Below are 137,623 nucleotides of genomic sequence, written 5' to 3'. Positions count from 1 at the left end.
GCCTGTAGTCCCAGCTACTTGGGAGGCTGAGGCAAGAGGATCCCTTGAGCCCGAGAGTTTGAGGTTGCTGTGAGCTGTGACGCCATGGCACTCTACTGAGGGCGATATAGTGAGACTCTGTCTCAAAATAAATAAACTTACATGTAGGTAAAAAATTAAATTGATTTGTACCACAAGCAGTAAGTAGATAGAGCAAAAATGTTAAAGTGGCTCCTGAATGACAAAAGTTTGATAAGCCTGTTTTAAGGCGCAGGAAACCTGCTTATGCAGAGTGCCAGCAGCTAGCTCTTAACCTTGCTCAGCCTCAGTTTCTTTTCCTAAAAGATGTGTGTGTGTGTGGGGGCGGGGGTATAATAAATACAGAAGGTGCCCTACACATTTTAAGAACGGAGAAGACTATTAAATTTGTCATATTCGAGGTATACTGATAATAAAAGGCGAATACAAGTCAAGGTGAGCACCTCTTGTAATTGCAGAAGTCAGATGTGACCTGAGTAATTACAAATTTAATATAATATTTTCCTTAAAATGTGTATACATTTTCTGGTACCCTCTCTATATTAAAGTGTACAACGTGCTGTTTTGAGGTTTGATGTACGCTGTGCGATAATTCTTACCTCCACGCTAATTAACATACTCCCTCCCGTACTTCTTCACGTAGACCTTTACAGCTATAAATTTCCCTCTGCACCCTGGTTTTGCCACACACCGTAAGTTCCCGTGTTTTGTGTTTTTGTTTTCCTTCATCTCAAAGTATTTTCTAATTTCCCTTGTAATTTCTTCTTTGACCCCTTGATTGTTTAAGAATCTTTTAATGTTTAAGAATCTGTTTACTTTCCACATACTTGGGAGTTTTCCATTCATTACCAGTTTCTAGCTTCCTTCCATTGTGATCAGAGATGATACTTGCAGTGCCTGTTCTTACGGAGTGAACATCCTAATGGGACCAGGACCATGTTTTTTGTTCCAGCTCCCACCTGAGTGCCATGCCGATGACAGGGACCAAGAATAAGTGAAAACTTCCCTTCCTGGGGAGCCGTGACTAGTGGAGAGAATAAATATTGCCTGCATAATTGCCAGTTGGGCAGTGTGCCAGGAGTTTTCTTACTGGATTGAAAACAACTCCAAGTTAGGTCTTGTCCCATTTTATAGATAAGAAACTGGCCTCCCAAAGGAGGGAACTTGACCAGAATATCACAGGTAGCAAGAGGTACTTTTACCTGACTCCAAAGCTTATGTTCTTTCCACTGCTAAGAAATGAGATATTGGATCTTTGGCACATCTTTATATTATAATACGTCTTGGTATAATACAACCTTATTTTCTAGGGACTCGAAGGGCCACAGAAGCTGGCAATAATTCGATCAATATTTTCAACGTGACTGAGATTTCTCCTTCCTCAGTTTCCTTATATGCATTGTAAAGCTAATACCTATATTGTGGGGCAAATGACTTACATGTGCAGGCATTAAAGCAGCAAAATCCCTAGGGCTCACTGGGTGCCGAGCTCAGGAGAGAATTACTCACCTGGGGAATATAAAATAAGCACGTAAGACAATTTCAGACAGTGATGCCTGAAGATGTGGAGGAAAACCAGAAATGAAGGGGCGAGGAGAGCATATCCCAGGCAGAAGGACCATGGGGTCTGAAGTTGGTGAATGAGCAACACCCTTGAGGTACGTGAAGGCCGGTGGGGCTGGCATGCAGGACTTGAGACTTTTTAACAGGATGTTATCTGATGACTGTTTTGAAAGGATTGCAGAAAAAAAAGTGTGAGGGGCAAAAGTAGAAGCAAGAAGACTATTGCAACTGGCCAGGTCGGTAGCCAAGGCTGGAAGTAGGGGTGAGTGTGCTCCCACCACGTGGCACAGGATCTGCTATCCAGCAGGGCAGGGAACAAGGCCAGTGGCTGTAGAAGTGGCAGCAGCATTGGGGAAGCAATAATGAGAGGGAGAGAGGTGCATGGGGTGGATATTGGGGACTGGAGAGGCTTCATAAATGTCCCCAGAATGAGTGCTGTCCAGCGGTAGGCTCAGTCCTTGGCCCATGATGGGAAATGAGAGGTTAACAAATGTTCCTAGGGGATCAGTGGATTCTCCTTTTGTTCATTGTCACTAAGGGCTAAGGATCCCCTGCAGTGGCAGGGCCCTCAGTCCACGTGGGGAACAGTGCTGCTTTGCAGAGCTGAGCCAACAGCACTGGCGGCTCTGTGCAGCTCCCCGCCCCGAACCCAACCAGACAAGGATTATAATCTCCATTTACACCCAAGGAAATGCTCTCAGAAACATGAAGTATGTCCTACATCACAGTAAGTGACAGAGCTGGGATTCAAACTCCAATTTTTTACAATTGCAACTGACTTTCTTAAGTGGTTACTTAAGGAAGTTCTTTGTTGCAGTAACCCATTTGACAGAGGAGGCCAGTGGGCACAGATAAATTGTCTCCTCATGTTCCCTCATTGAGTGACAGCCAGAGAAATGTGGAGCGACACTGAGGTGTGTCCAACACTAAAAAGGACAGGCCCACATTTCCTGGAACATTTAAAGGTGCTCTTGTGGCTAGTCCATGGGTCAAGAGACGTAGATCCAGAATAGACTTACCTTTATGTTATTTATTTTTTGAGACAGAGTCTTAACTCTGTTGCCCAGGGTAGAGTACAAGGGCATTGTCATAGCTCTCAGCAACCTCAAACTCCTGGGTTCAAACGATTCTTCTGCACCAGCCTGCTCAGTAGCTGGGACTACAGGCACCTGCCGTCCCTGGCTGATTTTTTCTATTTTTGGTAAAGATGGGGTCTCACTGTTGGTCAGGTTGGTCTCAGACTCCTGTGCTCAAGCGAGCCTCCTACCTTAGCCTCCAAGAGGATTATAGGCGTGAGAGTCTGCACCTAGACTTACCTTTAAAGCCTGGTGTAGCGAGTTCTCCAAACAAGGCCTGTATGTCTTGTGAGATGAGCTGACCATGCTCACACCATGTGCTAGGTGAGGGGATTTGGGAACATCTGTCTTGGTGAAGGTGTGCTCGTGAGAGTATAATCTCTGATGTAACTAAGAAAGTAAACCCTAATCCTGATCCTGGTTCCAACAGAACTTCATTTACAAAAACAGGCAGCCAGCCTGTGAGCCGTAGTTTGCCAGTCTGATCTTCGAAACTATTACACTAAAATATTTGTTTTGATAATCGACTTTTTGGGCACTCTCTTAATTGGTGCCCAAGGCAAGTGCCTCGCTTCATGTCCCAGGTCCTGGCCCAGGCTGACAGCCAGGCCCTGATGGAGGGTTGGCCCCTGCTACGGTTTGAAGGTTTGTGTTGGAAACTTAATCCCCAGTGTGACAGGCAGTGTTGACAAGTGGGGCCTGAGGGCTCTGCCCTCATGAAAAAATTAATCCATTCATGGAGTAATGGATTAATTAGTCATTACAAGAATGGGACTGGTGGCTTTACTAGAAGAGAAAGAGACCTGAGGTAGCACACTTAGTCCCCTCACCATGTGATTCCCTGCTTTGCTTAAGGACTCTCTGGGATGGTAGGGTTCCCACTAGCAAAAAGTCTCTGTCCAGACAAAGCCCCTTGATCTTGGACTTCTCAGCCTCCATACCTGTAAGAAATAAATTCCTTTTCTTTATAAACTAACCAGTTTCTATTATTCTGTTATAAGCAATAGAAAACTAATACAGCCCCTACCTTACCTTCTCTTTGGGAACTAGGCTTCTCTTAAGTCTTTAATTTCCAGTAGAATAATTCCAAAGGACTGCGCTCTCTTTTGCCACCAGAGGTCGCAAGTTACTGTCATTCACTGTGCTAACAGGTTAAAAAATCAAATCAAAACAAAACAAAACAACAGAAACCCTCTTTCCTTCACTTCCGACCCTTCCGCTTCCCTCTCCCTTCCTTCCTCTCTGTTTTCTCTCCTTCCTTTACTACCCTCTTTTCTTCCCAACTCCCTGCCTCCTTTTGTTCTCTCCCTCCCTCCCTCCCTCCCTCCCTCCCTCCCTCCCTTCCTTCCTTAAATGTGTTCATTTATTCCCTCAACACCTTAGTTGCCACTGACATGCCAGGCACTGTGCTAGTCACTAGTTACAATGTAATAGGCAAGGCAAGCATGAGGATGTCTGGTTCCTTCCTGTTGTCACTCACCTCTTCCCTGGGTGTTTAGTGAGCACTGTGGCTGTGTCTGGCTCTTGAAGAAGCTGCAGGGATAAGAAAGCCCAGCCACTGCCGGGTCCCCTGATCCCTACTGGTTCTGCTGGAGCAGTGACTTCCTCACTACTCTCCCTGCTTCTGCTCTGGCCCCTCTGTCCTTCCTCACCTGGCAGCAAGGGGACCCTTTTGAAGCCACATTATATTAAGTCTCTATTCAAAAGTTTGGTGGCTTCTCATCCCATGTCTCCTTGCTTACCAGCTGCATGGCCTGAGCCTCGCTCAGCCTCAGTGTGCTCATCCGTAAAACGGACTAATAATGGTGGCACCTTGCAGAGTTGCTGTGAGCATGGGCACTGGTCAGGATCCCCAGGGAGCAGAGTCCGCGATGGGTGACCCTTGGAATCAACATCCACAGCAGGGAGGGAAGCAGGAGAGGACAGAGGGAGAAGTGGGGCTGGAGCTCTGCAGCCAGAATGGCCTTTCAGAGATATCCCCAGGATGGGCTGAGACAGGCAGGCCCTGACAACCCCACATGGCACAGTCATTGGTGGGCCACCCCTGGGAGGGGCATGAGCTCAGGTGAAGCCATTCTGCCCACCGTGAGGCAGTCCCTGAAGGGGCTGAGTGCTCTCCCTGCCTCTCAGGCCATCAGTCCTTCCTAGAAGGGATCTGGGTCGCACATCAATGTCCAGCACAAGCCTCAATGCACATGGAGCCTTAGCACAGTGCCTGGCACGTTGTAACAATAAGCGATTATTGCTATTAATGTGATCATGCTGTCACTTGCATTGCTATTATTTTCAGAGAACATCAGATGATTATAATACAGCACTGTTTACTCCCCATACAAGCTGAGGGGAGACAAGGTCCACTTCCTCTTCTTGCCAGGCCCCAACTCCAGGGTTTCTGAATCAGAAGTTCTGAGACTAGACTGAGGATTTGCATTTTTAACAAGCTCCCAGGTGATACCAAGGCTATACTGAGAACACCTGCTCAAACGGGAAATGGATGCTGGGAGAGCCAGAAACGACAGTTATCTACCATACCCATTTTATAGGTGAGGGAGCTGAGGCTCAGAGATGCTGAGCACCTTCCCAGAGTCATCACCCCGTAAATGGTAGAGATCGTGCCAATCACCAGTGCCTTCCAAAAGTTCTGTCCCTTATTCCCTTGGACAGAACCCAGAGCTTCATCTCAGAGGTCAAGCTGGTTCCTGATACAAGGGCAAGCACATGACCCTTTTCTGACCAATAAGTCACAAAAGCAAATCTGCAAAATTTGCTTTTGTGGAAGATTTGATTTTGCTTCTTGTACGAGGTGAGAGGAGTATTAAAATTCTCTCCCTGCCCTGACCCCAACACATCCCAACAACCCTTCTACTTTTGAATGCAGTGATGGTAACTGCAGCAGCCATCTGGTCACCCTGAGGCCAGCCCTGAAGGGGAAGACTCAGTGAGAGGAAGGTCAAGGGGAGAGAGATGGCAGAGTGCATGCCTTTCCTCTTACTACATGTGTAAGAAAGCATCTCTAAAGCTGAAGCCAGTGTTAATTAGGTATTCTATCACTTAAGGTAGAAGCACTTCTACCCCAACTGGGTACAGATCCCCATTCCCCAGGGTGATGCTTGTCTCAGCATCTTGTTGGGTTTGGCCATATTGGGAAAAATAGTCCTGTCTATTCAGAGCCAAGTCAAAGAGTGATGACAGATGGACTCCAGGACCTTCCCACCAAGGGCTGGGAGGCCAGACCTCTGTACTGAGACCCAGCCTACTCAAGGCCTGGCCAATCTGTATGAGTGTGGGGAAAATTCTAGACTTCCTTGGGCCTCAGTTTCCCCACCTTTAAAGTGAAGATTTGATCTGAACCAGACTGGTGCTGTTCCTGTAGACGTTTCTGTTGGGTCCACATAATGTTTGTGTTTTGGTTGCCAATGTTAAACAATTGAGATGGTTTAATATACAAATCCAGATATCTGATTTCTCTGGAAACATCATCAGGAGATCTGGCCATAGGGCCCCAGTTCTAAGACCTCTGCATCAGAACCAGATACCTCAGTCCACACCCCTCCCTATTGCTTCTCACTCTGAGCCTGGTTACCAGTCACCATGCATCATCATGCTGGTCTTGTTCTTCTCGTTATAGAGTTAAGGAGATATTTCTTTTCTTTCAAAAGAAATATCTTACTCTGTGGCCTCAGACTACCTCACTGCAACCTCAAAAACCTGGGCTCAAACAATCCTGCCTCAGCCTCCCAAGTAGCTAAGACTACAGGCATGTGCTCCAACACTAGGCTAATTTTTTCTATTTTTAGTAGAGATGAGGTCTCCCTCTTGCTCAGGCTGGTCTCACATTCCTGAGTTCAAGAGATCCTCCTGCCGCAGCCTCCCAGAATGCTAGGGTTACAGGTGTGAGACACCATCTCCGGCCCAGAGGGAGGTATTTATTACTCAGGTGTTATTATCCTGTAAGCATTTGCATTTGCAAACCACAGATAAGATGGGCAGTATCTCCCTCAGGGGTGTCACAAGTATCTCAAAGTCTGCAATGTCTAAGGCACACCCCTGGTCTTGTCCCAGGTCTGTGCCCCACCAGGACCCTCCCATGGTAGTAAAGGCAGCTCTGAGTTCAGAGCTTCAGCCCCACTCTGGGAACTCTCTGCTTTCTCCAGCTCTCCGCTCCTCCAGTCCAGTAGCAAATCCTACCACCTTTACTTTCAAAATATAATCAGGAAGTTAAGACAGCGGCTGCCCTTGTGGGAGAGGCAGTGATTGGAGTATGTGTGGGGGATTCTGGGGGTGGGTGGGTGGGCAAGTTCTATTCTTGAGCTTGGTGCTGGTTGCTCAGGCGGATTGAGTTTGTGTACTTTTCTGTATTTATGTTGCAGTGCAATAAAGAGATTTTGAGCACATGATTAGAACCCACCTCCTCTGTTCCCCTTCCTGGCCACCCTAGCTGAGGCCATGTGACCTTTTGTTTGATGCCCTCCAGCTGCCCCTCACTGGTCTTCCATGGCCACCCTCACCCCACAGTCTGTTTCCACAGCAGCCTGGAGAATGCGATGACATCTCCAGGCGCATCTGCCAGCGTGGTGGCGCACACCTGTTTTGGGTTGAGTTGAATTCTCTTTTACAAACGCAGCCTGCCTGTAGGAAAGGCAATTGAGGATCCCTGTGAACATCCTTCCCCTTCCACACATACACATGCTCAGGAGGCTGAGGCAGGAGGATCCCAGGAGCCCAGGAGTTGGAGGCTGCAGTGAGCCATGAATAGCCACTGCACTCCCACCTGGGGGACAGAGCCAGACCTCATCTCTCAGAAGGATAGAAAGGAGGGACAACTGCCTCCACACCAACACTTACCTTTCTGACCCCTCTGTGGTCTTCTGCCCTGCTGCTCCCCCTGAGTCAGCCGCACCAGGCTCCTTGCAACTCCCAGCCCAGGTGAGATGGTATGTGCTCTTCCCTTTGCCTGGAACACTGTTCCCACAAATCATTGCATGGCTACTTCCCTCGTTGCCTTCAGGTCTCTGCCAGATGCCACCTTGTCTGAGAAGCTACCCACGACACCTCCATCCCCAGCCCCCATTTGCCTCCCCAGCTTTATTCCCCCATGTTGCATGTGGGATCATCTGGCAGCCTCCACATCTACCTGCTCCTTTGCTGTGTCCCCCACCCCCAGAACATGGGATCTAGGGCAGGGAGCTGTGTTTGGCCTACTGCTCTAACCCTAGTATCTGTAATGGTGCTTGGAATGTAGAAGGTGCTCCATAAACATTTTGGGGTTGAATTGAATTCTCTTTTGCAAACAACAGCCTGCCTGTAGGAAAGACAACTGAGGGTCCCCCGTGAATCTCCTTCCCCTCCCCCAAACACACACACACACTCTCTCCACCTCCCTGTAGTCTTCCCTGTTGGAGGCAAAGCAGAGTATGATCCTGGCCTGCAGTTTGGAACAAAAAACAGTCAGAACGCTGGGGGTGTGATGCCGATCAAAGGCCTCTCCGTGTTTGTAAACCTTCACCCTCTGCCTGGGATAGAGGAGGTTAGGGGATGGCCCCAAACCCAGAGTTAGTCAAAGCTTCAGGCCAGGAGGGGCCATAGTGAGGAGAGGCCCGGCCAGACCAAGCTGCTGGACTTCCCACTCCAGGGGACATAAAGGAGATGACCAATCCCAACTCTGGTCTGAGGGCTCTCTGCTGGGACCTGCTTCAAAGCCAATATTGGTCTTGGAGCTGCAGAGACCTTGAACAAAATGTCACACTGAGAGATGCTAACTGTGGTATGGGGCTCAGAGGTGGGGCTGGGGGAGGGCATGAGAGGCTCTTGTGCAGAGGGAAGGCTGAGATTTGCTGATAATACTCCCTCTTGATCTGTCCCATTCCTTCCTTTATTTTTTCTTCATAGCACTGTGCACATGTGACCTGCTGCATATTTTACTCATTTATCTTACCACAGGGCTACCAAAATAAGAGCTCTGTTATCTGATTTGATCACTGCTGTATCCTAGCACCCAGAATGATGCCCAGTACGCAGTAGGCGCTTGGTGGTCTTGCTGGATGTTTGGAACCATAGACTACAATGCTCTTGTATTTAATTTTGACCAAGGTACATTACTTAAACATTAATTTTTAATTCAACATGTTAATATGCTGTCTATCATTTTGCATCCTCCTTTATAAGTGAAATATGTTTGTAATTTCCCCTTTATAATAATATATTTTCTCTAAGTTTAATATCAGGTGTAGCCAGATGAAGTAGAATGATTTTGAAATGTTTCTTATTTCTATTGTCTATAAGCTTTGGCACGATCTGTTGTTTTGAGATTATCTTTTACTTTTATTTATAAATATTAGCTGTCTATTTTTGTGAGACTTTGGAAAAAGCAAAAGAAGAAGAAGTTAACTGATCAAAGTATTCTATGATAGGCATACTTCTAGCTAACAATGTGAATGTTACTTTCTTTGCACTATTACTATTATCATTGCTTAATATTTCATTGCAGCAATCGTCTGATTTCTTTTCTGAATGTATTTACCTTCATTCGTTCTTTATGAGGTTTTTGTTCTCAGTCCTTATGTTAAATATTTTTATTGTCATTAAATTTAGCCTTTTTTAATTCTGTGAAGGCAAAAGTGGAAACCTAATATACACATGTATAAGTAAGAAAAATAAATTAAAAAAAAGACCACAGTGCTGAAAAGCATGTTCTATCCTTCGATGTTTATTGCTATTTTATCATGTTCTAGGTACTGGGACTATGGCAGGGGATGATTGAGACTTCTTTGTTCTCCTGGATAACGGCTCAGAGAGGTGATCCAACCCCAGAAGGTACACTGCTTCAGTGTCAAGCATCTGTTGCTGCTGAAGGAAAGAGGAGAATGTTCTTAAAGACTTTAAACAACAACTCTACGGTAATATGTCATTACTTTATGGGCAGAAATAGGAGTGGGGCTGGGCTCAGCTGGATGATTCTTCTCTTCTCTGTATCAGGAAAGGCAGCAGATGAGCTCATCCAGAGAGCCTGAGATGGCCTCACTCACCTGTCCTGTGCCTGGGTGGTGGTGGTGGTGGTGGCTAGAAGTCTAGGCTCATCTATCAACCATAGAAGCTACGTGTGGCCTTCTCCAGCATGGCAGCCTCAGGGACAGGGCCCCCGGTTACAAGGAAGAGTATTCTAGAAACAAGGCAGAAGCTGCACAGCCTTTTTATTTCCATGCCTTGGAAGCCACACAGTCATGTCACTTGCAGGAATGCAAGCTGTTAGTCACAGACCCCACCTCTCAATGGAAAAAGTGGCATAAGTTTTGTGCCTATGTTTTATAACTACCACAGACACTTAAATGAACTGATAGTTGAACTTCCTTCCCCACTAGACATGGAGCCCGATGGGGAAAGAATGAAGCTGCCTGCTTCATCTCATGTTGGATCCCTAGGGCCTGGTATAGACTACTTGAACTCAATAAATGTTTTCTGAATGAATGAAAGGTAATTACAAAATCCACTTCTGTGGCTATGGGTTCCATAGCTTGTGTATTAATGGTGCCACTTGGGGCTGTGAGCACCAGGAATCCTAGCAGCCTGCCCTTCCCGTGGGAGGTTGCTAAATGTTGGGATTTGTACATTAATTCAATTCAGCCTAATATTTATTTTCCACCCATTCTGTGCCAGGCAGTGGAGAAAACAGCCACGTATGAGGAGACATGGCCCATGCCTGCAGGGAGCTCCAAGCCATGCTTTTCTTCTCTTCACTGGAGTTGGCTTGAAATCTGATGGAAGGACCTCCAAGCGGGAACTGGCAATAATTCAACCCTGACTCTCCGGCTGGTATTGGACCAGACACTATGACTCTCAGTTTGTTGATCTGTTAAGTGGGACTCTGATAAAATACTGGCACTCATGGAAATCTGCTACTCTGATCACCCTTCAAACTGAATCATGCCCAGCCATTAGCTCCTTGAGGGACTGCCTCAGATTTCAAGTCAAGGTTGTGCTCTTCTCAGGAGCCCTCCACCCATGGGCTGGTTGAGCAAGATGGTGGTGTGAGTTCCCACCACCCAGTGCTCCAACACGTGTGCTTTGCTTGGTGCTCTCTACCATGATGGCAGAAATTCTGTTGGGTCTGCATGCTGCCTGGTGGCTCCCTCTACCCAACCCTGCTTCTCCCCACTCCTTTTCCTTTCCACAGGCGTTATTCCCAATAAGTCTTTGCACTCCTAACTCCCTCTGTTTCCTAGAGAACCCACACTGTGATATGGTTCTGCATACGAACTCTTATTTAATTGTTTTTACAGATAGTACAGACACATAAAACTCAAAAGGCCATGTTGCAGGTTGAGTTCCCCAGGATTGGGAGATTAGTGTGCAGGACAATTGTTAGAGCTTACCCTTGGGATCCATACGCATGAAAGGGAAGAGACGAGAACAGGATTGGACAGAGGGAGAAGCTGAGCTGTGATGCAGCCTCAGCAAAGGCCTCAGCCAGTTTTATGGATGCTCTTAAGGGGGGTGGCCCCTCAAAGTTATTCCATGTTCAGGTGAGCAGGCTGAGCACTCGAATCCCTGTTTCAATCAGTTACTGGATGCAGGCCACCCGGGAAGCAAACATGACCTTGGCTGAGTTGGCACTTTTCATTAAGGCAATCCCCAAGTGGGCTGATAGCCAAGGATTGGCTGCTGGGAGCATTCCCAGCAGTCGGAGCCTTTCATTCTAAGGTCACTGGCCAGAACATGGCAGCATCCATAACAGTGAGTGACGTAGAAATAAGTCTCCCACTTGCTCATGCTCACCCCACCATGGCTACTTCAGCTGCAGATAATTGAACATGTAAACAAGAAGTCTCCACAATCAGGTTTTGTACCGTCTCATCAACAAAGTTCAAAAGTACTTCCATAGATTCATTAAGGATCCTAACTCCTATCTTTCTGCTTTGCCATCCTTAGTATGCCCCTTCCATTTTCAAGGTCTCCTTGTGTTCCACTCATCTATGGCTGTGTTACAAATCACCACAGCTGAAACAAAATCAATTTTGTTATTTCTCATAATTCTGTGGTTGGCTGGGCTCAGTTGGGTGGTTCTTTTGCCCCATGTGATATAGTTGAGGTCACTTAGGTGTCTACATTTAACTGGGAGCATGGCTGGAGCTAGGACATCCAAAATGGCTTTTCGTCTTCCAGAGTCCCTCTCTATGGCGTCTTTCATCGTTCAGTAGTCTAGCCCAAACTTCTTTATGGTACGACACTGGCTGCCAAGGCAGAGCATCTAAAAAAGACAAGCCCTAATATGCAAGCAGTTCTTAAGCCTTTGTTTGTGTCAAATTTGCTAATGTTCCTTTGGCTAAAGCAAGTCATGACCTAGCCTAGAGTCACTATTGGAGGAACTATACAAAGCTGTGAGTCCCAGGAGGCGTGGGTCACTGGGGACATCCAATATAACAATTCTCTCATATATCATGATCCAAGAAGGCTGCTGTTGTGCAAGCCATTATGTCCACATTCCAGGAATAGGAAAGAGGACAGGAGAGGAAGAACAAAAAGACTATGCCCCTTAAAAGACACAGTCATAAATGTCTGACATAACAACTTTATGCAATTCACTGTTACTGTTTCAATGCCATGTAGTTCAACATCAAATTACCTGTGTTTCCTCACTGCTATGCCTCTCACACTTTGGGAACAATTCCACTATCTCATTTGATTCCTCTCTTTCATAAACTCATCATACTTTCACAAGACCTGTTAGCTTTATTGACAAAATAGATCCAGAATTGCATCATTTCTTACCATTTTCACCATTACTACTCTGATCCAAGCCGCCATCATCTCAGCCAGAGGTATCTTTTGAAACAAAAAACACCCCCACTGGGATGGCCATAATGAAAAAGATAGATAATAACACAGGTTGGCAAGGATGGAGAGAAAATAGAACCCTCATTCACTGCTGGTGGGATTATAAAATAGTGCAGACACCTTGGAAAACAATCTGAAAGTTCCTCAAAAGATTCAACATAGACTTACTACATGACCTGGAAAGTCTACTCTTAGGTACATACCTAAGAAAAACAAAAACATACATCCATTGAAAAATTTGCATGACCTATACCCAGGTTTGAGGCAGCATTATTCAGAATAGCTCAAACGTGCAAATAATACTGTGCTTGCTTTGGCAGCACGTGTACTAAAATTGGAAGGATACAGAGAAGATTAGCATGGCCCCTGCACAGGGATGCCACACAAATTCGTGAAACGTTCCATCAAAAAGAAAAAGTGCAAATAATTCAAACTGTATAAACTGATGAATGAACGATACAGATGTGGTATATCCACGCAATGAATGATTCAGCTGTAAAAGGAAATGGAGTACTGATGGGAGCTGCGACTTGAAGGAACCTTGAAAACACTCCTTTAAGTGACAGGAGCCAGACTCAGACCAAGACACATCACAGTCAAATTCCTGAAAACTAAAGACAAAGAAAAATAAACTCTTGAGAGAAATGAATCTTACCCGCACTGGAAAAACAATTTGAGGGATAGCAGAGATTTCACTAGAGACCATGGAGACCAGAAAGAAGATGCAGGGTGGTGCCTGTGGCTCAAGGAGTAGGGTGCCGGCCCCATATACTGGGGGTGGCGAGTTCAAACCCAACCTGGCCAAAAAAAAAAAAAAAAGAAAAAAAAGAAAGAAGATGCAAAACATTTTTCAAGCCCTGAAAGAAAAGATCAGAATTCTATAGTCAGTGAAAATATCCTCGAGAATGAAAGGTAAATCAAGATACTCTCCACTGAAGGCAAACCAAAAGAATCTGTTGCCAGTAGCTCTACTCTAAAAGAATGACCAAAGAAAGTTCCTCAACAGAAAGGATGTGATGGACAAGGGAATACTGGAGCATCAGGAAGGAGGAAAGAAGACAGGGAACAAAAATACAAGTAAACGCAGTAACCTCTCGCTCCTGTTGAGTTTTCTAAATTATGCTTGACGCTTGGAGCAAAAAATTACAACATTGTCTAAAGTGGTTCTAGAGATATGTAGAGGAAATACTGAAAACAATAATTTCTTTTGTTTTTAGAGTTGAGTGAAAGGTTTATTATTAGAACAGTCAACACCGTGGAACAGCACTTACAACCCAATCGGCACCTGCAGAGTCAGTAGTGCGAAGGTGAGGAAGCCTTACCTGAGCTTCCTGGCTCCATCTGAGGGTAAGGACAGGAGAGTAGGGGCCTTGGTGAGGCAGGCGGGAGCAGGGGAGTGGAGGAAATGTAGTGACCGGACTAAGTAGAGCAGCATGTTCAAATTCCTGAGCACAGTGTCCTGGAGCTGGGACCTATGCCTGTTCCCTACTCCCCTCAAACTGTATCCCTTTACCCCAATCTCAATGGAGCCACGACCCAACTGCCCAGGCCTATAGCAAGCTGGCTTGGAAAAAACTCCAAAAAGAAGAGAAGCTATTATATGGTAGGGAGGAGACTTTCTTTCTCCAACCCTAATCCCACCTACATATTAAAATAATCACATCTACTATCCCTCCCCCTCTTTTCACCTTGCCAATCACCCTAGGAATCAAGGGATGCCCCAGGTAGCCTGGAATGAAGTTGAAGTCCTTGGGGGTGTGTATGTGAACGAGGCCCAGCACAGCCTGTACTTAAGGATACAGAAGTATAATTTCTATCTCATTGGCCTGGTGAACCCAGCTATATAGCTCCAAGAAAAACTTATATGTGTGTGTGGGGTGGGGGGAGTGCCTTCAAAATTAATAGTCTAACTCCAGAGTTTTCTGATGAGACCCTGGAAAGGCTCGGCACAAACTTTCCAGAGGGCACAAGCATTGATACAACTGTCACATCCATCAAGGGAGTAGAGGAAGCTCCTCATTTCAGATGGGGTTTTGGAGGGTTGGGACAGACATCATGTTAAGCTCAGCCAAGGATTCTTCCTATATTAAAGCCAAAGGTTGTGCCAAAAAGGAAAAATATTAAAACAGACCCCAGCTCTGTCCCACGCTATCCAGAACCCCCACGATAGGATCAGCAAAAGAAGTTTTCAGTTTTCTTGACTTTTTCTTTTTTCCTTTCTTAAAAAAAAAAAATTAAATTGCCAACAATACGGCTGAGCTAGAAAATGGGGTAGCCATAACCAGGCCATTCTAAAAAAAAAAAAAAAAAAAAAGTGAAGAAAGGGCGGGGCTTGTGAAATATAAACAAATAATGGCCAAGGGAAATTATCAAAATAACCAACTACACTCACAGGGCTGGAGAGGGGTCTGTGGAACTATGACGGCCTGTGCTACAAGAGGCAGGTCCTATGCCATTTCAGCAACAGCCAGACAGCGGCTTCTTGCTGAATACAGAAACCCAGAGAGACTGACCCTGAAACCCAACCCTGCCATTCCCTAATTACGAGAAGTGAAGGAAAGAAGTCTGGAAATTTTCGGCATCCCAACCTGTAGACCTGCAGGCCTGGCAGGATACTGCACCTTTATTTATTTCTATTTCTATTTTTATTTATTTTTTTGAGACAGAGTCTCACTTTGTCACCCTTAGTAGAGTGCCATGGTATCATAGCTCATAGCAACCTCAAACTTTTGGGCTCAAGTGATCCTCTTGCCTCAGCCTCCCAAGTAACTGGGACTAAAGGTGCCTGCCACATTATTTTTTAGAGATGGGGTCTTGCTCCTGCTCAGGCTGGTCTCCAACTCCTGAACTCAAGCAGTCCACCTGCCTCAGCCTCCTAGAGTGCTGGGATTACAGGTGTGAACTACCACACCTGGTGTAAGCTTGCACCTTTAAGGTGCGCTGAACGGGGATATTGCTTAGCAAATAGGTCTGGTCTCTTCCTAAAGGCTGTGATGCAGTCACAGGCCTCACTATTTCTAGGGTGTTGGCTCTACCCTTACCTTGATTCAGGATGTCTGCTGCCCAGGGCTGAGCTGCCCTCTAAATGTTGCTTGGAGTCCACAGGCCTGCCTGCTTCCATCCCTGGTTTTGGAGAAGAGGGACTGATTAGATTCTTCACTTCACCCTGATCATCTAAGAAAACCCAATCTCCTTGCACTTTCTGGAAATATCTAGAACTGGGGGCCCTAGGCAGGGCAATGGATACAGATTTCCCCACCCAGACTGAGCATTTACAGACATTTTAGGGGAAGAAATATAGCAAAAGGAGGAAATTTAAGTTTCCCACCTGAAAAGCTGAGCAAAGTACCCCAGGGTCCTTCGGTGCCAGAAGAGTGGGAGATGTATGGCTCAAATATAAGCCAAGTATTAAGGACAGTGGAGAGCTCTCAGGATCCAGTTGCTGGAGCAATGGGAATTTGCTTGTTTCCATGGCTTCCTGATAGCCCCTCGAGTTCTCCTATGTCTCCTCCACACCATGTGCAAATATCATGACGAGCACCCCCCCCCCCCCGTTCTTGAACCATGTGATCGCTCATGTGCTGGTTTTCACAGGCCATTATGACAACATCCTGCTTGCCGGGGATGCACTTGGCGGAGTAGTTCTCAGAGGAGCTCCAATTCATCTGTCCTGTCTATTGTGTCCGGACCCTGGGGCCAGCGGCGCCCGTGGGTATATTCAATCAGCTCGTTGACAATAGAGGCAGAGCAGCCGCTCTCCACCAGGGGGCGCTTGGTTACAGCCTGGAGCACAGTATCTGGGGTCGAAATCATCCCTCCCCAGCGGGTCAATCTAGCTGAAGGGAGTTCATCTGTTCTAGGATCTAGTTGTATCCGTCCCCAGGGTCTGAAGGTCGGGGTTGACACTGCAGATTGCACGCAGGTATGCCTTTAGCCGCTGGATGTCTCGCTTCTGCTCCGCCAGCTGGTGTTTGTGTTCCGCGGATGTGTTCTCCAGCTCTGCGATGCGTATCTGCTGCTGCTGTACCACTGAGCGCAGGTACTTAATGCAATTGTGGTTTGGCAGCTCATCTTTGGGTATCTCCAGGCCTCCGTCCTGTTCACAGGTCACAGGCTGCTTCGGGTGGGGCTCATAGTCGGGAGGCGGCGAAAGGTTATCAAACTGAACAAGGGGACTGAAGCCAAACTCAGCGTTGTCGCAGGCGATCGGCAGCTCGACAGCATGTTCCGCATGATCCGAGGTACAGGGCGCAGGGGGCGACATCACAACACTACGGTCCACCGGACCCTTCTGGTGTTGAGAGAACCGCTGGGTGACGCCGGCCTGGCAGAAAGCATGCTCGCAGTGGGGTGCCGGCACTGGCTCCTGCAGGGCTCCACCGCAAATCGGGCAGGTAAGGTCTTCATCAGTATCCCCCTGGAAATGGGTTACGTCGTACCCCATGTCTCTTCACTGAAACCCAGGTCCTTCCGAGTGGCAGAGAGACGTCCCTGTTCACAGAGCTCCTACCCCCTGAGACCTCCACTCGGTGCCACTCAGGAGATGTTCCCAGTAGCCCATCTTGTTGGCTACTGTCCCACTGAGTCTTCCTTCCTAGTGATAAGCTCCGTTGCCAAGGGGATGGATGTGATGTCACAATCAGGAGCACTCCTTTATTACGTAGAAGCCCACACAGGCTTAGTACTCTCCGCACCCTGGCCTGGTGGAGCTGAAACAGCAGTGGCCACAGGAAAGCCCAGTGCTGGGTCTCAGCCTTTCCTGGGAAGCAGAGAAGGGGAAGGAGACAGAAGAAGGTTCCAAACACTTGTCCTGGTCTCAGACAGCAAAAACAATAATATATTTTAAAATTAAATCATAGCTGTGTACATTAATGCAATCACAGGATACAGTGTAGTGTTTTCATGTACCATTTGAAATACTCTCATCAAACTGGTTAACATAGCCTTCATGTCATTTTCTTAGTTATTAAGACATTCATACTCTGCAGAAAGATTCACTTGTACCCTTCAAAAACAATAATATTTTAAACAGTAAAGTAAAGGGACACAAAGATAAGATACCTACTAGGAGGACTGAAATGGCAGTACCAGTAGACTGGGATAAGTTATGTATGTCCAAGGAAGGGTAAGCTGGTACAAAAAGGCTTACAAACAACAAAGACCAAACCACTCAAATGAAAAACGGGCAAAGGATTTGGACAGACGGTTCTCCAAAGATGTGCAAGTGTCCACTAAACACATAAAAATAGGTTCAACATTGGGTAGTGCCTGTGGCTGAAGGACTAGGGCGCCGGCCCCATATACCGGAGGTGGCAAGTTCAAACCCAGCCCCGGCCAAAAAAACTTCAAAAAATAAAAAAAAAAGTAGATTAAACATTATTAATTATTAGGGGAGTGTACATCAAAATCACAATGAGGTACCCCTTCTAACCCATTAGAGTGACTATTAATTAAAAAAAGGGTTGGTGGTGAAGGATGTGGTGAAATCGGAATCCTTGTGCACTTTTGATGGCAATGTAAAATGGTACAGTGTTTGCAGAAAATGGTCTGGCCATTTCTCCAACAAATAAGCAAACCCAAACAACCCTGCAGAATTACCACATTATCCAGCAATTCCACTTCTGGGTATATGCCCCAAAGAACTGAAAGCGGGGACTCATATTTGTGCACCCAGGTTGTAGCAGCATTATTCACAAATGCTAAAAGGTGGAAACAGCCCACTGTCTCTCGACAAATGAATGGACAGTAAAGATAGATACACAATGGAATATTGCCATCTTAAAAGGGAAAGAAATCCTGACATATGCTACCACATGGATAAATGCCCCCCCCCACTTTTTTTTTTTTTTTTTGCAGTTTGTGGCTAGGGCTGTGTTTGAACTTGCTGCCTCCAGGCATATGGGGGGTACCCTACTCCTTTGAGCCGCAGGTGCCACCCTCCCCCCAACTTTTTTTGTGACAGAGTCTCTCTGTCACCCTGGGTAAAGTGCCATGGCATCACAACTCACCAGCAACCGCAGACTCTTGGGCTCAATCAATCCTCTTGCTTTAGCCTCCCAAGCAGCTGGGATTACAGGTACCTGCCACAATGCCTGTCTAGTTTTTCTATTTTTAGTAGAGACAGAATCTCACTCTTGCTCAGGCCGGGGGCTTTTTATTTTATTTTATTTTATTTTTTTGAGACAGAGCCTCAAGCCGTCACCCTGGATACAATGCCGTGGCCTCACAGCTCACAGCAACCTCCAACTCCTAGGTTTAAGCGATTCTCTTGCCTGAGCTTCCCAAGTAGCTGGGACTATAGGCACCTGCTACAATGCCTGGCTATTTTTTGGTTGTAGTTGTCATTGTTGTTTGGCAGGCCTAGGCTGGATTCGAACCTGCCAGCTCTGGTGTATGTGGCTGGTGCCTTAGCTGCTTGAGCTACAGGCGCCAAGCCTTCAGGCTGGTCTTAAACTTCTGAGCTCAAGCAATCCAGCCTCCTTGGCCTCCCAGAGTGCTGGAATTACAGGCGTGAGCCACCGTACCCAACTACACATGGATGAACCTTGAAGACATTCTGTTAAATGAATAAAGCTCATCACAAAAAGACAAGATACTCTATAATATCACTTATCTGAGATACCTGGAGCAATCGAATTTATAAAGATAGAAAGTAGAATGAAGGCTTCCAGAGAGAATGGGGAGTAATTTTGGAATGAATTCAGAGTTTCAAAACTATGACACTTTTAGAAAAATAAAACAAAACGTAAGAGACTCTTTGGGATCTAGGGCTATGCAAAGAGGTTAACCCCAAAAGCATGAGCCACAGTAAAATTTGATAAATTTGACTACATCAAAATTTAAAATGTTTGCTCAGCGAAAGACTGTTAAAAGCATGAACAGCTACAGGCTGGCAGAAATATTTGCAAGCAACATCTCTGATAAAGGACTAATAAAAAACTTTCATACGCAACAGTAAAAAAGCCAAATAATCCAATTAGAAAATGGTCAACAACAACAGGATGAGCTAGTTCCTCAAAGAGGATATACAGATGGCAGATTAGCACATGACAAGATATTAAACATCACTAGGAAATGCAAATTTAAACCACAGTGAGGCTGGGCGTGGCTCCTCATGCCTGTAATCCTAGCACTCTGGGAGGCTGAGGCAGGTGGATTGCTTGAGTTTAGGAGTTCCAGACCACCCTGAGCAAGGGCGAGACCCTTTCTCAACTAAAAATAGAAAAACTCCCCGAGCATTGTGGTGGGCACCTCTAGTCCCAGCTACTTGGGAGCCTCCACTCTGGGAGGCTGAGGCAGGAGGATCACTAGAACCCAGGAGTTTGAGATCGCTGAGAGCTAGGCTGTGGCCACCACAGCACTCTAGCCTGGGGCAACAGAGTCAGACACCATCTCAAAACAAAACCAAAAACACAAAAAGCCACAGCGAGATCATCACTACACCTCTATCACAATGGTTAAAATATAATACAAAATAGTGTCAAAGCCAAATGCTGGCAAGGATGTGGAGAAACTGGATTATTTATACATTGCTGATGGAAGTGTAACATAGTAGGACCACTTAGGAAAGCAGTTTGACAGTTTCTTTAAAAACTTCTACCACTCAACCCAACACCTGCACTCCTGCGTGTTTATCCAAAAGGAGCGATAAGACTCCTCTGTCCTCCAGCCTACAGGTGACTCACCCACCCTGGGAGAAATAAGAACAACCGTATACAATAGCAATCTAGCGACTCCGACTGAGCGCTTGGTCTGGGAGGTACCTGCCTTGTTAAACAAGGCTCCTGTCCAGTAAAGACTGTCGTCATCACTCCACTTTCAGGCTCAAAGGCTGTCGCCCAAGGCCACGCAGATACCGCTGCGGCAGAGCCAGATTTTGAACCCAGGTAATACCAGCAAGTGCATTAGTATTCACATTGTCATTCATTACCAGCCTTTCCGCAGGCGAGTAAACAGTGGCGGGGAGAGGTTAAGCCAGATGCCACGGTCCACGTATCCGGGAAGCAGCTAGGCTTAAACCCAAGGCCACGCTGCCTCAATGGGTTGGGGTCCTGGTCCCCGAGTTCTTGCGCCTAACTTTGCCCAACTTCTCCCGGCCTCTCTCACTCTGTCCCGGGGGCGCAGGCACCACCCTTCTGCTCCGGGAGGAGCAGGGAGAGGGCGGGTTCTTGAGCGCAGTCCCCTCCCCGGACCCTCCCCCAGGCTTTAAACGCGCGCAGGGGGCAGGCGGGGCAGTCCCTGGCTGGCCGGTTCGGCCTGGCGATCGCGCTGATGGCGGCGCTGGCGGCAGCGGCCAAGAAGGTGTGGGGCGTGCGGCGGCGGCTGGTGCTGCTGTTCACGCCGCTCGCGCTGCTGCCGGTGGTCTTCTTCCTCCCAATTAAGGTAACACCTCCTCTGCCCCAAGCCGCTGAGGTGCCAGCCTAGATAGGCTTCACCAGACCCCCGCTCCCCGGCTCCCCTGGAACCTGCTGCCCCGACTCCTCGTCCCCCTTCCCGCTTCCCACTGCTCCCGGGGAGGGCCGAGTCTTCAGGACCTTCTCGATGAAGTGGGAATGATGGCTTTTCCGAGCTCCACGTGCCTGGCGCTGGATTGCACATTTTGCTTGACAGTCACAAGGAACACGTAACAAGTGCGTCTGTGGGGAGCAAGTCCCCTCACCTCTCTCAACTTTAGTTTACTCAGACGCAGAAATAGAGGAAATGGTAGTGCCAACCCATTGGGTAGTGGTGAATACAAGTTTCAGTGAGGAATTCTACGTAAATTTTCCAGAACTAAGCCTGGTACTTGGGAAGTGCCAGATAAGCATTGGCTAGTCTTTCTCTGCACCAGGCCCTAGGGTGATAGGGGCAGCCAAGATATGATGGGACAGGGCTTCTTGTCCTTTGCACTTCACCCACCCTGTCTAATCCTTTCAGTGCCCCTCAGAGGGGGAGGATTCTTTAGGCCATTTCCATAGGAGAAAACCGATGCTCAGAGAGAGGAGGTGACTTACTCAGAGTCGAGCAGCAAGTGACTGAAGGAATCCAATCTCTGGATTTTCAGAATCCAGAACTCCTGCTGTGTCCAGGCTCCCAAAGAAAGTGATTACTGTAAGATCAAAGGCTGCGTACTGAGTTCAGATCGTGATGACAGTCAACACCAGTGGGGACTGGAAGGAGATGGTACCACAGGTCCCCATTGGGTCCCTCACCTGTGGCCCATTCAGGCATCATCAGAAAGCACTAGGCTTGTAAGACAAGGCTGCCTCCAGGACGTTGCTTCTCTCGCAGAGATGTTCAATGTTCTCCCAAGTAAAAGTTCACAGAAGGTGTAGTTTAGTGGTATATCACCCAGCACCCATCATCAGAGACCAGGGGGAGCTGCCAGGAAGGAAGAGCCCTCTTTGGGCACAGGGAGTCGGAAAGTGGTATCAGATGGTTCCAAGGAGACGCAGGGCTCATACACAAGCAAGTTCTTTAGTGTGGAATTACCCAGAGTGATTAGACTTTCTTGACATGGAAGGAAAAAAACAATCAATGGTAGAAAAAGAATTAGATCACCTTTTCACAAGCCATCCCATCCTGGGCCACTTGCTGACCTGCAGACCTTGGACCAAACTCCTTTCTTCTTTGGGTCTCAATTTTCTTCTCTGTGAAATGGCGTGATCACCATGCTAGGTTCTGGGATTGACGTGAGGGGTTGAACAAGGCTTTGGGCAACATAGTTGGTAAAAGGATGGGTGGATAAGCCTGGACTGATTGGTCCCTAAGGCCCTGGGCAGAGTTCTAAGGGAAAAGAGATGAAAGACACAGGCTGCCTATCACCAGCAGGGGTTCTGATAGATTCTTAGTGCTCTGCTGTCTACCAAGGACTTGAACCCAAGAGCAGATCCAAGTGCCATACTAGTTGATGGGGGAGTCCTCTATAAGACAAAGGTACAGATTTACAAATACAAAATTCAGTGCATGGTTTGGGAGAGGCTCTGAGGTTTAAGCTTCATTAGCTTCACGGGGAGTTCCCTTCCATCTGTACCCCAGTGTGCAGGACTGAATGGCAGAGGAAGAGTTCACAGTGAGTGTCCCTGTGATATGACCCTCTGTGATGTGCTAAGCCTAATGAGAAAGGTGTTTTTCTCAGTGCTAAGCTCCTTCTCTGTGCCAGTTACCACGCTCAGAGCTTGTCAGGAGATGCCCATATAATGTCCATAACAACCAGGGAGGCAGCTACTATTTGCATTCCTATTTGACAGATGAAGAAATAGAAACCCAGCAAGGTTAAGTGACTTGCCCAAGGTCACACAGCAGGTACAAAGCCAGAATACAGAGTCTGTACTTTTAACTGCTGGGCCTTGCAAGCTCTCTTCAGTTGGAATTCAATAAAAACTAGTCCTTGTTCCCTACAGTTCCCTTGTGGGATCCTTTGTGTGGCTGTAGATCCTCTTTAAGTGACTGATAAACCAGGGCCTCCTCCCAGGAGGCAGGTCTGGCTGCTTGGGGGACCTTAGCCGAAGCCCTTTCCCCATACAGCAAAATATATACAATCATCATTATTCTATTCTCTGATATTAAGAACTGTGGTGCTCAATCTAATGTACAATGTGAATAAAAATGTATCCTTAGAAAACATTGTGAGTTTTATTGATCTGTGACATACATTTGAAGCAAACAGAGTGGGTTTGCTATGCACACGGAGCTTCATGACAATTCTTGTAATCTTAACCAGTCACTTCCTGTGATAGCCTTCCCACACAAAGGCTGGGGGTCTAACCCCGTGATTTTTCAACTGATGTGCTGGTAAGAGAGGATCTTAGGTGTGCTGTGAAAAATTTTAAAGATTATTAATTAAATTATTTTTGAAAGAAGTGCAAAGCATAACAAGTATATTCTTTTTTTTCCTCTTTTTTTTTTCCTGATCAACATAATTTAAGTGTGTCATGGAAGTTTAACCATAGGTTCAAGTGTGCTGTGAGATAAAAAGGTTGAAAAACACTGGTCTAACCTGAAAACAGGCTTTACTATGGCTTTAAGATAAGTGTCCTCGGCATCCACCCCATCCATCAGATTGCTACTTCTAAGGTTTTTCCAAAATTCTGGAGCCACCAATGCAGGTTACATTGTGTGTAGGGATCCTAAAACTTTTTGTGAAGTTGGCAGATGTCAGACTGGGAAAGAAGCTGGAGATGCTTGGTCATTTGCCACTTGCTGGGTGGTTGAGTGAGGGACAGCCCCTTGTTTGGACCTGGTTCCCAGCCTGATGAAGTCCCCAGGCCGCTGCTGCTCTGACACTCTGGGAATCTGTATGTAGAGACGGTTGGTCCTCGTGCATCTGGTGACTGGTGAGCTGGTCTGCTGGGAGGCTGCAGCCAATCCACAGAGCAGATCGGGAGGAACAATTCTTACATTATGTCCTCCTGCTCAGGAACGCGGTCAGCAGGGGTGAAGAGTGGGATACAGCTCTGGAATGCAGTGGCTGCAATTTCCCATGCCACTGAGGATCCTGGCTCTCGCTGTGAAGAGTACCAGAGCCTCAGGAAGCCCAGATATTTTCCAATGGACCACCCCAAAGTTTTCCAACAGTGGCTGTCTTGGGAGTTGGAGGTTTGAGGAGTGGGCTTAGACATCTAGTGGGTATGGATGGGACTGTTAAAATAGGTTTTTTGAAAGAAACATGATCCCCATATGTTTGCAGAGAAGTCTTATCCCCTTTCCTGCCTTGGATCCACCAGATCAAAGTTAGATGTACAGACAATCTGTCCAAGATGAGTTCTAAACAGTAGGTGCTCACAGGTGACTCTAAATACGATCTAAGGAGGAAGAATTTGGGGATATTCAAGGCAGGGCTGCTACAGAGTGTTGTGCAGGCTGTGCACTGCACAAGGGGCCTTGGGGAGGCAAGTGTAGCTGAACCAGACTCGATTTCATATGCCAAGATGTGCACCCTGGTGTACCGCTGGGTCTACTTTCTAAGTTGTGCAGATTTGTCACATGAGCTAGCAGCAGACTTGTTCTGAGGTGGTAATCATTGTAGGGAATGTTAGTATACCTATAAGGTTCAGGGGCTCGCATTCTGGCCTTTGCCCAAACATGGGCAGTGAGGTGATCAGGACAATAGTTCTTTCATTCCCACTTTTGAGGATATGGAATCAAAACTGGATTCTCATTCCACATGCTTGGTCTGTGACTCTGGGCAAGTCATTTTATTTCTCTGGGTCTCAGTTTCTTTACCTGTAACATGGCAATAATATCATATTCCTTTCTGGTTATTATTTGGGCTCAGTGAAGTAATATCTTGTGCCTGCACTATAAATTCATACTTTTCTATTCAATGGTCTAGGTATTTTTTAGCTCTCCCATTTTGCTAAAACTGAGGCTCAGAGAAACTAAGTGATGGAGAATATGGGCCTTAGAACGGAGCCTACCTGGGTTTGGTTCTTGGCTGTGAAACCATGAGAGAAGGGGGCGTGGGTTGGAGACTTTGAATTTCTGAGCCCCAGTTTCCTCATTTGTGAAGTGGGGGAGGACTCGTGCCCTTCCAAAGGGTTGTTATGCAAATTAATAGGAGATATAAAAACTGTATTATACAATATATGGGGGGAATTTATAATAAGAGCAATAGCCACACGTTTCCCCCCACGTTACCCAAATGTTCTTTTATATGCTATTTACATTTTAGCTCGTTTATTCTTCTCATGGGCCTTAATAAGAATGAATGAACAATGATTATCCCCATTTTTTACAGATGAGGCAAGTGAGGCACAGAGAAGTTAAGAAATGTTCCCAAGGTTACACAGTTACTAAAATTACTTTAGTCACTTCTCCCCCTCTCTTGGTCCTCAATTTGGGAAGATAGGTGGTCAGAGTTCTGAGAGTCTTCCCCAAACCAAAGTTTTTCAAAACACAACTTCGAGTCTAGCACCACAGATGGAGCACGTTCTCTGTCTAGATGCTTCCTAGTGCTTTAAACTTGTGTCATCTCATTGAACCTCCGAAGGCTCAGGCAGGGAATTTGTCTACATGCATCCCAAATGGAGTGGCATCTGATTTAATTTCCAGCATCCAGATACCACCCAGTAATTTTTGCCACATCCCCTCCCCACTCAATATTATTTACTTAATTACATTCCTGTTATTTACCTAATTTTTTTACATTAATGCCTTTCTGCCCTTCTTTTAAAAAAACTTAAATTCAGTGACTTAAAAAGGAGATTTTATGTTGGTACCATGTATGGAAAATCAGGATCATGAATGATGAATCGAAGAAAACTAGCAATAAGTAGATAAATATTTAATGGTTAATTCTGATCACATAGTGCTACATACTTGAAGCCCAGAGCTCGAGATCTGCCCTCTCTTTTTCACAAAGGGAAGGAAATCATTAAGTGAGGCATTAAAGACATCTCATACCAAACTAAGACTTTGTTTTGGAAATAATGAGAAGGCAAAAAGAATTAAAAAGTCAGTAACCTCAGTGTTCATTCCAAAGTCTTCTGGAATTGACCTTTTACGCCTCAAGAAATATTGGACTTGTTGCCTAGGTATGTGTCTTGTCTGGAGACCCATGAGGTTGGCTGCCAGGCCCAGGTCCTAAGTTTCCTCCTCTGTATTCAGATGGCCTTCTTTCCACCATGATGCTCAGAGAGCTGCTAAGTAGAAGTCTCTAGCATGTGGTCAGCTGAAGAGTGATCCACCAGAGATGTCCAGTGTCCTAATCCCCTCCATCCGTGCATGTTACCTTATATGGAAAAAGAAGCTTTGCAGATGTGATCAAGTAAAGGGTCTTGAAATCGAAAGAGGAATGTGCATTATCCAGGTGGACCCAGTGTAATTGCAAAAGTCCTGTAATCGGGAAGCAGGAGGAGTCTGAGTAGTAGGGAGGTGATATGAGGATGGAAGTAGAAGCAAAAAGTGGTGTGATATGGGGCCATGAGCTAAGGAATGCAGGAGGCCAAAAGCAAAAAGTGGTGTGATAAGGAAAGCAGGCACAGGCAAGGAATGGATTCTCTTCTGGAGCTTCCAGGAAGAACCAGCCCAGCCGTTTTGGCTTTAGCCCAGCAAAAGTGATTTCAGACATCTGACCTCTAAAACTGTACAAGAGTATATTTGTGTTGTCAAAAGCACATACATTTGGGGTAAATTGTTACAGCAATAATAGGAAATGAATACCTGGCAGAACTGCCCCACCAGGTTCTCCCAGGAGGGCTCTGGGAAGTTTAGCCTGATGTCTATCTCTGAATATACTAATTGCCCATCATTCACAGTACATCCCATCACGTGGGCCTCTTGCTCCCTGGATACAAACCCCGGTGTTCAGGTGAGAGCCTGGTTTGTTGAAAAAGATCCTAGCTTTGGACTAATTTGGATATGACCTCATCTCTGGCCTGTGCCCCGATGAGCTGTGTGGTCTTTACCTCTCTGAACCTGTCTCCCCATGTGCAGAAATGGAGATACCTGTGGTTCTTTCTTATCTCTCATACTTTCCTCTTTTCTCACTATGCCGCAGCCTCACAGGCCTTATTCACACCTGCCAAGCTTGCTCCCATCTCAGGGCCTTTGCACTTGCTATTCCTTGGAACACTCTTGCCCCTGATCTTCCACAGCTGAATCCTTCTGATAGTTTAGGTCTTAGCTCCAGTGGCACCTCCTCCTAGGAGCCCTCCTTGATTACCTCTTCCTAAGCACACTTGCCCTCCTCACCCCACAGATCACTCTGTAAAACAGCTTCCTGTTTTATTTCCTTCGTGGCATTCTTCCTGATCTGAAATGATCATTTCTTTGTTCAGTGTCTGTCATCCTAGGTAGGCCCCATGTCTGTCCCGTTTCTGCGGCAGCCCCTGAACTCAGATCAGTGTCTGGCGCATAGTGGGTGCTCAATAAACAAGTGTTGAACAAATGGATTTAGATTTGAACCCAGATTCTGATTAAAGAACATACACACTTTTTGAAGCCCTAGCTGCTTACCAATTTGTGGAACATTTGATCTGGAATCAGTATTTCCAGCTGTTTCTTTTTTGATCTGGGAAGACTGAGGCCCAGAGGGGACATGGATGGTCTTTGCCAGCTTCTCCCAGCCAGGTGGTCTTAGATCCCTCACCTGTGCCCCTACATGCTGTCCCCACCAGGTTTGACCTGTCGCCCCTTCCCCTGAGTGGGCATGCAGACCCGCGGGCCTCAGAATACTTCCTCTGAGGCCCAGCCAACTTTCCACTTTCCCGGAGCTCCTGCCAGGTGTGTAAACAGGCCGCCATGATTCCAGTGGTACGGTGGGGAGCAAGATCGTGTTTCCTGACCCAACTCAACAGGACAGTGCCCTCTGGACTGATGAGCAGGATTTTTCTGACACCCTCAGTCTGTGAAGACACAAAGTCAGCATGCTAGCTAGAACCAGACCTGGCCAGGGCCTGGAACAAGTCACACATGTGTGCTCAAAATGCATCAGGGCCTTGGGAAGAGCCACACAAGGCCACACTGCCTCCTGGCATATTGTTTCCCTCTCTGAGCCTTAATTTCCTCATCTGCATAATGGGCATAATGAAACTCACCTACTGGGAAGACTCAAAAGTGCCTGCCACATAGTAAGTACTCAATAAAGCATTGCTGCTGTGGCTATTATTTGCAAAATAGGGATACCAGGCTCTCTGCTCTGTGTACTTGTCCCTGAAATACACTTGAGGAGAGGTGATCAGTGGAAATGTGCCCATGGTGGTGGTGGTGGTAGGAGTGCCCATCCACAGAGCACAGTAGTGAACTCCAGCCAGAGAAAGACATCAGAGAAGGGCCAGAGAGCTAGCACTCTGCACTCCACCCACCCACCCTGCCCTGCTAGCCAGCTTGGAGCCCCTCTACACATACACACTTCTGCTCTCCTTTAGGGGACCTCGTCAGCAGTCTGGGCTGAGAGAAGGATTTGATTTCAACTATATTAAGCATTCCCACAGGGAGGTGCTAGTTCCAGGAGGCCGCAGGAAGTGAACTCAGTTTGTTGATATGCTGGCCACATGCCCTCTTCTCTGTCCCCCACGAGGCCTCACAAGCCCTAGCAAATGCCTTTCTAGCACCTACTAGGTGCAGCCTTCTGATGTCAAGATTGTTCTTTTCTAAGCACCAAAGGAGGCAAGAAAAGCTTCCTCTTTCTCTTTTTCACCCCTTTTAATAAAAGGATTTGTTTCGTAAAATTTGGGTTCAGTCAAAAGGCCATACTCAAGGATTCAGAAGGCCACGTATGGCCCCAGGGCCGCAGGTTCCCCACCTCTCTGGCAGGTCTGCTGTTCTCCACGTTTGCAGATGAAGAAATTGAGGCACAGAGTGGTTCAGTCACCTGCCCACGCTCCCATAGCTGAGAAGTGGCAGAGGTGAGATTCAAACCTCAGCAATCTGGCTCCAGAGTCTGTGTTCTCAGCCATGCCGTGTGACTTAGAGGTGAGGACTCTTTTTTCAGACAAGGAGGTTGAGAGTCTGAGAGGTGAAGCCACTTGCCCAGCATCTGAGAGTCAGCCAATGAGCAGGGGGGCTGGCAGTGGAGCCCAGGTATGCCTTGCTGATGGCCCACACTCCATCATGGTGCACTGGGAGCCAGGGCGAAGGGAGCCATTTTGATGGATGGAGCAGAGGCCATCTTCCTCAGGGAGAGACACGTCATTCAGACACTGCAGCAGGAGTTGGGAAGTCTCAGAGAGCTCTCTGATGACTAGATTTTATGAAGAGAAGAACTAACATAGTAGTCAGTTAGGTCAAGTAGGGTGAGTAAGAGCTTGGGCTCAGCTACTTGAGTTTCAAATCTTGGTTTTTAACCAACTGTGTGATTTGGGGCCAGTACCTTAACCTCTGTGTGCCTCAGTTTATTTATCCATAAAATGGGTATGATCATAATAGCTGATGCTTGATAAGAGCTCAGGAAAATGTTGACTATCTTCATGGATAAAAAAGTTACTTCATTTCAGGCTTTAGAGGATATGTCTTAAATTGGTAGTTTTCAAGCATATTTGCTCCCAGGTGGCATCTGGCATTATTTGGAGGCAATTTGATTGTCACGAATGGGATAGGGTGCTGCTGCAGGTAGAGGCCAGGGATACTGCTGAAAGCCCTTCAATGCACAGGGGTAGAGGGAGGCCAACAAGGGAGAATTCTCAGGCTTCAAATGTCAGTAGTGCCAAGGCTGAGACTCCCTACCCTAAATGCATTCATTCCTTTGATCTCCCTGACAATTCTTATCAGCAAAAGGGTCCCATCTTGCTAATAGGGAAACTGAGGCTCCAAGAGAGGAGTGCTTTCCTATGGGCATGCAGCCTGACAGCAGAGGGCCTGGCAGGAAAGAAAGGATTTGGAAATGAAGGCAGCCCAGGTGCAACCAAAGCTCTCCTGGCCCCCAGGTCTCTCAAAGCTGGGTGGGCTGCAGGTGCCCCCGGAGAAATGATAGTAGAAGCCCTGTCACCACCACCCACAGCCCTGATCATCTCTCAGCCCCTTACTTTACCATGCCTCCTGCACCTTTCTCCTTGGATAAGCTGGAAGTTGGCCCACACTTCCAGGGTGGAAGAGTGAAGGAAAATTCTTGCTGCTTCTAACCATTTCCTGCCCGTCTGTGCAGCTCCCTCAGCCTTCTCTGGGAAGGGCAGGAACCGGTCAGAAATACTCACAGTGCCTGAGTCCAAAACCAGAAGTGTAGGTGGCTTACGGAGAAGTGAGTCCAGCTCTGCCAGTGTCTGGGACCATGGGGGGTTTCTGGGGGAGCCTGGCCAGAGGCCCAGCTCACCTCCTGTTCTGAAAGGACCTTCTCACCCCACTAAACTGGATGTCCACCTAGGACACCTGGCTGTTTCCTGCTCCCATCATTATTCTTGCTGTGGAAACTGGAGCTCCAGGCCTCGACTTGCCCACTCTCCAAAAGGGGCCTGCCTCACCTGGGCTGGTGTAATCCCAGAACCACTTTCTGGGCGGGGGTGTGGGTGGGAAGGGACAGCACCAGGAGGATGTGAACTCTAAGTAAGGGGGGGCTTACTCTCTCACTCCCTGGCTGTGTGACGTTGGGCAAGTTGCTTAGCCTTTCTGTGCCTCAGTTTCTTCCTCTGTAAAATGAGAATACTGCTGGGACCTACCTCATAAGAATGTTGTGAGGGTTGGCTCACATACCCAAAGTACTTAGGGGTACACCCGGCACATGGAAGGTGCTAGGCAGATGTTTGCTACTACTGATAGCAGTATTGTTGTCTGCCCTACTAGTGAGCCCATGAGTCTGGGGGCTGCAAGTGCTTTACAGCAGGCATCCTCAAACTACAGCCCACGGGCCACATGCAGCCCACCTGGGACATTTATCCGGCCTGCCGGATGTTTTTGCTGCCGCTGCCTGTCCTGCTTAGCAGCCGACTCGTCCTGGGGCCTGCAGTCCGGCCCTCCAACAGTCTGAGGGACAGTGAACTGGCCCCTTGTTAAAAAGTCTGAGGACCCCTTTACAGGGATGAGGCTTGTTCCTGAATCCTCTTGGTCCCTGTGTTTACTCACTGTGTGGATTCCTCGGTTCTCTAAGCCTCCATTTCCTCCTCTATGAAGTGGAATAAAGCTCATTTCCTGGGGCTGCTGGGAAGATTAAATGAGATAAGCTTCATCAGAGAAAGACCCCAATGAAGGTTTCCTTGTGCTTCCCTTGGCCAGAATCTTGCAGCCCCATGGGCTATAGAAGTGAGGGGATACAGAGGTGGAAGCTCCTTGTCAGAAGGGGCTGGCAACAGCCACAGTCCAGGCTGCCAGAGCAGGGGCCAGCCTCCCAGCACTGGCTCGTTCCCCATCTGTGTGACCTCAGGATGCCTGGGGCAGGGCCCGCTGGACCAGGGTGTGGGCGGGATGACAGTAAACAGCAGAGCATTAGAAATGCCAAGGAAATTGACAAAGTACTGACCTAGTATTATTTGGGCACCCAGCACCCCAAAAGCAGTGGGGTGTAGGATGAGGGCTTGGATGACTTGGGATGGATGCATGCTGGGTCAAGAACTTTCTCTATGAGTGGAAGCAAGGCCCTTCCCCTGCCAGCCCTGGTTTCCTTGTTTGTCCCATGGGTCCACTTCTCTCCTGGAGCTGTGACAAAGAGCCAGGGAAACCAAGGGCTTTGCAAACAGTCATGTGCCCTGTGAATAGTTAAGTGCAAATGGAGACCTGGCCCATCTTGTTCACCAGTGTACCCCAATACCTGGCACACAGCGGGTGCTTAATAAACATGTCCTGAATGAATGCGGAATCAAACAGATATTTCCTCAGGGTTTCACGTGTGCTGGACATTGTCCACAAGTGACTAATATGGTCAATATAAGAGTATTAACTGCGCACTTGTTAGGCACCAACTTAGAATCCTAGGGGGATGTGGCAATGAACCCAACAGTCACAAGTCCTTACACTTGTGGAGCTGACGTTCTAGAAGCGGAGACATAAAACAGAAAAACAAAAAACCCCAAACCACTGGCTAAATCAGTAAGATCTATAGTCTGTCACACAAGGATAAGTGCCATGCAGAACAAAACCAGAGCAGAGGGGCAGGGTGGAGGAGCTGGTGGGGTACCCTTTCAGAGTCAGGAAGGTTTTATCAGAAAGAGAGCACATGGATGTGTACCCAGAGGATGCTTGAGGAAAGACTTGAAGGAGGTGAAAGAGCAAGCCCCAAGCATCTCGAAAGACAACATTCCAAGCCGAGAAAACAGCAAGTGCAAAGGTCCCGAGGTAGGAACATGGCAGGTATGCCAGAAATGCAGTGATCTTGCTTGGACTTCACAGCAACCCTTCCTGGGACACTGGCTCCTGGTCTCCTGGTCCCCTGCCTCCAAACTAAAGAGCCTAGGAGGGATTTAAAGGCACATCTCACCCCCCTGCTCTCAGGGTTTCAGTTCCAGCAGAGAAAGGTCTCCTCTTGGTACCAGCCTTCAAAGGTGAAGGACAGGCTGTTGGGAGAAGCAGGGGATGCAGGAGGCCTGAGGGGGACTTCACAGGCACCCCTGTCCCCATCCATGCTGGGAGCTGAAGGAACCCCCTAGACAGATGGAGAGACCGAGGCCCAGAGAGAGAGAAAGGGAGGAAAGAGCTGCCCAAGGTCACACAGTGAGTCAGCTTCTTTTCCCAGAACCATGTGTTCTGTCCTCCTCAGGTTGAGGCAGGCCACCAGGGCTCCTGTGCCTGGTGCAGCTTCCCATACCCCAACCACTTGCCTGGCTTGTAAATGTTTAGTGAGGCCTGGGCAGCCACAGGGTGTGAGTGGCCCCAGAACACTTTTAATGAATGGCTCCAAGAACTTGAACTTGTCACAACATCTACTAATGAGTCCAGGAGTCTAATACTCTCTACTCTAGGGGAGGGGTGGCTGGGGGCAGCTCTCCTCTCACCCTGCTCTGACCCCTGTTGAGTCTTGGGCCCTTAACTGCCACCGCAGAGCATTTCTGGAGCACGGGAGAAGGTGGGGGGAGCCCTGGTTGGAAATCAGAGACAAGTCCTCTGGGTGCCTCAACTACTTCCCTCTGCACCACCCTGGGCTAATGTCTGGCTTAAGCCTCCCTGCCTCAGTCTGTCCCTCCAGAGAGTGGGCACACTAAGAACAGCTCAGAGCCAGAAGGCATGTGAAGTCCTGTAGAGGCTTTGCTGTTGAGTGTCTGTCCTTTCATTTCCTTTGGTACAATGTGGGTGAGGAGCGGAAGGACTTACACTGGCACCTGCACGTAGTAAGTGCTCGGTAAATCCTGGCTGTGGCTATCACCTTCACCCTCAGGTCCAGGGCCCATACAGTCAGCATGAGGGTCCTGGGGTCAGACCCCCACGGTGGCATCACAGCTTCATCCCTTGCTAGGTGTGCACACACAGATGAAGACGTTGCCAAACTTCTCTGTGCCTCAGTTCATTTCCAAACAGGGTCACTGTGATGTGTGGGTAAGCCAATGTGTGCCATAACCCAGGGGATGGTCCCTGGCACACCCTGCAGACATGGAAGCTTTGTTCTTCTGGTCTACTTCATGGAGGCAAAGTGACCTGAGCCCCCATAAACAGCAGTTGTCACTGCCTCCTGGGGCAGTGGGGGGGAGTTTAGCCAGGGAATCTGCAGAATGGGGCCTGGTGTGTAGCATGTGTAGTTATCCTGAGTGGTGGTGGAATGACACCAAGGCCACAATGGAAGGCTGCCTCCAAGGCTGGGGGAGAAACGCCCAGCATGGCAAGGCTGTCAAAGCAGAGCCACGTCCATGTGCCCTCTGATCTCCCTCCTGGTACGCTCTGAGGATGTCCTAAGTAGCATACATCCTCACTTACGGATGCACCCAGGACCATGTGGCTCCTAGAAGACTTGTCTCCCTGAGCCTCAGTTGGCCTTACTAGTCCCCGCTTTCTAAGTGGAGGCCTCCTGCCAGGTGACGCTTGGCTGTGGCAGAGCATCTCTTGGGTTTTCTCTTGTCCTGCCAGGCAGGGTCCTTCCCCGGGCCTGCCATGTGTGTACTCCAAACTCCTTTCCTTTTGGGGTCAATATCTATGTGGTATCACAGTCATTACCTTCATCCCCCAAATGCAGATCTAAGTGGCTTACGGATCATTGAGATGAAATGTCTCATGTGACAGGGCAAGAAATGGGCTCAGAGCAACACAGCCCATCAGCAGCAGCTAACAAAATATACAGAAGTGTGTGTGTTATGTATACACACGTAGCTTACTCTGTGTTATGTGTTGATTCCAGCACTTTACCTGCGTGGAGTTATTTGATCCTCCCAAAACTACCTCTGTGAGGTCAAGATTCTGATTACCTTTATTATCATCTTCCCCATTTTATAAATAAGGAAACTGAGGAACAGAGTGAAGTCCTTTGCTCTAGAAGTTGTAGAGGCAGGATTCGAACCCAGGGCCTCTGGCACTGGATGCCAAGCTCAGAACCCACAGGCACTTTTACTTCTTGGCATTGGGTCCAGATCTCAGCCCCCCCCATCTCCCAGCTCCCTCTTCACTGTTCTTTCCACTGATCCTGATGGTTCCTGCTTCTTGGGGCTGGCCACCACCCAGCCATTGTCGCACTTTGGGGGTTCTGTGATGCCATTGTTCCTAGGCTATCTGCAAGCACAGTGAGGCTCAGAATAGGGAAGTGACATGGCCAAGATCACACACATCGGTCACAGGGGCCTGATCTGTGGTGCTTCAAACCCCATGTGGGCTCTGGAGGTTCTGACCACTGGGCAGGGCCAGCCTTGGGCCAGGCCTGGTGAGGACACACTATGAGGTTTAAGGCTTGGCTTCTGCCTTGCCAGAGTTCAAAGTTTAGAGCCTCACAGCCTCAGCCCTCCACCCTTTTGGGTAGTGGGCCCCTCGCAGTCAGCAGGAGGGCACTGCCATGGGCAGCTGGGCCCAGTCCTGTTCCCCAAAGGGCTGGCCAACCAACTCTCTGCCTGGCGTGAAGGGAGCAGAACCTGCCAAGAGCCTGGTCACAGCGAGTGCCCTGACAGCATGCCAGCTGCAGTCCAGCAGGGAGCTGGGGCAGGAGGAAGGGGACAGTGGTGGTACAGACAGTGTCCTGAAAGCTCCCACCCTGGGCCCTGGGGAATAGACCATGTCTCTTTCTTTCCTTTCCTGAGTGAACAGGGCAAGCTTGGAGGCAGCAGGAGAAAAGTTGCCTGTGTCTGCCTGGAAATCATTCCCCGGCTCAAAAATTAACCACCTGACACGGCATTTTCTTTCTTCCTCCTTCCCCCCTCACTTTTGCAGACTTTAATCTCTGTGGTAATGTATTGGCTAAGCCTGAGAAGCTGGGATTTCAAGGCTTCTGTAAGAAAACCAGAGCCTGGAGACTGTGTCTGGGTTGGATTGACACGAGTGGTGCTCGCCGTCAGGTTCACATGCATGCCTGACCCTGGTGCCTGCCCTGCTCCCAACTCCTGCTGCCTGCTAAACCTCAGGGCACAGTGCTCTTCCAGTGAGCTGAGATTTAAGAACAATATTTTTGCAGGGCATGCTGGTTTATAACTGTAATCCCAGCACTTTGGGAGGCTGAGATGGGAGGATTACTTGAGGTCAGGAATTCGAGACTAGCCTGAGCAACAGAGTGAGACCCATCCTCCTGTCTCTAAAAAGAATAAAATAAAAATGAAGAAGAATTAGCTGGGTATGGTGGCACACCCCTGTAGGCTTAGCTACTTGGGAAGCTGAGGCAGGAGGCTCACTGAGCCTAGGAATTCAAGGCTGTAATGAACTATGATCAGGCCACTGCACTCCAGCTTGAGTGACAAAGAGAGACCCTAAAAATTAAGCAAAAGTAAAATAAAAAGAAAAAACAGTAACTTTGCAATCTAGCTTTATGAAAAGACAAAGAAAAGAAGTAACTTTGCAATCTAGCTTTATGAAATTAAACTTGTATTATTATTAGTAGTATTTTGCAGTTTTTAGCTGGAGCTGGGTTTGAACCCACCACCTCCAGCATATGGGGCTGGTGCCCTACTCCTTTGTGCCACAGGCGCTGCCCCTAAACTTGTATTATTATAATGTTAACATAGGATTAATCAGAGGAAAGTATAATAGCTCATATTTACTACAAGTACTCAGTAAGTATTAACACTGGGTCAATCGTTAACTTGTACTGTAACTTATACTGTAATTTATACCTAAATACCACTCCAAGGGAGGTACTATTATCATGGGTCTACAGCATGCAAGGAAATGCAGAGTGAGAAGAAGTCAACTAACTGGCTCGGGACCAACAGCCTGAATGTGGAAGAATCAGGTCTTGAATTAAGGGTCATCTGATTCCAAAGCCCATGTTATTTCAATATTGTGCATGTTTGTTGCAGAAAGACTAGAAGATACAGATATGCAAAAGAAAACACAGCGCTTTCCGATGGCACAGTTACTAGGTGGAAGGCACTTGTGGTTTAGAATTCTGTTCCATTCACTTTTCTGAACCAGTAAGAAAACAGCCTCAAAAGGCAACAAAAAGAAAAGAAAAGGCCATCTTTGAGGAAAAAAGGAAAGACCACGACCCCACTTCCAGCGTATGCAAAATGTCTGACAATAGCAGTGGGACTTGGACCAAACCACAGAAGGAAACCAGGAGTTGACACACGCTCCTGCAGATTCTGGGCAGGATGCAGAGTTCGCCAGAAGTATTTTCCAACCCCATGAGCTTTTCCTAATACTAGGAAAGCCTGGGGCATGCACACAGAGGAAGGACTGAGGATGATGCTCCAAGACCCTTGGCAAGAAGCAGGATGTTGGGGTGGCAGGTGGAAGACAGATGGTGGATGGTGATCTACTATATGGCTATAAACCTTCTGGTTTTCTCTCCCAGTTAGTCAAGAAGACATAAATGCCAACCAAAAAACCGTGACCTTCTTGGGTTTCCAGCCTGCTTAGAGGGAAGGCATGTGCCAGGGCAGTATTGGTAAGAACGGGTTGTGAGATAGCAGGGCCAGTGCTTAAACACCTGTGCCCAACCCCTCTCCCCACATATTCCTCCGATGAATAACTGGTCTTAAAACAATAGTGTCAATTCTGTGATGAGTAGCCAGCATGGAACCTACCAGAATGTGGTGTGAGTAACAAGAAGAAAAGGAAGGTTCAGTGTTCATAGCTCAGTGGTTAGGGTGGCAGCCACATACACTGGGGCTGGTGGGTTTGAACCTGGCCCAGGCCTGCTAAGAAACAATGACAACTGTAACAAAAACAAACAGCCAGGCATTGTGGTGGATGCCTGTAATCCCAGCTACTTGGGAGGCTGAGGCAAGAGAATCGCTTAAGCCCAAGAGTTTGAGGTTGCTGTGAGCTATGACACCACAGCACTCTACTGGGGGCGACATAGTAAGACTGTCTCAAAATAAAAAAAAAAAGAAGAAAAAAAAAGGAACACTAAAAAGGAAACAAAGAACAAATACTAGAAGGGTTATGTTATGAACTAGGAGAAACTATTGAACAGATATTTCTCTGTGAAATATGAAAGAAGTTAAAGGAATGATGACCTTCCTAAAACAAATCTCCAACTAAGAAACTAAAAGTTCAAAGAAAACATTGAGAAGGAGAGGGAGACAAAAAAGCAGTGCTCCGAAAGTAAATAGAAAAGAAAAATAAAGTCACTCTAATTATCAAAGCTTCATTAGAAATAGCAAAATGAGAGAATATTAAAAACATAATCAGGGACACGATATACAAGCTAAAGAAGACTGAACAAGGTAAAGTGGAAAAAACAGTAAGAAAGTTTGAACAAGAAATGGTCGATATGGAAGACAAAGGAAATTTAACACCTGCAGAACTGGTATTCTTGAAGAAGAAAATAAAACAAATAAAGCACAAAACTAATATTAGAATCTTTGATAGAAGAAAATTTCTCTGAAACAAAACTAAAACATATGCAGATTGAAAGAGCTTACTGTCTCCTGGAAAAACTTACAGACGCTCACTAACATGCAGAAATGTTGTGGTAACACTAATGGACTTTGAGTTTTCACCAAAACACCTTATGGATGTCCAGGCAAAGAAGTCAAATGTGCTATAAGGGAGAGGAAATCAGGCTGGTCTCAAATGTCTTCAGTACAATAATTAAATATCCAGTAAAATTCTCAAAGAAAGCATAACATAAGAATTTTTCAGCTATATTGCTTTTGTATTCAGAGAATGTCTTCCTTTTAAAATACTTTTGTGGGTTGTTTAAATGTGAAAAATAGAACATATAAAGAAGAAATTAAAATGTATTCATAACCTCAACTGTAAAATTCTTCCCCATTAAGTACACGTTTCAAATGCTTTCACGGACATTTATCCTAATGGGCTCCTCTGTGGCGTGGACATCCCAATACCACCATTTCGAACAAACTCAGGCTTAGAATGGTCAGTAACTTGCCCCCAAAATTCAGTAGGAAAACCACCATGCCTAGGTTTCCTGGTCCTCTGGCCTGAATTCTCTAGATCAGCTCAACCCCATAGAACTTTCTGTGAAGATGGAAGTGTTCTCTATCTGCTTTTTCCAAAATGGTAGATGCTAGTCTCATATGGCTGCTGAGCACTTGGAATGTGGCTAGTGTCAGTGAGAAACTGGAATTTTCAATTTCATTTCATTTCATTAATCTAAACTTAAATGCCACCCATGGTCTGGGGCTCTTGTGTTTGGACAACCCACCTCTAGAGTTCTTTGGTATTCTTTCCTCTTCAAAAAACAATGAAACGATAACAACAACAACAAAAAAAAGCAGGGCATTGTGGCAGGTGCCTGTAGTCCCAGTTACTTGGGAGGCTGAGGCAAGAGAATCACTTAAGTCCAAGAGTTTGAGGTTGCTGTGAGCTATGACGACACAGCACTCTACTGGGTCAACTTGGAATGCAGCTGACCACTTTGCATTTCAGTCACCTCTGAGGTCTCATCCATATCTAGTCCTTCCACTGTCTGCCCTCGAGGGTCAGTCTTGATATTTAGGACCAGACTTCTTGCTTGTGGCAACTGAGTTCTCTGGTTGCTATCTCCGTTGGGCCTCCCTTCTGCTTTTTCCTTTCTAGAGGTTTTAGCCACTTTAGCTTCTAGAGGCCAAGGGAATAGGCTGGGAGTTGAACCAGTTTCACCTGGAGTGGCTATCCTCCCTCCCTTCCTCGGAGGGCTCAGCAAGCTTCCTTCTCTGAGCCTCTGGGCAGAACAAAGTGGTGAGTCTGCAAACTGCTTGACCGGAATTGGCCCAGGAAATGAGTCTGCAACACCTCTCCCAACCTCTGAACTCCAGAAGTTAAAATTCAAAGGAACCGGTGCCTTGGGATCACGTGACTCCAAGCTCTTCCCTTAATCTGCCCCTGAGAGATCAAAGGAAGCCTCCATGTTGCAAACACGCAGATTGAACCTCCTGTGTGGCCACGTGGCTGGGCTGAGTTCACAAAACAGAGAGCCCAGAGACAGAGGTGGGACAGAACTGCTGTGAGGTGGAGTGAAACCATGGGTCGACCTGGATTCCCCTCCGTGCTTTTGCTAACTTCAGTGGTACCCAGGACTGGGAGCCATGAGATCTGTTCTTGTGTGGTCCTGAGGAAATCCATTCTTCCTCAGTTTTTATACCTGGGGATTTTAAAAGGGAGCAAGGATTTTTAATACAGGGCCTTAGGATCCCTACGAATCTGTCAGCACCTCGACATTACATTCAGTATCACATGGGGGTATGTGTAAGCACTTTTCTGGTTTTTTTTTATTAATTACTAAAGGCATCCATGACTCCACCAATTCAAACAACTGAGATGAGAGGTCATAAATTGGTGACTATGGGAACCAATATGGTTGGAACCCAATACGGTTGGATACCGCCTGCGGATTTTTTTTTGGGAAAGGCCCACATTTTCCTTTTAATGAGCAAATCTTTTAATACCATGAGATTTTACATAAAAGCACAAATTCAATCGTCTCTTGACAAACAAGATCTGGCATTGTGGGGTACACATTTCCCATCAGGACAATCAGAGGAGCTGAGCAGCAGTTGTTAGCTGTGGGTGGGAAGAGTGGTCTGGCTTCCCCTTTCCCCACAGTCCCCACCCCTCCTTATTGCACCCGTGACATTGATACCCAGTGCCAGCTGTAAGTTACCATCCAACTTGGGCATTTCTTTCACCTGCTAAAATAACGGGATTTTGTATACCCAGCACTGTCAGAAGTGAAAATCAGACTTAAGAAAATGATGTGTTTTTTTTTTTTTTTTTTTTTTTTTGAGACAGAGCCTCAAGCCATCCCCCTGGGTAGAGTGCCATGGCATCACGCTCACAGCAACCTCCAACTCCTGGGCTCAAGCGAGTCTCCTGCCTCAGCCTCCCAAGTAGCTGGGACTACAGGCGCCCGCCACAACGCCTGGCCATTTTTTGGTTGCAGCCATCATTGTTGTTTGGCGGGCCGGAGCTGGAAATTCGAACCCGCCACCTTAGGTGTATGTGGCTGGCGCCTTAGCCGCTTGAGCCACAGGCACCGAGCCTGTTTTTTTTTTTTATACCAGCCCACTTCATTCATGAAATTGCCTCCTGCATTTTAGTGTGTACTGCCTGAGTTATATCATGTATTCATTTAGTTAACAAATGTCTATGGAAGCACCGAAGACAGAGGTGAACAAAGACGGACGAGGACCCTGTTTATAGGGGTCTCAGGGTCTAGAGGAGGAGTGAGATGGTAATAAGTGAAAAACAAAAAGGAAACTGCAGCTAGTAGTAAGTGACAAAGAGGAAGCCAGAACAATGTGATCGGTGTGATCAACAATGTGATCAGAGAAGGACCCCCAGAGAGGGAACCTTAGAAGTGACACTGAACAAGGAGGGACCAGCTGGCCAGAGAGGTGGCTGGGGCTGCACCAAGAGGTCTAGGCAGAGGGATCTGCAGTGCAAAGACCTGAAGCTGGGACCAGGCCTGGTCTGCTGAATCTGAGAGTCCACCACTTAGCATGTGACAGGTCTGCTCTCTGTCCCTGCCTCGGAGCCCCCTGGGAAGTTTTTGCTCTCTGGTAGTCAGTTCTGTCCCTAAGGTCTGGTAGGGGAGAGATGGAGAGAATGGGGGGCAGAATCAGCTCCAAGTGATGATCAAAATATGGAACTTGATTAGATGTGAAATCTTCTCCCCTCCCCCAGTGGGGTGCTCTACAGGCTGGAAGCTGGGAAGGAAGAGGGAAAGAGGATCCTGGTCCCCTGCATCCCTCATATCTTGAGCCAGGTTTCTGACATCCACTGTGGAGAACCTGGGGACAAAGAGAGGCAGGAGAGCAGCTGAGCGTGTGACTGCCACTCCACCCAGCTTCCTTTCACAGCAAACGCTTCTCTTGTGAACATCATAGGAGTTGGGGGGTGAGAGCTTCCCCCCTTCTGGGAGCACTCCATAGACCTTCCTTAGGGGAAATGTTTTTCTCTGGCTGTTCCCCTCTAGTCCCTGGTTTCCCATGCATGGGAGCTTTTGGGGGGTCCTATATCCCTCAGAAGCAGACCTCTTAGGCAGGGTGGAAAGTGGCCCTGAGTTGGTCTTCTCACTTTGTGACCCACGTCTGGTGCTTAGAATCATGTGGCCTTTTTCTCCTCACATCCTTGAAATATTAGCCCAGGTGGGTTGCTGGATAAAATACAGGATGTCCAGTTCATTTCGAATGTCAGATGAACAGAGTTCTTTTTTTTTAATCTTTTAAAAAAATTTTATAATTATTTTTTATTAAATCATAACTTTGTGCATTGATGCATTTATGAGGTTCAGGGTACTGCTTCGATATACAATGTGAAATGTTTACATTGAACCAAGTAACACATCCATCACAATTATACTCATTTCTTAACAGTTTTGAAATGTACCATTGCATCATGCACATTAGGTGAAGAGAGGTCTGTTAAAGTATAAGTATATCCCAAATCTCACACGGGGAATAACTTCTGCTAACAATTATTCGCTATTTATCCCAATCCTGATTGGACATCTGGGAACAGTCTGCTTAACTCCTCCCCTCCTCCCCCTTCCATAGAATCATAATGCGTAAAGCAGCGAGTCTGTGTCTACCCAGCAAGCTGCCAGCTGGTTACTTCGTCACTCTGTGCTTCTGTTGCCTTATCTGTAACACGGAGATAATCACCTACCTTCAGAGGGTTGTTGTGACAATGACAATTAAGTTAAGGTAACACAGGTATACCAGTTTGAGCAGTGTCTAGCACACAGCAAGTTCTCAGTAGGTGTCGATTATTATTAGTGTCAGGGCGGTGGTAGGCTTTGCTGCCATCACATGAAAAGAGGAAGGACTTGAACTTCTGGGTAGATTGTTTTCTGGAGAAAAGGAGCCAGAACTAGAGGGATGAGACTCCTGGGATGGGGCACTGGGAAGGAATGGGATACTTACTAAGAGTGTGCCCTGCAGGACAGAGTAGGGCAGACATGGGACATAATGGAGGGCCGGAGGTGGCCAGAAAGTGACAGGGAGCTTGAGAGAGGTTCTTTTTTTTTTTTTTTTTTTTTATTAAATCATAGCTGTGTTCATCAATGCAATCATGGGGTACAATGTGCTGGTTTTATATACAATTTGAAATATTTTCATCAAACTGGTTAACATAGCCTTCACGGCATTTTCTTAGTTACTGTGTTAAGACATTTATATGCTACATTTAGTAAATTTCACATGTACCCTTGTAAGATGCACCGTAGGTGTGGTCCCACCGATTACCCTTCCTCCACCCTTCCCTCCACCCCTCCCTCTCCTCTTTTCCCATATTCTTGGGTTCATAGTAGGGCTGAGTACATTGGATACTTTTTCTTCCATTCTCGAGATACTTTGCTAAGAAGAATGTGTTCCAGCTCCATCTAGATTGAGAGAGGTTCTTTTGGAGTAGGACTGGGAAAGATTTCAGGCAGGCTAGGGAGTAAAAGAGAACCTGGGGATTTGACAGGAGCAGTCACGCACTGTGCAGAAATACATAGTGGTAATTTACAAAACTCTGGAGTCAGATGCCTGGGTTCAAGCCCTGTCTCTGCCTCGGCAACCTTGGGCAACTTACCTGGCTTATCCTCTCTTGCTACAGTTACCCCACCAGTACAATGGAGCTAATAATATTTGCCTCAAAGTGTTGTTGTAAGAATAGAATGGGTTAACACAGGCAAATTACTTGGAAATTAATTACTTGCTAATTAAGTGCTAGCAATCACTCTGTTTGGGGACTTTGAGTTGAGAGAGAAGTGTTTAAAAAATTGGAATTCCTGTTTGGACTATGCAGATCGTGACCTGCAACAGCAGGCTGGAACTGAATCACAGCTTTGTATGCACAACCTAAGTCCATGTCTTTGATAATTCCTCCCTGAAGAGAGGGGAAAAGTAATAGCACCCCCGCCCGAAAAGGTGGTTATGGGCCTTAAAGTGAGTTAATACATCTAAGGTGCTTGGAACGTTGGAACTTAGTAAATACTCTGCAAATGGTGATGGTTGTTATGTCTGCAATTATTCTTCCGCTCAGTAATAGAGGCAGGAGAGAAAAGGAAGCTGTGGGTGGAGCTTCTCAGCTGAAATTTCCTGGGGGACTCTGCGTGCCACTATTTTCAACCATTATACTCTGTGTCCTTTTCTTTTGATGCTCTTGCCAGGATAACCCAAGTAACAGGTTTATCTTGGCCTCATAAAACGAACTGGGAAGGGTTCGTTTTTTTTTCTCTAGTCTCTGAAAGAGTTTGTGCAAGATGGTATTATTTATTCCTTTAACGTTGGGTAGGATTGCGGTTGAAGGGAGCAGGGCTTGGAGTTTTTTTGTTGTGTCAAGGTTTTTAAGGACTGATGCTGTGTCTATAATAGATGCTAAAATGTTCAGTTTTTCCATTTCTTTTCCTTTTAGTTGAGTAAGGTAGGTTTTCTCCGAAGTTTCTCTGTTTCCTTGGAGTTATCGAAGTTAGGGGTATAGAGTTGTTCCAATGATCTCTTTATTATCATTTTAATACTGTAAGATCTGGAGTCGTGTCCTTGTTTTTCTTCTTGTTATCTATTAAGTTTTGATCTTAGAGTGTTACTGGCAGGGAAACTATTATCTTCTTACGTTTGTAACTTTGGTGCTATTCAATGGTCTCTCTCTCTCTCCCCTCTCTCAACATTTCCTGTAGAGTTAGAGAACCAAATTTGTAAGAGTCTCTACTGCTCCAAAAAATTTCCCTCAGATTTAAAAGTACAATAGGCAAATAAATACCCAAATGCTTGTTGGACAATGGGAGACTGTGACCTTAGGCCCCTGCAAAAGTTTTCATTCTCTTAAGATTTTGTTTAAGTAGAGTTTTCCTTGCTATTCCCCTTTGTCCTCTAAGCTAAGCTAATTGCTCTCCCCTAGACGTCCTTAACTTACTTAGAACCATGTTTACCCCTGGACGTGTTGCTCTGTGCTGCACTTACCTGAGCTTGCACCCACCTTCCCTACCCCTAGCTCTGAGCTCCAGGGAAGACGTTCACTTACTCGTCTTTACATCTGGATCCCCCAGCATAGTGCCAGCAAAGAATAAGGGTCACAATCCACCCATTTATTTCCTGATTTCACACTTACCCATGCTGAGCCCCTACAATGCATTGGGCATCGTGCTGGCGGCTGGGGCCAGGACTGAGTGAAACAAGACAGACAGTGCCCCCCCTTCCAGTCTAGTCAGGGAGACAGCGAGGAAGCAGATTGTTTTGGACCAATGAGTTTCTGCAGGTTAAAATTTGCCAGAATTTCCAAAATATTTTCCTTGGAACACAAGTTGTGTAGGATTTTAAGGGATATTTCAATCGGTGGTCAAATGTATTTTGGAAACTTTATATTCAGACAAATGCGCTGGGTCGCGCCTGTGGCTCAAGGAGTAGGGCACTGGCCCCATGTACCGGAGGTGGAGGTTTCAAACCCCACCCCGGCCAAAAATTGCAAAAAAAAAAAAGACAAATGCGCTTACTGTGGGATTTGTTATAGCCTTCAACGGACCCGCTATGAGTTTTTAGGGAAGTGGTAGGCAGAACAGTTCTTGGAAAAACTTAGTAGGCATTTGAATTCTTTCTTGAGAATTTGTCATGTGACTTCGGATTACGGACCGGGAAGTGCGATGTAAGTATTTCCTAAGACCTCCTGGCTGGGCCTCTAGAAACTGACTCTGCTGCCAGTTATTCTACTGGTGTAAAATGTACTTAATACACTTTTCTGGGTCAGGAGTCACAGCTTCTGTTATTCTAGAACCACACCATTGTGTCTACTTGACAAAATATATATGTTTATATTGGCCGATTCTTTTTTTTTTTTTTTTTTTTTTTTGCAGTTTTTGGCCGAGGCTGGGTTTGAACCTGCCACCTCCGGCATATGGGTTTGGTGCCCTACTCCTCTGAGCCACAGGCACTGCCCAATATATTGGCTGATTCTTTTGAAAGTAACAAGTGACTATTCCAAAAACAAAGTTAACCTTTGTGATTATTCTATTAAATAATATATAATCTTGTATATTCACACTAGCAATTACTGGGAAACAGTCTGCTGTTCTCTTTCCCTCCCTCCCTTCCTATCTCCTGTCTCTTCTTCCCGCCAGTTGACATACCGTGACACTCCAGATAAGCCAATAGGACATATTTGATAAGAGCACCTAGTCTAGAACCAGACTGCTTGAGTTTGAGCCTCAGATCCATCACTTCCTTGCTGTGTGGCTTTGGGTAAGTTACTTAACCTCTCTGTACCTCCGTTTTCTCATCTGTGAGACGGAAATGAAGACTATAGCAGCCTTCCCTTCATAAGATTGTTCAATGAACACATAGAAGCAAGATCCTTAGAATAGTCTCAGGCATGGAGAACACATTCGGTGGAGGTTTGTTCTTACCTTTTTGTGCTCATGTGACAAAGATGTTTTCAATTTTGTAATAGTAAAGAGATCACATACAATGTAGTCTATTAAAACATGAGGTGTTGTTATTAAAGAGATGGACAAGGTGAGGGTGTTAGGAGTCTGAGTTGTGAGTGACGGGAGCTTGAAGCACAGATAACTTAAGTCACCCACCCACGGTCACACAAGTTGGGGTGGAGCAGGTGTGGTTCAAATCCAAATGTGTAGATGCTGGAACTGATGGGGGTTCAGGGTGGGGGGCAGAGGTGAGCAAGATACAGTGAAGTTGGCCTTTCCAACATGAGTCATAATTCACTGGCTGAAGAAGTAAACGAGTGTCCCCAGCAAAGGGAAAAGCATGTGCTAAGTCCCCAGAGAATGACAAATAGTGTAGACTGCTTAGCAAATGGTGCTGATGAGAGTAGTATAAGTGGGGAGTGTCGGAAGAGAGTATTGAGACACAGTTGATGAGCCTTGAATGCCATGCCTATGAGTCTGAGGGCCATGGGGAGCCATAGGAGGTGTTAGAGCAGGGGAGTGTCGGAAGAGAGTATTGAGACACAGTTGATGAGCCTTGAATGCCATTCCTATGAGTCTGAGGGCCATGGGGAACCATAGGAGGTGTTAGAGCAGGGGAGTGACACGATCTGAGGTACGTTTTAGAAATATTCCCTCAGTGGCTCATCTGGAGGATGCATTCAAGCCATGAAGACCAGTGTAAAGGTTGGAAAATAGTCCTGTGAAAGCTGATGAAGTTTGATCTTGGGCAAGAGCAGTTGGGATACGTGGGAGGGAGCTAAACACTCAGGCTCTGATGACAGGGCTTGAGCTCTCTCGTATCACGTCACCCCTGGGACGTCTCTCTACTGGGTTTGACTCAGATAAGCCCAAATCCAGCTGGAAGACATGATCCTTCTTTTTGACTCAAAGAAGCTTCTGGAATAAACAGGAAGGCAGCCTCATTCCTTTGCTGGGTCAACCCCCCTTTAAGTCCTAGCTCAGAAAGGTGCTACCATCTCTGAGAAGTCTTCTTCTTAGGTTGGTTTTCCAGAGAAACACTGAAACAAGGATTTTAACTGCAAGAAATTTGGGGGCCAGTGGGGAAGTGGAACAGAGAAGAGCATATGTATTAATGAAGAGGTTACTAAGGGGACAATAGGGACTCAGTTTTACTGGCGCTCTCCAAGTATCCGACATGCTTCACTTGTCCCACCTAAAAGACAACCAAACTTCTTTGTTGGGAGACTAGCAGTGTCATTTCCCTGGCAGTTCTGGCCAAGCTCGCTTCCAAATTTAAAGAAAGCTGAAGAAGTCACTGGTCTGGACAGGAATGGTGGGAGCCAAAGGGAGATGGGGAAATATCTTAGTCCATGTGGGCTGCAGTAGCAAAATACCCTAGACTGGGTGCTTTTTAAACAAACGGAAATTCATTGCTCATGATTCTGGAGCCTGGGAAGTTCAAGGTTAAGGCACTGGCAGGTTCAGTGCCTGGTGAGGACTTGCTGTTCTCTTCAGAGATGGCACCTTATCACTGTGTCCTCCCAGGGAGGAAGGCAGGCTCTCAGGCCCCTTTTATAAGGGCACTAATCCCACTGATGAGGACAGAGCCCTTCTGACCTAATCACCTCCCCAAATCTCCCTCTCTTACTGCCACCACAATGGGGCTTAGGTGTCAACATATAAATTGGGGGGGACACAAACATTCAGACCATAGCAAAGCCTGTCCTCCTTAGACCCCACTGGCCATCTCAGCTCCCTTCCTTCTCTGCTCCGTAGCTCACTGTACCTAACTCTGTTTTAGCACTTGCCTCTCTGGGGATGAGTGATTTGCCTACATGTCTGCCTCCTTGAGTAGTGGGGAACCAGATGAACTGGGCGTAGGCTAGGTACAAACCCTGAATGCCAAGGGGGGACAGGTGCCAAGCCCAGAGAGGGGCTGACTCTAGGAGTCTAGATGCTTTATTAGACCTTAGATGAGAATGAAACATTTTATATTTCATGTCTTTTTCAAAATGCAAAGATGAGACATCATCCAAGGGGGAGGCCCAGAGTTCATTTATGGTACACCTGGGCTTCTGTGGGCATGTGCAATTTCAGTCCCTGCTGAGGACCCAAATGTTCCAAACTGGGATACTTGCTGGTCTTCCAGGTGGGGCCCAGCACAGGGTAGCTGTGACCCATTTTCCTGAGCCAGGAGGAAGATGTGACAGGAAGTAGTTGTATATTTTAAAAAGCATAATTTCATGGTGGAGCATGATGTGAAGCTTGGGTTAAGGAAGGCGAATCTGCAGTTGAACGTGACCCAGACTTCCTGGGGGGCAAGGGGCAGTAATACATGGATGTTCTTCTGCCTGGAGGCCCACAGTGGTGAGTTGGAGCCAGCTCATGCTGGCCTAGGAAATCCAATTGTCAATTCTTTTTCTTTTTTTAAAGAAACAGAGTCTCACTTTGACATCCTCAGTAGAGTGCCATAGCATCACAGCTTACAGCAACCTCTAGCTCTTGGGCTTAGGCAATTCTCTTGCCTCAGCCTCCCAAGTAGCTGGGACTACAGGCACCCACCACAACGCCCGGCTATTTTTTTGTTGCAGTTTGGCTACGACTGGGTTCAAAACTGCCACCCTCAGTATACGGGGCCAGCGCCCTACCCACTGAGCCACAGGCACTGCCCCCAGTTGTCAATTCTTTGAAAAAATTGTCAGCCAGTTATTAAATTCAGACATCAATACGCACATATGTGCACACACACAGCTTTTCAGAGAATCAATTGTTCAGCATTTACCAGCACACCTCTGCTTAGGGGATATTTGGCAGAAAGAGTCTGGAAAGGTATTTGAGCTTGAGAAGCACTGGCCATAAGAACTGTTTTGAGGCTTGTTTCGTTTTTAGAGGTAGGGTCTTACTATGTCATCCAGGCTGCAGGGCTATTCACGGGCATAATCGTGGCATGTGGCAGCCTGCAATTCCTGCATTTACGTGATCCTCCTGCCTCCATCTCCCAAGTGGCTGGGACAATAGGCTCATACCACTGAGCCCAGCCAAGGACCATCCTATGATTGGCACGGTCAGATTTTCTTGTTCAAATTGAGGGACTATGTCCTAGTTATTTTTCTCATCTCAACGTCCAGCCCAGGGCTTAGGATGTGCTCAGGGATAATGTTTGCTGGAAGGATAGATGAATGGATGATAGTGGGTATTACGTATTTTCCGCAAGTTGTAGGAGCAGGCATTAGTCATTCAACAAATATTTTGAGTGCCTATTAAGGGCCAGGCATTGTTCTTGGCACTGGGAACACAATTCCTGCCATCCTAGAGCTTGCATTCTACAGGAGAAAAAACAAATGGAGCTATAAAATCTGCTCTCAGGTGATGACCAGTTACATGAAGCAAATCAAAAACCATAGGGGCACGGAGCCAGGGCATCATCCCTCCGCCATACCAGGAGCCAGGCCAGGAGGAGAGATGGCTCCCTCTCTCAAAGTTGTGTGTCCTTAGGGAAGCCAATTCACCTCTCTGAGCAATGGAAACTGATGGTCTCTTGCTGATTTTCGGGTCCCTCTGCAGAGGTACAGGTTCCTAGCCTTGAGAATCTTGAGTTGGCCTTGGCCAGGTCTGAAGCTTTGAATACACCGGCTTACCAGGTGGCTCCGGAGCTCTGCAGGCAGAACATTGGAGTTTGGTAAACAGGGTGCTGTTTATTGTACTGCCCTTTCCCTACATTTGTGTTTGCTCTACTGGAAATACCTGGCATGGACCTGCCTTCTGCTTGCCTCTGCAGAACCCTGGAGTGACATCCTTTGGCTTCAAGTACGCAGTGAGGCTAAGGGGGCCTTTTTCACAAAAGCCCTCTATGGGGTCTCAGCTGCTTGGGGAGCTTTTGAGGTTCTAGAAATAGTTCTAACATCCACCTGTTGTCTTATGCTTTCCCAGTCTCTGCTTCAAGTCCCCAGATCTGAAGTGCCAGGGAAATGCTATGCAACTGATAATGATCTGACCATCTGCCATGGAATTCCTGAATCAGGGAGGTCTTGGGAGCTTCCAGGATGGGCAGAGGGACAGAACAAGGAAGCCCCCTTAGAGAGCTCCTCATCCCACTTCTCCCAGAAAAGCTCCTTTTCATCTGATTTTTACATTCGAGATTTTTTTCTATTTTAAATGTTGTGATTCAATGTACAATTTTTGCTTGAACAAAGGGCTGGGGGCTATGCCTATTTATGGATTCTGGTCTCTGTGAGTCTCTAAGACAGTGGTTCTCAACCTTCCTAATGCCACGACCCTTTAATACAGTTCCTCATGTTGTGGTGACCCCCAGCCATACAATTATTTTCATTGCTACTTCATAACTGTAATTTTGCTATTGTTATGAATAGTAACAAAAATATCTGGTATGCAGGATGGTTTTAGGCAACCCCTGTGAAAGGGTCTTTTGACCCCCAAAGGGGTCGCAACCCACAGGTTGAGAACCGCTGCTCTAAGACATCTCACCCCTGAGATGTAGGGATCCACCTAGTTTAGGAAACTAAAAAGAAGATGACAAGTCAAAACTTAGGGAATGTTAGTTGTGGGATTTAATTCAGGATTATTGCGTTCCATCTTTAACATGTGTGTCCAATAACCTGGGTTCTTGGAATATTCATTCCAAGTTGAGTTAATTTGTTTTATAATTAATTGTTTTTCCCTGCCTGCAACAAATGATTTTTAGATATTCTAAGGGATAACTCTGTATTAACTCTAGGGACCTGTTTATTTTTCCTCCAGGAGGATGGGATTTGCTGTAGGAGACTTGTGCTTCTGTACGTTTCATGAGTGCATGTGAGCGCTGGTGCAAAGCTAGGGAACTTGGGAATCTGGAAATTCCCCAAGGTAGGGCGTGTTAAGCAGTCTTGGCATGTGTTTTTCTAGGTCTGGAAATTGATGTGTGTCTCACGGGCTTCCTCATCTCAGTAAACGACGACCCTATCTTTGCACTGTTGAGGCCAACAACTTTGGAATTGATCGTGACTTCTTGCTTTGCTTTACACATCACAGCAGATCCATCAGCAAAACTGTTAGGCTTAACCTTGGAAATAGATAACAAATTCAACTCCTTCTTTCTACCTCCACTGCCCCCACTAGACCCTAGGGACTGGTGGTATCTTTCAGTTGGGTTATTGCCAAATCTGTCTCACAGATCTGTCTGGTCCTTCCCCAGTCTCCCTGTTAAGACGGATTAACTAAGCACAGTGTCTCCCGCATAACTCAGCAACTGGCCTGTTTTGCCAAGGATAGGGTCTATTAGGATGATTCTTGTTAGGACAGTGCTCTGTTCAATGTATTGTGAAATAAAGTCCACACAATGTACTGCATGTAAGCAGTAAAAGTCATAAAATGGTGCCAAGCAGCACCAAATCCAAGAAAAAGTTTGTGTATCCTGGGAGATGCAAGGTCAATGCCTTGAGAGAACAAAGACAGCGGGAGGTGGGCAGTAGCACTTTCCTTCCAACAGTGACCGTGTTGGAAGCTATGATCCATGAGACACTATGGATCCTGTGGGACAGGAACTATCAGATGTGAACACATTATCATCATCAGTCTTGTGAGGAGAGCATTGAGTAGTTCAACAGGTTTTGACAAATGTGCCCACCAAGGTACCCAACCTAGCTCTAGATCATTTCCATCACCCCGAAAGGTCGTTCTGTGCTCATTTGCAATACCCATTGCTTGCAACCTGTACACCTCCCACCCCAGCCCTAGCAACCACTGATCAATTTTGTTTTGAATCTCCAATGGCTTTGTCTGTCTTTGATTGGTTCTAACATTCAGCTGAGAATGGCAGCTCTTTGTGTACAAGAGCTCCAGTGATGGAGGTGGTTGGCCTTGATCTGCCTGGATCTGCTATAGCTGAGAATGAGAATAGTCTACTTGATAGGGCTCTCAGGAAGTCCTGGAAGGACAGGGAGAAGCGACACCAAGGAGGAAGCCAACACAGAGTGAGTTCATAAGAAAGTTACCACTGTGGGCACCCCAAGCTCAGTTCTGATGGGGAAGCCTGGGAAGCAGTGTAGAACGTGGCCGGGAATTGTCTCGGACAGTCGAATATTTCATTTAATTCTCTGTGGACAGAAATAGCTCCCCTATTTTATAGTTGAGCAAAATGAGGCTCAGAAAGGTGATGCCATCTGCTCAAAGTCAAAGCCTTGGGCACTTAGCTACTTCCGCTGCTTCCCGGAAACATGTTGACAGGCCCCGCCCCAGGCCTTCTTCCCCTGTGCCCTTAAGCTCAGCTGTCCTGCGTGTGTGTCTCCCCTGCAGGAGGGCCGCTGCCTGTATGTCATCCTGCTCATGGCGGTGTACTGGTGCACGGAGGCCCTGCCCCTCTCGGTGACAGCCCTGCTGCCCATTGTCCTCTTCCCCTTCATGGGCATCCTGCCCTCCAGCAAGGTCTGCCCCCAGTACTTCCTGGACACCAACTTCCTCTTCCTCAGTGGCCTGATCATGGCCAGCGCCATCGAGGAGTGGAATCTGCACCGCAGAATCGCCCTCAAGGTCCTGATGCTCATTGGGGTGCAGCCGGCCAGGTAAGGCCAGGTACGGCCAGGTGACACCAGGTAATGGGTCCAGCCCTGCAGTGGGGAGGCGGAGAGACCACGCCTTCGGAGCCCAAACCAGCTCTCTTTGGTTAACTTTCCAGGCTAAGAAACTCATCATTTCCTGCCATTCCTGTGCTTAATTATACCTCAAGTATTTAGTGAGCACCCACTATGTGCCAGACGCAGTGCTAGGCGTGTGGGGAGTTATTGTTAAGGGTGTGTAGGAATCACCCGGAGAGAAGGTTGAAGGCTGCTCTGGGAATTGACTGGCCGCTCTCTGCCTGTGAAGTGGTGATGCCGAGGTACCTGCTTCACAGAGTTGCAGCGAGGACTAATTGGGTGAATGCAGAGGACTGGGTGGCCTTTAAAATAGGGGTATTATTTCAGGTTTTTTTTCTTCCATGAACCTTTTTGGCAGTTTGGTAAATCTTCAGATTATCAGTCCAGAATAACGTTTTTAAATGCCTAAAACACAACACATAGGATTTGGAACAATAGCAACTACATAGGATTTGGAACAAAACGCAATTATCCATATAATTTTGGTTGTTTTTTTTTTTTTGAGACTGAGCCTCACTTTGTCACCCTGGGTAGAGTGCCATGGCATCATAGCTCACAGAAACCTCAAACTCCTGGGTTCAAATGATCCTTTTGCTTCAGCCTCCAGAGTAGCTGGGACTGTAGGTGCCACAATGTCCATCTGGTTTTTCTTGCTCAGGCTGGTCTTGAACTCCTAGGTTCAGGAGATCCACCTGCCTTGGCCTCCCAGAGTGCTGGGATTACAGGCATAAATCACTGTGCCCGGATTACCGAAATAATTTTTAAAAATACACATACACACCTTTATGCTCTAGCATGATATCTATTCCTTTACTGACACAGCAAACGACAAGACATTGTGATGAGCCTAATCACAACCATAACTTTGTCGCAATTTTGAGTGTCAATGATATTTCCAGACATCTGCAACTACCGTAATGGGATATGAAAATACCTGTGATCATTCTTGGTGGCTCAGTCTCAGGCTCTGCTCGTATGACTGAACTTTCTTGCCTGTTTATCACCGAAGGTAATGATCAATTTTGATTAGATGTTAGCAAAATGAAGATACAACTCCCCCCTTCAGTCTTGAACTATATCCATAGACCTACTTTTTATAAATCTCTGTTTTAAAAGATTCTAAGCTGGGGGTCGGGCGCTGTGGCTCACACCTGTAATCCCAGCATTCTGGGAGGCCAAGGCAGGGAGATTGCCTGAGTTCACAGGTTGGAGAGCAGCCTGAGCCAGAGGGAAACCTCATCTCTAAAATAATAGCCAGATGGTGTGGGAGACACCTGTAGTCCCAGCTGCTTGGGAGGCTGAGGCAAGAGAATCGCTTAAGCCCAAGAGTTGGAGGTTGCTGTGAGCTATAATGCCACAGCACTCTACTGGGCAACAAAGTGAGACTCTGTCTCCAAAAAGAAAAAAGAGAGAGATTCTAAGCTGGGGAGTGACCCAGTTAGATTTGCATTTTTCACGGGTTCCTCTTAGCTGCCTTATAGAGACCAGGTGGGCAGGACAGGGATGAGAAATGATACAGCCCAGTTAGGGTGCTGTTTGCGTGTTCAAACAAGAGACAATGGTAGTGTGGCCATGGAGGTGAATGAACAGAATGGACAGATTTGAGAGTTATTTGGGTGATAAAGTTGGTGGCAGGGAGAATGTAGCAGAAGATTCGGGACGATTTGTAAATTTCCAGCATCTCCTTTGTGCCGAGCACGCCACTGAGCTCTGCAGATTTGTGTTTCTTTATGGGGTCAAACACCAACAGGAATTTGATCCCCAGGAGGCACATCCCCTGTCCAGGAGCCCATGTGGCAGGCAGAGGAAAGGGGGAAGACTTCCTGGAGGAGGTGACATTTCAACTCCTCTTTCAAGAATGGGTGGGGCTGCTTTCACTGTCAACCATAAAGTTATAATGAAAGCACTAAGATGCTCACAAACAGATTTTAACACACAGCATAAATCATCTAGAAGGAATCCAAATCAGCAAGGAAACGGAGGACTATTCAATAAATGGGGGGAGTTGGGACAATTGGTTCACTCCACGAAAAACGATCTATTTACGTCTCACTTCATTATGACACATCTAAACAAATTTCAGGTGGATTAAGAGTTCAGTACAAAGAAAAAAAATCATGAAACTTGGATTCCGGGAATGGACCAAGCAGAGGCAGGGAGGCAGGAGAGTTCAGGCACGTCGGGCACTGGCAAATTCAGCAGAGTCTAAGCAGAGGGTGACTGGTGGGAGTTAGAGGGGAGATGGGGTGGGGGGAGTCTGGATAGGACATTAAAGCAAGACGGTGGAGTGTCTTGGTGCCCTGGCAACGTTGTTTTGAAATGGATGCCATCAAGGATTTGGGGATACGGGAAAGAAAATGTCGCCCCTAGGATATATTTAGAACTTTGGGTACCTGTGATCAGTTTACCTAAATATATCGAGCCACAGTTTTCCTAGATGTAAAATAAACCTGACAGGTGGGTTTGGTCCCTGCTTTCCCGCTGACTTGCCATCTCTGAGTTTCAATGTTCCGTCTGTGAAATGGATGGGATGGATTTCTCGGGGATGGCAAAGTGGGACCGGTGCCCTCGGTGCTGGGTCTGCCTCTAACTCCCTCTGTTCCCCAGGCTCATCCTGGGGATGATGGTGACCACCTCATTTCTGTCCATGTGGCTGAGCAACACTGCCTCCACCGCCATGATGCTGCCCATAGCCAATGCCATCCTGAAGAGTCTCTTTGGCCAGAAGGAGGTTGGAAAGGACCTCAGCCAGGAGAGAGAAGAGAACACAGGTGAGGCTGTGCAGAGAGGGACTGGGGCTGATGCCACTGGGAGTGGGAGCAGAATGTCAGGAAGGCCAAGAGCATGCAGCACTTATTGAGCACCTACTATGTACCAGATTTATAATAATAATAATAATAAAGATAAGTCAAAAATGGTGCTTTGGTTTTAAAAAATTTGCATTCATTGCAGGACATGGTAGCTCACGCCTGTGATCCCAGCACTTTGGGAGCCTGAGGCAGGAGGATTACTTGAGGCCAGGAGTTTGAGATCAGCCTGGGCAACATAGTAAGATCCCATTTCTACACAATTTTTAAAAATTATCTGGGCTTGGTGGCATGTGCCCGTAGTCCTAGTTTCTTGGAAGACTGAGGCAGGAGGATCATTTAAACTCAGGAGTTAAGGTTACAGTGAGCTATGATCACACCAGGGGATTACAGTCTGGGCAATAGAACCAGACTTTGGTTTATTTTTTTGTTTATTTTTTTTTTTAAAAAAGCATTAATTGAGCGCTGGAGTGCTTACTAAAATACTGAGCAAAGAGTTAAATGCTTTACCTTAACTCTCAAAATGGCCCTATGAAGTGGGTACTGTAATTAAATCTTATTTTAAAGCATTCGAAGAGAGGTTTGGCTTCACTAATGCCCAGAGAAATGCCAGTTGAAAGAATGAGATTTAAATCCATGAGATGTGCAAAAAAAAAAAAAAAGAAAAGAAAACTGGATAATGCCCGTGTTGGGAAAAACAGAGGTCATGGGAACCCTTGTGAACTTCTAGAAAGGGAGTGTACCAGGTCGGCCTTTCTTAAGAGCATTCTGCAGGAATTTAATCAAATTAAATGTGTATATGCTCTGTAACCCAGCAGTTTTGCTCCTGAGTACAAATGCTGCAGGAACTCTCCCGGAGGCCCAGGAGGGGACACACACAGCATTATTCACTGGAGCATTCCCTGTGGTGTGGGGATTGGTGGCCCTGTGGGCTTCCTCACTGGTACAGGCATAGGTCACTGTGCCTGATCACTACGCTGCTTTTACGAGAGAAGGGTTAGTGAGTCATGTAGTTATACAAATGGGTTTCACAAATCAGGTGGAATGGTGGGGGGGGCGGGAACAGAATGGGATATAGAGCACAATCCTGATATGCAAACTGAAAATACATATGAATGGTGAAACATTTTGCAAGAATGTCAACCAAAAAAAGCTACACACTAAACGCATCAGAATAATCGCTATGGGAAGGGTGGGAGTGGGAAATTGGAATGGAAGGGACTAAAAAAAAATTCAATCAAATAGAAAAGGGTATGTATTATGAACTGAGGGGTATGAGTCTCTCGATGCCCTGGAACTGTGTTCTTAACAAAATATAAACAGCTACTGTGTGATTTATTTATTTATTTACTTATTTATTTTGAGATGGAATCTCATTTTGTCACCTTTGGTTGAGTGCTGTGGCATCACAGCTTACAGCAACCTCAAACTCCTGAGCTCAAGCCATCCGCCTACCTTGGCCTCTCAGGGTGCTAAGATTACAGGCATGAACCACTGCACCCAGCCTAGCTACTGTGTTTTTAGATGATTATTGACGGCTCAGAGAGAGAAATGACTTTTCCAAATCACACAGCAAAGTCAGAGAAAGGCAGGTGCAGGGTCAGTTCAGAGGCACAGTGATGTCAGGACTTTTCATTGGCAACTCTGTGATTCCCTGGGTCTTTCTCTCCTGGTTGCAAAGTGGCTGCCACATCCACTTTGAAATACCTTATTTTTAAATTTACTTTAAAAGGAAGCTTTAAATCAATACCTACATGGGCAGAAGTTGCTCCTATAGCTCCAGCATGGAGTCCTCCTTTGTTCTTTTAATTAACAGAAGCCTACACAGGCCGTGCAGAAGAAAGGCTGGATTTCCCAGGTTCCCTTGTGATCAGATCTGGTCAGGTGACTAAGTCTGGCCAATGGGATGTGCATGGAAATGATGGGTGCAACTTCTGGGTTCTTTCCCTCCTTCTCTCTGCTTCCTGCTGGGTGGCATGTGAATATGATGGTGGGAGCAAGAGATCACACCTGAGACTCAAAGATGGAAGCCACATCTTCAGAGATAGATGAGAGATCTGTACTAGTCACTTTGGATCATTTACCCCAACTAACACAGCAAGCATTAGCCATGAAACCATGAGTTTTGGGTGCTAGTCATATTTTTTTCAAATACGCACTAAATGAAAAATGCGTACCTGTTAAATTTAGAGGTTGCTCCATGTCCCATCTAAGTTGGCCTCACTTATTGACACTGGTATATTTCCCCATCATTCACGAAGGGGTCCTGCTCATCTTATTCCCACGACAGCCCTGAAGGCTAGAAATGATTATAAGTACTTCACAGATGAGGTTCAGAGAGGTGAAATCATGTGTCCAGAATCGCACCATTGGTAATAGAGCACAGCCAGATCCATGCATGGGCAAATGTGGAAGGGAAGAAAGGCCGTATAGTAGGGATTGGTAACCTTTTTCTATACATGGCCAGATAGTAAATATTTTAGGCTTTGTGTGCCACTCTGTCACAACTGCTCGACTCCACCCTTGCAGAGAGAAAGCAAAATATAAACGAAGAAGCATGGCCCTGTGACAATACCTTTTCATGCATGTGTGCTAAAATTAAAATTCCACATCATGTTTGCATCATGAAATATCATTCTTCTATTTTTTTTAATCAGTTAAATATATGAAAACCCTTCTTAGTCAGCCGCCATTCAAACACAGGCGGCGGGCTGGTTTCACCCTGCCTAGTGCAAGTTGCTAATCTCTGCTGCACAGTATCAGCTTTATGGGATTCCAAATTGTATCCCCTAAGTCCGGGAGCTCCAAGCAAACTGCCCCCTAGTCACCCTGGGGTGACAGTAAGCAGCTGGGACTCTGCCCATTCCCCTATTTCAACCCCAGCTGCACCTACTTTATATACTGTGCTTCCAGGTAACTCTTTCGTGGGCCTTCTAGCTAAAGGAGATGGAGCAGGGAGTGAGCTCATTTAGAGACATGGAAACTGAGGAACAAATTAAGAAAAAGGATGAAGGGCGGCGCCTGTGGCACAAAGGAGTAGGGCGCCAGCCCCATATGCCGGAGGTGGCGGGTTCAAACCCAGCCCTGGCCAAAAAAAACTGCAAAAAAAAAAAAAAGAGGATGAAGTAGCGCTCCAGATTACCCAGTTTCAAAGCAGTGTCTGTAGCGTTTTAGACCCAGGCTGGCTGACCTCAGAGCCTGCCCTTTTTCTCCTACATGAGATTTTTTTTCCAAAGTGGCCAAGCAAATGTTTGAAAACCAAGTCCCTCCTTGTAAGGATAAAATCTGAGACCCAGGAAGGGGAAGGGCCTTGCCCAAGGTCGCATGCAGTGGTCATGCAGTGAAATCCAGAATCTTTTCCCCTGTGCTGCGAGACATCAGGAGGCCGGGGACCCTGGGGGGCTGGGGCAGACACCTGCTTTCTGAGGCCTGAGATCAGAGAGCAGGAATCGGTTAATAATCAGCCTCTAAGACCTAAAGCAAGGCTAATTCCAGTGCAAAGGGAAATGCACTCTTTTACCCAGTTTCTGTGTTTTGACCAGGGGTTAGGAGGTGAGGACAGGGCTAAAAAGAATGGAGAGGGACACGGAAGCTCCTAGGAGCTTAAGTTCACACAGGTCATCCCTGGCAGTAACCACGATGATAATGTGAGCCCCCATTTCCTGAAGAACCACCCTATGTCAGACACTGTGCTGAATCTTTCATACTCATCAACTCACTTAATCGTTACTACACTAAAAAACAATGACCCCCATTTTATAGATGAGGAGACAGAGGCTCAGGGAGGCAAAATGATTTGCCTGAAGTAATGTGATGAGTTAGTCGCTGAGTTCTGTTTGAATCCAAATCTGTGCCTCTGAGCTCCATGCTGTGTGGCCTGGCACAGAGGGGCCAGACCTGGGTGGGGCTCACAGGACAAGACCTCAGGGGTCCTCGCTGCCTCTCCCTAGTTCTTGTACCCAGTTCTGTGCCCTGCACTGCCTGGGGGACCTGGGACCTTGTGAGTGGTGAGCGTTCTCCTGCGAGCATGCTCTCAGCCCTGCAGGGGAGACAGCACTGGCACCCCCATTTTACAGAGAAGAAAACTGATGCTCGAAGTGGTGCATTACTTGACCAATGTCCCTTGCCCCGGAAGGGGCCCACCTGGCTTTTGAATCTAAACTCCTTCCCTTTCTTTTCTGTGCCCAAAGAAAACTAGCTGGCCACCCACGTCTTTCCTCTAGGAGTGCCCAAGTTCCACCTGTCCTGAAACAGTGGCTTTTCAGGTCACTCTTTATTCACAATGTTGATCCACCTCCTGAGAATTTTCTCATCTATAAAACAAGGGCAAGAGCCAGGTCCATAGGAAGCAGGGCACGTGTGGTGGTTATACACAAACCACACTGGAGGACCAGGAATAAGAACCCCCACCCTGATGCCCACGGATGCTTCCTGCCCCTCCCTGGGAGGGATTTCACTGTTTGCTCATGATCTGTCTCCTCCAAAGACTCCGAGCTGCTCTTTCTCATTGCAGTGAACAATCTTCACCGCTACAATTTTGTTCCCCTAAAGCACTGCTGACACATAAACACATCGTAGGTGTTTAATAAAGGTGTAAAATGATGAATAAATGAATGGATGATCCATCCAATTAACTGTTCAAAGCCTCAGTTTCCTTTCACCTAAAAAGGAAATAATAATGATTACTGCCCAGACTGTTGTGAATGCTAAATGAATTAATGGACAGAAACCTGCCTAACTTTGGGGCATTTGACCTTCCCTGGGGTGCTCTTTAATTTGACCGAAGAACTCTTTCTCAGCCTTCTACACACCAAACTTCAAGAACATTTCAGTCATGTTAGAGAGGCAAGATGAGCGTTATCAGTCCGCATCAGACTTGCTAAGTGACAGGTCTTGGACGTGAAGTGAGAACCAAGGGGTTAACAGTCCTGGGTACAAGCCTGCCTCTGCCACTGACACACTGGATCTGAACCAGCCTCTCAGGCCTCAGTTTCCCCAGATGTAAAAAAGGTGAAAAACCTTGCTTTGCTTTGTAAGGCTGCTGTATGATTTCAAATGTGAAAGTTCCCAGTTCCCAGCCCTGACACAAACTCCAGCATGGGCGCAAATTGAGTAAGATCTTACATAAGCACAAAGCTCCTAAGTGGTGATTTCTGGACCTAGAGAAGTCTCTTTGGAGACTTTGCCCCACTGGCCTTTTCCACGTGGTCTCTTGGGCCATTGTGGTCATGGGAAGCCCAGGGTTGGACCCTGGGTAAATGGTTAAGAGTGCTTAACACTCTGGTTTTCCTATTTTTAAACATTTCATCTTCATTGACCCAATTGCTATCATCATTATTAGAAAAATAATAGCTGGTATAAAATGTTTTGACATTACAAATCTTCATTAAGATTAGCTGCCCCCTTTCTGATTGTATGTGCTAAAGCTAATTACTGTTCGCAGCTCTGTGTGTAAGGACATCTTCCACTGGTATTTATAGCATGGACAGTCTTACAACAGGCTCTCCCACTCAAGTGCTGACAGTGAGTACCCAGATTCCTTGGATGAGTGAAGGGGCTCCTATGAGGACTGTAGCAGACTGGTGAGCACGCACCAGCCCCACCGCCAAGGGCGTGCGTGGGCAGCCACTAGCGTCTTCAGTTTCCCTATCTGCCACTTCAGATGAATTGCCCTCAACCCTGTCTGCATAAAAGAATCACCTGCACCACTTTCAAAACTACTGAGACCCAAGCCCCACTCCAGAACTGTTAAACCAGACCCTGTGGGCTGGGACCCTCAGGGAATTCTAATGTCCAGCCAGGGCTAAGGAGGACGGAGGTGGATCATGCCTGAGAAGCTGGCAAGCTCTGTGGATGTGGGATGCTGCGTGACAGCCATGGTCTCAGCCCTGGTGGGAAGAATGCAGAATGAGCTAAAGATAGCGGGCTGGGTGTCACGGGGTCAGAGTTCTTTCTGTCTGGCCATCCCCTGCAGAGTAGAAACCTCGCCCCCCATCCTGGTCTGCTATTAACAGCCCTTCCCTCCCTGCTTCAGGGAACTGGGCCCCTGGCCTCGTGCATCGCTATGGACTTGTGTTCTAGCATGAAAGCCCCGAGACCCTTGTCCTCGCTGGCCAGGGTGAGCTGGCCTGACTTTCAGCCTTAGATCCTCGCAGCAGTGAGGGGCACGTGCACCGTGACTATCTCAGTAGGAGGGGGCTAAAAAGAACCCCTGAAAGGATTGGGCTTTAGGGTGGGCACTGTCAGAAACCACAGGCAATTCTGTGACTGGGAGCAGTGGCTCACACCTGTAATCCTAGCACTCTGGAAGGCTTCGGCATTCTACCCAGGGTGACAGAGTCAGACTCTGTCTCAAAACAAACAAACAAACAAAAAAAAACAAAAATGGAGTAGCAGCCGCTCAATGAGCAAGAGAGGGAGATGCTTAATATCTTATAGAAAACATGGTGGCCTTGACCTTAGACAAGATTATGAAATGGACTGGCTTTGTCTTGTTTTGTCATAGTCTCAGAGGGACTTTGTCTGAGGTCCCTGTTCTGTTAGATTGTTGAAGTCCGCCAGGAGAACACCATGGCCTGATTCTGGGTGTCAGACCAGTTCCTGACGTCAGGGGCCGCTTTCTTATCCTTTTTCAATAGTAACCTGCATTTATTGAATCCTTGCTCGTACTTGGCTTTCTTATAAATTCTTTATGTCAGGGTTTGGAAACCATGCCTACCAAATCTAGTCTGCTGCTTGTTTGTTTGTTTGTTTGTTTGGTGGGGTTTAGAGACAGGGTCTCACTCTATTGCCCACGCTAGAGTACAATGCTGTCCTCAGAGCTCACAGCAACCTCAAACTCCTGGTCTCAAGCAATCTGCCTGACTCACCCTCCCTAGAGATGAATGCCACCACACCCAGCTAATTTTTCCATTTTTTTTTTTATAGAGACAGGGTCTTGCCATGTTGTTCAGGCTTGTTTTGAACTCCTGGCTTCAAATGATCCTCCCACGTTGGCCTCCCAAAGTGCTGAAATTACAGGCGTGAGCCACCACATCTGGCCTGCTTCTGTGCTCCCTATAGCTAAGAATGGTTTTTGTATTTTTACATGGTTGAAATAAACCCAAACAAGAAGAATATTTTGTTATGTGAAAATTATATGAAATTCAAATTTCAGTATCCCAGTGGGAAGGTTGGCGCCCACTCAGTCATGTATGTGTGATCAGTGGCTGCTCTCCTGCCATTACAGCAGAGATGAGTCATTACTAAGAGACCATTCAGCCCCCCAAACCTAAAATATTTAGCTTTTTATAGGACAAGTTTGCTGGTCCCTGCTTTAATCTTCTTGACAACCCTAAGAGAATTATGATCTCTAAATCATTTTGTGATTTAAAGAAGTGAGGGCAACATAGTGAGACTCTGTCTCAAAACAACAACAACAACAAAAAAAAGTTCCTGTGGCTGAAACCACCACCACAAAGTAAAAAGTAACCCTCCCCTGGGGCTTGGGTCTGTAACTGGTAGCTAACCATGGGAGCCCTGGGTTCAGATCATAGCTCCATCCCTTGCTATGTGACCTTAGATCAGTGGTTCCCAACTGGGGTCAATTCTGCCTCCAGGGAATGTTGGAAGGCAGAATTGTGTTATCCCAGCTTCCTCTGGGAAGCTGAGGTGGGCAGATTGCATGAGCTCCCTAAGTTCGAGACTACCCTAAGCAAGAGCAAGACCTTGGTTTCTATTAAAAATAGAAAAACTAGCTGGGTGTTGTGGTGGGCACCTGTAGTCCCAGCTACTTGGGAGGGTGAGGCAAGAGGATTGCTTGAACCCAAGAGTATGAGGTTGCTGTGAGCTATGACACTATAGCACTCAACTCCAGGGTGATAGAGAGAGAGTCTGCCTTAAAAAAAAAAAAGAGAACTGAGATTCAGGGACATTATGGTGAGATGTGTGTCAACCAGGGTTTCTCAACTTCAATGCTATTGCCATTTGGGTGGGATAATGGCACCTTTGTTAGGGCGGAGTGGCCTGTGTTGAAGGATATTTAGCCACAATTCAGAGGCCAGTAGCAGTGCCACCCTCACCTCCAGTTATGACAACCCAAATTGCCCCCAGACGTTGTCCAACATCCCTTGGAGGCAGAATTGACCCCAGTTGGGAACCACTGATCTAAGGTCACATAGCAAGGGATGGAGCTATGATCTGAACCCAGGGCTCCCATGGTTAGCCACTAGTTACAGACCCAAGCCCCAGGAGAGGGTTACTTTTTCCTTTGTGGTGGTGGTTCTAGCTATAGGACCTTTTTTTTTTTTTGAGACAGAGTCTCACTACATTGCCCTCATGGCATCACAGCTCACAGCTCAAACTCTTGGGCTTAAGCAATTCTCTTGCCTCAGCCTCCCAAGTAGCTGGGACTACAGGCACCTACCATAACACTCAGCTATTTTTGGTTGCAGTTGTCATTGTCTTTAGCAAGCCCAGGCCAGGCTTAAGCCCACCAGCCCTAGTGTATGTGGCTGGTGGCTTACTCACTAAACTATGGGCGCCAGGCCTTGTAGGAACTTTTAATTCATTTTTTCTTTTTGTCTCCAAAACACTGTCAACATTCCTAGGCTGTCTGATCTGTCAAGCAGGATACTTTAAAAATAAAGTAAGATCCTGACCCGACTTTCTTCTGCTCAAAAACTACCCTGGCTCCTGTCTGATCAGAGAAGAAATCAAAGTCTCTACTGTGAGCCCCAAGACCCCTGGGTGGCCAGCCCTTTTCCTGCCACCCCCAACCCTGTGCTCCTGTCACCTCCCCTCCTCTCTCTCCTTCTCCCTCAGGCTCCTCCAGCCCCACTGGTCTCCCTTTCCTCTCCAACATACTATGTGCACTCCCACCACAGGGCCTTTGTATATGCTGTTCCTTACCCCAGGCATTTGCATGGCTCAACCCCAAACACCTGTTTTTATTTTCCTCCATGATGCTCATTTTCATATTTTCCTTAATCACCTATGATGTATTTCCCCTATTGGAAGATCAACCATGAGGACCTTTATCTCTTGTCACTTAGCGCCAAGCACACAGACACTCCATAGGAATCGATTGATGGATTGGCTGGGGTTCATGGGCCTGAGTTCCTGCCCTGGGTTCCAAGCTACAACCAGCTCTTATCTCAAAAAAAGAACTGAAACACTTCTACAACTTAGTCACTCTCGGTATCTCTGTGGTCACCAGCCTGGGCCAGCTGCCATCATCTTTCCTGGAAAATGCAATAAATCCTGACCTGGGCTCCCAGTTTCCATTTTGCCATCCCACCATCCACAGTCCATGCTCTCCAACCAGATCCCAGGGTGTTTGCAATATGTAAGTCATGTCATCCCTCTTAGACACTAGATTCTGCATGGACCCACATTCCTGCTGTGGCTCCTGTTGATCTTTGCCCAGCCCAGCCCACTCCCCCATCTACCCCTGGCCTTTCCCAGCACACTGACTTCTGTGGCTTCTCAACTCTGCCAAGCTTTCCCCTACCACGGGGCCTTTGGCCTTGCTGTTCCCATTTCCTGGAACACTCTTTTCCAAGGCTCTTCTCTTCTCTTTGAGATCTCAGATCAAATGACATCAGCATACAGTGATTTCTTTGTTGACCCAATGCATTGCCCCGTTTATTTTCCTCCATACCATGCATTCATCACTATCTGAAATTGTCTTCCTGAAATTGTCTTTATTCATGTATTGCTTTTCTCTCTTTCTAGAATATATGATCTTCACAGGAGCCAGGGACCTTTTTCTGTATTGTTCATTGAGCACTCTGAGCTCATAGTCATAGTAGGAGCTCAATAAATATCTTTTGGATGAATGGACAGTGGGATCACCTGACCCATTGCTGACCCATTGCCACTGATAGCTGGACTTTCCCAAATGTCCCTTTGGCAATGGCTACTCAGGTAAGCCTAGGCTTGAGCTGTGGGCTGTCAAGCAGGCTTGCAGCTAATCCTCTGTCCGCTGACCTGGGGCTATCTCCAAATATGAATGGTGAGGCAGGAGGATGGAATGCGGTGAGCCTTGTCTCTGTCTGTCTCTTTCTGTCTCTCTTTTTTGTACACACTTATGATTTAATAAAACAAAAAAGAAAAACAAACCAAAAAATAAATGTTATATAGGCAAAAAAGAAAATGATTCAATGAATAGTGCAGGATCCTGGTAATGAAGAAGCAGCCTCGACTTAGTACACAGAAATTGGAACAATTCTGCCCCCACTTACTGCGTTGCCCTAAAGACCTCCTGCTCTTTCTTCCTAGCTGCGGTGCGGAGAAATGGCCTACCAGCTGTGCCCATGGAGATGCAATTTCTTGCCAGCACAGAAGAGTAAGTCCCTGGTGAAATTATGGAAGGGCCAGTGCTTGATTCAAGGGTACAATGAACAAGAATTCAATGCTGCAAACCATTCCCCTCCCATGGAGGTCATTGTCACCAAACGATCTAATGCCCAGGTTTTCACTCCCATGGCTTAAACATGGACCTCAAGAGTCTCCTTTTAAAAAGTCCTGATGTGAAAAACATAGGGAAGCACATTGAATCCTAAAAAATCTAGGGAGGATGAGGGTCTTTGGAGCTTTCCTCTTGAAAGGAGGGACCCAGAAGAGTGGCAGGGCACAAACTATACATGTTGGTCAAGGAGGAGAGGGAAGAGGCAGGACCCAGAAGCTCTAAGAACCAAAAATAGTAGCAATCCTCACACTAAGGTGATTTAGAAAGCACCTTCACGTTACTGTCACATGTAGCTTTCAGTATCTTTTGCATGTGTGGTCAAGATTGTAGGGTTTGGAGTCACGCAGACGTGACTTGGAACTCTGGCTCTGCCTCTTACTGGCTGCGTGACTTGGACAGGTCACTTAACCTCCTTGAGCCTCAGTTAGTCTTTGTCTACCAACTAGACATGATAATCAGAAGCCATCATGTGGGTCATCTTGAGATCAGCTCTGTTGATAGAGCAGGTTGACTGTGCTTTACATGTAAGTTGACAACACTTGGTATTAGGACACCACTGTCATCTTGATTTAATGGTGATGAAATAGCAGGGACTGAAGTGATTACTCAAGGCAGTGCTGGGCATTGATCAAGTCTATTTCACTCATTGGACAAATATTTATTGACAACTTATGATGAGCCAGACACTGGTCTAGGGACAGGGATGCAGCAAGGAAAAGACAAAAATACCAGTTGTTAGAGAACTCACATTCTAATGGCAAGAAGTAGATAAATGAGTAAAATTCATAGCACATCAGCTGGTAAGTCCATGAGGGAGAATATTCAGGAAAGAGGGTGAGGGAGGGAGGCAGGCTGGGGGGTAGTTAGGGAAGGCCTTACCCAGAAGGCTGTGTTTGAACAAATCCCTGCAGGACCTGGGGGTGGGTCACAGGTGACTCTGTGGGAAGAGTGCTTTCAGCAGAAGGATCAGCATGTGCCAAGCTCCTGAGAATTCACAGAGCAGCCAGGAAGCTGGTGAGGCTGGAGCTGAGGGATTGAGTGAGCAGATGATAGGAGGTGGGCCTGAGAAACTGCTTGGTGCTTGGTTGGTGATAGCTTAAGGGTGGAGGTATGTGTGGGCCTTTGTAGGCCATCATGTAGCCTGGACTCTGAATGAGATGGGAGCCAATGGAGAGTTTCAGCAGAAGAGAGACATGATCTTACACCTGTTTTATCCCCCAGCTTATGCCCCTTCCTGGCACCCTGTTTTGGGGCTTTGAGTTCAACTTTGAGATTTGGGTTCTGTGATTGGACCAGCCCCTCATAACTATGAGCCCTGGGAGTATGTTCTAAGCATCAGCCCAGGCAGAGCTTGTACTGGGTCTACTGGAAAAGACCCAGTCCCTCCCCTCTGGAAGTCCACGTCCATTGCATGCAAACCCCTTCCCCTCTCTGGGCCTCAGTTTCCCCATCTGAACAAAGAAGGTGTTGTGCTAGATAAAACAGAGGGTCCTTTCTTTTTTCTTATTCTTCTACTGATACTCATTATATTTGGGGTCCCAGGACTGTCACCCCTAAGAAATCAGACCATGACACTGGTTTTTGCTTTCTGGTCACAGTGGAAACCAGCTACACAGACACCAGGTCATGTCCCTCTTATTTCTGGGGAGGAAGTTTCTATGTAGTAATTAAGGCCAGAATATATTTGAATCCTATTTCCTTCTTTTAAAGAGACATTTAAAATTTTAATTTAAAAAATAAAGTTAAAAAAATTTAAATGTTGATTTGTGACACTGGAGCAGTTCTTTGTTTAAATCTTAATTTCCTTTTTCCTGGCTTTATTGAGGTATAATTGAAAAATAAACATTGTATGCATTTGAGGTATACAAGGAGATTTTTAAAATATATGTATACAAAATGAATGTATTTGCTACAATCAAGCTAATTAATATATCTATTACTTCACATAGTTACAGCATTATAGCAATTCTTAATTTCATTCACTTATAAACATTTTATATTAACACATGTACAGAAAAATACTCAAACAAAAAGAAAAAGCTAATCAGCATCTCACCCCCAGACGTAGATTATAACAGTTAAGTGACTATCACTCTGGACTATTTCTTGATATCTCTGTGTCTACATAAATTCATTTTTAAATTAAAAACTGAAAATTCTACACATGCTGTTATATCACCTGCTATTTCACTTAATGGCGTCTAATCCTCCACTTCACCGAACCATCCTCAATACATTTATGCCAACATCATGAGCTTTTAATTATATAATTAATAATTCTCCATTTCATACTTTCCCCAAACTCTTTAATGGTGCCAGGAAAATAACTCAGAAAATACCAAAAAGGAATAAAAAAAATCCATAATTCCACTTCCCCAAAAGGCACCCAAATCACTTTGTAGATACCGTTCTAGACTTTTAAAATACCTCCATATTGATGAATATTTCTAAAATAGAAAACTAAATTATACTGTGACCTGCCTTTTCATTTTAGTTTGTATAATGAGTAGTTTTTATTGTAATAAACACTGGTCTAATCATCACAGCTGCATTAGTGTTCCCTGCAGGATAAAGAATCACCTTTAACCTCAGGCCCCTTTTAATGAAGGGTCGTCTCTAATTTAATGCAAACTGCCTTGTTCCTCTGCTTGAGGCATGGATCTATTTCTTGAGGGCAAATTCTTAGAGGAGACTGTCTGAGCTGAAGGGATATACCTTTTTGAAGGTTTTTGATAGCTATGCCAAATTGCCTTCCAGAAAAACCACTTAGCTCTCCCAAGCCCCAAGCAGCGTGCAGCCCGGTTCTCCGCGTGTTCTGAGTGGCTTCTCTTCTGGTTTGTTTGAAGCAAAGGCCACGCGGAGGAGGTGGAGGCTCCCCTGGACCTGCTGGCAGACTCCAAGGAGGAGGAATACCGCAGGAACATCTGGAAGGGCTTCCTCATCTCCATCCCCTACTCAGCCAGCATCGGGGGCACGGCCACCCTCACGGGCACGGCCCCCAACCTCATCCTACTTGGCCAGCTCAAGAGGTAAAAGCAAGTGTCCCTGCCAGGTGCCAGGCTTCTGTTCCTCCCCACCCTCCAGCTCATTCATTCAGCCTTCAGGGGATGCGTCCTGAGGGCCTTCTATTAACCAGGTTGTGGGGACACAGAGATGTGCAAAATTCAGCTAAATGCCTGCCCTTGGGGAGCTCCCATTCTGTTGGGAGGGGAACAATAAGTGAACAGCAAATGCACAGATAACATGGGCAGTAGAGTGCTGGGAGTAGGGTGCTATTTTACATGTGTTGTGCGCATACTTCTGTCCTCTCTAATAAGGGATCATCTGTAGACCTAGAAGGGAGAGAGGGAACTACAGGGACATGGGAGAGAAGAGCAATCCAGCAGAGGCCATGGCTTCTCAAAGGCTTTCTGAGGTGGGACTGTTCCCGGGGAGGTTAAGGGAACAGCGAGAAGACCAGAGAGGCTGGGCAGACCAGGCAAAGGGCAGGTGAGGGGAGGTCAGGTTACAGGGCAGGCAGGTGGCTCCTCCTCAGGAGGTGAGTGCAGAGAAGCAGCCGGCTGGAGGCTTTGGACTGTGGCTGTCCTGTCCACAGACAGGGACCAGCAGTGACTGGTGGCCGGCCGCCAGGGCGTAAGAGTGAAAGAGAAGGATTCTGTGACTACACCACTTGTCAATTCCCTTATTTGAAGCCTTTGGCTTCCAAGATTTTAAACATCTATTTTGAAATTCTGTCTCTTAAGATTTTTCAGATGCCGGGATCAAAGAGGCTAGATTTCTAAGATCTCTCTGCCGTGGAGAAGGCATCATCACACGTTCATTCAATGTACCTAAATGCAAATGTAGGCCCCCTGGAGTGGCTCAGGTCTGCACCTTGGGAGGCCAGGGCAGGAGGATCGCTTGAGCTTAAGACCAGGCTGGGCAAAATAGCAACACCTCATCTCTACAAAAAATAAATAATAATAATAAAATAGATAAATAAATCCAAATGTAAGCATTTGGCAAACAAGCAATGGGCAACAAAAATGATCATGGCTCCAAATCTGGCCAACTTCTTTCCCTCCTGCACATCCAAAGAATCAAAACCTGTGAGGATGAAGAGGGACGGCCAGCTGGGTTGATCTTCCTGGGAGAGGTTGGGTATATACACAGTCATCAGTCCTTAAGCGTCTGAGTTACTTTCATGAGAAACTTTTCAGTATGCCACTCTTCGGCCCCACGTGCTCATTTTAAAACCTTAAGCTCTGGTGAGATAAACTGCCACTACATTCCTCAATCCTAAAATTCTTTGATTTGATGATAGAAACCAGGGATTTCCAGCTGACAGTATGTATTAGAATCACGGGGCCAGTCTGACCCTCACTTACGGAGATCCAGTTTAAGTCCACTGAGTTTTACTGTCTTATATGTCTTTTTATCTCTACTCTTTGAACAAGGGCTGGCTGTGCCCTGTGGGTTTTGGTCACTGGCAGAAAATCCAGAAACCAAGATGATCCTGCTTCAGGTGTGGGGAGAATGAGGCTTGGCCTTTGATTAGATTTCTTAGCTTATGGCTCAAGTGGCTAAGGCGCCAGCCACATATACTTGAGCTGGCAGGTTCGAATCCAGCCTGGGCCTGCCAAACAACAATGACGGCTGCAACCAAAAAATAGCCAGGCGTTGTGGCAGGCACCTGTAGTCCCAGCTACTTGGGAGGCTGAGACTAGAGAATCACTTGAGCCCAGGAGTTGGAGGTTGCTGTGAGCTGCACTCTACCCAGGGCGGTAGCTTAAGGCTCTGTCTCAAAAAAAAAAAGAGAGACTTCTTAGTTTTCTGCTGAGGGGGAAGCTGGGTGTTTGGTCTTAGGGTTTGCTGGGACAGTATTATTGTCATCATATTGTTTATGGTCTGATTTGTCATTAAAACTTTTAATAAAGTTTTTAATGACTATATATTATCCCATTCAGGGTATCATACTTTATTGAATCATGGACATGTAGATTGTTTTTATTGTATAATAATAATTATTATTATGTTGCTATGATGAATTATGTGACTGATGAAATATTTGCTGCTATTTTCAGTTTTTAAAATAATATTTTTATTTTTTCTAATTATACATGCATCCTTATTGATTGTGGAAAATACAGATAAAGAGAAGGGAAAGAACAGAATCCCCCTACAAAGAATTTATTAATATTTTCTTTTATTTGCTTATTTATTATATAAAAACTGTTGATATTTTGTTTTCTTAACAATACCCATGAATACCATGAATACCATGAATAAGTTGATTTTGTATACTTTTGAACGAATCATTCTATAACTTCCTTTTACTGTTTTAAATCTAGCACATACATTCCTGACTGTATTTCTGGGGTTTTTTTTTAAAGACATATTTTTAGTAGTGCAATTTCTGGGATAAAAGGATAATGCACACTTTTAAGGCTCTGAATGCATTTTACAAAATTCCTCTCCAAAAAGAGCATTCTAATGAACGGGCATCAGGAGTCTGCCTATGTTCCCTTATTTTCACCAACACTGACTGTTATTACCCTCAATCCTTTTCACATTTAACGAGGTATGAAACTTGAGTTTGGACCCTGTTTAGCCATGTTTAGCAGACAGAGAAATCACTCCAGGACTAATATTTAAGATCTACATATGGGGATATACAAGGTCTCCATAAAGTTTTGTGTATTTTAAAATTGCCCGGTATTGTATAATGAGGGGGCAGAGGCTGCAGCTTTCAGCCATGCTCTGTTAAGCCCCACAGTCGTGAGAACATTATAATAGATTGCTGACATTTGGCTATCACATAATTTCAAGTAAAAGTGCAGTTCTGGGCTTACCAGGCCTGTACCACTGGGGCAGCAAATAGCCTGTAAACCCCTTCAATGAAGTGTGCCCTGTTCAATGCCCTGTGGTCTAGCTCAGCCTGCCTCACTCACTCAGTTTTTTGTTTGTTTTTGAGACAGAGTCTCACACCATCACCCTGGATTGACTGTTGTGGGTTCCTCAAAGCTCACAGTAACTTCAAACTCTTGGGCTCGGGCAATCCTCTTGCCTCAGTCTCCCAAGTAGTTGGGATTACAGGCACTCACTGTAACGCCTGCCTAACTTTTCTATTTTTAATAGAGATGGGGGGTCTCACTCTTACTCAGGCTGGTCTTGAACTCCTGAGCTCAAGCAATCTGCCTGTCTTGGCCTCCCTGAGTGCTGGTTATAAGCCTGACCACTCACTTGTTCTTGACCATGGGCCACTTCTGGTCCAATTAGGGCAAAATCACCAGCCTCCAAACAAGAGAAAAAGAGCACTTTCTATTAGAGGGATGGAAAATGTATGTGCCAGATTTAAAAGGGTAACAGGAAGGGCCCGTGACTCCCATCTTGACCCCCCCACCCCTGTGCTGGCACCTCCTGCCTCCCTCATCCCCACTCCCCACCCCACTCCGCAGATGAGCTCGGCTGATCTTGTTCTGTTCTCTGTCTCCCTTCCCAGTTTCTTCCCGCAGTGTGACGTGGTGAATTTTGGCTCCTGGTTCGTTTTCGCCTTCCCTCTCATGCTGCTCTTCCTGCTGGCAGGCTGGCTGTGGATCTCCTTCCTGTACGGGGGCATGAGCTTGAGGTATCTCGCATTTTCTTCTTGGGAGAAGAAGCAGGGAAGTGGAAATGCTCGCGCTTCAGAGGCAGACAGAATGGTGTGGGAGTCCCAGCTTCCTAGCTTGCTAGGGGGTGGCCTTCCTAGTCTCAGCCTCTATCTCTGAACACTGAGGATGGTTGACATCATTTCATGGCATAGTGTCATGTCTTGACTTCCAGGGACATAAAGATTGGAAGTGTGTATGGCCTGCTGGCCACACCCAGGCTCTCAGTTAATGTCACTGATCATTAATAATTATTAATAGTTATTTTCTTTAAATAAGATAAACACTCATGACCAGAGGAGAGAAAAGTGCACTGCTTCCCATTTTATGGGGCTCTGGTAGAGAAGATAATTGGGGGAGGCGTGAGGACAAGGTACTAAATAACATCAAAATGTGTTGTGGGAAGAATATTCCTTTACCTCCTCTCATCAATTCAACCTGCTTCCGTTGAAGAGAAAGTCTCACCTGAGTGCTGGAGAAATTTTAGCAGCTCTCTAACATTTCTGAATCAGCCTTTTAAGCAAATAAACAGCAAATTTCAGGCTCAGAAATTTAAGCTACTAATGATGTCTAGCCAAAATATAATAGTGGTGTTTGGCTTTCATTTATTTATTTACTTATTTATTTTGGTTGGTGTTTTTTTTTTTGAGATGGGATCTTGCTATGTTGTCCAGGCTGATCTTGAACTCTTGGGCCCAGTTGATCCTCCCATTTCAGACTTCTCAGTATGCCACCACACCCAGCTGATATATTTACTTTTACAGTTACTGTGTATGTATTGGGAGTGATTCTTGTACTCTATTTAAATACATTTTTAGAATTGAAATCATGAGTCTTTTTGGAAGAAAATATGGAGCTAATATGAGAGCCAGGTGGTATGTGGTTATAGCAAGCAACATTTGTGAAGATAAGTTATGAACGCCTAGAGGTTGAGAAATAGTCAGAGCTGGAGATGGGGAGGTAGGCATGTTATAAAGTTGTTCTCCGACCCACTTATGTCCCCTCATCGCTAGACCTTAATTTTCTCATCTATAAAATGGGACCAGTAGAAACAACCCTGGAGCAAACAGGGGTGAAAACCCTTTGAGAACAGAAAGGCTCTGGTGTGATGGTCCTTGATTCAAATGTCTTCTAGGACTCCTCATAGCAGAAACTCAGGGTTCAAAGCCTAATCTAACACAGAGCAGCAAGCCCAGATTTTGGATTCAGATGGACCAGAGTTGAAATCATGGTTCAATGTGATCTTGAGCAACTCTGAGACTTTCCTGAGCTTTTGATTTTTTTAACATTTCTTCTCTTGTAGATTGAGGATAAAAATTAGTTAGCTACAGCAAAAGTAACACCTGAATGAAAAAGAATGAGTGAACTGCCTAGGACTGAGCCCAAAGTAGAGGCCCTTTGCCCTTCTAGTGTTTTCATAGCACCTGTAGTACTTGACCTCAAAAGAGGCTGCAATGGAGGAAAGGCAGATAGAAGGGAACCCAGGAGGGAGGTGCTTCTGAGTGAGTAACTAAAAAGATTCAGGCCTGTCTCATGACTCCATCTTCACTCAGCAAGTATCCTCTGCATACCTACTATGTGCCTGACACTGTCATAGGTCTTGAGGAGGCAGAGATCATCCCTGCTCTTGGGGAGTTTGCCCTTTAGATGGAGTAGACTGCAGGAATGACAATGGTGATAACCTGGGTGGACTCTCACCCAGCCTGGGAGGGCAGCACAGCTTTCCTGGGGAACTGACTTTTGAACTGAGATATGAATCATGAGTAGAGTTTACTTAGTAAAGGGAGAGAGGGAGCTGGGGATGGAAATCATTTTAAGGAGACAGAACAACAAGTGCAAAGGCCCTAAGGCCAGCGGTAGCAAGGAATGTTCTGGAACTGAGATAAGATTAAGTGACTGAGTTCAGGGAGTGAGGGGGAGATTTGTGGGAGATGAGGCCAGGAAAGGAGATAAGAATTTTCAACTGGGGATTATTTTGTCCACTCCCTTAGGGGACATTTGGCAATGCTTGATGATGTTTTGGTAGCCCCAACTGAGAAAGCACTCCAGGCATCTAGTGGGTAGAGGCCAGGGATGCTGCTTAACATCTTAGAATAACAGGACAACAATGAATTATCTGACCCCAAAGTCAATAGTGCTGGGGTTGAAAATCCCTCAACTTGACTATTGAGAGCCTTGTGGGAGTTGATCTTCACACAAAAAGCCATTGTGGGGTTTGTTTTTTTAATAATTCATTTGTTTATTTAGTTTGGATAGTCAGCACATACATATAGTTCTCAAAAATAAAAACAGTACAAAGAGGTATCAATGAGAACTCTTCTCCCCAACCAACACTCGGTCTACTCACCCAATATATCCCCCTCAAACAGGCATCACTTTTACTTGGTTTCCTGGACAATCTTCCAGAGTTTCCTTGAGCAACTATAAGCAGATACAAACATAGGTGTCTGGTGGCCAGTCTTCCTGATGAATTTCCTTTTGTATATTAGCAGGCATTTTTATAAGATAAACTTCCTAAAGTAGGATTTTGGGGTCAGAGAATAAACACATTTTAATTTTAATAGGTATTATTAAATCATTCTCTATAAAAATTGCACTAATTTCTTTTCCTGTGCACAATGTGTGAGAGTGTGTCTGTTTTCTGGTAGCAAAGTGGATTTTTGCCAATCTGATAAGAGAAAAACAATTCATGTTTATTTTACCAGGAATAATTTTGAGCAACTTTTTATATGTTTGGGGGCCATGTATTTCCTTTCCTATTCCTATTTCCTTTCCTATGTATTTCCTTTCCTATTAAAGCATGTGTTCATATGCTTTGTACATTTTTTCAAATGGGTTGTTGATCTTGGTCTTCTTATTGATTTCTAGTGCTCTTTATATATTGTAGCGATGAGTGCTTATTCTGCAATATGATTTATAATTTTTTCCCTGATTTGTCTTTTGATTTTACTTATAGTGCTCCTTTCTTCTAAAAATTTTATGTGAATTTGTCAATGGTATGTAGGTGAATGTATCAATCTCTTTTCATATGGCTTCTGAAGTTTCCATTACAGTTTAGAAAGGTTTTCCCATTACAGATGTGAAAAAAGAATAACCCTGTGTTTTCCTCTAGTATTTTTATTTCATATTTTTCCCATTTCAACCTCTGGTCTCTTTGGAGTTCATCCTTAGGGTACAGTGTGAGGCTTGGATCCCACTTCATTTTTGTTCCAGATGGCCATTCAGTTGTTCTACCACCGTGTACTGACGCACAAAATGTTAAGGTTTTGATGAAATCCAATTTATCTATCTTTGGTTGCTTGTGCTTTTGGTGTCATATCTAAAACTACTGTATAATCCAAGGCCATGAAAATTTACCCCAATGTTTTCTTTTAAGAGTTTTATGGTTTTACTAGCTCTTCACATGTAGGTCTTTGGTCCATTTTGAGTTCAATTTTGTGTACGGTATGAGGTAGGGGTTCAAAATCATTCTTTTGCACATGGGCATCCAGTTCATGTCCTAACATGGTTTGTTAAAACACTCTTTCTTGCCCATTGAATGGTTTTAGTACCCTTGTCAAAAATCAATTGGCCATAGATGGATGGTTTGTTTCTGAACTCTCCATTCTATTCCATTAATCTCTATGTCTAGCACCATTTACCAGATAACCCATTTTTATTTTTGCACAGCAATCTGGAATATCACATTTTTCACAGAATAAATCTACATTTGTGATTGAATCTATTTTCAGGCTTTCTATTTTTTTCTATTGATTTTTCTGTTTATTCATGTACCTGTTTGACCCCCTAAAGGATTTTAAGCCTGGGAGATACATGATCACATTCACATTTTAAAAAGATCAGCCAGGCTATAGGTGGAGAGGACAGTTTTAAGAGAGGGAAGAGCAGAGGCAGGAAGACCAGTCATCAGGCGGGGCAGTCTCCAGAACAGAGGCCACGTGGCTGAGGGTGAGGGTGGAGATGGCAGGTTAAAAAGTTAGTTCTATCTGCAGTGGCCATTCCTAATCACGTGCTTTCTGTTGCAGGAGCTGGAGGGCGAAGAAATCTTCAATAAGAGCTGATGCCGAACACAGGGCTCTAGGTGTGATTCGAGAAGAATTCCAGAGCCTGGGGCCCACCAAGTGCGTGATTACTGGTGGTCGGGAGTGAGCCAGGCATTTGTCTTCCAGGAGAGCTCCTCCTGGCTTGGACTTGGGCTGAGTCCCAGGGAATTTCAGGATCAAAGGCCTGAGAGCCCTGAGATGGAGGGTGGGAAGTAGCTTACACAGTCAGCCTCTTGCCCTGGTGGAAGATAACCTTTAGGATCAAAAAACCCCTCAGGGTTTCCTTGGGGTAGGATATGCCCCCTTTCCACCTAACATATCCTGTTCCTCCTAGTTCAAAATCATATGAACTAGAATTTGAACTTGAATCATATGGGATATCTAACACTGTCTCCCCGTTTAATGCATATTTCCCCACGTGGTGACAATAACGAGGCTTTAGTTTCTGTGTGGCCTTGGGCAAGGCACTGACCCTTTCTTAGCTGTGCTCCCCACACTGTGCAATGGGTACACGAAGTAGTGATTCCCTCCAGCATTTGAAGATTCTCCTCCCACCTCTACCAGTCCGTCTCTCGGGATAAGTCCCCTCTCTGTGTGTCTGCCATCTTCCCTCCACGTGTGCTCTTCTGTCTGTCTGCGCCTCTCCCTCCGCCTGCCTCCGTCCCGGCCTGTTTCCCTTTTTCTTGCTTTTTTTGTCATTTCCTCTGTTTCTCACGTTCTTTCTCTGTCTTCGCTTTTCCACAGGACCCTGGCAAACTCCCAGTGCTAAGGATATGAACAGTTTGGGGACAGGATGTCTTGAGGCTCAGGAAGGACCATGAGGGAGTGTGGAAGCCCCAGGATAGAAATGGCTTATGCCATGGGACACTCCTCCCCTCACTCTGGGGACTCCCTGGAGAGTAGATTCTTCTTTCAGCTTTCTCAGAAGTCCAGTCATGCCCTGTAGACACCTGCCTGAGCCTGTTCATACTGTGATCTCCCTGACCCCCAGGGTCACCATTGTGCCTGCATATCTGTGCCACAGGTTTGCCGAGCAGGCTGTTTTCATTCTTTTCTGCATGTTCGCCGTCCTCCTCTTCTCCCGGGATCCGAAGTTCATCCCTGGCTGGGCCAGCCTCTTCACTCCCGGGTGAGATTCTGGGGACCCCCCAGGGTGGGATCCAACAGGGAGGATTCTGGAATGGGCCATGTGGAGCTAGACAGGCATCACGGCTGGGGAGACTGGTGTCCCGATTATCGTAGTAATGATGTCAATATGAATACCATTATTATGGGTTATTCATTATAGTCCTATTTCACTTTCAAAAGAGTTTAGGTTTAAATGATAAAACATTTAGCTTCTCCTGTGTTAGGAACTCTGGCTTGGGAATCAAACAAAACTGGATCCGAAGTCCAGCTCTACCACTTGTGAGCTGGGCGAGTCTGAGTAAATCATTCATTCACTCACTCAATTGACATTTACGGAGAACCTGTTATGCACTAGGCATCATGCTGGGTGCTGGAGACGCTATCAAAATGTAGTTAGAAGAAAAAATAACTGCAAATTGTAGTGGGCGCTATGAAGGAAAGCAGGAGGGGGTTCCATTGCAAAGTCATGGGAGGAGAGCATTGATTTTGAATAATTCTAGAAAGAAACAGAGGTAGGGACAAAAGCAGTAGAGGCCCACGGGGAATGACTTCTGAAACCTGAGCTAGGAACAAACTTTGCAGTTTGAAGAACTGGAAAGAGCCAGCGATGGAGCCCTGGTGAGAAGGGAATCGAATGGGTAGAGAGGAATGATCCTGTTAGAGACAGGCAGGGAGTGAGGGAAGAGGAAGAGCTGGAGCTGTGGACTAGCAAAGAGCCAAGAGACAGGGGTGTTCGAAGAAAGAGTGGCTGGGCAATTATGTCAAATGCTGGTGTGATTAGGAACGTACTTGGATGAGAGACGCGTCTAGGCTTTGGCAAGATCTGATCATTTCAACCAGCACCATCCGACAGAGAGAGAATGTGGGTCACATCTGTATTTAGAAACATTTTATGGATACATTAAAAAAAAATAAAAGAAACAGATAGTAATATTTTATATAAGTTATTATATAAAATCATTTTACATTCTCATACTAAACATTCAAAATCGGCTATGTATTTTACATGAAAAGCACATCTCAGTTTGACCACTTTGAGAAAGTGCCCCGTGGCCCCCACGTGTGGCTTGTGTCTGCCCTGGTGGAGGGCAGACAACCTAAGTAGATAACTTACCCGCTGAGCCTCAATCTCTATACCAGTAAAAGGGGTGATAGAAGGTCTGATCTCCTGAAAGTTGTTATAAAGAAGAAACAACAGAATTTCATGGAATTCCGAGAAGTGGCTCTTATTGCTATTACCATTCTTTTATTGCTCCAAACCTGTAGACATTTTGTTATTTTTTCCAGAAAAAAAAATGGGTGTTGTAAGCATTCCAGCAATGTAGGGAACATGAAAATCATCTAGAATCTGTCTCTAATCCTGATATATATCTTTTCTGACTTTAAAAAAAATGCTTATCTGTTCTGAATTTTGATCACATTGTTGGTTATATATTTGTCAACACTCATTGAACTGTGCTCTTCCAATGGGTGCATTTTTATTGCCTGTTAATTACATCTCAATAAAACACGGGCCAATTAGCTGAAAAGAATCCTATCAAAACACAGATTTTTTAAAACATAAATGTGATCATAGTCGAAGTATTGCTTAAAAAACATAATCTGCTTTTGTCCTTTTTGTTGAATTACAAAAGTTATGCATACCCATGCAAATGGAAACAATGCTGAATTGAAAAAATTAATGCTAATTGTTTTTCATCTACCTTATGGCCCACTCCCCAGAAATGGTCATGATGAACGGTTTGTGTGTATTGTTCCAGATATGTACACATATCTTAATACATGCATACACACACACAACAAAAGATAGGAAGATACAATAATATGATCACAGGCAACTTGCTATTTTTGACTTATCTTCATTTTTTTTTTTTTTTTAAGACAGAGTCTCCCTCTGTTGCCCGGGCTACAGTACCATAGCCTCAGCCTAGCTCACAGCACCCTCATACTCCTGAGTTTAAGCAATCTTCTTGCCTCAGCCTCCCGAGTAACTGGAACTATAGGTGCTTGCCACCATGCCCAGCTGATTTTTTTTTTTATTTTCAGTAAAGATGGGGGTCTTATTCTTGCTCAGGCTGCTCTTGAACTCCTGAACTCAAGCAATCCTCCTGTCTTGGCCTCCCAGAGTGCTAGGATTATAGGCATGAGCCATTGCCTGGCCTTAACTTTATTCTTTTTTTTTTGGCCAGGGCTGGGTTTGAACTTGCCACCTCCGGCATATGGAGCCGGTGCCCTACCCTTTTGAGGCACAGGCACTGCCCTTAACTTTATTCTTTTTAAACACTGTCTAATGTTCCACAGGATGAGAGTACCTCAATTTATGTAACCAATTTCTTATTGGATTGTGTCCAATGCTACAAAGACTTGCCTTTTAAAAAATGGTTTACAAAGTATCTTGGTTGTAACTCTATGTCAATGCATGAAGCTCTTTTATATCTTTTTAAAACAGATATAGGATATTTCTTAACATGGATGGGACACTATTTAAACATGTCCCTAGCAAAAGTCTTCTTCTTCTTCTTTATTTTTTTTTTTGCTTTGGCTCTTATTGATCATGAACATCCCTGCACATAATCTATGCACAAGAGTTCAATTATTTCATGAGGATGAATTCCCAGAAGTAGAATAACTGGATCAAGGAGTATTCACGGATAACATTTTCAGGCACCCTGCCAGCTGCCCTCCAGAAGGTGAAACTCCTTTATTCCCCTGCTGCCCGTGTATGTTCCCGACACGCTCACCAGGTTTTATTCTCCTTTTCAAGTTTTGACTGTGGGCAGATGGTGTGTGTATCCATTAGTAGTTTGATTTTAGTGATATTGACCATCTCTTCCAACTTCTTGGCAATTTGAATACTCTTCTTTCCAAACGTGTGAGCTGAGAGAGCTTTTGTTAGTCAGGGGCTCCAGGCTTCACTGAACTTGGAATCAGAACAATCTGGGTTCAAGGCCCATCGTCAGAGACCACAGATAGATCACGGGTATACTTGGGCTCTCCTGGTCTGAGCGGGCCACATCATTGTGTCATGAGCTGTCCACTGCAGGAGGGACGCAAACACAGGGGGCTCTTATGGGGTCCAGGATAGGGTGACTTATGGGGGTTCCATGAATATTGTGTGGCTCTCAGATTTTTCCCTCTTTGGTCAAGTCCCTCTTCCTGGGGTCCTTGAGTTGGGAGGACAAGCACTTATCTGGATTCCAGCAGCATCCAAATGCCCCCAGGGAGCTGTGGGTAAAGGGCTTTGGCATCATGCTGGGTGCAGCAGAGGATGGAGGCCAGGGGCACAGCCTCCAACAATGTCCCCTTCACAGCAGGTCTAATTCCCTTCCACAAATCCTCATTTGCAAATGTGCCAACCTGTGCCTGCTGAGAGGCCCAAGGGTCACATGCTTTGGGGCCTTCTCATTCATAGGTTTCTTTCTGATGCTGTCACCGGAGTGGCCATTGTCATCATTTTGTTCTTCTTCCCATCCCAGAAGCCCTCCCTCAAGTGGTGGTTTGACTTCAAAGGTAAGGTGGCCAAGGCTGGGGTCTCGGTGGGCTCAGGGCGGACTGTGGCATGGCCCGTGGTATGCAGCAGCCTGGAGCAGCTGATGGTGGTAACCACATGACCCCCCCTGCACCCCCCTTTTGCTGTCTGAGCAGTCACCTTGTCTGGGAACTTAGGACTGCCCAAGGTGACAGCCCACAACAGGGGTTAGCAGTCTTCGGACCAAATCCAGCTGCTGCCTGTTTCTGTCCAGCCCATTAGCTGAACACAGTTTTCCCATTTTTCAACAGTTGAAAAAAAAAATCAAAAAGAAAACTATTTTGTGACTCGTGAAGATTACGTGAAATTCATATATCAGCGTCCCATAAAGGAAGTTTTGCTTTTCTTCAAGAAATCTGTGGCAATTTATTTTCTTCAGTTATATAAGAGCCTACATAATAGCCTCAATTTTGCCTCTTGGCCCACAAAACCAAAAATATTTACTTTCTGGCCCTTTACAGAAAAATGGGGCTGACCTTCTGGCCCAAAGCAGGAGTGGTACCTCGGTTGCCTAAGGAGCCAGGCATGAGGAACCCACGTGGGGTTTCAGAGAATAGGCAGTGGTGGGGCTGAGGCTGAACTGCCTGAAGTTCAAATTCAGTTCTTAAAAAATCTCCAACCCCCCCCCCCCAAATGTCCATCAGGTTGTAGCCCCACTGGGTTCCCCACAGATGTCTGTCACAAGGTAACACGGACACTTGCCATCTGGACAGAGGACACAACCCACACCTTCTCTTCCTGGGGAGGTGGGGTAAGCTCTGGATCAGGAGTCGGGAATAGTCTAACTATCTTTCAACTAAGTTGTTGGGGAAAAAAAATAGGGTGTTTTGCAGGAGAGCCCCGGCCACGGAAGAGTCGAGGTTTGAGTTTGGGGAGAACGGCATGAGGCTTTGAGGGGAGACACATAGTCCCCAGTGCTCCAGCAGCACAGGTCCGCCTGTGGCACGGATGGGGGTTAGCTTGGGTGCAGTTGAGCGGGGTCCAGCTTTCCCTCCAGCTGGCTGTCCTCATCTTTCCTTCTGCTTGTCACCTCTCCGCCACCTCACAATTCCTGCTGCTCAGGGTGTTTGCAGCCTTACGGCTTCTGCTTCATTCTCTTGTGTCTTCTTCATCACATCTCCTCTCTCCGAGTGTCGCTTCCTCACCTCTGCCCCTCCTGTGTCACACCGCCTGACTCTCTGTCTGTCCTTTCACCTTCTGGGAGTTCTTCTCTGTCTCCTACTTTGGAGAGAGGGAGCCACTCGGTCCAGCCTGTTCTGATCTGTCTCTCAGCCTTGTGGATTTCTAGCCAGCCCGTGATTGGCTGCCCTCACTCAGCGGCCCCTCCGTAGTTCTGTCACCTGTGGGTGAACTCATAATGCACTTCAGCACAGATGACAGGAGTCTCAGTTCTGTTACTAATTTGTTGGTTGACCTCAAAGAAGTTCCTATATTCTCTAGGCCTTCTGCCTTAGAACATGAGGATCCCTTAGAGACCATCGGCTTCGGGCTTCTAGAGGTTTTATAGATCAGGCCTTGTAATCTTAAATGCCTACAGAGAGGTCATAGCAGACTGGGTGCAGGAAAATGTGTCTCATGAAACACACATGTCTCTCCAGGGCTATCTTTTCTTTCACTTTTTTTTTTAAGGCAGAGTCTCACTTTATTGCCCTTAGTAGAGTGCCGTGGTGTCATAGCTGTCAGCAACCCCAAACTCTTGGGTTCAAGTGATTCTGTTTCTTCAGCCTCCTGAGTAGCTGGGACTACAGGTGCCCACCACAATGCCTGGCTATTTTTAGAGACAAGGTCTCACTCTGGCTCAGGATGGCCTCAAACTCCTGAGCTCATGCAGTCCACTCCCCTCAGCCTCCCAGAGTGCCAAGATTATGGGCATGGGCCACTGTGCCTGGCCTCTTTCCTTGCAAAACAGAGAATAATTTCTGTATTATAAGGAAGACAGCAGCTGAGGACAGCGAGTGTCAAGATCCTCAGTGTCATAGCATGGTGGCACCTGTGAAAAACTGGTGAGCCAATGCCCACTTGAAGGGGACAGATGCTTCTCGGTCTCCAGTGATTGTCACCAGGCGGGAAAACAGGACTAGTTCAGTCAGATTTGCTGGCTTTTCAAAAGAAGCAAAGTCTGTATTTTCATATGAAATCTCCCTCATTTTAAATGTTGGCAACTAATTCAAATTGAAAGACAAATGCTGTGTGGGCCGACTGCAGCAGTACTAAAACACACGTGTGTCGGGTCCGGTCCTCAGAGTGTCAGAGTGCCACTCCACCGAGGGGTCCCCAAGCTGGAGTTTCCACCATTGCCTGGTGGGCGGTGGTGGCTCTGTGGGCACCGCTCATCTTTTGGCCACCAGTCTGCCTGTGAAGTCCTAGCTGAGGTGATACTTTCTAGGATTCAGGACTCACGTGGGGCCTTAGAAGGTGGTCACGGTTTCTATGGAGAGAAAGTACCAGTATAAAGGCCTCCCAGGGAAGCCTTCCCTGACTCCGCCGTGTAGAAGAGATGCTTTGTTGCTCTTTATTCTGTTACCGTATTTTCTTTTTCTTTGTAGCACATCTATTTGTTTCTTACCTGTTTTCCCTACTGAATATAAGTTTTCTGGGGAGAGGAATTTTCACTGTTTTGACCGCTTCTGTATCCCCATTGCCTGGAACAGTGCTTGAAACATGGTGAGAACTCAATACCTATTCGTTAAGCAAATAACTAAGGTCTTTCTCTGGGCTAAGGCCCTGGGGAGAGAGAGTCCTTCCAAGAGAGGGGCCAGTAAATCTCTGAGAAAAGTGCTGTTACCCCATTTTGCAGATGAGGAAACTGAGTCTCAGAGAACTAGAGTCGCTGGCCCAAATCACACAGTGGGGGCACAGCTGAGCTAGGATTCCAATCTAGTTCAAAGCATGTACTTCGAGCCACTGCTGTAGAATAAAGTTGAGCTGGAAGTGGGAAATCCACATAGGTAGAGGCTGTGCTTATAAGAAATAGCAGCAAGGGCACAGTTGGGCGGGAAAATAATAAAAATAAGAATAGCTAATGTTAAGGGAGAGCACGGCATGTGACAGCAGTTTCCAAAAACCTTTGTCCTTTCATCTGTGTGACATGAGACTATGCTCGTGGCCATCACCCTCCTCCATCTCAACCTTGCCCACTATGTGGGGCAAGTCACTTTACCTTTTCAGACCTCTTGTACCTTTTTAGTGAAATACTATTTGTCCCTGGCAGGCAGAAGGCTGCCCTTCTGGTTCTGGGCTTACTTGTGTGTTACATTTGGCCCAAGAATCCCCTGGCAGCACATAACACCTGCATTGTACATTTGCACTTGTGTGCTGTGCACACCTGTGGGCTGCATACACCTATAGGCTGTGTACACCTGTGGGCTGCATACACCTGCGGGCTGTGCACAGTTGTGAGCTGTGTGCACCTGTGGGCTGCACACACCTGTGGGTTGCATGCACCTGTGGGCTGCATACACCTGTGGGCTGTATACACCTGTGGGCTGTATACACCTGTGGACTGGGCACACCTGTGGGTTGCATGCACCTGTGAGCTATGTGCACCTGTGGGCTGGGTGTACCTGTGGGCTACATACACCTGTGGGCTGTATACACCTGTGGGCTCTATACATCTGTGGGCTCTATACATCTGTAGGCTGGGTACACCTATATGGGCTACATGCTAGTTGGTGGAGGGATTTCATTAAGTAGCTTTTATTGTATTTATTTCCTGAAGATAACATCTTATTTTGAGTACGCCACAGTGTAAAATTTGGGGAAAAAAAGAAAAAGAAAAAGCTAAAAAACAGAAGCAAAATGTCAGTGATTGCTTGATCAGGAAGTGTCCTGGGAGGTGGGAACTGCCAGGAAGGGGCCACACCTGTGCTTTCTGCCTCTCTGTCCACAGCCTGCAGAGAAAAATCCCTTTTTCAGAGTGTTTTCTCTGCACCAACCATTGGACTGAATGTGTCACACACGTCATTTGATAAATCCCTATGGGGTAACTATCAAGTGCCAGGCACTGTTGTAGACACCGTGGATGCAAGTGTCAGCTTAATCAAAATGCCCCCTCCATCTGTGGGTCCATCATTGCCTCTGTCAATGTTCCCGGGAACCCTGTAGCTACTATTTTCACATCATGTGTTGGCTCAGGAAATGGTGATCAGAGAGGTAAGGTCACTTTTCAAGGGCATGCAGTGAGGCCAGGCCTTGGTCTCTCTCTGGGCCTGCCTTTCAACCCAGGGAGGGCAAATCTGGCCCCTCACCTGCTTTTGTAAACAGAGCTTCCTTTACAACCGTCCCCATTTGCTTATGCGTGGTGGTCTCGGGCTGCTTTCACGCTACAGTGACAGACTAGTTACAGCAGAGATTGTGAGTGTGGCTGCAAAGCCTAAAACAGTCACTCTCCAACCCTTACAGAGAAAGTTTGCTGATCCGCTCCCCATCCTAATCAAATGCATTGCCTCTTTTGAGGAAATAAAAAAATCATTCTGTGATTTCATGGGTCACAGATACCCTGGGTTTCTATTTTTCTGAGTTTCCTTCCTCTTGTATTCCTCTCTGTACATGTTCAAAGACAAAGAAAGCCTTTTCTTTTATAAATGAGTAAAAATAGCACCCGCACAAAAGGGCTGTTGGGAGATTTAAATGACATCCTGGACCTGGAGTTGTAGAAACTTCTCCAACTGTGGGAGTCATGAAAATTACTTTCATTCCGAGTAGAGCAGACACCCCAGCATGATACTCATGGGGTTTTACTCCAAAGCTCCAAATCAGATGCTGGAGCCAGCCCTTGGCTTCCTGGGGACCCTCGAGTCTCCCCACAAAATAGGCCTGTGGGGCTGGTGGCTCCTTCCTGAGGCTGAGTGGCCCTGAGTGTGCTGGGTGTCTCTTTCTGCCCAGCTCCCAGTGCGGAGACAGAACCCTTGCTGACCTGGAAGAAGGCCCAGGAGACAGTGCCCTGGAACATCATCCTTCTCCTGGGAGGGGGCTTCGCCATGGCCAAAGGCTGTGAGGTAAGATGGGGGGCCCGGGGCGGGCAGGAGTAGCAGGTGGGCTATAGGCCTGGGAGATGTGGGCAGGTCCAGTCCCAGTTCCCCCAGGATCAGAGCAAGGACCTTGCAGGAATGGTCAGCTTCTTCATTCATTAACTTAAGTCTGATCACATGAGCCCACGTTCAGTGGGAGAACAGCATGATCTGGACCCTCACGGAGCTTATGATGAGTATAATATTAATACTAATATGTCATGACTTAGGGATCTGTGAGTACAGAGGAATAACAATGTTTTATTGTTAACTGGGGTGGGCACAGTTCAACATGCTTAACACCCATTAACTCATTTAAACCTCCCAATGAAGTTAATGAGGTAAATACTGTTATCACTCGAGAGGTGAAGCAACCTGCCTAATGTCACACAGCTATGGAATCAGGATTAGAATCCAGGCAGCCGGACTCTAGAATCTATGCTCTTAACCACTATGATGTGAGTGCTAGATAGGAATAATCATGGATTAATGTTATTATTAATGTTATTATTAATGTTATTTTTAATGTTATTCCAGAGGGCTCTGTGAGCTCAGAGTCGGGGCTGGGACTAGAGTGGGGAAGATGACACACATTGAGTGCAGAATTTCAGGAAGTACTTGCTCTCAGGGGTGTTCAAGTGCAGGTCAGCCAGCCCTGCTCAGGGACAGTGCAACCTCAGTGTTCAATGTATATCAAAATGTATTTCCTTATTTCAGTTCTCACACTGACCCTGAGAACTGGGCAGGGTTTTTATCCCCATTTCACAGGTAGGAAAACTGAGGAATGAAAAATCAATCAACCACTCCTGAAGTCATACAGTTGTACTCTGTGTGGGAGCTGGACTTTGAACTCTCTGATTTCAGAGTCTGAGCTTCTAATGGTTTATTCTAGGGAATTTCACACATGCCAGGTATTGCTTGATGCACTTTGTGAATATTAACTCGGTTAATCTTCATAAATGCCACTGAAATAGATACCCTTGCTGTCCCATTTTAAAGATGGGGAAATGGAGGCAAAGGGAGGCTAAATAGCTTGCCCATGTTTGTCACCCTGGAGATGGTAAAGGCAGGCTTCTCAGCCAGACCCCTCAGTCTATCCTTATAACCCAAGGAATTCAAACCCACAACCAATTAAGGGTCGATCTGAAATTAAGGTGCAAGAAACCTGAAACTACTTTATATTTCTTTTTTTAATCCAATTTTAATTTCAGTTTCAAATAAAATTACAGTATAGGACACCTGTTAGCTGTAACAGTACCTGGATTCAAAGGTGGGCTCTGCCACCCCTCGCTGGGGCACTTTGGGCAGGTTCCTTAACCTCTCTGGGCTCTAGTTTTCTCATTTATAAATTGAGGATCAAACTTCTTACTCTAAGGGGTTGTTGGAAGGAATCAAAGAGGATAATAAATGGCCCAACACCTAGCCACTAAGTGCTAAGAACTGTGTGTACACATCTCATTGAATTGTTGCAGTGTGGGTTTCCAGGAAGCAGACTGGGATGGAGATGAGCAGTCTGAAGAGGGGCTTCATTAGGTTGTACCCTCAGTGTCATCACCTGTGCAAGGAGAGGAAGGCAGCGGGAGAGGACAGAGGGAGAGGTGGGGCTGGAGTCAGACCCAACTCCACAGGAGCTCTGGGGCCGAGGGAGCCTGAGTGGTTGGAGGTAGCCAGGCCATTGCGTCTCAGCATTCATCCATCAGTCTGCGGACGCCAGCTGCCCCAGGAGTGGCTGTGACCTTGGGTGAAGCAGCTCTCAGGATCGAAGGCCCCTGAGCTGGGGCAACAAGGCCTCCACTGAAAGGCTCTGGGTGGCATATTCAGGTTTTTTACACAAGTACTCTTTTGTACAAAATTTATTTTATTCATTTTAAAAACATGTACAATGGTGTAGACTTAAAAAGGAACCAAGGGTTGGATGAACAGAAGTACTGTTTCTGTCTCCATTTTAGGAATCCTGAGGCCCAGAGAGGTTAAGTAACTGATTCTAGGTAACACAGGTCATTGGCAGCAGAATTATAATTTGAACTCATGTTGGTCTCTTTTCATACTGCTACTCCCTATTGGAGTGTATCGGGGAAGGCTTCCTGGAGGAAGTGACAGGTTATCCAGGTCTTTTTTTTCTTTTGAGACAGAGTCTCACTATGTCGCCCTTGGTAGAGTGCCATGGCGTCACAGCTCACAGCAACCTCTTAACTCTTGGGCTTAAGTGATTCTCTTGCCTCAGCCTCCCAAGTAGCTGGGACTACAGGTGCCTGACACAATGCCCGGCTATTTTTTTGTTGCAGTTGTCATTGTTGTTTGGCAGGCCAAGGCTGGGTTCAAACTCGCCAGCCTTGGCATATGTGGCTGGTGTCCTAACCACTGAGTTACAGGCACACCAGGATTGGGTGTAACCCTGGGTGAAGCAGCTCTCAGGATCAAAGGAGCAGCTCTCAGCTCTCAGGTTTCCAAGTCTTGAAGAGGGCATGCAGTGGAATGGAGCCAGACCATCTGGCTTGGAATCACTGATCTCCCACTTCCTAGGTGTACAATCTTTGTCAAGTTGCTAAACTTCTTTGGGCCTCGGTTCCCTCATCTGTAAAATGGGAACAACAGCGGTACCTACCTAGTAAAGTTCTCATAACGGTTAAATGAATCAATATTTAAAGAGAACTTAGAACACAGCTTGACACAATTGGGTATTATGATTGGATGTTGAAAAGGGAAAATCAGGCTCGGTGCCTATAGCTCAGCGGCTAGGGCGCCAGCCACATACACCAGGGCTGGCGGATTTGAACCCAGCCTGGCCTACCAAACAACAATGACAACTATAACAAGAAAATAGCAGGGCATTGTGGCAGGTGCCTATAGTCCCAGCTACTTGGGAGGCTAAAGCAAGAGAATTGCTTAAGCCCAAGAGTTTGAGGTTGCTGTGAGCTGTGACATCACAGTACTCTACCACTCTACCAAGGGTGACATAGTGAGACTCTGTCTCCAAAAAAAAAAAATAAGAGAGAGAGAGAGAGAGAAAGAAAGAAAGAAAGGAAAATCAGACTTAAGAATGACACAGAGGTTCATGGCCTGAGCAACTCTGTGGAAATGGTGCCATTTACCACAGTGATCTGAACCCAGCCTGGCCCTGAGGCAGGGCGCTGGATGAGATGACCCTGCAACCTAGTGTGGGGACAAGCTCTGGCTGTCAGTGGGGGCTGGGCTGCAGGACTGCTGAGCATGCTGGGAGGCCAGTCTGGCTCTTAGCCCAGGCCTGGGCAGCTGGCCGGGGTTTCTGTTCAACAGGGCCTTTGTTTAGCAGCTGCCCCTGTCCCCAAACCTCTGCCGGGACCATCTCCTCCCCAGGCAGCCACAGCCTTGCCCAGGAGCAATCAGAATGCTTATGGCACATCCTGGCTCCTGGCCCCTGCGTGGTGCCTTCACCAGGCCAGAGCCAGGCCTCGTGAGGTTTGGAGGTCTGGGTTGGGGCCTGGATGTGCGCTCTCAGATGGGGTCTGGGATGAGCCTGGATGAGTGCTAGTTGCGAGGGCTGGAAGCATATACTTGCGCTTGCTCTGAGCTTGGACAACTTGCTGATGCCCACTTAGCGTCCTCCCTGCAGTTTTCTCCTGCTGCAAACCATGTAGTCAGGACTACCTGTACTCCTGACTCCCCATGTACTCAAACTCAGGTCTGGGGCTTCCCTGGGCCTGAACCCCAGGCTGCACGTGGGGCATCTACCTCTCCCCCTTCCTGAATTCCTCTCCAGTCCCATGGGCCCTCGGCACCGTCTCAGCTGTGTCAGATGCACTATCATCTTTTCTTTGTCTGATACTCTTCCTGCGATCCCTGAGTCCTCAGTCTTCAGGTTTCAGCTCCTTGGAGACACCCTCCTGGGCCCCCACCCCCAGTCCCTCTCCTTCCCAGGACCCTGCCTGTCTCCTGTGTACCACATCTGCCCCCCAAGTGATCCTGGGGGCTGTGTGTCTGTTGGTTGTCTCTCTTGCTAGAACAGAAGCTCCAGGAGGCCAGGGACCATCTCTGTCTTACCCACCTCTGCTCCAGGCATCTAGAAGCTCCTGGTACCTAACAGTGCTCAACAAATGCCCTATGAGATGGGCTATTCTGAGGACTGATGACGCAATGTGTGCAAAGTACCTGGGAGAGAGCTAATGCGTATCAGGTGCTGGAACCAGGAGCCGCCCCTGTCCTCACTGCTGCTGTTAGAGCTGTTATTACTTTACTCTCTTAGGGACGAGAGATTGATGCTATCCTGTTCCCTCCATATATCCAGAGGGTGCCAAAAATTTTATATGCATTTTAAGAAAGGAAAAAGCTGTATTAAAGTTACAATACTTAAGTCTGACTTCTACAATTACAAGAGATGCCATATACAAGATAACAGACATGATCGATATATATTGATTATTACAATAGATTTATATACACACACATACGCATTGCATATGTATTTACATGCATAGATAGATAGATACCTTCAATCACCACAGTAGATTTAGCTACAAATATATAGAAGTTATAGACACTTGATATTGTAAATCCTTCAGGCAAAGAGAAACACCTTTCTCCCCATCCCTCCTCTTCTGCCAGAAATCTGAGTATCATCTGTATTATTCCCATCGTTTTATTGGATAGTCAGCCTAATGAAATTGGCCGAAATTGACATAACCCCATCACTAGTCAAGGAGCATCTGTATTACCGGCTTCATGAGGTTGTTATGAAGATTAAGTAAGTTAATATTAAAACAGTACTTCGAAGAGTGCCTGGCACAAAGTAAGCGCTAAATTGTGATTATAAGAAGGCATATTATATAAATTAAATAAATAATAATAAATCCTATGACGTGCTTGCTATGTACAGAGACTATTTTTATGTGTAGTCATTGAATCCTCACGGTAATCTCTTAAACAAATCAAGGCACAGAGATGTTAATTCATTTGTCCAAGGTCACACAGCTTGTTAATGGTGCAATAGTTTGGCTGTTCACTCGTGTCATAAAGCCTTATTTTCCCCTTCCTTTTAATAGAATTCACTAGGTGCCATACCTAAGAATTATTATATGAAGTTGTATACACACAGCTGAGCCTACGGTTTTAAGGACCTCTTCACAGATTTTTAAGGGTGTTTTGGCCACAGGGAATTTTGACTGGCAGCTTTGAATGTATACTGTAACATCCTCCTTATAAGATGTGACCCTATTTATATATCAAAGGGACCAAGAAGAGGGCAAGGGTCTGGTTGAAGTAGGAAAGAAGGGGGAAAGGGGGCATCATCCCACCCACTGAGTCTCCTGCAGGGTGGCCTCAGGTGTTTCTGGCCATTCTGGGGGCTCGTAAAAAGCACAGTTTCACAGCTACTGCACTGAACAATTTCTGAGTCCTGCCAAGATCTGCAAGTCTGGGATCTTGCGACTTGATGGTACTAGCACACCTTGGGCACTTGCCCAGCCACTTTTCTAGGTACTTTATAGGTTAACTCTTATCTCCCGACAGTAACCTCCAGGACAGGCATTATTAGGGCCCCTGGTTTACAGATAAGGAAATTGAGGCACAGAGAAGTTAAGTTACATGCCCAGGATTAAGCTGGGAAACAAATTCTGTCTGACTCCAGAGCCCATTCTCCTGACCCTCTGGCCATACTGCCTCTGACCTTGGCTGTTGCTGGCCCATGGAGTCCCTGGGAACACTGTGGGGCTCTGTGTTTCCAAGGAAATGAAGCTTCTGATTCCTACCGGTATGGGAAAGAGCAGGTGAAGTCCCTTTAGAGTCCCTAACAGAACCCCAAGCAGCTGGGGGTGTTCCTGCCTCTGGAAGCTGCCAGACCTCCCTCCAGTGTGGGAGGCAGGCCAAGGTCCCAGTGGCCGCTAGGACGCTGGCTGGAAGCCCGTCACTCAGAGGCCCAGCTATGGGGAAGCGCTTGGCTTCTCACTCACCCAGGTCATTAATATTCCCTCTCTCCAGCCTCTTTCTATTTAATCGCACATACTGTGGTTGGTCTCTTTGCTAGAGATGTGGCCTATGGGAAAACCCAGTGGCCCCATTTTTCCCTTGCAGCTCTTTTTGGGGAGGGGCGGGGGTCTCCACTCTGCATTGTAGCGTATTTACCAGGCATCAAACTGCAGATGTATGAGAAACATCTTAATCATACAAGGACTCTTCTGGAGGAAAAATATTTTTAAGGCTTTATTGTTTATTTATTGATTTACTTATTTATTTTCGAGAAAGAGAGTCTCACTTTCTTGCCCCCAGTAGAGTGCCATGTGTCGTAGCTCTCAGCTACCTCAAACTCTTGGGCTCCAGCGATTCTCTTGCCTCAGCCTCCCAAGTAGCTGGGACTACAGATTCCTGCCACAATGCCTGGCTATTTTTTATAGACGGGGTCTCACTCTTGCTCAGGCTGGTCTCGAACTTGTGAGCTCAATCGATCCACCCTCCTGGACTCCCTGAGTGCTGAGATTACAGGCATGAGCCACCGCACCGGGCCTTAAGCCTTTATTATTCATTCATTAAAAGTAAATTTTAAGTCAATTATAGGGTCAAATACATATTTATTATTTTATTTATGTAAAAATATATACCATATTCTAGAATTGTTTTTGAAATTTTAAACTCTGAATAAGCAGTGAATTTTATATTAAAGAATTAAAGAAAATATATAGTTTCTTTGATATGGGGATGATACCAGGGCTGTGGCAGAGATGCATTTGATTCTAAATATTAGGAGACCAATCCAACTCCTAAAACCTTTGTCACCTTAGGTAGACAGTGCCCTTGTCCTATAGCGCCATTGCTGCATGGCACCACCAGGGGGTAGCATCGAGCACAATTTGGTGTTCTCCGCTTTGTCCCTAGCGGTCTCAGCGAATTGGATCAGGGTTATTTGAGGATAATGCATTTGATGCCCCACGGGCAGAGGTGGCGATGGGGAAGAATGCATATTATATCCTGGTCAATAGGGTAACTTCTGGAGTAGTCAACAGAGAGAGCACCCCCAAGATTCTGCAGCATCCGTGAGAGAGTGAAGTCCAGGGGAATTTCCCTACGCCTACCCTTCACTGTCCTGGAGGACAGTGATTAGCTCGGGGCATTTAATTAAGAGACAAAGTAACAGACTGGCGTATCCAGAGGAAGGCGCTGGCGGTAGGGAGCTGTGCAGAAGCTCACTAACTTACGAAGCTACATGTCTACCTCAGTCACTACTTTGAGTGACTTTGGGCAAGTTACAAGAACTTTCCCAGGTCAGTTTCCTCTACAGTGAAACAGGCACAAATAATACCTACCTTGCGGGGTGGCTGGGAGGAGTTAACAAGTAGTGCTTGCAGATAGGTGCCTGGCCCCCTGCGGGGCCTCAGTAACGGTGATTCTTATGTCAACCAATAATAATAAGATATTAATATCTGTATTATCATCATCATATTAATCTTCCTTACTATTGATTATAGATATCTTTATTCTTGATAACTACATTGTGTTGCATTTGATATATACAAGGCCTGTCCAGAAAGTAGCCATGTACTATGACAAACAGAGGTGTGTGGCTGGATACTTTCTGGACAGCCCTCGTACCTTCTACATATTTTAATATTATATATGCTATATAGTAAATCATACATATTACATTTGATGCATGTTAACGTATTATTGTATAGTAAGTATAAGAATAATGAATATTTCATATAAGTAATTGTTGATACGTATAGTTTGGGGATTAATCACCATTGTTGGAGGGAAAGAGATTTTCCATGGGAGGTCCGATTTCCCATCTCCCACTCAAGTTGGAACTTAGGGGTGTTAGAACCAAATGGATTATTGGGGACTTAGGGGTTTGGGCCCTGTCCTGTAGCGCATGGAGTGGAGAGCAGTTTAAGAGGTAGAGAGGCTGCTGGCTGTAATGTGTGAGCCGATGTATCACTTGCCCTCTCTGCACCTCAGTCTCCCCTCTGTGAAGGGGTACCGCTGTCATTGTTGTGATCCATGCCACTCTCTCTCTGGGGAGGCGGCTGGGGTGGGCTGGGGTGTGAAGGGCTACCCTCCCCTCTGCAGGAGTCGGGGTTGTCTGTGTGGATTGGCGGGAAGCTGCACCCCCTGGAAAACGTGCCCCCTGCACTGGCTGTGCTGCTCATCACAGTCGTCATCGCCTTCTTCACCGAGTTTGCCAGCAACACTGCCACGATCATCATCTTCCTGCCGGTGCTGGCCGAGCTGGTGAGGGTCCTTCTGGGGGAGGGGGGAACCCCCCAACACAGTTCAGAATCTCGTCCCTGCTACCAGAGCTTCACTGGGGGCTAAAGCTGCCATTGCTCTCTTCCTTTATTCACAGAAGTGTCAGAACCATGGTACTTTAAAAAAAATACTATGTTTATTTTCTTTAAGACATGCATAAACAGAGTAAATGTTTTCAAAGTACTCTCTGAATTCCCCCTTTGGGGAAAATTAACCCATGGTGACCTGGAGAGTTTTCTACAACACATAAATCACCACATCTGGATTAAGAAGCAGTAGAAAATCTAAGTAGACAAAGAACTATAGGAGAAATTCTAACAGCAGACAACGCTGTAGTCTCCCTCTAAGCAGGCGTTTCAGCACTAATGATATTTGGGGGCTGGACCATTCTGTTGTAAGGGCCGTCCTGCGCATGGGAAGAGGTTAGGAGCATCCCTGGTCTCTACTCACTTAAATCTTGACAATCCAAAAAGGTCTCCAGGCACTGCCAAATGCCCTCCCCACCTAGTTGAGAACTACTGGACTAAAAATCACCAGCCCCAGAGGGTTTGCCAGGTGACAGCAAACACACCTTCATGGAACAGATAATTCACAACTCACCCAAGTTAGACATGAGTGCGGAAAAACAGACATAGCCATTCAATTGATTATGTATTAGCAAAATCCTGACACAGAACCAGAGGAGAGCAAAGAGAGAGAAGACTATACTTCAATCTCACCTATAAACAGAGATGCAAACAGGAAAACGGATCCAGGATTGTATGAAAAAAAAAAAAACCCAATAGATCATAATCAGGTAGATTTTATACTAGGAATTTTAAAAAGGAAATTATCTATATAGTTTTATATTTAAACCAATTTAAAGAAGGCAAAACCGTATGATTATCCCAAACTGATCAATTACATTGTTATTTCAAGTAAATGATTTGTATCCAAACAGTGATACACCAACACCAACACTGTATCACCTTGTTAGTTTTTGTTCACTTATTTTATGAATCAATTCGGAGGTCACACTGTATTAGCACACAGATAAACACTATTATTTTTCAATGACCAGAGAATATTCCATGATACATGGACACTTGTCAGTTTAGGTAAGCAATCACCTACTAATGGACCGACAGGTGTTTCCAGACTTTGCTCTTATCCACAAGGCTGCCTTGACCTTGCCTTGTCTGTGCGTCTTACATCTAGAGAAGTTCTGCCTATCCATTCCTGGATTAACGACCGTGTGCATTTAAAATGTGGTTAGATATGAGCAAATTGCCCTCCAACATGGCTCACCACTTTGCACTTCCACCGGCACTGTGGGCTGGAAGTTCTCATGTCCAAGTGTGATTGCATTTAATTAGACCGTTTCCCAGGATCCGAGGGACCTAGGGCTTGAGAGCAATGAGGGTGCTAAGCACGGTATGGGGGAGGGAAGGAAGCAGAGGACTCAGCAAGGTTTACAAGAGGCAGCTTTTTCTGCGAAAGACACGGGGATGGGACACATCCTTATGAATTTTGCTTATCATTAATATCAAAACATTTTACACACAAGGGGTGATTTTAGAGCATTTGATTTTTTTTTAGAGCTTTTTGAGAAAAGCTATATACTTTGGGTTGCAAAAAGTCCCTAGAGGGACCAAAACATCCTATCTGAAGTAAAATGCCAGAGACGAGGAGGGGGAAGAGGTATATAATACACTGTGGCTCTCAGACTGAGGCCAACCCACGGGCACTTTTGATCCAGCCTTAGAAAGTTAGAAAAATTTGCCAACAGGTGCCACCCTGAGCTCTGTTTGTCTCTGAAATCTAGTGAGACCTCCCCACCAAAAGGTCGCCAAAGGCGACCTTTGGCTGAAGGAGAGACCAGGCGGGGGGTGGTTATTTCAGAGCCCTGTTCTCAGCCCCTCAGTCCCGGCATCACCCAGGGACCTTGTCGGAAATGCAAATTCCTGGGTCCCACCAGACCTTCTTGTCAGCTGCTCTGGCTGAGGTGGGCGTGGTCATTGGGGTTGTAATAAGCCCTCCCAGTGGTCCCGGTGCATGATCATGTTTGAGAAGGAGTGTTCTAGATAGATCACCCCGACCCATCGTGGATGAAATGCCAGTGTGGCTCTGGAATGTCACTAACCCTAGGAATGTTCTGGCCCTCTCTCCCTCTGGTTCTCTTCGTGTCTGCTTCTGCCTGGGTGTCTGTCTTTCTGACCGCCTCTCTCTCTCCTCTCTGTTCTCTGTCACTCTCTTGATCTCCGTCTTTTTCTTTCTGTCTCTTCATCTTGGTGTCATGACGGTCTCTTGTTGTGGTTTCTCTGTACTTGTCTCTGTCCTGCTCTCCTCCGCCCCTCCTGGTCCCAGGCCATCCGCCTGAGGGTGCACCCCCTGTATCTGATGATCCCCGGCACAGTGGGCTGCTCCTACGCCTTCATGCTCCCGGTCTCAACGCCCCCCAACTCCATTGCCTTCTCCTCTGGACATTTGCTGGTCAAAGACATGGTGAGTCTGGGCACTTTCTAGCAGAGGGGCAGAGAGTTGGGTGGGTTCCAGGCGGTGGGTGGGGCAGGGCTCCTGTTCCCCACCCCAGGCCCCAGTCTCTCAGTAGGTCTCTCTGTGTGGGACCAGGAACGCACATTTTATCAGATACTCTGGGCTGATTCTCACACTTAGACGTTTTCGGGAAACACTGCTTTAGTGTCTACTTTCCGAAGTTCGCTTCAGGGACAAAGGACTTTCCCCTCTCTCTGGGCCCAGCTCTCTCTTCCTGCTTATTTGGCCACCTGCTCCATTCCTCTCTTTAGGAGAGAGAGCAGCCAACATGCCCTGTTTCAAGGGTGGGCCTCAGTGCCCAGGAGTGAGACAGAAGCCAACGGTTATGGCAGTCGGAGGAACCCAGCAGCTTCCAGCAGCGCTGGGCCATTGGCAATGTGTTTCCTGTCCCTGGAGCTCCGTGCTGAATCAGCTTCTCCCTCCCCTCTCTTGCCTCCTGCAGCCCCTTCCTTCTCTACTGGCTGCCTGGGGTATTTGTGCAATGGGCATTCCAGGAATGCAAACAATCCTTCCTGAGCTGGTGCAGCCCCAGAAGGATGATCTGCTTAACCAACTCACGATGCAGGTTCTCCAGGCACAGGACCCCAGCAGAATAAAAAGGGAGAGAGCAAGAACGAAAGAGCAGCAGAGATAGGGAAGAGGGGAGGCAAAGGGAGATGGAGACACCCAGGCACTTGTTCATTAATACATCGCCCAAGTGTTTGGGGGGTGTAGTTTATATTTCAGCCACTAGGGGCGCAGCAGTATGAGGGAGACGCAAGTCCCCTTCTAGGGGCTCTGCACTGATAGAAACAGAAGAAAAATTCTACTGGATAGACAGTGTAGCCTTGACTGGACGCAGAGAGAGAGTGGGGGTGGGGGGTGGGGGGGTTGAGGATGGGGGTGTTTACTGATCAGACAAGATTATTCTTAAGTTGCATAACCTTGGACAAGCCAACTTCTCTGAGCCTCATTTCCTCTTCTGTAAAATAGGGATTAATAGTAATAACCTTCGTAAGGTCCCTTTCAAGGTTAAATGACATAACCTTCTGACAACCGCACAGCACAATGCCTGGAAACCACTCAGTGCAGCTCTTTGAGTGACAGCCTAGGGTGGTGTAAAGGTTGAAGGGGCTTGGGCATTGACCATTGTGGGTGGTATCCTGGTTCCATCACTTCCCAGCTGTGGATCTTGGGTGAATGCCTTTGTGTCTCTGGGCCTGAGTTTTCCCGTTTGTATGACGTAGCTCCATTTCAGGTGCGGACAGGCCTCCTGATGAACTTGATGGGCGTCCTGTTGCTCAGTTTGGCCATGAATACCTGGGCACAGACCATCTTCCAGCTGGGCACCTTCCCGGATTGGGCCAATGTCCACTCAGTCAATGTCACAGCACTGCCACCCACCCTGGCCAACAACACATTTCAGACCTTCTGAATTCCTGTGAGGGACTCCCTTTAGGTTGGGCCCTCCCAGAGGGCTGTCACCACCCCCTTGCTGCTAGGACCCTATAGGACAAACAATTCTTTTCCGTAATCCAATATGCAGCAAACAAGGAGGGTGACCTCCAGTGGTCCACTCGGGACCACAGACTCATTCTCTAGGACACTTTCCCTTTCTCTCTGATACACTTCAAGGCTGGGATATCTCCCAGATCTGCTGCCTGAGAAACAAGCTCCTTTGTCTGTGAGGTGTTATGTGATTAGGATGCAAGAGAGCCTGAGTTTAGCAATGCTCAGCAAATCTGGAATGGCATTTGTCTTGTATGGTGGGGACAGGAGGCCATCCATCCCCAAAGGCACAGCTGATATTATCCCCCACTGAGTACTTTAGGTTACACTCTGGAAAGATCTTCTTATCTGAAGGATCACTTTACTGGGAGAGGCTTTGGGGCTGCAATGTCCCAGCCAGTCCAGCTTTTCACACCAGTGTGAGTTCTGCTTGGTCTTTGCCACCGCCGTTCTGTGGCAGTTGTTTGACTAGTCCTTTTATTAACACACACCCGCCAGGGACGTTTTTTTAGAGTCCCTGGAGACAGCAGGTGGGAGGGACAAGTGAGGGGAATTCCCAAGGACATAGAGACTGTGAAAAGCCTTCTTGCTGTTTCTCTAGGCTCCCAAGTACTCCAGGGGAGTTCTAGAAATCTCAGCTGCCAGCTCTGCCCAGGAAGTTTAGTATTCTCCTGTTTAATCTGATTCAGTTTGGCCATAATTCTGGGATCAGGTCAGGCCTGGGCCCTACCTTCTCGCAGGGGACCCATGACCCCTCCAGCCGGGACCCTCAGGGACCTCTATGGCTGCAGCATGGCCTGTTGCTTCTTGTCTCCACAGCTGGTCTTCATCTCCTTACCCCCACTCCAAGTGATAGGCATTTTAATTAGCAAAGGCCACATTTTTAAGGGTGAGAGAAAAGTCAAAAGATAAATCGGGGCCTTGTAAAAAAGCCAGGGTAAAACGTCTCAGGCAGGTGAAATATTGTCCCCTTCTACAGATGGGGAAAACTGAGGTATTTCCATGAACCCCAGGGCTGGAGAGGGCTATCCTAGAGGATTGAGCCCCTCCTTGCTTCAAGAGGAACCATCATGGCATCAGCAGAGAACAGCTCATCATTCAGCCAGACTCAGGAATGGCGCTGGCTCTGTTAACCTAGCATTGGACAAGGCACCAGCCCAGGGACCCTGAACTCCTCCACCTGTGCCTTCCTATGCCTCAGGGGCGGAGTTCCCCCCCCCCCCAAGAGTGGTAGAGGCAGCACACAGGGGCTGAACTCCTTCCTGATACAGCACAAATGAGTCACAGGTGCTTCCCAGAGAGCAGGGGGCCGGCCCTTGAGTTGGAGGTTGAGCTCCACCTCCTTTCCAAGAGAGCACAGCAGTATTTAATCACAGTTCCAGCCCACTGCGGTTGGTAGGTGGTGCCCTTGTGTGGGCCAAGGGGGGGAGGGTCATTCACCAAGAAACCCATGGGTTTTGTAACCAGATGAATCATGATTCCAAATACTTCTGATCAAAAACACTGTAAAATAAAGAATGTTAATCAACATTAGACCCAGAGATTATTTGCCTTTCTGAACATAACAGAGCTTCGGTGCCCCAAATTCCTGGCCTAGAGATTCCACAGAGGTGCCCTCTCTGACCTCACTTCCTGCTGCTCTCCCCTCTCCTCTCTCCTCCAGCTGGAGAGGCAAGTCTCTGCCTCAGGGTCTTTGCATGTGCTGTTCCCTCTGCTAGACTGCTCTGCTCCCAAATACATGTCCCGCTCCCTTCCTCACTTTCTGCAAGTCCCTGTTCAGATGTCACCTCCCAGAGAGGCTTCCTTGTCCATCCTGTCTAGAATGCCACCCTCATGACTCCCCACTCAGTATTTGGACACTGCATTATTTTCTTATTTATTATCTTCCTCTTTCTCTAGAATATCAACTTATTCACTTATAGTTTGTAAATGTTATTTTGTTTACTGCTGTAACTCTGGCACCTGGAACAGTTTCTGGCACTTTGCAAGTGTTCAGTAAACATTCTACACCAGAATTTATGAGAAAGCCATTTTACTCTCCGATCTGAAGTCTCTTTGGTTCATTGCTTTGTTCACTCATTCTCCATTTATTCATCCAACAAACGTATACTTAGAACCTGTTATGTACGGGTTCCCTGTCCCTGCTTACATGGAACTTACATGCTAGCAGAGGAGACAGACAGCAGGAAATAAAGTGAGTCTGAGGCGTGATCGAGACTAAGAAGAAAATGAAACTGAGCAGTGTGACAAACTGACCCAGAGGCTACTTCAGCCATGGTGGCTGGGGAGAACTTCTCCGAGGAGGTGGTGCTCGTCTAAGACCTGAAGACGTCAGCTCATGGCAATGTGGGAAGAAGAAAGATGCTATGGGGTTGTGGGGAGAACATTCTAGGCAGGGGACTGCAGGTGCAGAGGCCTGGAGGCTCAGAGGAGCAAAGATCGCCTAATTTAGCTGGACTCTGAACTAGAACTTTGCCTCTTCTGGCTGGTTACAAGCTCGCTCTCTGTAGCTCTCCTTAGAAAGCATTGCTCTCCTGCCCACCCTCCCCAGAATGGCTCTGACCAGACAATACTGGTCAAGAAGCTTTGCCCTTCTCAGAAAGAGATTTGTGGGCCAAAGACCATGGTGCTGTGACCGGTGCATCCATGGTGGCATGGGAGCAAGGGAGATGCCAGGACTTGTGTAGAGATAATCTGAGGGGCCTGTGATCAGGAGACACAGAATCACTTTCAAGGTAAAAACAAAACAAAACACCTGTTTTTGTTATCTGTGGCTGCCTAATAAACCAACCATTCCAAAACGGACAGCCTTGAAACAGAGATTTCTTGGCTCATATCTCTGTGTTTGGACAGAGCTCTGCAGGGATGGTGTGTCTCCGCCCTGTGCAGTGTGGCCAGCCAGGGCCACTGGGCCGGAAGTTTACCAGTTTATCTGGGGTCAGAATGACCATGTTGGTCACTGATCCTTGAAGGTCCCTCTTCATATTGCTTTTCCAGGAGTAGCCTGGACCTCTTCCTGTGACAATGGCCTTCAGGGAGGACAAAAGTTAAAGTCATAGGCCTCTTAAGGCCTGGACATGAAAGTCCAAGAAAGTCAACTCTGCCACATTCTATTGGTCAAAGAAGCCCACGAGATTGGCCTGGCTCAAAGGAAGGGAAACAGATGTCCCCCCTCTGATAGACAGGGAGGAATGGTGGGCCCCACTATTTGGAAGCCATCTCCCCCAGCCCCCAAGAGTAAACTGATCAAAAGGTATGCAGTGCCATCCTGGAAGGGGATATCTAAGCAGCCCAAAGAGTTATGAAGAGATGCCCAAACCCACTCGTTTTATAATCAGGGAAATGAAAATTATAATAAGATTTTTGCCACTCAGATCAGCAAACACTAGAAACTTGGACACTAAGTGATGGTGGGACATGCAGAAACGGGGACCCTCGGGTTCTGCTGCTCAGACTGAACCGTCCAGTCAGCCTGGCCAGCAGCTTGACTGTAAGGAAGGGAGTTCCTATGGCCCAGTTATCCTACTGGCGTATCCCAGTAGACTACCCCCTGGATCCCTAAGGAGATAGTGTAGGAGGATTTGCACCACTGATGTCTGAAGCCCCTTGGGGACCACCATTGGGGGAGCATTTAATAAAGTACAGGAGAAGCATGCTAAGGAGAAGTTAGGGGCACACAGAACCACAGGTGCACAGCATCATGGGCTTAGGGGTGGAGAACCTACAGCTTTGGGGCCACAAAGGACCTTTTGGGTCCCCGAGGGTGGCCTTTTGACTGAATCCAAATTTTACAGAACAAATCCTTTGAAGAAAGGGACACGGAGGACTTATACCAAATCTAAGCTCGCAGTCTGGTGGTCCCCAGCTCTGCCACTGGCCCTCAGGTTTTGTTTGTCCTCTTGCCAGTGAATTTCAAATTATGACTCAGTTGCTAATCTTTAAAATTCTGGAGATTTCACATAAAAATCTGGACTTCTGCTTCTCTTGGAAAAGAAAATACCAGAAGATCTAGCAAATAAGAGACCTTCATTTCCACCAGGTAACAATTGTTTGGAACTGAGTAGTTTGGGAGGGGAACTTGAATTAGAGCATAAACTCTCTCTTGGCCTCAGTCCCCACCACTCCTTAATGTCTTACACTGGCTCTCTTCTTTTGACTCTCACTTTCCTGGCCTGTAAAGGCATTTGAACGTATGACTCCTGAACTACATGACATGGAAAGGTCCATTTTAGTGTCCGTGGTCACTGGTTCTAATGGCCTAGAGCAGCACTGCTCAACAGAACTTCTTTAATGATGAACGTGTTCTCCATCTGCCACGTCCAACATGGTAGCCACTTGTTACGTGTGACTATTACACACTTGCTCTGTGTGTAACACCAGCGTACATAGTCCAGACTGAGACTTGCCCTAAGTGTAAAACACTCACCAGATTTTGAAAGCATGGTGTACAGAAATGAATGTAAGACATACAGTAATAATTTTGTACATTGTTTACATGTGGAAAGTATAGTTTGTATAACTTAGGTTGAATAAAATGTTTTATTCAAATTAATTCCATTTTTATGTGGCTACCAGAAAAGTTTATATTATATATGTGGCTCACATTGTTTTTATTGGGTAGCGCAGGCCATAGTGTAAGATTTCAGCTGCCTCTCCGCATTTGCAAACCACCTGGACAGTGGCAACCAGCAGCCTAAAGAATTCAATGACTGTAACACCCCCTGGACCTCTGATTCTGTTCCCAGACCAAGTGCCCTGGGGGATCTGAAGGCTTACCGCTTCCTCTTCCTCTTCTGTCTTATGGCTCTGAATCCTCCACCCACAAATTCCCCCTCAACAAAGTTAGTTCTATTTTTCATGATTCAGAAGCCCTCTCCGGATGTTGAGGTCAGGCTGGTCTTATATAGACAGAAATGATTGCCCACATGTACCGAGGAAAGCCAAAAATATCTTTCACCCTTTCCCCTCCATTCCCCCCCGCCCCCCCCCGCGACCCACGTGGTCCCTATTGGTCAGTTCCCTGGTGCCAGTCCAGAAACTGGGTACATGCTGGTGGGTGTCTTCTAGGACCGTTCCTTTCTCAATGCCCTGAAGCTTTCTTTGTGAGGGGACCCAGGCCAGGGTGGCCCAGGGGGCATTAGGGACCTGATCAAGTCTGAGTCGAAGGGGGCTCCCTCAGACAGAGCTGTCACTGAGCTCCGGCAGGAGGGAGCTGGGCACCAGGACATGCCTCTTGCTTACTGAACACTCAGCACACTGTTTCACTGAATCCTCAAACGACCTTAAGAAGCAGGTACTGTATCCCCTGGTTATAGCACAGGATGCACAACTTAAGAAAGGGACAATATCTCGCCCAAGGTCACACAGCACAGTAAGTGACAAAGCCGGCATTTGAGTTCAGGTTGCTTCCTTCTGGCAGGACCCCTGAAGTTCAGGGGAACAGCTAGACAGCTGGCCTGGCCAGGGCCTCCTGTTCGAGTTATAAGTTTGTGGCCCTCAGGCTGGATTTGGCCCACAGACCTGTTAAGACTGGTGTGCCACACTAGTCTTAATTTTTTTTAATGCTGGCATTTATATAAAAAGGGGTATAACTGATATCTTTGGAAAAATTAGAAAATCTGATACTGTTGGGGCTCATTTAGGGACTTGGACTCTCGACCCAAGTGAGTAGCCACTGCCCTTTACCAAGGGGTCTGCACTTCGCAATTCGCTGCCGTTGGCATTAGACCTGCTTTGTTCGTCACCTTAGCTGGCCGGCCCCTGTTCAGGGCTCCTGGATACCGATCTGGCTTCTGGGAGGGGCTCACGACCTGGGCAGGGTACTAGGTGCTCTCAGGGCTCTGGCCACAGGTGTCTCATTCAGTTTATGTGACTATGAGAATGCCACTTCCCTTATCCAGGCCACAAGGAACCCCCCTACAGGCTTGAGCAAGTGGCCCAGGCAACATGTCCTTATAAGGAAAAATGACAGGCTGCCTAGAATACTACCTACCTGTGTCCCCTACTGGTCCATCCTACAGCGTGGGAGCCAAGAGGATTCAGCAGAGGCCTCCTGGGGCAGCAAGTCCTGCTGGCTGTGTTGGGGCACAGGGATAATGGGGGAGAAGCATTCAGGTAAGAGCTGGCTTTCAGAACAGCCTAGAAGTGGACATGCAGGGTGGTGACTGCAGAGGATGAGATGAAGTCCCCTGCCTGAGGTCATATGGCTAGGGATGACAGAGTTGTGATTTGAAGCCAGATTCCAGTCAAGCTAAAGGATGGGCAGGATGGGAGCTGGAGCAGGAGACCCAGAGCCACTTTTTGTCTTAGCAGGGATCTGATCATCACCTGTGGGTTCATACTGTCCCAAGAGTAAGGGATCAGGCTTCCTCCAGGGCAGAAAACTATGGTGGGGGAGGGAGCAGAGAGGAACTCTTGTCTGTCACTACTGCTAATAGCTGTGTGGTTTCGCTGAACCTCAGTTTACTCCTCTGTGAAATGGGACTGATTCTACCTTCTTGCTACACTTCAGAGAGAGGTGTTGTTTGGAAAAGCCTCTCTTAATTTCCTCCCACACCTTCCACAGGCTCCTGCCTGTGGGGAGAGGATGAGGCAGGTTGTCCGGCCCTCTGGGAGGTGGATCCCAAGCAGGGGCGGGACAAGGCCTCCAGGAGGGCAGGATGAAAGGGTTGAAAAGCAGAAGCCACCGGGTTGCCCAGGCCCCAGCGATTCCCCTGCTTCCTCTCCACCTGCTCCGGCTGTCAGAGACCGCTGCTCTCCAGGAAGGATGCAGCGCCTCCACCAGCGCCTCCACGGAGCAGCTGAGTCCTTCAGGACCAGGTAGGTCTGGAGATTTAGGCAAGGAAACAGTTAGCAGTCAGGTGTAAGGGGTGTGGCCCAAATCTCCAGCTCAGCCATTCCTGTGTGACCTTGGGTAAATCCTCACCTCTCTGAGCCTCAGTTTCCTCATCTGTGAAATGAGAGTAATAATGATGTCCGTTATTATAATGTAATGACCAGGTAGTTGCCAAAATTGAAAGAGAAAATGCTTAGGACTTGGTATATGCTCAGCTCAAAGTAAGCCCTCCATAGATGGCAGCTAGTTTCCTTGTCATTTACAAAACTCAGCACAGGACTTGTCACCCAATGTGATTTAGTACTGGCTTTCAATTCTTTTTTTTTTTTTTGAGACAGAGTCTTACTATGTCACCCTCAGTAGAGTGCCATGGCATCACAGCTCATAGCAACCTCAAACTCTTGGGTTTAAGCAATTCTCTTGCCTCAGCCTCCCAAGTGGCTGGGACTACAGGCACCCGCCACAATGCCCACTATTTTTGTTGAGGTTGTCATTATTGTTTAACTGGCCCGGACGGGCTCCAACCCACCAGCTTCGGTGTATTTGGTCAGCTCCGTAATCACTGTGCTATGGGCACCAAGTCCCCAAATCTTATCTTTATGCTAGATCTTTCCTTGAGCTATAGATCTGTCCTTGAGCAGGTCATCCTGCTCCATGACCCCTTCATTCTCTTGGACCAGTTGCCCTCACAAGACTGTAATTATGGATCCAAGCAGCTTAGACATCCATTGCCACATCCCTGGGAACTGTATGCAGACTGGACTCTTCCCTGACAGCTGGAGTGAGAATAATACTAGGGAAAGCTCTGATTGAAGCTCTGATTGGTTCAGCTTACCACATGGGTATGGGGTTTGATTGGTCCACCTAAGAAGTGTGCCTTCCCTTTGACTAAAAATGTGGACTCTGTTAACAGGCCAGGCAAGGAGTTTGCGGGGCAGGGACAGTGGGCAGACACCCACCCACCCACCCTCCACCCTCCTGATAGAGGGCCCCCCAATTTCCTTGTGTGCAGGTGGAAGTTCTGGCACTTGGGGCTCTGCAAGGCTCTTGCCCCCCTGAAGGCTGCCTGGGATGACTTCTCCCAGCCTGTCCCAGCCAGCTGTGGCCAGCTGCTGACCCAGATGATCCTGTGTGGCTCTTTGGCTGCTATTGCTGCAGGTCTGACCCATCACTGGCTGGTGTCCTTGCTGCTTTATCCTCTGGGGTCCTCAGCCATGGTGGCCACTGTCTGTGGCCTCCTGGTCTTCCTGGGCCTGGGCCTGATGCCCCCACTCCGCTGCCTGTTTGCACTCAGCGTGCCCACCCTGGGCACAGAGCAGGGCCGCCGGCTGCTCCTATCCTATAGTGCTGCCACTCTGGCCATCGCTGTGCTACCAAACATCCTGGCCAACGTGGGCGCAGCTGGGCAGGTTCTAAGGTGTGTCACAGAGGGCTCCCTGGAGAGTCTGCTCAATACCACTCACCAACTGCACGAGGCATCCAAGGCTGTGGGCCCCACAAGCCAAGCGGGCAGCCGGGGCCTGACATTTGAGGACCAGGGCAATGGCTCTGCCTTCTGGCTCCACATGCTGGGGCTCACTCAGCAGATCCTGGAGGATTTCTCTGGCCTGGAGTCTCTGGCCCGGGCAGCAGCGCTGGGGATGCAGCGGGTGGTCACAGGGCTATTTATGCTAGGCCTCCTGGGGGAGTCGGCCTGGTACCTCCATCACTACCTGACTGACCTACGGTTCGACAACATCTACGCTACACGGCAGCTCACTCAGCAGCTGACCCAGGCCCAGGACACACACCTGCTGACTCCTCCACCTGCCTGGCTGCTCCAGGTAGCCCAGCTGAGGCTGTCGCAGGAGGAGGTGCTGAGTTGTCTCCTGAGGCTCGGGTTGCTCACCCTGCTTCTGGTGGCAACGGCTGTGATGGTGGCCACAGACCACGTGACCTTCCTTCTGGCACAGGCAGCTGTGGACTGGGCTCAGAAGTTGCCCTCTGTGCCCATCACACTCACGGTCAAGTATGATGTAAGTGTGAGGATGGGTTTTTCTTGAGAGAAGGGGGCTGTTGTTAACCCTCTGACTTGCATTTAAATTATATTTGCCTCCAAGTCATAGCCCTTAAATAAGCTCTGGGGCCCTGGGCCATGGGTAAGCCAACACTTTTGATTCCTGCAACAGTGGGAACAAGGACATGGGTTCTATTTCCCTCCGTATTGCAGGTAAGGATGATGATACTCAGAGACCTTAAAATAACTTGTCCTCATGGCACTCTTCGCAAGTAGCAGCAAGTCCTGGCCTCATTTTTCTTGTTTGTACTAATCAGATCAATCCTCCTTAACACTATGAGGTTACTGTGAATCTTACAATGTGGTCATGTCTCTAAAAGTGAGGGGTTCAGGGTTAGGGTCGGGGAGAGGGTCCATAAGAAGGAGAGGAAGCCAGTCCAGGGGCTAGAAAGGCTTTATTAGCAGAGAAAGGAGAGAGAAAGAGCAGAGTGGAGTCTGACCAGGAGCCAGCTGGGCTTTCACACAGTTTCAAGAGGCTTTTATTATCCCTTATCAATCAGCAAGGTTGAATGTGGCAGGAAGCTCCAAGCCAGAGTCATCCCTTCTGCAGAGGGACTAATTTTTGTATTCAGAGCAAACCCAGGAGTTACTCCCTTAATTGGCCACCCTGGTACTGCTTTGTTGTTTCCCAGGAACCTTGACCTTGAAGCATTCCAGGAGGTGGGGAGGGAGTCTGCTGTGATCATACAGCTTGGTTTCTGGCCTACCCCTTCCCACCAGCTGTCTCCCAAAGTGGCTGCACTCCTGTCAGGGTTATAAGGATTTCTTTCCCACACCTAGTAGGCTCCATGCCACGTAAGAGATGTTTGATAGGGGCCATTATCAATAGCTCAGATATGTATATATTAGGATGGAGGAAGACTTTGGAATAGTCTAGATCCGGAGTCAACCAACTATGGCCCTCTGGGCAAATCAGGCAGCTTCCTGGTTTTGTAAAAAAAGTTTTATTGGGGCTTGGTGCCCATAGCATAGTGGTTACGGCACCAGCCATATACACGGAGGCTGAAGGTTTGAACCCAGCCCAGGCCAGCTAAATAACAATGACAGCTGCAACAAAAAATAGCTGGGTATTGTGGCAGGTGCCTGTTACAAGCCCAGCTACTTGGGAGGGTAAGGCAAGAGAATTGCTTAAGCCCAAGAGTTTGAAGTTCCTGTGAGCTGTGATGACACAGCACTCTACTGAGGGCTATATAGTGAGACTTTGTCTCAAAAAAAATTTTTTTTTACTGGAACATAGCTATCCATTTGCATATGGTGTTGTCTGTGGCTGCTCTAAAAGGCAAAGCTGAGTGGTTGCAACAGGGACTGTATGGCCCACAAAGCCTGAAATCTTTACTTTTTAAATAGAAATGTATAAAATGTAAGCTGCATGTAGTGGCTCACGCCTGTAATCCTAGCACTCTGGGAGGCCAAAGTGAGCAGATTGCTTAAGCTTATGAGTTTGAGATCAGCCTGAGCAAGAGCAAGACCCCATCTCTATTAAAAATGAAAAACTTAGGGGTGGCACCTGTGGCTCAAAGTAGGGCACTGGACCTATATGCTGAAGGTAATGGGTTCAAACCCAGCCCCAGCCAAAAAAAAAAAAAAAAGAAAGAAAAACTGAGATAAGAGGATCTCTTGAGCCCAAGAGTTCGAGGGTGCTGTGAGCTATGATGCCACAGCAGTCTACCTAGGGTGATAGAGTGAAACTCTGTCTCTCTTTCTATATATAACACACACACACATATATATATATAATTTATATACATATATAAAATGTTCACTTCTACTTATTATTGGATATATTTACTATAGGGTCAAGATTTGTGTTTTTTGATCTTGTCTTTTGCCAGAATCTTTTCATTTTTTTATTTTTAATAGTGAGATCTCACATAAAAGTTCATTGTATAAAATATACCAAAGTGCCAGACCCTGCTCTAATAACATTAATAGCTTATATTTATCAAGTACCTATATACTAGGAAAGCGTTTTTCAAGCCAGGCATGGTGGCGCATGCCCATAGTCTTAGGTACTCTGGAGGCTGAGGCGGCAGGATCGCTTAAGGTGAGGAGTTAAAGGCTTCAGTGCTTTGAACTGCAACACCCCTATCTAAAAAAGTAAAATAAAATAAAAATTAGTTTTTAAACAAAGAAAAAGAAAAGTGCTTTGTTTTCCCTTTTTATTTCAAAATATTAAGGGGGTACCTATGTTTTTGTTACATGGATAGCTTTTATAATGCTTACATCAGGGCTATTAGGGTGCCTATCCCCTAAATAGTGTTCTTTGTGCCTGATAGGTAGGTTTTTACCCCTCCCCCACCCCCTCAGAAAAAATATTTTTTAAACTGTGTGAAATCAATCTAATCCATTAAGAGGCACAGCCAGCTTTTTAAAAATGAAATAGAATAGACTGGAAAATTATTATATTGTAGGTGATACGGGTATGTATTATTTTGTGAGATTTTTCTTTGGTGACAATACAGTCTGTGCTTAGTAAGTCCCATAAAATGCATTTCTTACTGTAGGTCACAGTGACGCGATGTGCTGGGCAAGGTTCCACATGTGTCCCTTGACCTTCTGTATGTCATGGGATCTAATGTGCCAAGTCACACCACTATTTTATGTATCACCAGGAGAGAAAATGCTGCCAGTTAAACTTTAACACAATGCTTTCTCATCGCTGGGAATTGTCTTTGTATAAAATAGTTCACTTGTGATTTAACATAGATTTTACCATACCTTCCTCACACAGACGTGGAAAGAAAAAGAGAGAAGTAACTTTGTGGTTTTCATAACACGTGCTCCCCTTAGAGCCTGATTTTTCAGAATGACTCTGGCCAAGGAGTCAATGTCTGAGATTTTTCACCCTAAATGCTGCCTTCATGAGCATTGGTGATGTCTCACTCCTGCTGGCGGCATTTTTGTGCAAGCTGCAGACGCCCACTCTGCAAGTTTCGGTGCTGGCACTCTCTGATCCTCTGGAAAGCATGAATTGGCCATGCCTTATCCTCATTGCTTTGAAATTCTTTCATCTTTTCCAAGGGCTTCAAAGTTTCCCCTACTTACAGGTGAACTAAAGGTAGGCTCCCTTTCCCCGCATGGGTTAGTGACTCAGCATAACTCAGCTCTACTTGCACGAACCTTCTGTTGTAGGTTGCTGCGTAGCCAGAAGATCCAGGCTAAGAGTCATCCCTTAAAAGGGAACACTGGCTTCAGTAACATCACATTCCTGCCCTGCTACTCTTTCCTTGGTTATGGTGGACACAATAACCGTTCACTTCTAAGCTGAATCAAAGCAGGATTTTCTTTTTTTTTGAGGACATTTTGGCATGGCAATCAAACTTCAAATACATTACTGACAATACTTAGAACCTAGTTGAAGTGATGATATGTGTGGGAAACACCTGAAAAGAAACACCTTGGTAATCAGGGAATGGGGAAGGGATTTAACATCATTGGTCTCTCCTTAAAGAGCAGGAGACCAGAACACCAACATTGTTGCATAGTGGTCTCCACCCCCGTGGTGTAGCACTTCTATAAATAGCCTCAGGTGAAGCTACTGCTCAGAAGCTACTGCTCAGACTAAGACTGAGAGATTGCTGCTGAGATGCTCGCTCCTACAAATATTGACTGTGACTTCTAAGGTGCTTCAGCACCTGAGATCAGAATGAGACATACCCAGAGCACACCCAGACAGTTTAATGGGTCAGGGCAGCCTGGTGTCCCGGCTCCCACAGATATGAGACATCAAACCAAATTTATGTGTGCAAACACAGCTCACCTTCCTGAGCTGTTGAAAGCAGTTACAAATCATCAATTTTAAAGTCACACCCTGATTTTAAAGGAGTTAAAATGTGTGTGTGTGTGGGGGGGGGGGGAACCCATCTCAGAACTGATGAAATAAGATAGCTCATTTAATTGCCACCATGATCCTATGAGATAGGAATTATCATCACCCCCATTTTACAGAAGATACCAAGGCTTAGAGAAATTGGGGGACTTGCCCAAATTCATCTGACCCATAATTGGCAGAACCAGGGCTGCACTGTGACTTTTTATGGGGCCTTGGCATGACTTTCATGGGTCCCTTCCTCCATAATGAGTATCAATGACAGTGCTGGTATAAAAACAAATATGTTAATATTATATTTTGTTTTTCTAATTGTAAACAAAAGTAAAACATTCTTGGGGGCCTCTAAAAATACTGTGGTCCCCCAGCTTGTGTCTGCTGTGCCTGATGGAGAAGTAGGTGCTGGCAGACCCAGAATCCAGCCTGAGCAGTCTAACTCCAAAGTTCATGGCTAACCTCTGACGTCCTGGCTATGACAGATCCAATGAAGAGCTTAATGCTTAAGAACAGGGTAATTAGGACACACTCATACTTGGGGTCGGCCACATGTAACCCACATGCGACTTGGGGTATTTTATGTTCTTATTTTATTTTATCTCATCTTTTTAATTTAGAGACGGGGTCTCTGTGGCCAGATGCTGGCCCTATCTTATACCTGAAGCTCCTGGCCCTCACAAAGGTGTGCATATTGATGGAACAGATAATTGTACAGCAGAAGTATTCTCCAAGGGCTCAGGAAGGAGTAAAATGCCCCCAAACATTCGTTTTCCCTAGAATATTTTGCTCAAAGACAAAATAACGAAAATAACATTTGTATGGTGCTTTTTTTTTTTGGCCAGAAGAGCCTGTTTCCGACCCCCAGTTTCATTTAGTTCTTTCCAAACCCTAGAAAACAAAGCTATTTATTTTTGTACCCATTTTGCAGATGAAAGCAGGGAAAGTTGGTCGAGCCTCCCCAAGTGGCATTTGCAGCGGTGGCTGTCTGTTGACTGATCCTGTTTTTCGTTTTTGAAGGCGGCATACACGGTCTTGGGCTTCATCCCCTTCCTCTTCAACCAGCCGCCCCAGCAGAGCCCCTTCCTCTCTGAGCACCGCTCCTCCAGGTGGGAGCTCCGCCTCATCGCAGCTCGCTGCCGGCTGCTGCCCGCCCGGCGCCCCCGCACCGCCGCGCCCCTGGCCGCCGGGGCCCTGCAGCTCCTGGCTTGCTCCACCGTGATCCTGGAGACCTACGCCCGCCGTCTGCGACACGCCATCGCTGCCTCCTTCTTCACAGCCCAGGAGGCAAGGAGGGTGCGCCACCTGCACGCCCGGCTCCAGAGAAGCTACGACAGGCACCGAGGCCAGCAGGCGCCGCTGCGGGACTCCTTACCGCGCCCGACATCTGAGGCTGCCCCAAGCCCCCAACCCTTGCAAGGGTAGATGGGCCAAGTTCATGCCGGACGCCTGGCAGAACGCGGAGCAGCAGGGAGAAGAGTTTTGGAGTTACACAGGCCCAAGTGGTAACCTTGGCCCTTCTGCTTCCCTCCCCGTGTGACCTGGGGTGGGTCACTTTACGAATTTTCTGAGCCTCAGTTTCTACATGGGCGTAAATGACGACGTAATTGCAATGATGTGATCTGTTTTCTGCATGGGAATGCGGTAGGGATGGAACAAGACATTGGGCGTGATAGGGCTGGGTAAACAGCAAAGGACTATGCAAAGGTGAAACCAAGGAGATTCAGAGGCAGGGCCGGCAGGAGGTGGGTCCAGGCTCTCATCCGCATCTACTGCTTTCCGTGTTAGATGGGGCCTTTCCATCATTAATTCATCTAAATGCTCCTGGAACTAACTTATGTGCCTCTGGATCCTCTGAACCTATTTATAGTAACCTAAAATTTTGATTTTGTAAATAAATGTATTTATTAAATCTTAGATGATGTTACTCCTCTGCTTCAAATTCCTACAGGGGCTAGGATTGCCAGCTTTAGCAAATGAAAATACAGGCTACCTCGTTTCAACTTGAATTTCAGACCGACAACAAATACTTGTTTGGTATAAGTATGTCCCTGAGCTCTGGGTCAGCCACAAGCTCCCCCATGTGACCTTGGGTTCCCCTTCTCTTAAATGAGGCTCCCATAGGCCTGCACTCATCTAATGGAACAGTACATCTAAAATATTCACTAAGGGCTCCCCCAAAAATGAATGCCCCTAAATATTCATTTGTTTCCTCTAAAACATACCGTTAAAAGATAGTAATAATAAAGATTATGGCTTTTGAATTTGCAATAGACCATGAAAGCTTGCTTAGCATAAATATGCCCATGGGACATACTTATACTATATGTATGTTAAATAAGCATTCATTGTTTATCTGAAATTCAGATTGAACTGAAATCTTGTATTTTATTTGGCAGTACTATTCCCATCAAACTTATAATAAAATCCAAACTCTTTACCCTGTGGGCTTGCTACATCCTGTCTGCCTTCCAGATCATTCTTTACCCTCCTTTGACCTGCCCACTTCCCCAGGAGTCTGACCCCCGTGAATCCTGACATCCTGGCTGTATTACCCTCTGGCTTCTAGTTGGGTTTGGCCAACAAGGAGGCACTGGCAGGTAATCCAAAGGAGGAGAAAGGTCGCGATGGTTCTTCCTCCAGCCTTAGGGGGCTGCCATTTGGCAGCAGCCATTTCTTTTTCTTTTCTTTTTTTTTTTTTGAGACAGAGTCTTACTTTGCCACCCTCGGTAGAGTACTGTGGCATCACAGCTCACAGCAACCTCCAACTCTTGAACTTAGGCGATTCTCTTGCCTCAGCCTCTCAAGTAGCTGGGACTACAGGGGCTGGCCAGAATGCCCAGCTATTTGATTTGTTTTTTGTAGTTGTCATTGTTGTTTAGCAGATCTGGGGCAGATTCGAACCCGTCAGCCTTGGTCTATGTGGCTGGTGAACTAAGCACTGAGCCTACATTTCTTACTTGTTGCTGCAGCTCCTGTGTGGTGGGTGGTCCCTCTTCCATGGCCTCAGTTCCCCTGGCTCCAGAGAGGTAACAGCTGCCACTCTTACTAGTCGCTGGGGACATCCCATTCTTCCCTAAACCCAGTCTCTTCCTCGTATCTTCATTAAACTCTCTTTAACTATCCCTTTGAAACTATTATCTCTTTGCTGCCAGGACCCTGATTGAGCTGCCCTGGGCCCTAAAGTCCCACATGAACTGACCTCTCTGACTTCATCTCACGCTGGGCTGTTGTCACTCACTATGCCCTGGCCACATGGATTTAGGATCCTTAGATTCACTGGGCATGTTTCCATGTACTCCAGGATGATGCCCTTGCTGCTCCCACTTCCTGGAATACTCTTTCTTCACATTATTCAGGCATTTGCCCAAATGCCACCTCTTTGGGGAAGCCCCCCCCCATGACTTTACCTAATATTGTCTCTGTCTCATCTAGTTTCACTGTATCACAGAGGTTGGCAAACTACAGCCCTTTGGGCAAATCTGGCCTTTGCTTGTTTTTTGTAAATAGAGTTTTACTGGAACCTTGTTACACTCATTTGTTTAAATATTGTCTGTGTCTGTTTTTGCTACAGTGGCAGATTTGAGTAGCTGAGACATAGACTGCACAACCCTTAAAGCCTGAAATATTTACTCTGGCCCTTTGAAGAATATATTTGCCAATCTCTGACCTGTCTTATCAAATTATTTTGTCAAGCTAATGGAAAAAAATCACAAACTCTATAAAATGTGTGTGACCATAGCCCGGGGAGCCACACCCAAGAAGTCTTGAGCAAGGGGTCCGAAGGTGGTTGGGTTAGTTTTGTTTTATACATTCATGGAGACAGGAAGTTTAAGTGCAGGTAAAATCATAAATCAATGATTTATGACAGCAAGAGGGAGAAGTAGGGAGGAATCATCTTGCAGGGCATTGTGGGGCTTAAGAAAGCACTTGGATTATGGTGGGTGCCTGTAGTCCCAGCTACTAGGGAGGCTGAGGCAAGAGAATCACCTAAGCCCAGGAGTTGGAAGTTGCTGTGAGATGTGTGATACCACGGCACTCTATCCTTACCTATAAAATGAGAATAATAATACCTACTTGACTAGGGTTATAGGAAATAAAGTTAACAACTTCTAAGTAAAGCACTTAGCATGGCATTTGGGCCAGTGTAGGGTGCTTTGCTATTGTTATCACGAAAGATCCCAGAGAAGAGTCTAGTGCAGAGGGGTAGTACAGTGTGATGGGCACGGTCACAGACCCCACAGGCAGCCTCCTGGGTTCAAATCTTAGTGCACACACCCCTCCCCCACCTTACTGACACATAGTCCTTGAGCAAGTTACTTAACTGCTCTGGGCCTCAGTTTCTTTGTCTGTAAAATGGAGTTACCAATAATACCTTTCCCATAAAGTGTTGTGAATATAAAACAAATTAATAATGAGGCTGGGCATGGTAGCTCACACCTGTAATCCTGGCACTCTGGGAGGCCAAGGTGGGTGGACTGCTTGAGCTCAGGAGTTCAAGACCAGTCTGAGCAAGAGTGAGACCCCATCCCTAAAACTAGTCAGATGTTGTGGCAGGTACCTGTAGTCCTAGCTACTCAGGAGGTTGAGGGAAGAGGATCGCTCAAGCCCACGAGTTTGAAATTGCTGTGAGCTAAGATGCCATGGCACTGTACCCAGGATGACAGAGTGAGACTCTGTCTCAAAAAAAAAAAGAAAAGGAATTAATACATGTAAAGCACAGAGACCATCACCAGATAATAATACATTCTTTGTACACGCTAGCTGTCACTTGTTACAAAGATTGACAATGGCTGGCATTGTCATTGGACCCCAGTTGGGAATATTCCTTCGCTAACTTCTTTCTCATACATTTCTTGCCCATTTACAGGATCTGTAGGTTGAGAGTTGGAAGGTCAAGTCATGCTCAGACATTAAGGGGTGGGAAAAGAGCACTATTTAACTGTAATCACTAATATATTCACCCCTTGTCACCGTCAGGCACAGGGCTAAGCATTTTACATGGATTTTATTAACCACATCGCTCATGTAAGCCTGCCAAGGACACTCTTGAGGTGACATCAATGCTTCATGATTTAAATTCGAAGTTCAAAGATGAATTAATTTGTAGAGAGCATCATTGATGGATGGGCAGCAGCAAACCACGGTCAGAACCTGCTATGCACAGGCAGGGAGCGAGGCTGCCGGGAAAGCACCCTCCATGCCTCTGTGAAGCTTAGTGTGCTCCCCACCTTCAGGAAGCTTTCTCGAGTGAACAAAGATGTTCATTCATTCACTCAACTGCCACGTAGCATCCTTTCTGTGCTATCACGAAATTAAAGATCCCTAACTGGCTTGTGTGAGTGTCATGGGCTTAGAGGGAGCCAGATCCCTGTGGGAATGTGGGACGCAGTCTTCGAGGGTTTATAAATCCTCCTCGAAAAGAAAAGAAAAGAAAGAAAACTGGGAACGGTAAGAAGGAAAATAATGAAAAAATGACATGGGAAGAAGCTTAGGAGGAGACAGGAGAACGTCCCAAGTCCGGGAGGCAAATCCCTTTTCAGCAGCTCTGGACCTCGGTTTCTCAAAGCGGCGCTGAGGTTTCTGCCTGTGAGAAAAAGTCAGGATTCCGGATTTCTGGGGCGGGGACCCCGGGAACCAGTTGGTCGCCACTCCCCTTGGCCCCCTGGCCCAGTGGAGCTGTCCCATGTAGCAGACAGAGAGAAAGAAGGGAGCGCGGAAGGCCCAGGGCAAAGGTGGGCAAGCGGGGCGTCCTGTGCTTCGGCTCGGGCCAGCTGTGTCCACTCCCGGTGCACGGCGCGGGTGTGCAGGGCGCGGCGCCACCAGCTGGTGGGAAGAACTGCGCAGGCCGGCGACGCCGGCTTCAGCCCAGCGGCATCAGTGGAGTAAACCCGCTTACTCCAGCAGAGGACCAGCCTGCGGCGGCGGCAGAAAGCAGAGCGGACAGGAAGGCTGCAGGAGAGGGCAGGGATCAGACACTGATCATCGCGGGAACCCCGCGCACCCGCGGAGCTAAGGAGGTGAGACCGGGCGGGCTCGGGCACGGGATACAAAAGGAGGCAGATTCTGGCTCCCAGCTCCCTGCTAGAAAGCCAGCGGACTGTCCCAAACGCGCCCCTGCAGTAGCACCCACCCCGAGACCCGCGCCAGCCTGGGCTAAAAGCCGCTCGGAAACCGAGCAGCACGCGACTATTTGCTCCGGCTCCGGGTTCTTCTGAGTCCCCAGAGTTCCCTGAGCAGGGTCAAGACCTTGCGCGACTGCAGAAACCACAGCAGCGGCGGGAGACATCTGTGAGACTCCCAGCTCCGCGCCCAGAGAGCGTTCCCACAGGCCCCGAGAGAACTTTCGCAGCCCACAGTAATTCGCCTTAAGGTCCTGCGTCGCTGGCAGGGTTGCAAGGAAAACCCCACCGGGTCTCCCGAGCGCTTTAACAGGTGTGGCCTGGGCACCATGAGTCAGCCTGTGCTGGCTGTGCAGGCAGTGAGTCTGACTCCGGGGCCCCTTGTGTAAGTCGTGGGCGTGGGGGGCCACGCCACGGAGGTCCCAGTGGTGGCCCGGAGCCTCCACATGGTCACAGCCACCAACTGTTAGGTGAGTCTGGCTGCCGGGACCTGCTGATGAACCCAGCACTACCAAGCCAAATTCCTTCTCCTCCCCCACAAGCCACTCCCATTCCACCTCTTCGCCCACCCCCAGTTCTTAAGCCCCCTTAGCCCTTCACCTCCAATCAGGCACCGATGGGGAGAGGCCTCCTTCCTTCTTCATTGCAGGACCTCTGCCTCAGTCTCCTCCCTCACCTCCCTGCCGCCAGCCTTTCCCACTCTGTTTCTCCCTAGACTGCCACAGAATCTGAGGGCACCTGCTGGGTCCTCGTTGTGTGCACCAGCTTCAGGATTAAACCGTATCTGAAGTCAGTACTTGGCTCCCTAACAGTGCGACTGTAGCTGAGTTATTTATTAGAGTGGCAGCTTGTCCCTGTTTGCTCAGGACTGCCCCAGTTTTAGCACTGAAAGTCCCACACTCGGGGAAATCCCTATTTATAATACTTATACATTATTAAATGTATTTGGCATCTTCACACCTGTGAAGTAGGCTCTACAGTAGTTCTTTAACCTGTAGCACTGGTCTGAAGATTATCTGCTGTAAGGGGTAGAAAGTCCTTGTTCACAGCAAGTCTAAAATGCATGCTGCCTATTTATAAGTATCTTCTCCATAGCCTCCCATTCTTTTCCTTCACCGTACTCTTCCCATTGGGAATTCTACAGCTATCCAGGGTCATGTGTGTCTCACCAGACCCTTAAGAAGGCAGATTTCATGAAGGCAGTGACCATGCACATCTGGCTTCTTCACTGCTATGTCCTAGAGTCTAGAGCAGTGCCCAGCACACAGTAGGTACCTCTTTGTTGGATGAATAAATGAATGGATAATTAATAAAGACAAGCCTTAATCTTAATACTCAAGGTCTTTTTCTGAAATCTAGTTCCTGGTTTGAGGAAAGTTTGAGGTATTGATTTGTGACCTGTTGGGGTTCTTGGGTTGCTAGCAAGAGAGAATATGTCTGGCTAACTAAATCAAAAGGGAATTTAGTGGAGTTGGAAAGAACCAAAAGCAAGAGAACTTTGGAACCACCGGCAGTCCCATTAGTTTATGGCATCTGTGTCAGAATGAAGCAACTCTGCTTTCCGCTCAAGATTCACATCCAATTACATGACACGCTTGTTTCAGACCATGTGTCTGAACCTAGGCCAGGAATATAATGGGGAACTTGGAACTTCATTCAATGGCTGCATTGACAGTTGTACAGGCTGGGTGCAACTCAATTCCACTGGGCACCACTCAGCACAATCTGAATGGAAGGATCCTCTCACAGCCTTTGAGAATGTATGTGGCAGACCTGAGTAGTGGAGGTGTAGTTCCTCAAAGTAAAATTGAAGTGTTTGTAATCAGAGAAAGGAGGGACAGGTGTCAGGAGGACAAGAAAAAACAATAGGTGTCCACTACAAGTGAATTAATCCAGGTTGACAGCAGCAGGAGATTGATGTTATTTGGTATATCAGCGAGATCTGGGCCTTTATGGCACTTGCTGGCAGGTAGGCCTTCTTTATTCTGCAGCCAGACACTGAGCTTTCACAGTGAGGTCTCCTGGCAAAGCAACCAAGTTCATTCGTCCCGGGAGCCCGACTGCTGCTGGCCTTTGCCAATGCTACCACCTAGTGTCCATTATTGAAACTGCAACATCTCTGTGTGCTTGCGTGCCCCCTTGTTCCATTCGTTTTCCTTCCCAACCTCTCTCCAAGACTTCTCCTCTCTCCTTCCCCTTGCATCTGGATTCCTCATTATTTTGGTCTGGTATCAACCCCCACCCACACTTTCCTCTAGCCTGGAATTCATATCCTTGATCATTATTTGGCTGTCTGTATTAGTTATCTATTGTAGTGTAATGAACCACCCCAAACTTAGTGGTGTAGTACAACATCATGTATCATTATCTCTCATGGTTCCAAAGGCTGACTTATGGGTAGTCCATGCTCTGGGTCTTTCACGCAGTTGAAGGTAGATGGTGGCTGGGATGGAGCCCCCTCAAAGACTTTCTTACTCACATGTCTGTTTGCCAGGACCTCACATTTTGACTTTTAGCCAGGACCTCAGCTGCAGACTTTAGCCACAGTACCTACTCATGGCCTCCTCATGTAGCCTGGACTTCCTCACAGCATGGTGTCTGTGTTCTAAGAGTAAGCATACCAAGACAGAGCTGGGTGGAGACTGTATTGTCTTTTGTGCTCCAAACCTTGTTAGTCACATAGCCTCACTTCCACAGTATTCTATTAGCCAAAGCAGTCATGAAGGTCCATCCATCCAGGTTCAAGAAAAGGAAACATGGAGCCCACTTTTTGATGAGGGAGTGATGTGATAACAAGAGCCAATGCGATGTAAGATATTGTAATGGGCATCTCTGGAAAATACAACATGCTCTCCCATAGCAAATAAAGCACCAAGTAGCCAGCCATGTGCTTTGTAGACCTGACCAGAGCTCAGGCTCTGTTCTCACAGATTGCAACATGCTCTGTGGCCTTTGAACATGCTGGTCCTTCTGACCAGAAAACTGCTTTGGCTGCCAAGTTTTAATATTTCATGTCCCAGCTGAGATATTAACTTCCCCTTGGAAGCTGCTTCTGAACCCGCCATCCATGGTGGGTGGTCATCTCCTCTGTGCCCACAGCACTAGTCTTTATCTCCCTCATAGCAGTTGTCCTGTCTGTCTGGCAAAACTCTGTAATCCACTCTGACAAGATCTCGTTTCAGATGCCATTCCCATTCCACTGGGCCACCTCCCACCAGCATTAACTCTCTGAAGAAGGTTTGAATTCAGAATCCCCATCATTGGTCCTCCTGGAAGGAGGCATTTATTCGTCACTGTGTTTCCAGCGACTATCCACCATTCCCTCAAAGACCCAAGATCACTACCCCATAGAGCCTAAAGTTTCAGGGTTGAGAAAGCACAAAATCCGCCAGTGGTAGTCATAATGACAGAGGCTGATCCCACTGTCATCTCTTCATTTGCACATGTTGAAAATACATCATATAATGCCATATATCAGCCACTGGCTCAATGCATATGTCACATCCCAGTGGACAGCACCCAAAGTCTCAGGGTGTTGTTCCAAAACTTCTTCCCCAGATGAGCCTATAATAAGCTATCCTATACTTCTATCAGGCTGGCCACGTTAGGCTGATGCCTTATATGACAAAACGAGTGGATCCCACAGAGGACCAAATCCACCATCTGTTAATAAGAGATTCCAGAAAGAGATCAAAACCTGCAAGCAAATAAATCTGTTACAGAAATGCAAAACTAATAATTATAAAATACTAATACCAGCGTTTCAGCTTTTTAGTTGCTCAATACAGTAGGAAGCTTCTGAAATGGCTCCTAAGGAGCCCCAGCACCTAATATCTATGCTGTGGAACCATATGCTCTTGAACCATTCCCCTCCTCTAGTGTGGGTTAAACCTCGTGACTTCTAAACAATAAAATATGGCAAAAGTACTGGAATGCCGCTTCTAAGACTAGGTTTTATAACATTGTCATTTTCATCTCCTTCATTCATTACCTCTTTCTCTCTTTTCTGTCTCTCTCTCTCCACTTTTTGGCTTGTTCTGAAGAATGAAGCTGCCATGTTGAGAGCTGCCCTATGGAGAGGCTCAGGTGTCAAGGAACTGGCACAGTGTCACTTCTGATGCATCGTTTTGGTTAAAGAGGGTCACAGAGTTGGCCCAATTCAATGGATGCTAATATTGGGCAGTCTCCAATTTTGGGAAGTTTGGTTCACTGCAGACCATCTTTGGAGACTAGCTATCACAGTTGCTAACTGTTCTTTTCGGGAGTTGAATAATTATATCTCATAACTTTGTCAGAAACTTTCATGCCTTCCAATGATTATAGTGCTATATAGCTCTATTTATTCAATATGTATACAATGTATTTACAGCCAAGCATTGGCATACAGCCAATACCTCTGATCAACAAGGTATTGATTGCATACAAAGGTGACCCCAAAGATTATAATACTGTATTTTGACTGTATCTTTTCTATATTTAGATACATAAATACTTATCATGGTGTTACAATTGCCTACAGTATTGACAATAACATGCTATAAAGGTTTGTAGCCTAGGAGCAACAGGCTATGCCCTACAGCCCAGGTGTGTAGGGGGCTATACCATTTAGGTTTGTGTAAGCACACTCTGTGATGTTCACACAGTGATAAAACTGCAGTTCTCAGGCGATACCCCTTCACTTGCGCAACACATGACTATACGTATTATTTGTCCTTGTAAATGAAAAGCTATTTTCCATTCTATTTGCAAGATATAACATAGGAGATAATTGGTGGTTTTCAAGTATAATAACTTTATACTACTGATTAAAATAAGTAACAAATTATCAGACCCAGAGAATTTCTCTTTAGTAAAACTGCCAGAAGAGTATGCACCTACTGTTAAATGCCCGAGAATTGGGGTTATTATGGCTAACAAGTTATTTTCTTTAGCTATAGTCTGGTTGATCTCCAACCGTCACATACTTCTCGCATCATTTTGAAACGCCAGCATGCATTTTTTATCTTGTCTGGGAGATGGCATCCACGTCGTTACTACTGTCCCCTTAATACACTGCTGGAATTTCTTTCCCCTTCTGCAATTTTCCTTCTCATCTACAGTTTTCGGTGAAACTGATGTGAAAGGGATAGGAAGCTTTTCTGTTCGTATTGATGACTCACAACAATTAAGTTCCATAATTTTACTTTCTCCTTTCCTTTCCTCTCCTTTCTTTTCTTTTTCTTTTTTTCCTGAAACAGGGTCTAGCTGTCACCTGGGCTAGAGCGCAGGGGTGTCAGCATAGCTCACTGCAGCCTCAAACTCCTAAGCCGGTAACTGAAGCAGAAGCTCTATCAAGGGTCTCCCTGAAGGGCGCTGCGCCTTGGGGAATGTGGTCCGGGAAGGTGGCCGCCCCTTTGGAGAGCCCGGGGAAGCGCGGACTCTTCTGCGCATGTGCCCCTTTTAGTGTCCACCTGGACACTCTTCCGGTTCGCGGAGCACTTCCGGTCGAGGGTCCTGGAGCCTTCGGACACAGTGGTTCCACCTTGACCTGAACTTGGTGCGAACTGGAATCCAAGCGGTGCACCCGCGAGTTAGAGGAAGGGCTGGCAGCGAGCTCCGAGCTCTGGAGCGTCAGAGGGAACCGAACGGTGGGGCTGGGCGCAGCTGGCCTCTGGGCCGCGAAGGGGGAACGCGCGCTCACCCGGCGCCTGTCTTTAGGGAGGCCCGAGCGGGTCCAGCGGTCGAGAAATACGGCAGCGAGCGCAGGGCCGGGCTCCTGACCGCGGGCCTCAGGGCTAGCTGTAGCTGGGACCCACTTGAAGGGTGCTCTGAAGAAGGTGCGTGTGGTGGCTCATGCGTCTGTGAAGGTGAAAGGTTTGCGCATCCACAGGCTAAACCCTGATTCCAGAAATTCTGCGAGGCGCTTAGACCTGCAGCCGTTGATTACCGTGGCTCAGCAGACCTTTAGTTCATCTTTCAGAGGAAGGATGTGAGCTGCAGTTGAAGGGAACGGACGGGGCCCTGATTTCACAGGAAAAGACACTTTGTTGTAGGACCTGCCAGGCGGGTGGTTGGTGGGAAGGGGTACTAGCTATGAACTAAAGAAATGATTTCTTCATCTCTTCCTAAACACATACATGCCCCACCCTACGATCTCCGGACTCTGTTGTTAGGAGCTGCTCAAACGGTGTTCATCGTCACACCTGGGATTTATCGAATTCCCCCTTTATATAACAAAATCACACAAGAGATAAAGGTGAGGTTTTGAAAACTGTTCAATTTATCCTAATTTTGCCATAATTTTGAAATTATGACTTGGAAGGTAAACATTTTATCCAGTACTCAGTTTGTTAGAGACAGAGCCACGAATTGAATTCCAGTGTATTGATTCACAGGTCAGGACTCTGTCCTTTAACACATTTAAGTTAAAACGAATTTTTATCGAAAGGTCCTCTTCTGAAATTGCAACTAAGGAAGGCCAAACACTCAAAAAGACCAGCATCTTAAAATATTTGCATTTGGCCGCGTGTGGTGGCTCATGCCTGTAATCCTAGCACTTGGGAGGCAGAGGCAGGTAGATTGCCTGAGCTCAAGGGTTCGAGACTAGCCTGAGCCAGAGCAAGACCCTGTAGCTGCATGTTGGGTGGCTTCTGTGGCACAAGGAGTGGGTGCTGACCCCATATACTGGAGGTGGCAGGTTCAAACCTAGCCCCAGCCAAAAAAAAAAAACTTCAATGAATAAATAAATAGCTGGGCATTGTGGCAGGCACCTGTAGTCCCAGCTACCCATGAGACTGAGGCAAGAGGATCTCTTGAGCCCAAGAGTCTGAGGTTGCTGTGAGCTATGATGTTATAGCACTCTACCAGGGAGGACAAAGTGATACTGTATCAAAAAAAAAAAATTGCATTCCTTCTTACTGGATTCTCTAATCTCAAGTGGTTATTTAAACCACTTGAAAATAAGTACATGAGATAACGCCAACATTTCCCTATGACAAGAAATATTTTAATCATAGAATCAATTTTAATGCTGACACAGTGTTCCAAGCTTAGCTTTTGTTGATCTAATCTTGTATTATTGGACTCCTAGGTTATATTTAATTTTTTCAAAGGAGGCATAAATTGATAGTAACTCAGTAGAAAAAAATTATTTCCATTTACTTGGTTAGAAAAGTTCTATGTGATCATTGTAGAACTATTAATGGACAAGTGAATAATCCCCCAACCTGCGGCTTCCTGAACCAGATTGATCAAAGGGCCATTTCCTTAAATGGGTGTGTGGCTGTCTTGGTAGGTAATTATAAGAGCTGCTGTGTTAGCCAGACCCGTCATGATTCCATTCCCCGCTCTTCCTTACCCAGCTCTGCTTTTCACCACTCTTGGACCTTTTTCAAGAAAATGAACAATTTCCAGGTAAGTTGTTTAGGGGATTTACTTCCCTCCTATTGGAGTCGATTTTGAGAGGTTTATAGTAGTTGGCACATTCAGATGAAATAGTAGAAATCTATAAAATTCACCATCAGAGAAGAGTATCAGATCAGCACTAGAAAACTTGACATACAGATATAGAAATCATATATTCCTATCGACTTACTGAAGTTCCAGAAAGGCCCCAAAAATATGAGCTAGGTTTTACACTGGTTATTAGTATGCTTTTCCTGTCATGTATGTGTAACATTGTCTTAGATGATCTTTGAGTAAGTGTCTTAAAGCAGCTTTGCCAAAAACAGCTGTGAAAGAAATGCAGTGGGTTTCCTGTGAGTAAGTTACAGGGGGCCAATTCATTATCTGAACAGGCAGCTTTCGATGGTTGTCTGAAATCCAGCAGTAAAATCTAGAAGAAATGGATTGCATGTTTCTAAAATAATGCCCTATAAACTGTTTCTTTTCAGCTGTACTTTTAAAACAGGTTGTCCAGGGAACAATTCAGTATTCGGTAGGTAAAACTTCCCTCCTTATTCATGTTATTTCAAGTCACTTCATGCAGTCTTGTGTCTGCCCCTATCACTTCCATGGATCTATTCTGGTAAAAGTTAGCAGTGACCTAAATATTTTCAAACCCAGCAGGTATTTTTTGGTCTGTACTTGACCAAACTCCTTGTTACATTTGGCAGTACCCCCTCCCTGAAATGCACTTCTGGTAATTTTTGTGATAACCCTCACTTGATTCTCTTTTTAGCTCTGAGTCATTTCTTCTTTATATCTTTGATACAGTTTCTTCCCTTCTGTTCCGTAGACATTGTGAGCCCATTATTCTTACTTATTTTTCTTCACTTTTATAGTTTGCAAAACTAGTTGCAACTGAAATCTTTTTCTATCTCGGAGAACCTCAGCTTGAGATTCTTGCAGAACATCTCTGTAAGGATGTCCAGAAGGCCCTTGGAGTCTTCATGTCCAAAATAGAAATAGTATTTACAATCCGCTTAATTTACTTCTTCCTTTTTGTTCCCTGTCATTCCTACTACCATCTGGCCAGTTACACAAGCCAGAAAATGAAGTCCATCTTAAACTCTCCTTTTCCTCACTGCTATCATTTCCAGTTATCAAGCCTTGCTAATGTCGTCTTGTAAACACTTCTTGAACTTGTCCTCTCCCTACTTCACCCGTCTCAATTTCTCCTGGATTATCAGGGTAGTTTTCTCCGTGGTCTGCCTACCTCCTTCCCTCTCCTGCTCGAGACTGTTCCCACCGAGCCAGCCTTCTGAAATACCATCCTGATCGTGCCTCCTGGTACAGAAATAAAACGAGTGGCTCTAAAACCACTTAGAGGCTAAAAGTTCATTCTCTTTGGTGTGACCCAGAAAGCTATTCTTGCCATGACCTTTTCCTACTTCTTTTTTAATTGCACAACTGCATAGTAATCAAACTATTGTGTGCCACAGTGTGCTAGATGGTCTCCTCACAGCTTGGATGAAAGGTTTACAGTAGTTTCTGTCCTCATGGAGCTCACAAGCCAACAGAGATGGGTATTACGCAAATGATACAAACTGCTGAGATGGGTGTCCAACTCCGCCAGACCCATATCCATTTATATAACATATTTGCAAGCTATATTGGGACAAAAATCCTTCCATATTCAACCATCTCCTTTATCTGTCTTAGTTGATACCACCCACCCACACCAGGCGGCCTCCTCTTTTAGACTTGGATGAAACAACATACCATAAGGTGTGGTATCTAGTTTCCTCAGGGACCACGTGGAAGAACCAGATGATGCAACCTGGAAGTGTAGGCAAGTTAACTCACCTTGAGGTAAACCTTGAATAAAGAGAAATGGGAAATGAGGGAGGTGGGCCGATCAATTCCCTTTTCTTTCTCTCTTCCATGGACTATTCCAAGATTAGTTTCTCCTCTGGAGAAATCCTATGTGCTATCTGCCTGCTTCTGCTGAGGAACCTGGAACCTGCTGCCCCTTTGGGCTTGTTGTGAAGTGGTGGGCAGCATGCCTATGCCCCCTCATCTAGTTGCTTACATCCTTTCTTCCCTTACCCTCACTGCCCTGGCTTGGATCTCCCAGATAAAATGATACCATCTTAGTCTTTGCCTTAGGCTCTGTTTTCTAGAGATCCCAACTAAAACCCATCCTCCGTTTATCTTATTTTGAAAAATCATAGGTAATAGAACCTATTCATGTAATTTTGAAAAATCAATAGTACTCTAATATATAGGAGAAATAAAAACAAAGTAATTTAAAAAATTTCATAGCATGCATTTTAATATGGAATTGCTCAGATATGTTAAAAGGAAAGTAGTCTCATGTTTATACCTATAGATTAAATCACCGTAAGTTTGACAGTTCCAAATTTACACTGATAGAGGCATGGTGTTTCAAGATTCACATACCACAAGTAGCACTGCCATTAGTGAAATCTTTCAGAAGAGTGGCAATCCCTATACTTCCAATCCAAACCAAATACAGTGTTCCCTTGATGTATCCATCACTGCATTCAGGAACATTTTGTATACATTATATATACAAATGTATACATTATATATATACATTATACACACACATACTATGTGTTCAAGTGTAGAATGGAGAAAAGTTCTAGGTTCAGATTATAGACATGTTTCATCTACATGAAGATGTTAGGAACATGTGCAAGACTCGGGACATTTCCTTCCTGTGTGAGATGTCCTACGTGTTGCAGGACATCTACATCCCTCCTTCCCTCTCTCTCTACCAAATGCCAACAGCATCCCACAGAACATTGACAGCCAAAAATGCCTGCACAGGTGTGCAGCGTGCCCCCAGGGAAGGAGTCACCCATACTGAGCAACAGGCTGATCTTGAACTCCTGGCATCATCTGATCATCCTGCCTCAGCCTCCAGAGTGCTAGGATTACAGGCATGAGTTACTATGACTGACAGTCTGTCTGTATTTCTTAATGGTCACATTCCTACCTAACACACTGTTTATATTTCAGGACCAAAGTTATCCCCCCTCAGAGAAGTCTGGTAACACAAACAAATAGCTTTCTCCTTTTGTGATTACCCCCTTTATCTTGCTTATATGCCTATCACTTGACTCTTTTCTACTTATGCCACCCTGTCAGAATGTGTGCTCCTTGAGAGCAAGGTCAGTATTCGATATGAGTTAGTAATCTAAAAAAATTAGAACAGCTCCAGGAAAAGGTATAAGCTCAGTAAATTTTTAAAATTCATTTTTAAAATAAACACAGCAGCAGGAAGTTTCTAATTTTTGACCGTCCACCAGAGTATAACTCTTTATAGCTTTCCATTAGCTGTGACAGTGGTCTCCTTGTACTTGGTGTTCCAGTATATTTGATGTCACTCAATTCTGACCACCTCAGATTAAACATACCCTTTTAGACATCAGTTTCATTCAAGGACCTGACTGTAGACTTTACCCAAGAGGAGTGGCAGCACCTGGACCCTGCTCAGAGATTCCTGTACAGAGATGTGATGCTGGAGAACTACAGCTACCTAGTCTAAGTGGGTAAATACAATTTCCCTGTGCAACTGCCAAGAACAAAAACATGTTGAAGTTTCAGAATTTAATTATGTAGCTATAAGCATCAGGGGAGCAAGATGATTGAACTCTTTTAGGCAACAGAGATATTTGTGTGTATTCACTGCCCTTCTTCCATCCTTCACCAAAATGTTCTAGCTTCACTGAGCTGTTGCTAGGCATCTTCATTGTACAGCTTCTGAAGCTGCACTTTCTTCAGAGTCCCTGAAGTTCAAAGAGCTTGGTCCACGTTTGGTGTAATTTCCCTTTAACAGGATGTCATGTTAGTAAGCCAGATGTGATCTTCAAATTGGAGCAAGGAAAAGAACCATAGATGGTGGAGGAATTTTCAAGTCAGAACTATCCAGGTAAGCAAAGGATAAAGGAGCAAGAGGAAACCAGTGGAAATGAGAGTTTCAAGGTGGTCCGTGATCACAGTGGCATCTTTTTGTAATGTTTTTCATGAATTTCCCTTTTTTTTTTTTTTTTTTTTGGCCTCAGACCTTCGGAAGCAATTGAAGATAATTAATGTATGCTGTATATACCTTAAACATTCATCCCAAATAAATGTACCCCTTTAGTTGAAGTTTATAAAGATTTTTTCCACTAAGTGATCTATCCCCAGAATTCAGTTTCCTCTCTTACTGTACCCCTTAAAATCCAGGAGTGTCCAACCTGCAGCCCACAAGCCATGTGCTAGTTTTGTGAGAACAACTTTTTGCTTATTTGCAGTGTTGGCTGTCATGAAAAGTATACACAGACATTTTATGGATAACCAGCTTTTGATAGTGGGGAGAGTTTATGTATTTAATAGTGACCCAAGACAACTCTTAAATAGTGTTTATGTATTTAATGTGTGGCCCCAAGGCAACTCTTCTTCCAATCTGTGGCAGAGAAGAAAAAAGGTTGGACATGCCTGCGGCCTAACCTTCTGTAGCATTCTTTGTTGCCTACTTTCCCCCACCCACCATTTTCATAGACTTTTTTAATATTCAGATATTCATAGATCTGTGGAAATCTTTCTAGTTGCCTTCCATTTTTTTCTCCATCATTTAACTTAGAAATACCTCAGTTTCCCTTTCAGTGCTTACCTTGGGAGTAGGGTAAGGCAAATAAGGTGACTACCACACACAAAATTTAAGAAGACACTCACTCTCAGGGTTGTGCAGGTACCCTAGCTGTCTTGCCTGTCTCCCTCTAGGCCCAACTCTGCTCAGCCAGAAATCTTACTTTCCATTCCCCTTTCAGTTCATGCAAGTTCTAGAGTTCCTGTGTCACTGCCAAAAGTTCAGATTTATGCCCTCTTGAGTGTTTTGATAGTACTGACCATCTTCCTGACATCTGTTTTACCTGGTCTCACTGTCTCCGTGTTTTTCTCTAAGGTGCCCTCTTGAGTCTTGTGTGTTTTATTCAGCACTCTATCAGCCACCCCTCCAGTATACCTTGTGTACTGTTCTTCGTGATGGTTTTACATTTTCGATTCTGTGCTTAGTATGAACTTGTAAAATGTCAGAAGTACTTGCGCTCTTTGTTATTTGTGTCCCCTTTCACTCTGTTAAACAGGCTAGTGTGGATGAATTTGCTTTCTACTATTTTTTTGTTTTTGTTTTTCTCCTGATCAACAATCTAGGAGATAGTTGCACTCGAAATTTCTTTAATCCTAGGTGGCTGGGCCTGAAGGCTAATCCCCCACAGCAAGGCATTTTTGAAAAATTCTCATTTCATAGCAAATGTGTAAAAACTCACAAATTGGCTCGGCACCTGTGGCTCAAGCGGCTGAGGTGCCAGCCACATATACCTGAGCTGGTGGGTTCAAGTCCAGTCCATCCTGCCAAACATCAGTGACGGCTGTGACCAAAAAATAGCCAGGCATTGTGGCAGGTGCCTGTAGTCCCAGCTACTTGGGAGGCAGAGGCAGGAGAATTGCTTGAGCCCAGGAGTTGGAGGTTGCTGTGAGCTGTGATGCCACAGCACTCTATCCAGGGTGACAGCTTGAGGCTCTGTTTCAAACCTCACAAATTATTGTTAATTGTGCTCCCTTCTAGAAGTTGATGATACCTTAACAGACAAGGAAATTGGAAACAAACATTTGAGGCAAACTCTATTCTTCAGCAACAAAACACCAATTATAGAAAGAGCTAAAATATTAAGGAAAACATTTAATCTGGACATGACTATTGTTCCCTCACAAAAAATGCCCTATGAATGTGATCTAAGAGGAAATAGTTTGAAAACTAATTCAGAAATAGCTGTTGCAAAGAAAATAAAAAGATTCCTGATGGGAAAAAATGGATGTGAGAAGGCACTGCTCCATACTGTGCATGAGAAAAGTCATTCTGGAATGAAAACATGTAATACAATTAGGAATGCCAGAAATCAAAACAGATATCTTGTTCTACACCAGAACTGTCAGAATTTGAAACAACCTTTTGACTATAATAAATGTGGGAAAACCTTCAAGAGGGAACTCTTCATTACACTGAAAAGGGTGCAGTCTGAAAGGAAAGCAAATGAATGTGATGAATGCAGGAAAACCTTTTCTAAGAGGTCCACCCTCACTGTACATCAGAGAATTCACACAGGGGAAAACCCCTACATTTGTAATGACTGTAGGAAAACTTTCTGTGTGAAGACAAGCTTCACTCGACACCAAAGAATCCATACTGGAGAGAGACCATATGAATGCAGTGAATGTGGAAAGACCTTCATTGACAAATCAGTTCTCATTGTACATCAGAAAATTCAAGGAGGGGAGAAATCCTATGAGTGTAATGAATGTGGTAAGACCTTCTTTTGGAAGTCAGCCCTGGCTGAACATTTCAAGTCACACACAGGAGAGAAGCCTTATGAATGCAAGGAATGTGGAAATGCCTTCAGCAAGAAATCATACCTTGTTGTACATCAAAGAACGCACAGAGGAGAAAAACCAAATGAGTCTAAGGAATGTGGGAAAACCTTCTTCTGTCAGTCAGCTCTTACTGCACATCAGAGAATTCACACAGGGGAAAACCCCTATAAATGTGGTGAATGTGAGAAAACATTCTGTCAGTCAGCCCTCAACGTGCATCGAAGAAGTCATACAGGAGAGAAACCCTATGAATGCAGTCAATGTGGAAAATTTTTATGTACTAAATCAGCCCTCATTGCACATCAGATAAGTCACAGAGGAAAGAAATCTTATGAATGTAATGAGTGTGGGAAATTTTTCTTCCATAAGTCAACACTCACTATACATCAGAGAACTCATACAAGAGAGAAACATGGTATGTTTGATAAATGTGCTAGAACATCCATTGAGAAGTCAAACTGCAGGGAACATAAGAGAATGGACAGAAAGGGGAATTTTCATGAGTTTAGTAAGCATGAGCACAACATCAGCAAAAACTCACACCTCACTGTACATTGGAGAACTATATGGGAGAGGCCATATGAGTGTAATGAATGTGGGAGAACTTAGTGCAGGAAATCAGCCCTCACTCACCATCAGAGAACACACACAAGAGGGAGACCACACAGGTGCAATGAATGTGGGAAAACCTTCTGTCAGAAGTTCTCTTTCCTTGAGCATCAGCGAACTCACATTGGGGAGAAACCATATGAATGTAATGAATGTGGGAAATCCTTCTGCTATAAGTCAGCCTTCAGAGTACATCAAAGAATTCATACAGGAGAGAAACCATATGAATGTAATGAATGTGGGAAAATCTACCATCGGCTGTGGACTCTCACTGAACATCAGAAAATATACACAGGGGAGAAACCCTATGAGTGTGCTCAATGTGAGAAAACATTTCGCCACAAATAAAATTTCCTTTTACATCAGAAAACCCACGAGGAATGAGTTCCAACAAAGCAATAAATTCCAGCAAAATAGCAAATTAAATAATTTACATGAAACCAAAGCTGTGAATATGCATAGAGGAGTGGAATCTTATAAATGTAATGAATATGGAAAATGTTTCTGCCATAAACCCTCCCCATAATATCAGAGAACTCACATGGGAGGAAGACCTTGTTCAATAAATTCAGTGTAGCAGTGTAAACTATGAAAATACTGAACAATTCAAAAGTCATGCCAAATGTGCCTCCCTTTTAAAGTAATGAAACAAACGTTAAGTTCAGTTGTGACTTGATCATTTATGGTACAAGGTTCAAGGATCTGATCTTACTTCATTCCAAATCAACACCAATTGTTCATATAATTGAGTATTTTACAATTTATCTCTTTATAGTATTTTAAATTCTCAGATTAGGCAGCTTGGTTTTTGTCTTCTGTCTCCACAGTCTTCTAGTAATAGACCCCAATCCCTTTATCTGCAAAGGTGACACTTAACTCCAGAGGACTAACAGTAATACTCCACCTATCCTTGGTAATTATACCACAGAAGAGCATTTGCTAAGACTAAGGCAATGAAAACTTTTCCCACAACCTTTCTGACGAAAGACAGGCACAGGATAGCTAATATGTGATCCTGAAGCTTTCAGTCAAGTCAGGGAAAAACAGCAATTTCAGTAGGAAAAACATAAAGAGATAAGAGGCTTTGAGCAGCAAAGAGAATCTAATCTTTAAATCCCAAAAAGTGTTAGTCTTTCTGCTTTTAGCATTCCATAACATCCACTCACCCCTGTTCTACCAGTGGCTTAATTATGTCAATTAAATGCTTTCAAAAATCTCTTGTACTTTCTAATAAACATGTTCACAGAGGTGTTTTTTAGAAGTAACTTATCAAATTCTGAGGACAAAAGGCCTCTGTAGTGCCAATTAGAGTTACATTATGTAGATGCATGCAGTTAGATAGGATCACCATTTAATGGGGTTAATGTTAGTGGGAGATACTTTCCCTCAAGTCCTGATTTCCATGAGTGGGATTTTTCCTATACCCATACGTGTCCTCTCTGCCACAGTATGCATTCTGCCCCAGGGAAGATGAAGTTGGTTCATCTAACTGGTAAGACAGTGATGAGTAACTAGGTTTGCTCAGTTAAACTCTAGCGCCTCTTCATTGTGGGCTATATTGGCAATATGATTCTTATCACACGCATTGCCTATGGTAGAGATAGCCTAAGTTGGCCTAGTTCCGTCACTTAGCTTATTGGCCCATTTCGGTGGTCACACTAAATTGCAGCCTCCAACACAGTCTCAATCATGGTTTAGAGCAAACTTTACACAGTGTAGAAGAGAGCCACACAAGGACATCAGTAGCAGGAGGTTGGGATCTCTGGGGCCATCTGTCTTAGAGGCTAGCTACCACAGGTAACCACAATAAGAATGGAGAAGTTTCAAGAAATATAGGAGACACACCAGACATGGTGACTGTTCACCTTCATTTCTGGTAAATCTAAGTGGAGAGGAGAAAATGGTGGAGGAGAAAAAGAATTGATAGAGTAATGTTCTGAGTGGGTGAGATAGGTTGGAGTCTAGCTGCCATGCCAGCTCATGCACATTAAAAATCCCATATATGAGTACACATGAGTGGGTTGATGTGGTGGAAGCTTGTGGATTTCTTTGATAATTACTACACTGTCATCCCTGTGTCTTATGCTGGAGCTTGAGGTCTGCAGACCAACCAGTCAGGATGGGAAGGCGAATGCTAAGACAGAGAACAAAGACAAAGTGGTGTCTTTTTACTGTCTTAGTTGGTACTATTTGTCATGTGGCTAAATAGCTAGCTCAGGACATGGAAAAACTAAAGGAAGATCCCAAGGCAAGAAGAGGAGCTGCAGACATGTCTACCAACCTGTGCCAACAAGGGGAGCCCACAGATAGGAAACAACACCTGTCAGTGACAAAAGCCTGTCAGGAACATCAGATGACTGCTCCTCTACCTCCGCTCTCCAGATCTCACACCAAAATGTCCTCTGTGGCCCACCCTCACTGGAAACATGCAGGGAGGGGAATTCTGGGGAACATAGAATCAGGCAGGCCAAGGTGACACATTACAAAGTCACCATACTCTTGTTTTCCTTTCAAAGCTAGGGATGGTAAATCCCTTATTGGGTTCACACAACATTTCCCACACTTTTATAAAGAATCTCTATTCAGTTTTATTTCATTCCTTTTAAATGAGTGGGGTGTTTTGTTTTGTTTTGTTTGGAGGAGGCGGTGTTTGGAGACAGAGTCTCACTCAGTTTCCCTGGGGTTGAGTGCTATGGTGTCATAGCTCACAGCATCCTCAGATTCTTCAGCTCAAGTGATTCTCTTGCCTCAGCCTCCTGATTAGCTAGGAACACAGGCGCCAGCAACGACACTGGGCTGTTTTTTAGAGATGGGGTCTTGCTTATGCTCAGGCTGGTCTCAAACTCCTGAGCTCAAGCAATCTGCCCACCTTTGCCTCCCAGAGTGCTTGGATTACAGCATGAGCCACCTTGACGACCCAAAAGAGCTGTTTCTTAATAGTACTGATTCTGTAATTAACACCAGGCACCCAAAGTAGACATAGTATGTCTTAGGACAGGAGTAACCAGGTTCTGGCCTGCCGGTAACATAATTGATCATGGAGGCCCTAGAATGAAATTAGATGGGCAATCTTTAAAGCATAGCTTAACAGATAAGTGGAAATATTCTGAATCTTCTATATCAGCAGTTCTCAAACTGTGGGTCACGACCCCTTTGGGGGTTGAAGAACGCTTTCATAGGGGTTGCCTAAGACCATCTTGCATATCAGATATTTACATTATGATTCATAACAGTAGCAAAATTACAGTTATGAAGTAGCAACAAAAATAACTTTATGACCGGGGTCACCACAACATGAGGAACTATATTAAAGGGTCGCTGCATTAGGAAGGTTGAGAACCACTGTTCTAGACAGCAACCTGACGAGTGCTTCCTATGGGGTTTCATAGCTCTTCACTCAGTTCCCAGACTTGAGCAAATTCCAACACCCAAAATGGCCTCAGAAAAGACCTTTAAAGGTGGTCCCCACAATGTAGCCATAGAAGCATAGTGTGAATCTTCTTTCAAACCTTCCCAGAGGTAACAGCAGTCATTTACCAGCCTGATCATGCACTGGGTACAGAGAAATATTAGTACCCAGACCTCCATGGGAATTTGGATATTGAATGAGATAATGCCAATTCTTACATTTCCCAGACACCACCATGGCCCATAATCACAGTGGAGACCTTCATAAAGGACAGGAGATAGATGACCTGAATCCATCTGCAAGGGTTTGCTTCTGCCCACTGTGATTATTTCCTCAGACCCAGCATGTGTAGGGACAGACTTAGTCACTGGCAAAATCCTCATCCTGGTTCCCTGCCTATGACTGGAAAACTCTGGCTGCCCATGATGATATAATCTGGTCTGGACAATTTTTAACTATGTTCTAAACCAAAAAAAAAAAAATAGGTGAGATAGATATTTGCATGAAATCATTGACTAATATTTTTTACATGGATTAACATAAGCTGTGCAGTTACTCCAATTTTTCATTCCGTGGAAGTTAAATTGTCTTCGCAGAGAGAATTTAATCTCTAAGGTTAAAACATTCATCCAAAAACCAATTATCCTCCACTTATGAGGGCACCAGTGATTAGACTTGGGACTCCCTCTAATCTAGTTTGATTTCATATCTATTACTTCTTTAAAAAAGATTGTATTTTTAAATATGGTCATATCCATAGGGGCCAAGGGTTAAAACTTCAACCTATCTTTTGTAGTGGATAACATTCATCCCACGTACATCCAGTTATATCTCCTCAAATATATGACAATGAAAACAATGTAAATAAGCATTTAATGGGTAAAAGCAAAATAGGCCTCATACACATTGTTTAGATGACATTTCAAGCCAAAATAATATATATAACTTCTCTCTCCATCTGTTATTCGCTTAAATGTAACTATGTAACATGGTTTGAATATTAAAACCCAAATGGAAATAAACAGAAGACAAAAGTTTTTCTGTTGAAACTTTCCAATGAGAACACGTTGATTAGCCTAACATTTACATAATGGCTGTCCTTTGATCCCTTGCTTCACATAACTGGAGACTTTTGGCTTAGAATTAGTGAGACTCCCTAGGAAATAGGGTACCAGAGACAGTAAGAAGAAAGTTTAGATCACTGTGAAAAAGTTTCTAGGATTTTACGGAGTCTGGTGATGGCAAATTTGAGATACTAGACTTCTCAGAATAAGTCATTCCAGTCTATCTTAGGAAGCTTCTTTTTTTTTTCTTTTCCCATTATAGACATAGAATTAGCAGTTTGACCCTAACAGAAGCCAGGTTGGAAAATGGGACAAAAATGGTTCCAGTTTAACGTGGGATTTGAAGGACCAAAATCAAGAGTGAGAAGTTCAGTGTACATTTTTCTTCCTCTTTATCCTATTTCCATTTTCATGTGTTGATGATTCCTTTGTCCACACGGACTGGTTTTAGTTACATTTTCAGCTTATATAACTTAAAATCATTCACACCTATCATTTGCAAAAAGTGAGCTGTGTATACACGACTTTTCTCAGAGGTCCAAACGCACACGCTAGTGAAGCAGATGAAGAGGAGCCACATGTGGAGATTAGACAACAATTCAGCTCCGTGACAGCCACGGTGAAGTCGGAGAAAGCAGAAAGATGAGAGAATGAAACTCCCACAGCCTCGATCTGGAGTTCTTACGTCTACCTTCTTCTTTACACTTTATTTCTTTGACTTGTGATCAGCTTTATGTTTTTCACTGTCTACTCGCAAAACTTCTTCTAATTCCAAAGAGGTGGCTTTTGTTTTACTAATGCTTACCTTAGGGTTGCATTGTCTGAAGTCTGCATCTTTAGATAGCTACTGTTGTTAAAAATGATTTTTTTTTCCATCCAGTGGGAGTAGTTTATGAACAAACAGCAAAATGAATGTTTTTTTCCCCCACCACAGCCTTCTAGCTGCCTAGCTAGAATGTGTGGCCGAACACATTTAACCTTGTTTGCTCAAAGTCTTAAGTCAATGCCACATAGAAAGTAAATTCCTGATCACATCTATTTCTTCAACAGATAGGTATTTGTATTTCCAGGATATTCCATACAGCATGAATCCATGCCAAAGAAATAAGCTTGACTAAAGGTCTTCCTATAGTGATCTCTTGGGTTTATATTTCCAATTTCTAGTAATGATTTCTAAATGCCTTTCTGCGTCTTTCCATCTTTAGGAATTCTTTTTATCGTGAGTTTTCTGATGTCGAGAAAGCTGTGAGTTTAAGCTAAAAGCTTTTCCACACTGGTTACATACAAAGGGTTTCTCTCCTGTATGGATTTTCTTGTGTCTATGAAGATTTGAATTATTGTTAAAACACTTCCCACACTCACTACACTCATAGAGTTTCTGTCCAGTATGAATTTTTTTATGTTGATTAAGATGTGAGTTACAGCGAAAGGTCTTACCACATCGATCACATGTAAAGGGCTTGTCTACAGAATGAGTTTTTCGATGACTATTAAGGTTTGTCTGATATTTAAAGGTTTTTTCACAAATAGCGCATTTGTAGGGTCTCTCCCCAGTATGCCTTCTTTGATGACGAATTAGATCTGACAAACGGACAAAAGTCTTTTTACAGTTATTGCAACTAAAAGATTTCATTCCAGTATGGCTTTGTTGATGACGAACAAGGTCTGTGCGCTGGGTGAAGGTTTTCTTACAGTCATTACATGCAAAGGACTTCTCT

The 137,623-nt window shown here is 46.0% G+C and overlaps 3 protein-coding genes, 1 non-coding gene and 1 pseudogene across 4 annotated transcripts; 4 read left to right on the top strand and 1 right to left on the bottom strand.

Moving 5' to 3' along the window:
* The first annotated feature begins 12,792 nt into the window (after positions 1–12,792).
* Positions 12,793–12,899, top strand: LOC111724501. The gene has a single exon (XR_002772796.1). It is a non-coding gene; the product is annotated as a U6 spliceosomal RNA (small nuclear RNA).
* Positions 12,900–15,987: 3,088 nt separating this feature from the next.
* LOC100943440 lies at positions 15,988–16,932 on the bottom strand (annotated as a pseudogene).
* Positions 16,933–20,775: 3,843 nt separating this feature from the next.
* SLC13A3 (solute carrier family 13 member 3) lies at positions 20,776–99,715 on the top strand. Its single transcript, XM_003787673.3, has 13 exons — positions 20,776–20,870; positions 52,021–52,286; positions 54,966–55,129; positions 65,426–65,492; positions 68,462–68,644; positions 72,097–72,222; positions 76,267–76,362; positions 77,309–77,413; positions 80,825–80,922; positions 85,826–85,938; positions 93,985–94,146; positions 96,511–96,648; positions 97,937–99,715. The coding sequence occupies exons 2-13, from the start codon at positions 52,051–52,053 to the stop codon at positions 98,111–98,113; spliced, it is 1,665 nt and encodes a 554-aa protein (XP_003787721.2). The 5' UTR covers positions 20,776–20,870; positions 52,021–52,050; the 3' UTR covers positions 98,114–99,715.
* A 4,567-nt stretch (positions 99,716–104,282) lies between these two features.
* On the top strand, positions 104,283–112,482 carry OCSTAMP (osteoclast stimulatory transmembrane protein; the record flags this gene model as incomplete). The annotated part of the gene is given in 6 exon segments (XM_023511980.1): positions 104,283–104,301; positions 104,949–105,006; positions 106,035–107,037; positions 111,922–112,313; positions 112,315–112,426; positions 112,429–112,482. Coding segments are annotated over 6 exon segments (1,638 nt in total), but the record flags the coding sequence as incomplete, so codon positions are not given.
* A 15,230-nt stretch (positions 112,483–127,712) lies between these two features.
* ZNF334 (zinc finger protein 334) lies at positions 127,713–131,877 on the top strand. The gene is given in 3 exon segments (XM_012803850.2): positions 127,713–127,963; positions 128,251–128,343; positions 130,021–131,877. Coding segments are annotated over 3 exon segments (1,923 nt in total). The 5' UTR covers positions 127,713–127,929; the 3' UTR covers positions 131,817–131,877.
* Positions 131,878–137,623: the final 5,746 nt, after the last annotated feature.

This window comes from Otolemur garnettii, unplaced genomic scaffold (assembly GCF_000181295.1).
Source record: "Otolemur garnettii isolate 467f Iridium unplaced genomic scaffold, OtoGar3 scaffold00023, whole genome shotgun sequence".
Classification (NCBI taxonomy): domain Eukaryota; kingdom Metazoa; phylum Chordata; class Mammalia; order Primates; family Galagidae; genus Otolemur; species Otolemur garnettii.
Note: the sequence above shows the minus strand (reverse complement) of the source record. Positions and strands in the feature narration are given on the sequence as shown.

Coding starts and splice junctions, on each gene's coding strand:
- SLC13A3 (XM_003787673.3), top strand. CDS start 52,051: ATGGCGGTGTACTGGTGCACGGAGGCCCTGCCCCTCTCGGTGACAGCC. Junction 77,414..80,824: donor GCCAGCCTCTTCACTCCCGG/GTGAGATTCTGG, acceptor TCTCATTCATAG/GTTTCTTTCTGATGCTGTCA. Junction 94,147..96,510: donor TGCCGGTGCTGGCCGAGCTG/GTGAGGGTCCTT, acceptor TCCTGGTCCCAG/GCCATCCGCCTGAGGGTGCA.